At 45.5% G+C, this 128,395-nt stretch overlaps 3 protein-coding genes and 1 pseudogene across 5 annotated transcripts; 3 read left to right on the forward strand and 1 right to left on the reverse strand.

Moving 5' to 3' along the window:
* The first annotated feature begins 1,917 nt into the window (after positions 1–1,917).
* SF3B2 (splicing factor 3b subunit 2) lies at positions 1,918–17,151 on the forward strand. 3 transcript variants are annotated; one of them, XM_070427558.1, is made up of 22 exons: positions 1,918–2,065; positions 2,233–2,282; positions 2,775–2,852; positions 4,075–4,323; positions 4,534–4,584; positions 5,515–5,632; positions 5,926–6,026; positions 6,374–6,470; positions 6,636–6,727; positions 7,101–7,316; positions 7,495–7,632; positions 7,796–7,876; positions 8,013–8,240; positions 9,314–9,463; positions 10,356–10,445; positions 10,534–10,641; positions 11,680–11,787; positions 12,060–12,202; positions 12,291–12,392; positions 16,190–16,289; positions 16,410–16,595; positions 16,922–17,151. In XM_070427558.1, exons 1-22 carry the CDS (start codon positions 1,933–1,935, stop codon positions 16,991–16,993), a joined length of 2,691 nt encoding a protein of 896 aa, XP_070283659.1. In that variant the 5' UTR covers positions 1,918–1,932; the 3' UTR covers positions 16,994–17,151. The 3 variants fall into 3 exon arrangements, with proteins under 3 accessions (XP_070283659.1, XP_070283660.1, XP_070283661.1); XM_070427559.1 differs by having other exon boundaries at positions 4,537–4,584; XM_070427560.1 differs by lacking the exon at positions 4,534–4,584.
* Positions 17,152–18,664: 1,513 nt separating this feature from the next.
* On the forward strand, positions 18,665–119,461 carry PACS1 (phosphofurin acidic cluster sorting protein 1). Its single transcript, XM_070427561.1, has 24 exons — positions 18,665–19,148; positions 79,559–79,646; positions 90,978–91,067; positions 92,167–92,292; positions 95,186–95,330; positions 95,598–95,689; positions 95,783–95,863; positions 98,498–98,557; positions 99,316–99,476; positions 99,805–99,898; positions 104,780–104,860; positions 106,473–106,588; positions 106,772–106,907; positions 108,056–108,160; positions 108,728–108,834; positions 109,468–109,622; positions 109,748–109,858; positions 111,010–111,112; positions 111,541–111,583; positions 113,715–113,754; positions 114,001–114,136; positions 116,233–116,459; positions 117,842–117,961; positions 118,083–119,461. Exons 1-24 carry the CDS (start codon positions 18,799–18,801, stop codon positions 118,196–118,198), a joined length of 2,883 nt encoding a protein of 960 aa, XP_070283662.1. The 5' UTR covers positions 18,665–18,798; the 3' UTR covers positions 118,199–119,461.
* LOC139017824 (ubiquitin-ribosomal protein eS31 fusion protein-like) lies at positions 40,056–40,567 on the reverse strand. Its single transcript, XM_070426443.1, has one exon. The coding sequence runs from the start codon at positions 40,549–40,551 to the stop codon at positions 40,075–40,077; it is 477 nt and encodes a 158-aa protein (XP_070282544.1). The 5' UTR covers positions 40,552–40,567; the 3' UTR covers positions 40,056–40,074.
* LOC139017825 (histone deacetylase complex subunit SAP18 pseudogene) lies at positions 67,539–68,144 on the forward strand (annotated as a pseudogene).
* Positions 119,462–128,395: the final 8,934 nt, after the last annotated feature.

The raw sequence follows: 128,395 nt of genomic DNA on the forward strand, positions 1-128,395 counted from the left end.
AGCTAGGCAGCAGCACCTCCCAAAGTCTCCCCAGACACCAAGGGCCACACACGTAGTTCTCTGGCTCTCAGAGTCCTGGAGCCCTGCTTTCTCCTGCCCCCTTGGCCTGGTATGGCAAGGTCCCAGAGCTGAGGCAGCCACCCATAGCTGGGACTGGAAGGGACTAGATTCCATTCTACACTCACACAGGTAGGTGTGTGAGGGTCCTTATTAAGGAGGAGGAGGGAATGGGGACACTCAGGATCAGGAGAACTGCTCGTCCCAGATTGGCTCCTCAGTCTTCCCCTCTGAACAATGGAGGACCTACCCTGCCTGGGTCCCAGGGCTGTTGGGATAAAATGGGGCCCCACTAGGGTTGTTGCTTTCTGGCCTAAGCAGCACCACCTCCTCACCCATCAGCCCTTAGTTTATCCTGCCTGAGACCGCCAACCTCTTCCCCAGCACATACACATGCTTTGGGGCCTCTAGCCTCAGATGACCTGCCATTGGCTCTCCAGTTACAGGGAGCAGAAAGGCACTTCCTTTGTGTCAGGAATGGTTCTGCTTGAGTGGGCTGACAAGCTGGAGGGGAGGGCGAACTGTTCTTTCTTCTGTCCTTTTTGGGTTTGGCTTCTCCTCTGGGAGTGTCAGGAGACTGGGATGGTGGTAGTGATAGAAGTGGGAAGGGTCAAGGTTTGGACAGGAGCAAAGAGAATTTCCTAGCCAGTCATTTTTCCTGGCCCAGTCCTCTTCTCTATCTGTTATAAACCTCACACCTTCCCTGGACCTGACACCCTATTTTTTTTCACTGTTCCCAGCTATATCTTTGTTGGAGGCAGCCAGTGAAATGGAGCATGCTAGAGATATGAAGGGTGTGGGTGTGTGGGGGAAATGAGACCGTTTCACTTGAGTTTCCTGGCTCTACACACACCCACCCACACACACACGTTGAACTGACTGGTCAGGACAGGGAGAGGTGGAAGCTGGGCAGGTAAGGGGTACCTGCCCATTTCTCCCTCAGGTGCACAGGCCAGTGGTGGGGGTTGGGGGGTGCAGGAGGCAGGAGGCAGGGGCGGTCCTCCAGGAGGCTGGTGGGGGTGAGGGAAGAAACGATCCTGAGTTTATTTTGGAGACTAAAAAAGACGAAAATAATGTCCCTGGAAAGACTGCTCCACTTGCCCTCCCCCTTCCCAGTTATCATTTATCGAACGCCAGGCCCCTGCTCACGTTCTTGGGGATAGAGGTGGGTAGAAGGGGCAAGAAAGACTTCAAAACAAATGGTGGGAGGTTTGCATGTATTATGAGGGCTCCAAGGAAGCAACGGAAAACGGGAGAGGGCTTAGCGGAGACGACATTTGAGCCGGCCTGGAAGATGGAAAAAGGGACTTAAAGTGTGGCCCTTCCCCCGGGCCCGCAGCTGGAGCTCAGCCCGGGCGGGTCCGCTCCTCTCCCGGCTCCGATCCCCTTTCAGCGCATTCATTCCCACCTGGGCCGGGGTGGGCGGCCAGACAATCAGACGCGGTTTTATCGCAGGCATCGGCTGCAACCTTCTGCTTTTGGCGCCCGCAACGCGCGGCGGCTGGGGAATTAGTCTTTCGGAACTCCCGGGAACGTAAGCGTCCGGGCCTCTCACACTGGCTCCGGGAGTCGGAAGGCTACGGTCTGCGCTCGGAACTGCCAGGCGCTGAAAGCAAGCCCTCCGGGAGGGACCCGCTGTCCCCGCAGCCCCGCCCCTGCGCCCGTCCCCAGTGTTCCCGGTGCAGTGGCCGGGTACCGTACTACAACTCCCAGAAGGCTTCGCGACCATGGGAGAACGACAGGGGGTGGGCCTCTATCCGAGCAGCCTGCCAACCCGGGAGGGACGTGGCGAACCGCGCTGCCGGAAGTTCCGGGAAGTGGGCCCCGAGTCTGGCGCGAGCTTCCGTATTGGTCGCGCGCCTTGCTGCTGCTAAGATGGCGGCCGAACATCCCGAGCCTCCCAAAGGAGAGTTGCAGCTGCCGCCGCCGCCACCTCCTGGTCACTATGGCGCCTGGGCTGTCCAGGAGCTTCAAGCCAAATTGGCCGAGATCGGCGCTCCGATCCAAGGTAAGGAGAACTGGAGATCAAGAGCCAGCCGCGTAGGCCTGCGGGGAAGCGGAGCCTGGTTACCCCGGAGATCGGGGGGCGGAGGCGGGCCGCTGTGGCCCGACTTGGGCGGACGGGCCTGACTCGGGCTCGGCGTGACTTACCGGATGATCCTCTTCTTTGCACAGCTGGGAGTCGCGAGGAGCTAGTGGAACGGCTGCAGAGCTACACCCGCCAGGTAAGTGTTGGCGGCGGGAGGAGGCCTATCATGACCTCCTAACTCGGTCTTGGTTCTTTGTGTTCCTTGGCACAGCTAGCGGGGCTTTCCCTTTTTCTGTGTTGTTGTCTTTACCTGCTCTCGTGTAACCGTCTCTATACACCTGCTGGTCTTCCCAGTGCCCAGCCGAGCTCCAGCAGACAGGCCTGGGTAAATGTTGTTGCATGGATAGGAGTGAACATCCCTTAGTCACGCAGCGGTTCTCAACCTGTGGGTCGCGACCCCTTTGGCGGTTGAACGACCCTTTCACAGGGGTCGCCTAAGACCATCCTGCATATCAGATATTTACATTACGATTCATAACAGTAGCAACATTACAGTTATGAAGTAGCAATGAAAATTTATGGTTGGGTCACAACATGAAAAACTGTAATTAAAGTGCCAGAGGGTTGAGAACCACTGCTAGTGGAACAGCTGCTCTTGGACTGACCTAGAGCCCATTCTCTTTTGCAGACTGGTATTGTACTGAATCGGCCGGTTCTGAGAGGTGAAGATGGGGACAAAGCAGCTCCGCCTCCCATGTCAGCACAGGTAAGATGGTGGTTCCACTTTTTAAGGTCCCTTTTGCTTAGAAAGGTCCTTCTCACATGTAGTGTAGGCGGGATGCAACTAGGAGACTGGGCAGGGAGGTGCTGCAGTGACAGAATTAGCTCTTCAGTTCGTCCTTGGTCCTGATCCTTGCATCCTTCCCCAGTGTCTGGTCCTCCAAATTCTACTTAAGATTTAGCGCAAATATTTGGAAGCCTGACTTGATTTACCCCCACCCCCTCCAAACCAGCTGGAAGTAATCGCTATCTTCTTTGTCCTCCTGGGCATAGTTCCTGTATTCATTGAGACATTAGGGGTCACTCCTTGATTTGATTTCATACCCTCTATGTTTACTGAGCAATTGGGAGACACTGGCTCCCATATATCTAAGTTCTTTCAACTTCCATGTTCTTTCTGATCCAGGATTTTACTTTTTCTCTAGAGCAGTGGCTCTGACCTGGGATCCATTGATTTCTGTGTGTGGGGTGAGGAGTCCTTAGAAGGCCTTTAGTGGTGTCCCTGAATCTCCTGAAACTGCATGCAAAATCTGTGTTCATGCTAGGCTGGGGTGGCTCAGTGGTTGAGAGTCAACCTATAACCAGGAGGTCAGGGTTCATTTCCAGGTCAGAGCACACGAGTGGCTTGACCCCCAGTAGGGAGAGCGCAGGAGGCAGTCAGTCAATGATTCTCATCATTGATGTTTGTATCTCTCTCCCTCTCCCTTCCTTTCTGAAACCAATAAAAACCTATTTTTTAAAATGTGTGTTCATGATATTTTTCTGAGGAGAAAATCAATAGCTTTCATTAGTTGGTGTCCCAAAGTTAACATCTTTTCTTGGTATTGCTATAGAGCAGTGATGGTGAACCTATGACACGCGTGTCAGAGGTGACACGCGAACTCATTTTTCTGGTTGATTTTTCTTTGTTAAATGGCATTTAAATATATAAAATAAATATCAAACATATAAGTCTTTGTTTTACTATGGTCGCAAATATCAAAAAATTTCTATATGTGACACGGCACCAGAGTTAAGTTAGGGTTTTTCAAAATGCTGACATGCCGAGCTCAAAAGGTTCTCCATCACTGCTATGGAGTATTGTCTTGAATTTAAGAATTGTGTGTCATTTGACTTTGAATCCCAGCACTTGCCAGGTAGTAGATCCCCAGCAAATGTCTGCAGTAGATAAATGCTTCCTAGATTATGATCATATATTTTTTCCACAGCTCACTGGGATTCCGATGCCACCGCCACCCATGGGCCTCCCGCCTCTGCAGCCTCCTCCACCACCTCCACCACCTCCACCAGGCCTTGGCCTTGGTTTTCCTATGGCAGTTGGACCCCGCCCACCAAACTTGGGGCCCCCACCTCCTCTCCGTGTGGGTGAGCCTGTGGCGTTGTCAGAGGAGGAGCGGCTGAAGCTGGCGCAGCAGCAGGCAGCGTTGTTGATGCAGCAAGAGGAGCGTGCCAAGCAGGTGAGGAGGGCATCTGGCAGACTGGGCCTGGGTCTTGAAGGGGGAGTGGAGCCTCAGAGAGAGATGGATTCTGGGGCCAAGCCTTCTGGGAAGGTCTGGACCAAAGACTGGCACTTAGGTTCTAGGCTGGAAGTGGGCCTCAGGAAGCAGAGTTGTGGCAGACTGGCCTGTGGGGTCTCGGTGCAGCATGAGCTTGTTTTCTTTTTTTAGCAGGGAGATCATTCACTGAAGGAACATGAGCTCTTGGAGCAACAGAAGCGGGTAATGCCCCTCATTTTAATTTTTGACCCCATGTTCCAACTCCTTGGCTATCACTTCTAGTGCTTTGTGTCCAAAACAAGATGCACCATTCAACATTACCTCATCCTCAACTAAATTTCAGTATTTCCCAAATAATTTCATCTTTCTTATTCTTGAGGGGTTGCTAAACTGTGGACTGCAGTCTGTTTTTTGTATGGTCTGCAAGCTAAGAATTGTTTTTATATTTTTAGAGGATTGTTAAAAAATAACACCCAAGAGTAGACAAAGAAGTCCATACAATGGCCCAATATTTACTCTCAGGCCCATTACAGAAACATTCGCTGATCCCTTCTAGTCTTATATGATGTTGTTTTAGGTGCCATGGAGGGGACTCCGGGCTAATGTAGTCATTTGTATCAGACTGAATGTGGTGGATAGAAGTTAGGGAACGGCACAGAAGACATTGGCCCCACAGGTGCATTGTGTCAGTTACTAATGGCTTACTCGGAGAATTAGAAAATAGGCATTAACTGTACCAGGCGTGGAAGTATTTATGAAGAACTCTCTTTGCCCAGATTGTGCTAGATCTTGAGGGGTAGATATAAGAAAAGAATTCACTGTTTCTTAGAGATAACTAATCTTTTGGGAAGAAAACTCTTGTTAAAAATAGAAGTCAGTGTTTAAGCTAAATAGTAAATTCTCTGCTAGGAATTTGGGCTTTTTCTCGGCATTATTTCCAGGGGTTTTGTTTTGTGGTGAGAGGGGCTCCTCCGTGTGGATCGGTATCCTGGAAGTTGGGGGGGCGGAGGGGGGGATGTGGGGATGTCAGAACTCCAGTGGTACCTGTTTGTTCTCCTTGGTCCTGTTACCTGGCTGAAAGAATGCATTTGCCAGGAGCTGCCTGCCAGTGGAATTCCAAGTTGTGTCTCCACTTCCACTTCCCTCTCATAGGCAGCTGTGTTACTGGAGCAAGAACGGGTGCAGGAGATTGCCAAGATGGGCAGCCCAGTCCCTCGGCCCCCACAAGACATGGGCCAAATTGGTGTTCGCACTCCTCTGGGTCCTCGAGGTAAGACCTCAGAAATGGAAGGAAAGGGAAAGGAAGGTGATGAAAATTTTATTTATTTAAGTATATATCACATTTAAAAACTATGTGTCAAAAGTGAATTTTCATAAACTGACACCCATACAACCAGCATCCCAAAAGCCCTCCTGGCTCTCTTCCAGCCACCCTCTCCCCCTAAGGGTAACCATCACTCTAACTTTTAGCACGCAAGGCAGGTAGTTTTTAAAATGAGTGTTTCTCTCTTTTTTTGTTGTTGTTATCTCTTCTCACATTGGATTTTTGGATTTCTTTCTTAGTTGCTGCTCCAGTGGGCCCCACTCCTACTGTTTTGCCCATGGGGGCCCCAGTTCCCCGGCCTCGTGGTCCCCCACCACCCCCTGGAGATGAGAACAGAGAGGTGAGATTGCTGATTTCTTCCTGGATAGAGGAGAGTGTGGTTTAGAAGGGGACTATTTCTGGATTTTTAGAAAAGGATTCTAAGAGAAGATGGGAGGACTTCTGGGGGTGGGGGTGAGGGTGAGGGGCATAGGTAACTCAGACTTATTTAGGCAGGGCAGGAAGACATTTCTGGGGCAGGTTCTGTGCTTCACTCTGTGGGATGCTGAGGGATGGTTGAGTCCAGTTGGTGTTGTCCACTCCCTGCTGTTTATGTCCTGTGGCAGTAGCTTTTCTAGTAGGAGAGGTGGAAATCGTTGGGAAAGGGGCACTGAGATTACCTCCCTCTGCCTGGCTTGTCTCTGGCAGATGGACGACCCCTCTGTGGGCCCCAAGATCCCCCAGGCTTTGGAAAAGATCCTGCAGCTGAAAGAGAGCCGCCAGGAAGAGATGAACTCTCAACAGGGTGAGTGCATTGTCGTCCTGAGGGCTGCAAGAACAGAACCTGCAGTGGCTGATGCCGAGGAGGGTTTGAGAGAGAAACTGGCTCTCGGTAAAGAGGGGTTACAGTGAGCAAGTAGCAGGGCAGTGGCCCTGAGAGGACACTGATGGCCACCTTCCTCCCTTACAGAGGAAGAGGAAATGGAAACAGACACACGCTCATCCCTGGGCCAGTCAGCATCAGAGACTGAGGAGGACTCAGTGTCCGTATCCAAAAAAGAGGTACGGGATGGAGCTGGGTCTGGAAGGAATGGCAGGAGATGGGGTTTGGGCACTAAAGCAGCTCCCATTCTAAGTGTTCAGAAAGCAGTGGTTGCTGCTATAGTTTCTATCCCCAGCATGTAGGTAGTTTCTGTTTGATTGCCGTAAGTCCTTTGAGTTCTGAGGACAGTGCATGCCTACATTTTAAAGATAAACTGAGTTTCTGAGAAGTACAGTAGTTCACCCAGAGGCACAAAGCTGGGGAGGGACAGAATTTTGGAGTCTGACTTCAAGGCCTTTGTTCTCAGCCTCTTGGGGAAATAAGGGGAGATTAGAGGTGGGGGCAGGCATGGTGTTGGATTCCCTGACCCATTGGTTTTACTTGTTTTGGCAGAAAAACCGGAAGCGTCGGAACCGAAAGAAGAAGAAAAAGCCCCAGCGGGTACGAGGGGTGTCATCTGAGAGTTCTGGGGACCGAGAGAAAGAGCCAACCCGGTCCCGTGGCTCTGAGTCCTCAGCTGCTGATGTTGAAATTGAATATGTGACTGAAGAACCTGAAATTTATGAGCCCAACTTCATCTTCTTCAAGAGGATTTTTGAGGCTTTCAAGGTACAAGGAGCAGTCCTCTTAGGGGGCAGATTGAGCAGGGAAGGGGCGCGGGGGGGGGGGCGGGGGGGGAGGTGGGGGGAGGTGGGAGGAGACGGGATAAGGAGGACGTCTTCAGGGCCGGGTTCAGAAACTAGGGAGGGGCCCAGGGCTGGGGTTTCTACATTGCCTGCCTCCTCAGCTCACCGATGATGTGAAGAAGGAGAAAGAGAAGGAGCCAGAGAAACTCGACAAACTGGAGAACTCTGCAGCCCCCAAGAAGAAGGGCTTTGAGGAGGAGCACAAGGACAGCGATGACGATAGCAGCGATGATGAACTGGTGAGGCCCACACCCTCCTGTCAGGACACAAGGACTCCAGTGAGGGACCATGGTGAACCCTGGCAGAGGAGAATCCCTTTGGCGGCTGAAGGTTTGGGGTAGGCTGGGCAGTCTGATTGACATCGAAGAGTCCTGCTCAAAAGAGAGAATTGTTCTGTTCTAGGAAAAGAAGCCAGAAGCCCCTAAGCTGTCCAAGAAGAAGTTGCGCCGAATGAATCGCTTCACTGTGGCTGAACTCAAGCAGGTGAGACCGAGCTGATGGAGTTTTGCTTGGGGGAGGAGTTTTGAAGGAGGCCTGGATGGGACTTTGGAGAAAGAGAATTAAAGAGCTGCAGACCGAAGAGGCTGGGGCTTTCTTGAGGTGTGCTGTTGTTTTTCAGCTCGTGGCTCGGCCCGATGTTGTGGAAATGCATGATGTGACAGCACAGGACCCTAAGCTCTTGGTCCACCTCAAGGCCACTCGGAATTCCGTGCCTGTGCCACGCCACTGGTGTTTTAAGCGCAAGTACCTGCAGGGCAAACGAGGCATTGAGAAACCCCCCTTTGAGCTGCCGGACTTCATCAAACGCACAGGCATCCAGGAGATGCGGGAGGCCCTGCAGGAGAAGGTGAGGGTCTGGCTGGGGCTCAGGTCTGCCCTCGGGGAGCCACGTCCTTAATAGCAGCCGGCTTCAAACCTGGGATCTGGTTCCCAAAACCCACCTTCTTGTTAATTGTCTAATTATTCGCTCTCCACTTCCAGAAGTCAGCACTGTATGTGACACAGAGCAGGAAGGGCAGTCCCCACCTCTGTGGTCAGAACTAGCTCTCCTGCCCCACCCAGAGACTTCTGGTTCTGAGTGGCTCCATTTTCTTCCTTGTCTCCTCGTCCCCTCTGCCTGCACTTGGCCAGCTAGCTTTGATCTGCACATGGTGCCTCCTTTCTCCACAGGTTGCTCTGACTTTGTAGTTCTCTGCCTCCAGTATGAGCCTGATACATTCTGTGGCTAGAAATTCATGGTAGTTGTGTGACTTCTTAAATTTGAAAATTTTAAATACTTTGAGTAGGCAGCAGTTGCATGTCCTACAAAAATTCGGAAGGTATAAAAGTACCAGGTGAAAACTCTGCCTTCCAGTTAGACTCTAGTCTGCCAGTTTTTTCCAGAGGCAACTCATGAAATCAGTCTCTGGATGAATAGCTTTAAAAAGTATTTATTGATATGAGCATAACTTCATATACAGTGAGGCCTTGACTTACGAGTGTCCCAACTAACGAGTTTTTCGAGATACGAGCCGTCTCTCAGCCGATTTTTTGCTTTGAGTTGCGAGCTAAAATTCGGGTTACGAGCCAGCTTCAGATACCCCACCGCTAGTTGGCTCAGCGAACGTCACAGTGAACGCCACAACATCAGCCCAGCATCACGTGTCATTGTAATGGTGAAAATTGATTTGACATACGAGTAATTTGAGTTACGAGCTCAGTCACGGAACGAATTAAACTCGTAAGTCAAGGCCCCACTGTAGTAAGTATATTTTGTTTAATGAATCTTGTAATTTTAAGGGTTTGAGCAGGAAGGATTTTGGTGACTTTTTGAATGAGATAGATGAGGTTTCACTTTGGCTCTTTTGGGAGTGGGGAGCCAGATCTGTTGAGTTGGACTTGCTAAATCCCTTTTAAGGTGTGTCTTGCCATTCTCCACAGGAAGAACAGAAGACTATGAAGTCAAAAATGCGAGAGAAGGTTCGGCCTAAGATGGGGAAGATCGACATTGACTACCAGAAACTGCATGATGCCTTCTTCAAGTGGCAGACCAAGCCGAAGCTGACCATCCATGGGGACCTGTACTATGAGGTTTGGGAGTGGGGACCAGGGAGGCAAGGCTGGGCCTTAGGTCACAGCTCTGTAACTCTTGGTTGGAAGGGCTTTTTAAAAAATATATCCTTTTACTGATTTTAGAGAGAGAGGAAGAGAGAGGGAGAGTTAGAAGCATCGCTGAGAGAGAAACATCAACATTGATTGTCTGCCTCCTGCACGCCCCCTGCTGGGGATCGAGCCTGAAACCCAGGCATGTGCCCTGACTGGGAATCAAACCAGTGACCTCTTGGTGTATTGGTCTATGCTCAACCACTGAGCCACATCGGCTGGGCTGATGGGACTTCTGAAGCCGGTACAGTGGCCTCTCCCCTCAGCCTCGGAGTTGTTCATTGTTCATTAACTCTCCTTGAATGAGATGGAATTTGAAATCTTCAAATGAGGCGTTTTTTTTTGGAGAGGCACAGACCATATCTTTGAAATGATATTTACGTTGGGTGGTTTAGGGACAGGGGCAGATGCTTATAGGAAACATTTAATACTGGGGGTCGGAGAGAACTTTGTCTCTGATCCTTAAAATATTAATGACTATGATATCCTGGAATTTTTGAGGTGGAAGGATCTTGGCAATCATCCGGTCAAATGCCTTCATTTTATAGGTGAGAAAGCAGGTCCGGAATTTGCCCATGATTTCATCGTGGGTTGATAATAGGACTGGGCGTCTTGCTTTTCCTCCTCCTTCCTGGCCTTTATTCCTGAACCTACTCTAGCTGGGAAAGAAGCAATAGAATCAGAGTGGGAATGAGGCAGCCCTCAGTTGTGTATCTGATGTGAATTGAAACTTCTCATCTTTGTTCTCATGTCCTCTTGCCATTGAGCCCCCAGTGTGTGTCTGGTGTTCACAATACAGCATGCTCTCCTTTTTCCTCAGGGGAAGGAGTTTGAGACACGACTGAAGGAGAAGAAGCCAGGAGATCTGTCCGATGAGCTAAGGATTTCCTTGGGGATGCCAGTAGGACCAGTGAGTGACGGGCAGCAGAGAAGAGGGTGGGAATTGGAGCGGAAGAGATAGGGCTGGTAGATGGTATTTTGTTCTCTTTTTCTTGCAGAATGCTCACAAAGTTCCTCCCCCGTGGCTGATTGCCATGCAGCGATATGGACCACCCCCGTCGTACCCAAACTTGAAGATCCCTGGGCTGAACTCACCCATCCCTGAGGTGAGCACTGTCCTTTCTTTCATTCTTAGCTGCCTCTGCTGTTAACTAGAGGATGTATTTTTCTCTCTCATTCCACCATTTGTATTTTTTGTTTAAAGAAAAAAATGTTTCAAGAAAAAAAGTAATGGGTTTTGTATTTTTAAAAACCTGACATCACCCTAACTTGTTTGGCTCAGTGGGTAGAGCATTGGCCCGTGAACTGAAGGGTTCCAGTTCGATTCCATCAAGGGCACGTACCTAAGTTATAGGCTCGGCCCAGCCCTGGTCAGGGCACATGCAGGAGGCAACCAATGGATGTGTCCCTCTCAGATAGATGTTTCTCTCTCTCACTGTCTCTCCCCCTCCATTCCACTCTCTCTCTCTCTCTCTCTCAAAAAAAAAGGAAAAATATCCTTAGGTGAGGATTAACAAAAATAACAACAAAAAAACTACCAAACAAACCAAACAATCTGATATGCTCATATAAAATCATCAGAATTAAGAGTACAAAGATGAAAACAAATCACCCACAATTCCACCACTCAGAAATACGTGGATTAACACTCGGTGAATGTGTTTCCAGGTGTCTCTCTGGTTTATATGTGGATGGAGACATACAAATAATTTTATGTCAGGAATGGCATTAAATTCATTCTTATTTTTAAATAAAAAGCATTAAATTAAAAAATTAACAGACAACAAAGTAATTGAAGTAAAAAAGAAGTAATTGTTAAGCTTCAGAAATTCTTAAGAGAAATATATTCTAAAAGCTTTCCAAAAGTTAGGAAAATCACTAAGAAGCGGGAGTCATGTGTTTTAAAGAACACGTTTCAGTTTCAGACAATATGGATTCTACCACAAATGCTGAGGTTATTCCCATATTTTCTGACTCCCATCTCCCCATTCTATTGCTTCTACTGATATATAATGCTTTGATAACAGTAATTCTTCTCTGAAATCATAATTTCCAGAGTTCCCAAAGTGTAGACTTTTTTCTAGGGCTTCAGTGTTTCTTTAGGATCTGAGGAGTAGAATTGACTTGCACTTACTCTCTTGCAGAGCTGTTCCTTTGGGTACCATGCTGGTGGCTGGGGCAAACCCCCAGTAGACGAAACCGGGAAACCACTCTATGGGGATGTATTTGGAACCAATGCCGCTGAATTTCAGGTACGGGCCATGGCTGGCAAGCTTGGTCTTAAGGTCATGAAGTCTAGAGATAGTTTATAGTTTCATTATCATTGAGCTAGGTGTTGTGAATTTTCAAAATCTGAAGAATGGCATGCATTTTTCTCAGCTGTGAGGCAAATACAAGCCCAGAATATGAGCTCTCTGGGCTGAGATTATCTGTTTATTCTTCTATCAGTATTAGTTTCCTTTTACAACAGCTTTAAAGATAATAGGTAGTAAACATCTGTTGAGTGATTAGTGATCTCTTTCAGACCAAGACTGAGGAAGAAGAGATTGATCGGACTCCTTGGGGGGAGCTGGAGCCATCTGATGAAGAGTCTTCAGAAGAAGAGGAAGAGGAGGAAAGTGATGAAGACAAGCCAGATGAAACAGGCTTTATTACCCCTGCAGACAGGTGGGGACGCAGAGTCTGCCTCTCTGAACTAGTCTGTCTATCTTTGGGGACCTGCTCTTTACTCCAAGCCTTGTTCCTCTCTTTACAGTGGCCTCATCACTCCTGGAGGATTCTCGTCAGTGCCAGCTGGAATGGAGACTCCTGAACTCATTGAGCTGAGGAAGAAGAAGATTGAGGAAGCGATGGATGGGTAAGGGAATCAGGCAGGACCGAGAAGGGAGGACTTTCTCTTTCCTTCAGTTTCTAGGCTGACTGGTTGACATTTGTCATCACCGCTCCCCCCCACCCCCCCCTGCCCCCGCCCCACATACACACTCGCATACAAAATTATTGAATACCAATTCTGTGCCAGGCACTGCTCTAGATGTGGGGACCGAGCAGTGAAAAAGACAGGCAAGATAGACTCATCAGAGAACAAGATAATTTCTGATGTGGAGAGGGCAGTGAAGGAGAGGAAACTGGGTAATGGGATAGAGGATTGGGTGGTGGGAGGCCTTTGGGAAGGCCTCACTGAGGAGGAGGAGGAGGTATTTGAGCTGAGAGTTGAATGTTAGGAAACAGCCAGTCACAGGATGACGGGGGGCAGAAGGAACTATAAGTACAAACTGTGAAGGCCCTAAGCCAGGCGCAGGTTTTGCATGGTCATGCATTTTGAAGCTTTGTTATTAGGTACACAGTAAACGTGTAGGAGTAAGTCTTCTTGATGAATTGACCCCTTTTTTCATGAAATGATCTCTTGGCTCTGTTGTTTCCTTTTTCCCACTTTTTGGATTAAGTGAACATTTTTTATGATTCCATTTATCTCCTTTTTTGACTTAGCAACTGTAAGTGTTTTATTATTTTAGTGGTTGCTTTAGGGTTTAGGATATCTGTCTTTATCACAATCTGTCTTCAAGGGATATTATACCACTTCATTTAATATTAAGAACCTGACAAAAGTGTACTTGCATTTTTCCCTCCTAACTTTTGCACTCTTGTCATACATTTTACTTTTACATATGTTATGAATCCTACACTACATAGTTATTAGTTAAATTTATTTTAATGGTTAATTATCTTTTAGAGAGATTTAAATAACAAGAATCATATATTACTAACCTACGTAATTACCATTTCCAGTGTTCTTTCTTTTCTTTGTATATATCTAGGTTGATGTCTGGTATCATTTTCCTTCTGCTTGAAAATCTTCCTTCAGCATTTCTTGTTGTGAGTCTGCTGGTCATGAATTGTTTTTGCTCTCGCGGTCTAAAAATGTCTTCATTTGGGCTTCCTTTTTGAAAGATTTTTGCCAGGTATAGGATTCTAGATTGACAGTGTCTTTTTCTTTCAAGTACTTTAAAGATGTTGCTCTAGTGTCTTCTTTTATTGTTTCTGTTGTGAAATCTATCTTCATCCTTTTCTTCCTCTGTCCATGTTACTTTTCTCTGGCTGCTTTTAATATTTTCTCGCTGTTTTGAACAATTCGATTATACTGTGCAGTGTAGGACAGAATATTATGTGGTTTTCTTCATGTTTTTTTTTCTTGGAGTTTTGTTAAGCATCTTGGATATGGATTTTTTTTTTTTTTAAATATGTTTTATTGATTTTTTACAGAGAGGAAGGGAGAGAGATAGAGAGTTAGAAACATCGATGAGAGAGAAACATCGACCAGCTGCCTCCTGCACATCTCCCACTGGGGATGTGCCCGCAACCCAGGTACATGCCCTTGACCGGAATCGAACCTGAGACCTTTCAGTCCGCAGGCCGACGCTCTATCCACTGAGCCAAACCGGTTTCGGCGGATATGGATTTATAGTTTTTATTAATTTTGGGAAAATTGTGGCTATTATTTTTCCAAATATTTTTGTCTTTTCTCTCCTTTGGGAACTCCAATTATTCATCTCTTTTAGATCTCTTAAAGTTGTCCCACTGCTTACTAATATTTTAACAAGTATCTCTTTTCTCTTTGTATTTCCTTTTAGAAAATTTCTGTTCATATGTTTTTTAATATTTTTTTCTGCAGTTTCTAACCTGACTTGAATCACATCCAATGTAGTCTTTATCTGTAGCCATAGGATTTGGGTCTTTTTATATCTTCTGTACCTCTTATTTAACATTTGAACATATGGAATGCAGTAATAATAACACTTTAATGTACTTACCTGCTAATGCCAAATGTGCCTGCTGTGCCAGTTCTGGGTTGATGTAAATTGATTATTTTTCTCATTAAGGATTCTATTTTTCTGCTTCTTTGCATGCCTGTTAGGTTTTGATTGGATGCTAGAATCTGTGAAATGTACCTTGTTAGGTACAGGATACTTTTGTATTCCTGTAAATCTTTAGCTTTGTTCAGGGATATAGTTAAAGTACTTGGAAACAGTCTGATTCTTTCAGGTTTTGCTTGTCAGGTTTCTTAGGCTAGATGGAAGCATTGTTCAGTCCTCTGCACTACTGAGCACAAGACACTGCATGCTTTGCTCAGTGCCCTGTTAATCAGGTTTAGTCTGCCTAGTGGGACGAGGCACTATTTCCAGTCCTGAGTACATGGCAGGTATTGTTACCACTAATCCTTCCAGGTGGTTCTCTCCCTGGCCTGGGTAGTTTCCTCACATGCAGTACTCACCTGAGTACTTGAGGGGGGACCCTCTGTAGGTCTATTGAGTTCTCCAGGCTCTGGGCTGCTTTCTCTTCTCCAGTACACTGACCTATGATCTCTAGCTGCCGCGGTCTCCCTGCATTTTCAGCTTCATCCCTTCAGCTCATGGAGACCTATGGTTTTTACATGGGTTACTCCTCCTTGTTTTGTGCTCTGCAGACTCTCCATGTAGTAGGCTGGGCAATTGAAGGATTCACCTAATTCGTTACTTGTCTCTCAGGAATCCCTGTCCCTCATTGTCCCATGTCCACTATTGTACCGCTTCCAGATAGTATTAAGAACCTTACATCTATTTTCCCCATTTTTGGGGGTTGTTTCAGGGGGGTGGATACATCTAGTCCTTATTGCTCCTTGTCAGAAAGCAGAAGTCTCAAGTTTTGCATATTTAAGAAAGAAAAAGAAAGAAGTGTACTGTAGTTGAGTATAGTGAGCAGGACTTAGTTAAGGGGCTGGATTATGAACTGTTTAGGCCAGTGGTCGGCAAACTCATTAGTCAACAGAGCCAAATATCAACAGTACGATTGAAATTTCTTTTGAGAGCCACATTCTTTAAACTTAAACTATATAGGTAGGTACATTGTTATTAACTTAATTAGGGTACTCCTGAGGCTTAGGAAGAGCCACACTCAAGGGGCCAAAGAGCCGCATGTGGCTCGTGAGCCACAGTTTGCCGACCACGGGTTTAGGCCATGGTAAAGAGTTTGGACTTTATTCAAATCACAATCAAAAGCCTCAGTGGGTTTTGATCAAAGGGAAGGACAGCATCTGAATTCCATTTTAAGGCATTAGCTCTGGCTGCTGTGTGAGAATAGATTGTCACCTCTTCCGGGGGAGAAGTAGGGATGAAGCCAGGTCTGGGTTGATATTTGTAGATTTGCTCTTGTGTTTCAAATGTAATCCTTTAAATAGGCGGTGAGACTGGCTATAGATCATTTTTGCACCAGTGGAAGGGCTGGGAGTTTGAGTTCTGTATGTAAAAGCTCCAGGCACAACGTTGGGCAGGAGCTGCTGTAACCTCTTTCCTCCTGCTAGCTTCTCTATACCAGTGATCTTTTGGAAAGTTTCAGCCTCTGACCCTTAGCCCTTCGCATGTGGGAGTCTTGGTCTCTAATACCCTAAACTTGGGGGTCCCTTAACTCAGTCACTGTATTCCTTCCAGGCTGTATTCCCCGGAATTGGCACCAACCCAGTTCTATCCTCTCATGGGCAGCTTGTGCATAATTTTCTCCCCTGGGTGTCTCGGAGTATCTCCAGGGTGCCGGGTGGAGGTGCTGTCGGTGTTCCTTTTGCTTCCGCTTCAGGAGGCCCTTTCATCCCTTCCATTTTGGGCTTGACCCCTTTGTACTTTGCAGAAGCGAGACACCTCAGCTGTTCACTGTGTTACCGGAGAAGAGAACAGCCACCGTTGGGGGAGCCATAATGGGATCGACCCACATCTATGACATGTCCACGGTGAGTACTTGGAGGACACTGTTTTTGGGGACTGGACAGGGGGCAGAAGGGAGGGCTTCTGAGCCTCTCTTTGGAGATGACAAAGCTCTGATCCCTTTTTTTTCCTGATACCTTTTCTAGGTTATGAGCCGTAAGGGCCCGGCCCCTGAGCTACAAGGTGTGGAAGTGGCCCTGGCACCTGAAGAGTTAGAGCTGGACCCCATGGCCATGACCCAGAAGTATGAGGAGCATGTAAGGGAGCAGCAGGCACAAGTGGAGAAGGAAGACTTCAGTGACATGGTGGCTGAGCATGCTGCCAAACAGAAGGTAGGAGCTCACACCAGAAGCCTGGGCTGGGGTCTGGGACTCCTTTTTCAGTGGAGCGGTGTCCTCTAGTGGTGAGAGTGAGGGAGGACTCAGTGCCTGCTGCCCTAAGCTTCCTTGGTGCTGGAAACCTTGGAAATGCTCCGGTGGGCTGTCCTCCTTGAGGATGATGAAACAGGCACAGGGAGGGGAAGGAACTTACACAAGTCTGAGAATCCCGTTTCAGCACTTTTTCCACAGATGTATGTGGCCGTGTCAGGTTGTCCACCCTTGTTTTGGGGATCAGTGGGTGGTTGAACCTGTTGTAACCTGTTTCTCTTTCTCTCTAGCAAAAGAAACGGAAAGCTCAGCCTCAGGACAGCCGTGGGGGCAGCAAGAAATACAAGGAGTTCAAATTTTAGGCCCCCCTCACACATCCACCCTCCTTTAGGCCCTCTGCTTGGTTGCCTGGGCTTCACACATGGGTCCCCAAGAGCCAGCGCTCCCACATTCCCAAGGGCTTGTCATTCATGTTCTTATTTTAGACCTGTTTTGTAAATAAAGCTGTTTCCCAAGGAAAGAGATGAATATGTAACACTCCTGATCTTCCTTCATCTTTTAGTCCCCCTGCAAGTGGACTAAAACAGCGCTTTCTACACCCTCAGGGCGGTCCCAGTGACCAGGGGGGACCGGGGTCCTGTGTTGCAGCTGAGATGGTGATGCAGCCAGCACGGGCAGAAATGGTTTTTCCACGGCTGCCTTTGTAGGAGGCCCGGTTTGACCTTACTGCTCTGTCCTTGGCTGAAATAGCCAGCTTAGCCCTGGCCGGGCTGAGGAGGTTCAGTGGGCTGGGGAAGTGGCCAGGTCAGGCTTCCTAACAGGCCTGTGGTCAGAGGAGGCCACGTCCTTACCCGACAGAACACAGCTCTCCACCCAGATGGTCCCCGAGTCTGTATGGTCCCGGGGTGGTGGCGGCCGCCCGCCTCCAGGTGTTGGTGTGTCTGCAGGGTGGGGCGGGGGCCTTGCTTTCTCGGGTTAAGGCATTTGCCAGCGCCGGGGAGGTGTCTGCTGCGGCTGTGCCCCTGGCGTTGGTGTAAGTGCACCCACAGGTGCGGGCGCTTCAAGATGGTTCCGGGGCGGGAAGTGTGGGAGACTCCTCGGAGGACGTGCCAGCTGAGCCTGGCTTTGGGAGGAACAGAAGTTTAGATGTTTCCTAAGTGGCGCCGCAGAAAAAGCATTCCAAGAGGGAAATGGAGCCCTGACTGGTTTGGCTCAGTGGATAGAGCGTCGGCCTGTGGACTGAAAGGTCCCAGGTTCGAGTCCGGTCAAGGGCATGTGCCTGGGTTGCGGGCACATCCCCAGTGTGGGGTGTGCAAGAGGCAGCTGATTGATGTTTCTCTCTCATGGATGTTTCTAACTCTCTATCCCTCTCCCTTCCTCTCTGTAAAAAATAAATAAAATATATTTAAATTAAAAAAAAAAGAGGGAAATGGAGGGCAGGCTGGGGTCTTGGCTTCTGTGATGGCTCTTTGGGCGAGTGGGGCTGTGGGGGCAGAAGAAAGGTTGGCCGCAGCTGGGCCGGAGCCTCGCTAGAATCCTCCGGGCCTTTTGGACTCGGGTCCCTTGTTCTCCCCACACGAGGAGCGGGCGGCGGCCGGCGCTGGGTCCCACCTCTCCCTGCGCGGGTCTTGGCTGAGAAGCCCGGCCAGGTCCGCGGGCGGCGGTTCTTGCGGCTCCGCAGACCTGAGGGGCCGAGGCGCGCTCCCGCCACAACCCCCTCCGGGCCGGGCCGCGCCCCGGAAAAGCGGGGTTTCCGCGGGCCGAAAGGACAGGGGGAGGGGGCCCGGGCCGCCGGCCGACGCGCCGCGGAGCTGAGGGGAGGGGCCGGCCTGCGCGCGGGCCGCCGACCCCCGTCCTGGGCAGCGAGGCGCCCGCGCGCGCCCGGGCCCCGCCCCGGCGCTGGGTGGGGCCGCGCCGGCCGCTCGGACACGCCCACTCAGTGTCTCGGCGGCGCGAGCCGCAACAGGCAGCGGCGGGCGAGCGCGAGGGCTGCGCGCCGGGAGGCCCCGCGCCTGCGTGCAGCTTCTCGCTCGCTCGCTCGCGCGCTCGGCGGGCGGGCTGAGGAGACCGGTGGAGCCCTCGCCGCCGCCGCCGGGGAGAAGCCTGGGCGTCCTCTCGGCGTCGCTTGGTTCCTGTGACCCCCGCGCCCCTCACCCCCGGCCGGGCCATGGCGGAACGTGGAGGGGCGGGCGGTGGTCCCGGAGGCGCGGGGGGTGGTAGCGGCCAGCGAGGCTCTGGGGTCGCCCAGTCTCCGCAGCAGCAGCCGACGCCGCAGCAGCCGACGCCGCCGCAGCCAACGCCCCCCAAGCTAGCCCAGGCCACCTCGTCGTCCACGTCCACCTCGGCGGTGGCCGCCTCGTCCTCGTCCTCGTCCACGTCCACCTCCATGGCCGTCGCGGTGGCCTCGGGCTCCGCGACCCCCGGCGGCCCGGGGCCAGGCCGTCCCCCCGCCCCGGTGCAGATGAACCTGTACGCCACCTGGGAGGTGGACCGGAGCTCGGCCAGCTGCGTGCCCAGGTGAGAGGGGGCGGGTGGACGGGCCCTGGGGCCGCCGGGCCGGACTGTGCTAGCCCCCGCCCTGCCCTTCTCCCGTCCCATCGCCCAAGGGGGCGCCCCCTCCCTCCACTCCCCCGGCTGCCCGCCGCCCAGCCCGGCCCAGGCCTGGCCTCCCAGGCTCTTCCTGCCGGGACCCCGCCCTCTCCTGGCAGCCCCACCTTCCGCCTCTGGCCGGGACCACCCTCTTCCCTCCCTCGGCGGGGCCTGGATTCGCAGCCGGGCCTCCCTCCCGCCGACCTGACCGAATCCGGCCTCCCTGACGGGCAGTTTCCCCGCGTCAGTCAGACTCTTTCCCGGCCTTGCCGGTGCCCGCGGGCTGTACATACATTACATACATGTGGTGTCGATCTCTTGATATTTCCCGATATGCCCAGCATCTGCCAAACCCGGCGGCCTCCTCTGCCGGTAAAGCCCATACGTGCTAGCCCGAGGGGCCTTTGGTCAGTCTTCAGCACACATTCTGCGCCTGCCTCTGGTCTTGTGAAAGTCCTCTCCATTTAGTGCGCCTGGAAGTGTATTTTCACCCCCTCCTCCCCCCTCCAGTAACTGGTCACAGATTCTCCTAGCCCTGCAGGGCTACATCAAAGGACTGCCTTGTTCCTAAATTCGGTCCATTCCTATCTGTTGAAACCATCTGGGACTTTCCTTCCCTTGGTAAAACTTGCCCGACTTCGGGATATTTTATTTCTGTATCGGCAAGGCAATCTTTCTACAACTCTGTGGGGCCGGCATGCAGTGTCTTGGAGTTTACCCCTTGAATAGAACTGGAGCTGGGTTTGCTCAGTAAGCCCCGACCAGGGCCTGGAGGCGATCCGTTTGTCACCTCTGAGCTGATTCTGTGCCTTGGAGTCTTGGGTTCACTTTTTACTGTTAGCCCATTACCCCCCTCTCTATTTTGAATTATTTCATGCATACAAAATTACACACACACACTCTCACACCCTAGATAGACTGTTAAAAAATGATGAGGAGCCCAGCCGGCGGCTCAGTGGTTGAGCGTTGACCTATGAACCAGGAGGCCACAGCGGTCAGGGCATATATCCGAGTTTTGGGCTCAATCCCCAGTGTAGGGTGTGAAGAAGGCAGCTGATAATAATTCTCTCTCATCAGTGGTGTTTCTATCTCTCTCCCTCTCCCTTCCTCTCTGAAATCAATAAAAATATATTTTAAAAAATGATGAGGATTACATCTCTATAGTTGACTGAGCTTAAGAAATAGAGCATTATTACCACGTATATTGAAGCCTCAGGTTGCCCCTTCCTGACCACATCCCCTTCTTCCCCCACAAAGCTAAACATTATTCTGAATTGTGTGTTTATCATTTCCCTTGTCTCTTAAAACTAGTTTTATTATATTTATGCACCTCTAAATGTTTCAAATTTGGAATGTTTTTGAAGTTTATGTAAATGCCATCATACTGTATGTGTTCTGTGACCTATTTTAGTGAGGTTTTTTTTTTTTTTTTAACTTAACAGATTTATGAGAATCACTTTTTAAAAAAATATATTTTACTGATTTATTACAGAGAGGAAGGGAGAGGGATAGAGATTTAGAAGCATCGATCAGCTGCCTCCTGCACACTCCCCACTGGGGACGCGCCCGCAACCAAGGTACATGCCCTTGACCGGAATCGAACCTGGGACCCTTGAGTCCACAGGCCGACGCTCTATCCACTGAGCCAAACTGGTCAGGGCTATGAGAATCACTTTTAAGGTAGCTGTAGTTTAAATACTTTCATTAATGGGTAGAATTTCATTATATGAATATGTCATAACTCTTCTTTTGATGAACATTTGGGTTGTTTCCTGTTTGTTTACATAAACAGTCACACTTAAATATTTTTGTGCAGGACTCCTGCTGCTCCTTGCAAAAGTTTCTTTCAGTTGTCCTTATATGTAGAGATGGAATGTCTTTGCAGGGCATATACAGCTGGAACTTTTAATGACTATGCTAGTTTGTTTTCCATTTGCCCCACTCTACTCTTCAGGTCCTTTGTGTTTCAGCTTTACAGATTCACTTTACTGATTTACACTTTTTTTTCTCAGTAGGGTAATCAAGGAGCCACGTTAGTTTAGTTTGCTTTGGCCAGCACCCTAGCACAACACCAAACTCAAGTGTTCGTCTCTTGGTCCTAAGCAGGCCTCTCTCTTTTTTTTTTTTTATAGGCCCATCTCTAGCTGAAGTGTTCTAATCTGCATCTTTCAAACACAAAAGCACTGTCTGTGCCCTTCCCACATGGAACCAGTGTGTTAGTACTTGCTTGCCCGTGCTTCCTTCACATCTATCACTATGCTTAGTGATATTTCGACAGCTGCCTTTTCTAGCTGGTTAGATGGAAAAGGAATAAGCTGATTGGAAAGAAGTTGCTGTGCAACGGGGGTGGGAGGTGAGGGTGAGGGAGGATGGGGGCTGTAAATAAAATCGCTAATTGCTTTTGATTTTTGACCTGCTCCATTTAGTCATGGAAAAGATCATGTTTTAAGTTATTAGCCCAAGAAACAGCCAGACGTTCTGATCAAATCTGTAATTATTATGCTGACTTGGTGTGAGAGGCTCAGGCTGCCTTGTTTTCACCTGCAGGGAGTTTGCAGTATGTCATGTCTACTGACCAATCCTTGAGATTGTCAGCTGTCCTGCTCTGACTTTGTTTTTCAGCCGACATCCTTGTGCCTCTCAGCTCCTTGTGGAATACTTGTGCTCTTTGAAGCATGCTGTTTTATCTGCAGGGTGGAAAATAACACCCAGTGGGGAGAAAATAGCCCTTCAAATTATTAGAGTCATATGGTTAATTTGAAGTCTCCTCGGTATGCTTCATGTTGTTTAGAATATACTGGCAGTGTGCATTCTGTATATAGTCTAGAATTACATTATTGTCTCGTGCAACTCACTGAGACAAACGTGAGATATCTGCACTTAAGACATGTAAACATAATTGTGGATCTAAGGTTAACTATATATAAGAATTTTGTGGGATTCAGTCTTGTGAAATGTGATTCTCTATTTAGTGCAGAGAAGAGTTGGAAAGTTGTTAGGGTGGTCATGCTCCTTTTCTTGATTCCTACAGAAGTATAACTTGCTTTTGAAAAAAAATCCCTTTTTCTTTACTAGAGATTTATTTATTTTTATTTTTATTTTTTAAATATATTTTATTGATATTTTTACAGAGAGGAAGGGAGAGGAATAGAGAGTTAGAAACATCGATGGGAGAGAAACATCGATCAGCTGCCTCCTGCACACCTCCTACTGGGGATGTGCCTACAACCAAGGTACATGCCCTTGATTGGAATCGAACCTGGAACCTTTCAGTCTCCAGGCTGACACTCTATCCACTGAGCCAAACCAGTTAGGGCGCTAGAGATTTAAATCAAAATGAGCAATGTAGTTGTTTCTCAGTTACATACTCTGCCTTTATTTAACATTTACTAAATTCCCTTAGATCCTATAGTAATTTTTTAAATCATAAAAGCCAACTGTATTTCCCAGTGATCACCTCTAGAGAGTGAGAACCGAGATAAGATTAGGGCTTTTTTAATGGCAGGTAGGTCTATTATAGTTCTTTTATGAAATTTACAGCTTTTGAAGTTGGCATTGTTTTCCCTCCATAGTAAGTAGTACTTCTCTACCTGTCATCTATGGTATGTATAGTGGTGTGACACCATGTAACACATTAATCCCTTCTCTTTGGTCTTTGTGTGAAGTTTTCCTGATGTTTTCTGTTTTTGAATTGCTTAAGTAGGAGAGGCAAAAAAATGATTAAATTTCGCAAGTATACAACATTTTCTCGGTAGTGTAAACTATTAGGAGTCAAAAAGTGCTCTGCTGCATCACTTATAGACTATATCACATTTATCTTTGAGCAAAGCACATTTGCATATCCTTATTTGTACGTGTACTTAGGGAAAGAGTTCAGTAGTTATTAGTCACAATTTCTCCTTAGACTTTTATTTTTTTTTAGTGGGTACTAAAGTTAAACCTTATTGTACAAAAATGTTAGAGCTGAAGGAGGTGGCCATGACTAAGTTGGCATGACTGGCCTGCAGTAGAAATGTTTTATGAAAGCACTTGGGGGTAGTTGCCCCTCTAACCAAAAAAGCACTAGGCCAGTGGTCGGCAAACTCATTAGTCAACAGAGCCAAATATCAACAGTACAACGATTGAAATTTCTTTTGAGAGCCAAATTTTTTAAACTTAAACTATATAGGTAGGTACATTGTTATTCATTAGGGTACTCCTAAGGCAGTGATGGCAAATCTATGACACGTGAACTCATTTTTTTGGTTGATTTTTCTTTGTTAAATGGCATTTAAATATATAAAACAAATATCAAAAATATAAGTCTTTGTTTTACTATGGTTGCAAATATCAAAAAATTTCTATATGTGACACGGCACCAGAGTTAAATTAGGGTTTTTCAAAATGCTGACACACCGAGCTCAAAAGGTTCGCCATCACTGTCCTAAGGCTTAGGAAGAGCCACACTCAAGGGGCCAAAGAGCCGCATGTGGCTCGCAAGCCGCAGTTTGCCAACCATGGCACTAGGCAAGCCAGGATATGTTCCTCTGTATTCTTATTGTATACTAGGGCAAATTCTTCCATACTTTAGATTTTTCATCCATTGATTAGGAATACTTCTATTCACCATCTATTCTAAGATGTGGGGGAAATAAATATAAAATAGGACCTGTAGATCCACAGGAGAAAGTACTTAAATGATAGATATAAAATAAATATAATTGATCAAATAAGGGAGACCTGGTGAAATTTCTGTTATTTCCCTAGCTTTAAAAGTCTTTGTACCTTAGGAGATTTGAATGTCACATTTTGAGTGTTGAAATAGGATATCCTCTCTGGTGGGGTAATATTATCCATCGTCCCTGTGGAAGCTCAGATTCCTTAAGGCAGAAAGAGAATGACTTTCACAGAGTCCGTTTTACATGGATTGATTTACAGATCTTTTGGACACATTAGTGGTTATGTGATTTCTTTTTAAACCAGTTTTTCATTTTCTTAGCTGAGCCAGTAAGCCACCTGTTATTATTAGTACTTGCCTGGGTGTGCATGAGGGAGGTGCAAGTCAGAAAATGTGTGGGCTCTTCACTCCTTCACCCCAGGAAGCCTCATCCTGCTTTGGCCTGGACTTGTCGGCTCAGTGGGTCCTCTGAAATTTGGAGTCAGCTTGGCTTGCATCTGCCGCATCACATTCTGGGAGTGATATGGGAATGATTGCAAGAGCTGGTTTTCCCCCAGACTGCTTTCGGAGTGGTATCAAGGGCTCTTGAGAAAAGACAGGGGTTGAAGTTATATCATCCTTCAGAGGCCCATTGGGCTGGAATTGAGCAAGGTTGTTGGGTTCTAGATTGGCAAGTACTGACAGAATCATCCCTTCTCTAGGCCTCGTTAGAAGAATAACCAGCAAAGCTTCTGAGGGTTTTAGAAAACCAAGATGTGCCTGGGTACCAACTCTAGAGTGTTTCCCTCTTACTGCCATTCATACACCAGTTTTCTGGTTTGAAAGCCTGCTGGACTTACATTCCAATCTTTTATCTTATTATAAACGAAAGAATAGCTGTAGTCACAGCTCACCAGTACCTGACCTCTAACTTGAGTAACACAAGTAGAAAAGGCCAGTAAATGATGATACATTGTTACTTAGCTTATATATTTTTACATATATCTTCTAGAAAACACTTCCTTAAAACATTCCATTTCACATTCAGTTATGTCTTATGTCATAAGCTGTTTTATCTTTAAAGCTGCCCTAATACATTAGCCACTAGTTGCATATGGCAATTAAAATTCAAATTAATTAAAACTTAAAAAATATAAAGTTCTCTTCCTTATTTACACTAGCCATATTTTGTTACACTATTTGTACTAGTGTCTTCTATATTGGACAGGGCAGATCTAGACATTTCCAGAAAGTTCTATTCGTTTTAGGGAGAAAATTGTATAAATATGGCATTTCTAGTATTAATATTTATTGTTTCTCCTTAGTCATTTAAACTGAATACTTTTGTCCTTTTCCAGATTATTTTAAAATGCCTCTCCCCTATTTTAAGGACTCATTAGTTTTCCTTTGTTAGTTTTTGTCCTCTAAACCGTATTACCTTCTAAGTCTGCTCATGTCTTCCTGGTGCCTCCCTGCCATTTGTTCACCATAATTTTGATCTTAATATCTTTGAGAAAACTACCTGGAAACATTAACTCCAAAATGGTGTTTAGATGGTAGGAGTATGTGTGACATTAATTTTTGTCCTTTTATATTATTTGGTGATTTCTAAACTTGCTGTAAAACTTCCCTAAATGACAGTCTGTGTTTCAAAACCTTATTGTGAACAAGCTTTGCCCCAGGTTATTTATTTATATATATATATTTGAGAGGCCTGTTGCACGAAGAGATTCGTGCAATAGCCCTTCCTTTCCCCAGGCTGCTGGCACCGGTTTTCCTCCGGCACCCAGGCCTTCGCTCTGGTCGGGCTCCGGCCGGAGCCGGCCCCGGGGCTGAGGCTTCGCTCCACCGCTTGGAGCCTACATATGCAAATTAACCGCCAGCTTTGTTAGGTTAATTTGCATACTCTCCTGATTGGCTGGTTAACGTAGCGAAGGTACGGTCAATTTACATGTTTGTCTATTATTAAGACATATATAAAAGCATAATATGCAAATCAACCTGACAGCAGAATGACCATCACTATGACACACACCGATCACCAGGAGCTGCTCAATGCAGGAGCTGCCCCCAGGCAGCAGGCCCCAATCACCTGATCAAGGCCTGTCGGCCAACCTCTCAGTGCCTCCCCCTGGCCTCTCAGTCCCTCTCCCTGGCCGGCAGCTCTGATCGCCCAATGGGGAACGGGGAACGGGGAACGGGGAACCAGGGTTGGGTGGCGGTGGATGCAGGCAGCGCCAGGCCAAAGCGGGTGCAAGTGAGGGGCCCTGATCGCTCCACCGGTCACCCCACACACAGAGGGGGGGGAAGATTGGCCCTGATCACAGGCCAGGCCTAGGGACCCTACCCGTGCACAAATTTCATGCTCCGGGCCTCTAGTTTTGGATATAATTGGCATATGAAATTTAGACTGGTTATTGTGCTTAGATATAGGCAGGTGTTTTTTCTTTCCAAAGCATTTTGTGTGTTTGTCTGTCTTTGAATTCCTTTGGTTCTTCTTTCCATAGGTGAGATATTCTTTGTAGCAAGTGTTTTGTTTTATTTTTTTAATAGTTTAGAAAACACAAAGGCTTAGGAGCCACTTGTCATTTATTTGATCCCTCCTTACCTTTTCCTGTCTCCTCTTGAAAAACACCAAATGGCTTCAAGATTTAGAGTGTAGCTTTTTCCTCTTGTTTCCTCAAACATATTGCACTGTACTGTTTGTAATTCTACCCATCCTCTGCCACTCTAGTCTCCTCCCAGAAGGTGACCCCTGGTAGCAGTTCAGAGTGATAGTTAAAAATGAAGATCAGATCATGTCACTCTCCTCTTCATAATCTTCCCAGTTCACTCATTTAGCAAATGTTTATAGACCTACTAGTCTGTGCCACAAACCAAATCCTTGATTTCATAAAGTATACATTCTAGTGGGTGAAGATAAGAGATACTATAACTTTTCATCATACTTTGAATAAAACTCCTTTTTATGGCTTAGGAGATGCTTCCTGTTGTGGCCCCTTCTTCCTGGCCTCATCTTTTACCACTCTCCCCCGTGCTCAGTTGGCTCCAGGCAAGCTGGGCGTAGGCACTGTCACCCTTGCCTTTGGGCTTTTGCACTTGCTGTTCTCTCTACCTGGATGCTCTGTCCCCAGATCATCATGTGGCTGGCTCCTGGGTATCATTAAGGTCATCACTCAGTTGACCTGCCACCTTGAAAGCTGCCCTCATCTGCCTAGTCTGTTCTGGGGGTTTATAAATCTTCACAACTAGTTATCATCATTTGAAATAATCCTGTTCATTTATGTAGTTACTTTGTAGGTGCTTAATAAATACATTTGTTGAATGAACAGTGCCTATTTATTTATAATGTTTATTGAGTGAAATTCTATTTTACACAATTCATTCATTTAACACATATTTATTGAATGTTTTATGTCCAAGCACTGCTCTAGGTGCTGGGGAAATGGCAGCAAACAGGCTGACAAAGTTCGTTATCTCCTAGTGTACATGTTAGTGAAGGGAGACAGATAATAAACAAATAACTAGATCTTTAACAAATAGGTAGTGAGTAGTGCCAAGATGAAAAATAAGGCAGAGTTGGGCATTGAGAGTGTTGGAAGAAAGGCTGTTTTATTTTATATTTATTTATTTTTTTTAGAAAATATATTTTTATTGATTTCGGAGAGAAAGAGAGAGGGAGAGAGAGAAACATCAATGATGAGAGAATCATCGATTAGCTGCCTCCTTCACGCCCCGCATCGGGGATCAAACCCACAACCCAGGCATGTGCCCCTGACCAGAATCGAACCTGGAACCCTTTAGTTCACAGGTGGACGCTCTATCCACTGAGCCAAACCGGCTAGGGCGATTTACTTATTTTTAAAATATATATTTGTATTGATTTCAGAGAGGAAGGGAGAAGGAGATAGAAACATCGATGAAAGAGACTGGGGATTGAGCCTGAAACTCAGGCATGTGCCCTGATGGGGAATCGAACCCGGGACCTCCTGGTCTATGGGACGACGCTTAATCCACTAAGCTATATCAGCCGGGTGAAAGGTTGTTTTAGATAGGCTGGTCAGAGACCTCTGGTGAGGCAACATTTGGTCTGATGCCTGAATGACGTGAACCTGACTAATTAGCACTTACCAGGTACCACAGTAACTTTCAGAGGCAGGTATTGAGATCCCTTTTCCAGAAAGGGAAATTGAAGTCCAGTGAGGTGAGGGCATTTTTGCAAGGCTACATAGTTTAGAGGTAGGTGGAACAGGGATTTGTCTTCATGACTCATGATTGTCTGACACCAGAGCTATTTCTCTTTTTAAACTTGGTGTCCCCCAAGTCCTGTCTGGTTCTCATAATTGACCCATAATATCTAATGCTTTATATGTTATCATGTTGGAATTACAGAATGCTGCTCTAGTACCAGATTTTAGATAGTGAGATGATTCATAGCATAGTGACTATGGGTATCAGTTCTGGAGCCAGTAGCCAGGATTTTAATCCTGACTCTGTTGTTTACCATTTGAGTGACTTGGGCAAATTATTTAATCTCTCTAATGCTTCAATTTTCTGATCTGTAAAATGGGCATAATAATCATCCTTACCCCTCATTTATTTTGAGGGTTAAATGAGATTAGTAAAGTTCAGTGCTTATGTGGCATATAGAAAATAGTTAAAAATATTAGCTGCTATTATTGCTATCTTACCTCCAGTTCAGCTTCTCTATCTCCTCCACACCCTCCAAAAACTGCTTTCTTTCTAGAATTAGGGCAGTTCTATTGATATTCTGATTACAAGGTCTTGAGTTCACTTTAGACACAGATCCTGCCAAACCCTAAGCTTAATAGACTAGAAAGTCAAAGCAAAATATTTTGGTTCTCTGACGCAGTGGCTGAGTTGGGATCCTGTTTCTACATCCTGCCAGCTTATATGAACGGAAGAGATGGTGCAGGCCCCGCCTGCAAACCACAACTTTGTTTTGAGCTGACTTGACTTGACAGCTTCCCTATTCTACCTGCTGACTTCTTTAGCTCTGTTTTGGCAGCCAGAAGAGCAACTAAACCGGTTTACAGCTAGCCATTTGTCACCAATAAAAGCTGACCGACTCTATAAGGAAAATTGAGGGTTTGGGTTTAAATAGAGTTGATATTTTTCTCTTATCTCCTTAAGCTTTCCTTTTTATGTCTCAGATTATAGAGAAACTGTATTGTCCTTTCACAGGAGAAACCTGATAATACATTTAAAGGCCTATCGTGAAACATTGGGATCTTTGTATATATGTTAGTTTTCTCCATTAATAAGACTCAAGACTTTATTTTCCCATTTCGGTTGGAAATCTACAAATATATTTATATGTTTTGGTTCTTCCTTAATACATTAAACAGATTAACCTCAAGTGTGGATCATTATGATGAATGCGATCCTCATAATGAACATCAGAGCTTGAAATAAAGAGTACAGACTAGTACCTGGTGCGTAGCTATTTTTAAACTCATGTTTGCTGTTATAGGTTTTTAAAAAATATATATTTTTATTGATTTCAGAGAGAGGAAGGGAGAGGGAGAGAGAGGTAGAAACATCAATGATGAGAGAGAATCATTGATTGGTTGCCTCCTGTACAGCCCACAGTGGGGCTTGAGCCCACAACCCAAGCGTGTACCCAGACAGGGAATTGAACTGTGACCTCCTGGTTTATAGGTCGGCATTCAACCACTGAGTCACAGCGGTTTTAGTTTTGTTTTTGTCTTTGTTTCTCTCCATGGCTATCTATGCCTCCTTTCTGCTTTGTTGCTTTTACTAATATACCATGGGCTGAAGAACAGGATAATAAAAAATGTTAAGAATGAATGGACTTGCCCTAGCTGTTTTGGCTCAGTGGATAGAGTGTCAGCCTGCAGACTAAAGGGCCCCGGGTTTGATTCCGGTCAAGGGCACATGCCCAGGTTGCAAGCTAGATCCCCAGTGGGGGACGTGCAGGAGGCAGCTGATCAATGATTATTTCTCATCATTGATGTTTCTATCTCCCTCCCCCTCCCTCTCCCCCTCCCCTTCCCCTCCCCCCCCTCCCTCTCTCCCTCTCTCCCTCCCTCCCTCTCTCCCTCTCTCCCTCTCTCCCTCTCTCCCTCTCTCCCTCTCTCCCTCCCTCTTTCCCTCTCTCCCTCTCTCCCTCTCCCTTCCTCTCTGAAAATCAATAAAATCAATAAAAAATATTTTTTAAAAAAGGAATGAATGGGCTCTGAATCCAGGGGCAGTAAGATACAGCATAAGGAATATAGTCAGTGATATTGTAGTAACTATGTGTGGTGCCCGGTGGGTACTTGAAATATCGGGGAATCACTTTGTAAACTATATTGTCTAACCACTAAGCAAGAATGAATAGGCTCTGAATCTAAGACTAAGAGTAATGGGCAGTATAATCTGAGAACATGAGAGTGACAGCTGGGTGTTTTAGGAGTGAAGAAGAATCATTTTCCTTACTTGGTTTAGGTTGTGCTCCAGAGAGGGAGGATTGCTGGTGAGTTTAGGGTCGGGGTTTAATCTTCTAAAGTCTTAGGGAATCAGAAACCCTGTTGAATATACAATTAGAGATACAAGTAAAATTTTACGTTTGGATTGGAGTATTATGTATTAGTAAATAAAGCACCATTGCCCTATAGCTAATTTTTATTGATTATCTCTGGACAAGTCACTTTTCTTCCTGGAAGAAACAGCAAGGATACCGTTTTGTTTTGTTTTGTTTTTTTGGTTTTGTTTTGTTTTTGCTTTGTTGATTTGCTATGAAGAGAAATAAAAGGTTTGTAAAATATTTGAGCATCTATATTCTTTTTTTAAAATATATTTTTTTTATTGATTTCAAAGAGGAAGGGAGAAGGAGAGAGAGATAGACATATCCATGATGAGAATCATGGATCGGCTGCCTCCTGAATGTCCCCCACTGGGGATCAAGCCCACAACCCAGGCATGTACCCTTGACCGGAAGCGAATCCAGGACCATTCAGTTTGCAGGCCAATGTTCTATCCACTGAGCCAAACTGGCTAGGGCAAGCATCTATATTCATAGACATCATTACCTTAACATCTTTACAGTGAAGCTATGAATATGATAGTATATTTGTAGATCTGATTCACATTAGTTATCATTTACAATGTCTTCACAGGTAGGTTTTTGTTTGGCATTTTTAGTTCATATCCAGTGGAATGTGGCAGTGTTATCTACCTTAAGTCTTTTTTTTTTTTTTAAAGGAATCAGTGGTGACTGAGGGGGAAGGCAGACTTTTTTATTTTATTTTATTTTTTTTTAAATTTTATTTTTATTTTTATTGATTTCAGAGAGGAAGGGAGAGGGAAAGAGAGATAGAAACATGAATGATGAGAGCGAATCATTGATCGGCTGCCTCTTGCACATCCCCTACTGGGGATCAAGCCCACAACCCAGGCATGTGCCCTTGGCCGGAATCGAACCCGGGACCCCTCAGTCTGCAGGCCGACGCTCTATCCACTGAGCCAAACCAGCTAGGGCTACCTTAAGTCTTTTGTTTAATAAAATTGTCTCATCAAAATTAAAAGATGTGGAAAGTAGTCTGCAGCATTCTGTCATTTCTGCCATGCACCATGTTTGCTGTGGATGAAAATGAATAAGCAACTGTAGAAACCAAGGTCCTCTGGGAACATAAAAACTCTTGTGGCTATTAATGGATTTAATTGTATTTCCTCCCTGCCACCAAAATGTGCAATAAATTGTTTATGCCTTTGCTTTTAATGGGGAGAATTATTCATTAACTGTATGTAATATCATTATCGCTTTGTTTTTATTATAGATAACTTTATCTTTCCTTAAAAAACACACAGTATACACAAAAAACAAAAACACAACACTTATAAATAGAAATAACTATTTTATTTTTAATTTTTAAAAAAATCCTCATTTGAGGTAATGCATGGGCGGGGGGGGGGGGGGGGGGGACCACATCGATATGAGAGAAACATTGATCAGTTGCCTTCTCTCCGCACCCCGACCAGAGATCAAACCTGCAACCCAGGTATGTGCCCTGACCAGGAATTGAACCAGCAACCTTTCGGTGCACAGGAGGATGTTCAACCAACTGAGCCAATCCAGCCAGGCAGGAATAGCTGTAATATTATTAAACATTGCCCATTAATATTTATTTTCATTTTTTATTTTGAGAGTACATTTATCAAAGCTGGGACAGTGAAACAAGAAAGAGCTTAGGGTGCAAGAAGCAATAGGCAAGCATAGGTGGAGATGCTTTGACTCACTGACAAGTCAGAGAAAAGGGAGCCTTGGAGACAGGTTCAGGGGGTTTGTCTGGGAAGAGCTGCTGTTGCCCATTGCTCCTTGGTTGCATGTCTTGTGGGGTTCCTCAGAGTTTAGGAAATGCATGCCTATGCGGGAAGGGGATGGAGAAGGGAAAAGTTCGGGCGTGCTCTCGGGAGAGAGAACACTCCACCCATTAATCTTCTGGGTTGATTTTTCTCTCCATGGAGAAAGAAGAATCTCATTGGATAAATAAAAACTTTGGTTGGAAATGGGAAATGCTCTTTTAAACTAAGATTTGGCATAAGATTAGTTTGGTATGCTTTGGACTTAGGCCAAGTGATATGTTTACTTAGTTCTCAGGCAGCCTCGCTGATAAATGAATGCCATGTCTCAGTGTGGTGACGCATCATCTTATTTGAGTTCATTTAAGAGATGATTTTATAGAAAAATGACTGGAATGATGCTCTGTTTTGTTTTGCTTTGTTTTGTTTGATGCTCATTCAAGAATTTCCCGCTATTCTTATATCTGGAGGAAAAATATCAGCAAGTTGCTATAATCTCTTTAAAATCATGTCCAAAATGCTTTGGCTTTAGAATTTGGTCTCTTATTTGGCTTTACCTCACCATGTGGGTTTGGATAAGTCTCTGTAACTCTTCCTCTATCTAATAGTAATTTTATTTAGTCGGCAGATACATTGCACATCATATACCAGTGACCGAGGAGAGAGCAGTCAATAAAACAGACACAAATCAGAGGCTTGGGAGAGGTGTATGGTGGGGTGGAGGGGGTCAATGGGAAAAAACAACAACAAAGGGGACATCTGTAATACTTTCAGCAATAAAGATAAATTTAAAAAACAAACAACTTTCACCTAGAAAACAAACAAAACAAACTCTCCTGCTTTCCTGAGAGTTACCTTCCAGGGCCAGGATGGGCAGCAAATGAGTGAGCCAGTGATAAGGGTATGTAAGATGGGAAAACTAAAGTGGGAAAGGGGATTAGCAGGGCAGGGAGTTTTAGGGTTTTGAATAAGGACATCTGGAAGACCTCAGGTGGTGAGCAGTTCTTGTGGAGCACACATTTAAGCAAGTCAGTAGAGGGAAACAGCAAGTACTGGTAGATTCCAGGAACATCCAGGAAGTCAGTGGACTGGAGCCAAGTGAGCAAGGCGGAGAGTAGTGGAAGAGGAAATTAGGTAAATGGGACCAAATCTTGTAGGCCATTAGAGGACTCTGGTTTTGACCTTGAGTGAGATGGGAAGCCATAGGGGGTTTCAGCCAGAAAAGAGGCATGGTAATGACTTCTATTTTAATTATTTCCTTTTTTTTTTTTTAAGATGTTTTCAAGTAACTTTAAAAAAATAATTTTATTGATTTCAGAGAGGAAGGGAGAGGGAGAGAGAGAGAGAGAGAGAGAAATAGAAACATCAGTGATGAGAGAGAATCATTAATCAGCTGTCTCCTGCATGCCCCACACTAGGGATCAAGCTTGCAACTCAGCATATGCCCTGACTGGGAATTCAGCCATGACCTCCTGGTTCTTAGGTCGACGCTCAACCACTGAACCCTGGTGGCCGGGCATGACTTCTATTTTAAAATGTCCACTGGCTGCTATGTGTAGAATAGCCTATAAAGAGGGGCAGGAGAGGGAGCAGGGAATCCAGTTAGGAGTATTATGATGATGTAGTGGGAGCTGATGTTGGCATGGCCCAGGATAGCAGAGGTGTAGAGATGAGAAGTCTTCAGATTCTGGGTATATTTTCAAGATTAAAGAATTTGCTTAATGGATTGGATTTGAGGTATGATAGAAGAAAATGATTCAAGGATGACTTCAAAGTTTTTTACCAAAAAAAATTATAATTGTCATTTCTTTAAGTGACATTATTTGAGAAAGAGATCTGTGTTATAGAACTCTTCAAAGTTGTTGAGGATGTTTTGTTTCTACTTTTGCTACCGGGAATTCCCTTGGGAATTTACTGAATGATGCTAATCCATAGCTTGGCAACTGATTGTGTTAAATATCTAGATGAATTCCTTTTTGTTGTTGTTTGTTTTGTTAATCCTCACATGAGGATATTTTCCCCATTGCTTTTCAGAGAGAGTGGAAGCGGGGGGGGGGGGGGGGCATCAATTAAGAGAGTCTATCAATTGTTTGCTTCCTACTTGAGCCCTGACTGGGGTGGGCAGCGAACCCTCAACTCAGGTACGTGCCCTTGACCAGAACTGAACTCGAGACCCTTTGGTGCGAAGTTCGGTGCTCTAACCATTGAGAACACTGGCCAAGGCTAGATGAATTTTTTTTTATGCTGTGGGCCATGTTGAAGCTATTGAAGCAGCTGAGTCTTAACATCCCTCATTATTCTGCTTTCATAATTGCTTGGTCTGGTATCTCCTCTGTGATCCTTACTTGTTTGGTGGTTCTTGATGAGGGAGAGATATTGCAGAAGCTATTACCAACAATAGAACATATCTTTTATCACTAACCCAGTGAAACTGAGAAGTAAAAAACATGTTTTTTTGTTTTTCATTTTTTTTTAATGACTGGTTTCCCACAGTAGACAGCCTGTCTGTGCTTCCTAGGAGCTGCTCTGTAAGGACTCCTGCTGCAGAATGAGCTAATTTGTGTAATCTTGAAGGTGGAGCTATTTTTGAAAGAGAACAGAAAAATAATGGAGCCCTTTGCTTGTGAATGCCAAATTGGGTCTAACTGGAAAAGGCCTCAGTTAGATCTTGTAGTTTGAACTCTTGTTTTCCCCTTGTTCTGCTTACCACATCTAGTTTATGATAGATATATTCAGGTAATTGCTCTTGAAAATGGCAGCTGGGTTTTTCTTTTCTTTCTTTTTCTTTTTTTTAAATTTTATTACATTTTAGATAAGTTTATTACATTTGGCTAACACACGTAGCATAAAAGAATAGCTACCGAGTTCAGGAATTAGAATTCTTTTGCAGTTCTTTTGATAGGCTGATGGTTTGTAACTGGTTCTCAACATTCCCAGACTTTATGGCCCGTTTTCCATCCTGAAATGAAATTCCCAGACAATAGAATTTACCAACATGTCTACAACATCTTAATTGTAATATAAAGGAGAAATGAAAGGAGGGCTAATATGTATTTCCAAATGTAAATTCCCAGAAGACATTTGTAAATGTTCAAAGCACATTAGAAACTGTAGCCGTCAGGTGCTTGCAGGTACACCTAGCTTATCTCTGTGAACATGACCCATAGATAGAGACTGATACAGGTGTATTGCGTGGGTGACTCATGATATGTGGCAATGCCACCCATGTATGGTTTTCTAGAACGGTGAATAAATCTTTAAGTTCTACATAAAACTAAAACAGTCTTTCCTTTATTTACACAGTAGTTACATTCCTGGAAAATTCAATGTATATTGCATGGTGGAAAATTTAGTTTCAATGTAAAAATCTATTTAGTTCTAGGCTTAATTATAAACTGCTTTTTATTTACATATGTATGTGTTCAGCAGGATCAAAGGCAGATTTATTATAAAGTGTAAGCTTTATGGCCCTTCATGTACACATGTACTCAGGCTACTTTAATGACCCTACATCTTTTCTTTTTTTTTTTTTTGAATAATTTTATTGATTTTCAGAGAGAGAGGAAGGGAGAGGGAGAGAGAGAGAAACATCAATGTGAGAGTGAAACATTGATCAGCTGCCTTCTGCATGACCCCTACCAGGGATCAAACTCACCACATAGCTATGTGCCCTGACCTGGAATCGAACCAGCAATTTGGTGCGCAGATGATAACCAACCAACTGAGCCACACTGATCAGGGCCCTTTACCTCATTTTTATATATTAAAAAAAATATGTTTTTATTGATTTCAGAGAGGAAGGGAGAGGGAGAGAGAAATAGAAACATCAGTGATGAGAGACTGATCAGCTGCCTCCTGCATGCCCTACACTGGGGATCGAACCCACAACCTGGACATATACCCTGACCGGGAATTGAGCCATGATCTCCTGGTTCATAGGTTGATGCTCAACCACTGAGCTATGCCGGTGAGGTCTATACCTCATTTTTAAAGAAAACTTTTTATTGAAATTTAATACATAGAAAAGTACACATAGAATAAGTACAGTTGATGAATTTTTACAAACTGAATATACCTATATTAGGAAACAGATCATTACCAATATCCCAAAACATTGCCATGCCCCCTTCTAATCACTGCCTCTCCCCTCCACCAAAGATGACTAGTATCCTAACTTCTAACAGCGTTCCTTAGTTTTGCCTCCTTTTGTACTTCATACAATGTACACTCTTGCATCTAACTTTATTTTTAAAAATTTTAAATTGATTTTTAGAGAGAGGGAGGGAAGGAAGAAAGAAGGGAGGGAGAAAGAGAGAAACATCGATTTATTGTTCCACCTATTTATGCATTTATTGTTTGATTTTTCTATGTGGCCTGACCAGGGATTGAACCCAAAACCTTGGCATATCGGGATGATGCTCTAACCAGCTGAGTTACCCAGTCAGGGACCATCTAACATCTTTTGCTCAACCAGATGTTTGTATGATTCATTCAGTTGTTGCATGTAGTTGCAGTTCACATGTTCTTATTGTTGTATAGCATTCCATGTGTGACTATATCACAATTTAACCATTCTGCTGGTGATGGCCGTATGGAAGAGTTCCAGTGTGGGGCTATTATGAATAGTGCTATTTTTGAAAGAGAACAGAAAAATAATGGAGCCCTTTGCTTGTGAATGCCAAATTGGGTCTAACTGGACCCAATGTATAGTCCATTCTTTTACATGTCTATTGGTGGATATAAGCACTCTCATGTATTTAATTTCATTTCTCTTGAGTTCATAACCAGGAGTGGAATTGTAGGATGAGAGGGTATAAGTATGTTCAGCTTAGCAATGGTGAGAGTTCCCGTTGTGCCACATCTTCACCCACTGTTGGTATTCTTTGTTTTTTTTCATTTTAGTCATTCTGTTTGGAGGTAAAATGGTTTCTGAAAAATCAGACAGAGGCCGAAAACCAGGACTACAGGCTTTATTAGAGGAGAAGGACCTCCCTGGCAAGGGGAGGACAGCAGCACGTGCAGGGGTGGGCACGCCTTTTGAGGGGCGGAATGGGAAGGGGTGGGGGCTTAGTGTACTCAGCACACACTGATTGGTGGCTTACTGCATTGTCCATATAGGACAAGGGCTTAGGGTATTTGGCAGGTGTGGATTGGTGGTCCAATGTATAGTCCATATAAGGTACATGGTTAGTCACTTAGGTATTTCCAGGCTGCAGGTTACGTCATACTCCGCCCACCAGCTGGGGGGAAGGGAGGATCTATCAGTTTCTCCAGTAGGTTTAATTTGCATTTCCCTCATGATGTTGAGTACTTTTTCATAAATTTATCAGCCTCTTGGAATATCCTCTTTTATGAATTGTCTGTTCAGGTCATTGCCCATTTTTCTGTTGGGTTTTCTGTGTTTCTTACTGACTTGGAGGTTTTTTTCTTACAAATATCTTCTCATACTCTGTGGGTTCCTTTTTTACTCTTTTAATGGTGTCTTAGTATGAACAGAAATTCTTAATTTTAGTTTAGTCCAATTTTCTCCTTTATATTTAGTGCCTTTTATGTGCTATTTAAAAAAACCTTATTTTACAGTGTGTGTGTGTGTGTGGAGGATTATGGGGGGGAATGTGAGGGGAGTGGGGAAAGGGGGCAATTACTGGGGAACTTACATGCATATATGCATAGCCCCCATATGGACACAGACAATAGTTTGATGAAGGCCTGGGAGGAGCGGGTGTAGGGTGGAGGTCAATTGGAAAAAAACCCCACAAAAACAAAGGGGACAGCTGTAATACTTTCAACAATAAAGATACATTAAATAAATCTTAGTCTATTTTAAGATCATGAAGATGTTCTCTTATATTTTCTAAAAGCTGAATGGTTTTACCTTTCACATTTAGATCTACATCTAGTCCATCTGGAATTGATGTTTGCATGTGCCTGAGGGGTTAAGATAGATTTCCCCCATGTGGATATTCAATTAACCCTGCACTATTTATTTAAAAGATCTTTTTTCCCCTTGCTCTGCATTGTCACCTTGATCATAAGTCATGTGACAGTTTACCTTTTAGACTATTGGTTCTGTACCATTGGTCAGTTTGTCAGCATTTGTACTGTTGTCCCCCGTCTCTATTATCTGTTTGTAACAGGCCTGTTCCCTGGTGGTCTAAGTCTTCAACTTTGTGCTTCTTCATGATTGCCTTGACCTAGCTTTTGCTCTTTGCATTTAAAAAAAGAATTTTAGAATCAACTTTTCAACTTTCATAAATTTTTTGGAGAATTTTATTAAGATTCATTGACTCTGGATTAATTTAGAGAGAATGAAAATTTTAAAAATAGTGAGTTTTTAATTTCATGGACACAGTGTGTCCCTTCACTTATTTAGATCTTCTTTAAATGATTTTGCACTTTTTGGCAAAGAACTATTGTACATCTTTCTTTAGATGTATTCCTAAATATTTGATATTTTAAAATCCTAGACCTAATTTTGAAATTGTAATTTTGTCTGCTTTTTCATATAGAGATAGATGACCCTCCAGCTTATATAAGCTTTAGGCTCTACAAAACCTGGTTCTGCCCTGAGTGGAATGTTTTCACTTACAAGAATGTTGGAAATTGTGAAGGAAGCTAGTCATTTCTTAATTGTGCAGGACTTAAAGGAATTGTATGTTGTAGAATGCCTGGCATCCTTGTTTTTCCACCCACTAAATGTCAGTGAAGTCCCTGATCATTGTGACAATCCAGAAAGCACCCTAGAGGCGTTACCACCACCATTACTCTGTTGAGACTCACTGTTAAGACACTTTGCCTTTATTACAGTTATTATCCATAAAGGTAAAACTGCTCGAATGTCCTCAAGTGTGTTTGACTTTTTGTTTGTTTTAGGAAGAAACCTAAAAAAGTAAGCCAATAGTTTCACATGTTGCCCTCTACTGATAGAATCTAGACTTTAAAAATTAGCAAATGATTAATCTTCACAGCTGGAGGGTCTTCTGTATAAAAAAAACATACAAAATGTTTGCTTATTCAACAAACATATATTAAAAACATACTGTATGCCAGGAATGTTTGGGCACCAAGGATAAAGTAATGAATAAGAAAGTATACGTCCTCTTCTATAAAACTTAGTCTTTTAGAGGGGAAGGGGACAAAAATAAACAAGTCAATTTTAGATAGAGTATGTGACAGAAAAAAGTTAAAAGTAATATATTAATTGAGAAAATAACTGAAGGTACATGTTTGAGTCAGATGTGGCAGCCAGGGAAGGCCTATCTGAACTAAGGTCTGAATGACACAGGGAACATTCAAGTAATCAACTGAGATCAAAGCACTGCAGTCAGGGAACTGCAAGTGCAAAGGCCCTAAAGAGAAAAGAAACTATTCATGGAGTAGAAAAAAGGTTAGTGTGATAGAAATGTAGTGAACTAGGGGGAAGGGAGATAAGAAATGAGACTGGAGAGGCAGGTAGAAATCAAGCCCAACAAAATCTTGTAGGTCACAATAAGTCTGGGTTTTAGCTCTTCTTTGGGAAGCGGGTGTGAGAAGGTGCTAAGCTGGAAAGTCTTTGAAGAGATGATAGAACCATATCGTCTCCATGAAAGCTACAAAGATTTAGCAACTGCTAAGAAAATCACAGATGCAGAACTGGAAGCAGTCAAGAAAAAAAGTTACTACCAAGTTCGACTGAATGAACTCTTACAGGAGCATTGCTAATCTCATAGTCCTGAGCCTTCCAGTGGCAAGAAAAGGATCTACCGTATATCAGATTGGTTGTACATGGCTTGGTTGGAAATCCTCACAAAGAACCTCCCTCCTGTCTTACTAGTCAGAGGAAACCACAAAAATGTCCTGACATTTTACTCTTTTTTTTTTTTTTAGTTCATGTCTTTTATTAACCCAATACAATTACTTGTCTTCTGGTTTGTTGAAGCAATAGGTCAGACAACATTTGCCACAATAATGTCTGTCAAAGTGGCTGGCCATAAAAACTCCAGCACCACATTCATCTGAAGGGCACTCCCGACGAAGGCGACTGATTTTGCTATTTTCATCCACTTTGTAGTGCTTCAGGACAGCCAGCTTGACCTTCTTTCTCTTATGCTTGTTCTTCTTGGGAGTGGTGTACGACTTCTTCTTCCTTTTTTTGGCACCACCACGAAGTCTCAACACAAGATGAAGCATGGACTCCTTTTGAATGTTGTAGTCAGACAAAGTGCGCCCGTCTTCCAGTTGCTTGCCAGCAAAGATCAGTCTTTGCTGATGCTGATCAGGAGGAATTCCTTCCTTATCCTGGATCTTGGCCTTGACATTTTCTATCGTATCCGAGGGTTCAACCTCAAGAGTGGTGGTCTTCCCCGTGAGGGTTTTCATGAAAATCTGCATCTTGGCGGCGACTCCACTGCAGATGGCGGATCGGAAAGCGACATTTTACTCTTAAAACATGAAAAATTAGAACCCATTTTTAAAAATATATATATTTTATTGATTTTTTTTTTACAGAGAGGAAGGGAGAGGGATAGAGAGTTAGAAACATCGATGAGAGAGAAACATCAATCAGCTGCCTCCTGCACACTCCCTACTGGTGATTTGCCCGCAACCAAGGTACATGCCATTGACCGGAATTGAACCTGGGACGACCCTTGAGTCCGCAGGCTGACGCTCTATCCACTGAGCCAAACTGGGCGAACCCATTTTTACTAATGTATGGATAATTAATAACTGATCTAATACTTTATTTCTTTATTTTTTAAATATATTTGTATTGATTTCAGAGAGAAAGGGGGAGAGAGAGATAGAAACATCAATGATGAGAGAGAATCATTGATGGGCTGCCTCCTGCATGCCCCCTAATGGGGATGGAGCCTGCAACCCAAGCATGTGCCCTTGACCAGAATCAAACCCAGGACCCTTCAGTCCGCAGGCCAGCGCTCTATCCACTGAGTACTTTACAGTGTAAATCTGATTTGTGGTTATGAAAACCTCTGGAGACTATACCCCAGGATTCTACATAAACTTTGTCACAAATTTTTTATTCGTTAATGGGAACTGTTTTCTTTTCTGTCAACTTAAGGGCAGTGTCAGAGCTAATGGTACACCTTTAAAAAAAACATCTTTTGTCATTGCTGATGAAAAACAAAATTAAGCAAACCCATGCTGGCTTATGCTCATGAAAACCAGCGACCTGATTGTCAGCTTCTCCAGGCAAACCTAATCTTTTGTTTGCTTCTAGGCCCCTGTAGAGGCTCCAGCCCCACAGCGCCTTCTCATTAAATGCTTATTGACAGGCTTGTAGGGTAACACGGGTGGTTATCAAAGGAAAAGACCAACTGGGCAGGAAACGTGGTTATGCTTGCCCTTCTGAGAGGCTTATACCTACAACGAAGATTTGAAAATCAATAACTGAAAACTTTAAGAAGTACTGGAGTCTACAAAATGTTTAAAGCAGTTACCTAAATAAGGTTATATAATACAACACAGATTATATAGAGTGATCTGAACGATCATTAATACTATACAGCTTCAGTTTGCTGCTGACTGAAATGTATATTAGCTAGAATAGAAAGCAACACATATTCTAATTAAATGAGATATACTCCATTCTTAATATTTTAACTTTTCTTCTTATTAAATATTAGTGGCCTGGTGTACAGATTTGTGCACATTAAAAGGAAATTAATTAGAAGATGGCCGGCAGGGCGAGACTGTGCGAAATAGGCTGGACACGCCCTGGAGCCAACCTCCCGTGGTCCCTCCCTGGCTGGCCGCACCTGGGGTGGCACTGCGGCTTGAAGGGCGTCTGTGGAGTGAGCGGGGTCCCTCTGGCAGGTGGGGTCCTTCGGCCTGGCCTGCGGGGATCAGGCTGAAACCAGCTCTTTAATATCCCCCAAGAGTCCCAGAGTGGGAGAGGGCACTCTGCAAAGTTGCTGTCTGCCCCCTGGTGGTCAGTGCGTGTCATACATACTGGCTGGTTGCTTAGCCTTTCATATATATACTAGAGGCCCGGTGCACAAAAATTTGTGCACTGGGGTGGGGGGCCTCAGCCTGGCCTGTGCCCTCTCGCAGTCTGAGACCCCTCAGGGGGTGTCTGCCTGCTGGTTTAGGCCCACTCTCCAGGGGATCGGGCCTAAGCTGGCAGTCAGACATCCCTCTGGCAGCCCGGGAGCCCTTGGGGGATGTCCGCTTGCCAGCGAGGAGCAGGCCTAAGCTGCAGTCAGACATCCTTAGCACTGCTGAGGAAGCAGGAGAGACTCCTGCCACCACTGCTGTGCTAGCAGCCATCAGCCTGGCTTGTGGCTGAGCAGAGCTCCCCCTGTGGGAGCGCACTGACCAGCAGGGGGCAGTTCCTGCATTGAGCTTCTGCCCCCTGGTGGTCAGTGTGTGTGTCATAATGATCAGTCATTCCCAGTCATTCTGCTGTTAGGGTCAATTTGCATATTACCCTTTTATTATATAGGATAGAGGCCTAGTGCACGGGCGGGGGCTGGCTGGTTTGTCCTGAAGGGTGTCCCCGATCAAGGTGGGGGTCCTGCTGTGGTGCTTGGCCAGACTGGGTGAGGGGCTGAGGGCCATTTTCAGGCTGGCCACACCCCCTTCAGGGTGGGGGTCCCCACTGGGGTGCCTGGCCAGCCTGGGTGAGGGGCTGAGGGTTGTTTTCAGGCTGGCCACACGCCCTTCAGGGTGGAGATCTTTACTGGGATGCCTGGCCAGCCTGGGTGAGGGGCTGATGGCTGTTTGCAGACTGGTCAAGCCCCCCCAGCAGGGACCCTTACATCATGGGTGTGTGGCCAGCCTGGGTGAGGGGCTGAGGGCTGTTTTCAGGCTGTCAACAGCCCCTTCAGGGTTGGGGGTCCTGCTGGGGTGCCTGGCCAACCTGGGTGAGGGGCTGATGGCCGTTTTCAGGCTGGCCATTCCCCCTGGCGACCCAAGATCCCAGCCCCTCTTTTTTTTCTTTTTCTTTTTTCTTTTTCGGGCTAGAAGCAGGTATCTGGGATTTATTTATCTTCTATAATTGACACTTTGTAGCCTTGAGCGGAGCCCAGGGCCGGCCAGGGTATGCGGGAAGCTTGGCTCCCTCCATCGCCAGGGACAACCCAAACCTCCTGCTCGCTCCAGCTCCATGACCACCGCCATCTTAGTTGGGTTATTTTGCATACTCGCTCCTGATTGGCTGGTGGGCATGGCTTGGGGGTGTAGCCGAGTGATGGAGAGATGGTTAATTTGCATATTTCTCTTTTATTATATAGGATATACTAGAGGCTCGGTGCACAAAAATTTGTGCACTCAGGGTCCTTCAGCCCGGCCTATGCCCTCTTGCAGTTTGGGACCTCTCGGAGGATGTCCACCTGCTAGCTTAGGCCCGCTCCCTGGAGGATCGGGCCCAAGCTGGCAGTCAGACATCCCTCTGGCAGCCCGGGAGCCCTTGGGGGATGTCCACTTGCCAGCGGGGAGCAGGCCTAAGCTGCAGTCTGACATCCTTAGCGCTGCTGAGGAGGTGGGAGAGGCTCCCACCACCACCGCTGTACTGGCAGCCATCAGCCTGGCTTGTGGCTGAGCAGAGCTCCCCCTGTGGGAGCGCACTGACCACCAAGGGGCAGCTCCTGCATTGAGCACTGCCCCCTGGTGGTCAGTGTGTGTCATAGTGACCAGTCATTCCCAGTCATTCTGCTGTTAGGGTCAGTTTGCATATTACCCTTTTATTATATAGGACTAGGAGCCCAGTGTGTGAAATCGAGCGCCGTGCCTTGACACCCGAACCTCTCTATGCAGAGCTCCAGCACACCTGGTCCAGCCCCCTGATCCCTCTGGCCTTCTCTGGCTGCTTCAAGCCCTGCCCTCAATCCCTTGAGTCACCTTGGGCTCCTCCCTGCTTCCGCCCAGTCTCTGGAGCCATGTGGCAGCTCTGCCCTGTCATGGTGCCCAAGGAGGAGAGCGTGGAAACCTCCCTTCTGCTGTGCTGTGCTCCTTCCCCATGTAGGTGAGCAGTGGGGCTCTCTGAGTGTGAGTGGTGGGTAGTGAAGGACTTCTGAGGGGGGCATTAAGGCCTCTCACTCCTGCCCTCCCGGGCACGGGCCTCCTCTGGGCACCTCCCTGCTTCCACCCCATCTCTGGGAGCAATGCCCCGCCACGCACACGCAGGCAGCCTCCTCCTTAGCGGTTGTGACTGTGACACCGTTAGGACCAATTAGCATATTACCTCTTTATATATAGATAGATAGATAGATAGATAGATAGAATAGATTTTCAAATTTCCATCATAATGTTACTTTGCATATTTTTCTAATTAAGTGGTTAGCACAGATGAAATCTTCATAGATGTTTAGTAATTGAAAACCAACCACCACAAATTTTCAGACATTATAAAGAAATATATCCTGAATCATTTACTTGTTAACTTTATATAGTGATTGTATGGATTTAAAAGAGCAATTAAATGTGAAGTGGAGCCCTAGCTGGTTTGGCTCAGTGGATAGAGTGTTGGCCTGTGGACCAAAGGGTCCCAGGTTCGATTCCAGTCGAGGGCACATACCTCGGTTGTAGGCTCCTCCCCAGCCCGGGCCCTGGTTGAGGCGAGGAGGCAACCAATCCATGTGTTTCCCTCACATTGGTGTTTCTCTCTGTCTTTCCCTCTTTCTTCCACTCTCTCTAAAATCAATGGTAAAATATCCTCGAGTGAGAATTTAATAAAAAAAAAGTGAAGTGGAGAAACTTGCAAAAATTGAAATATATAAGTACTGATTTTTTCCCCACTTTTGTTAGTATTCCTATAATACTTTCACATTGAAAAATCAATGAAATTTTATTTTCTGATGCATGGTTTGATTTTTTCCCGACATGTTTATCAGTTCTAACTTAGAAAATGTAAGGGAAACAGTGAACTTGAAATAAAAACACTGAAATCCGTTTGCCTCCCCACCCGCCCCCCCAAAAAAAAAGAAGAAGAAGAAGTTTGGGTTTTAGCCCTGGCTTTTGTGGCTAAGTGGTTAGAGCATTGGCCTGCACACCAAAGGGTCTTGTGGGTTTGATTTCCAGTCAAGGGATGTACCTATACTGTAGGTTGGATCCTGGCCCCCATAGGGAACAGGAGGGAGAGTGGAAGCAGACCAGTTGGGTGGCTACTACATGATGCAGATGCTGACAGCTTGGACTACAGAGAAAGTAAAGAAAACAGGAGAAATGGGAATGGTTTCAAGATAGCTTCAAAGTAGAATCAACAGCTCTTGCTAATGGATTAGATATGACAATACCATTTGTTGAGAGAACATCCAAATGCAGATGTTGGTGGGGTACTGGGTGTAATGTCAACAATAAAAATAAAGTTTAAAAATGCAGATGTCAAATAGGCACTCGGATATATGGGTTTGGAGCTAAGAGGAAAAGTAGGTGCTGGATATGTAGTGTATGGAATAGCATCTAAAGTTGAGAAGTAGATTACAGAATTTTGCTTCTAGAAGTAGTACCCATATAACTCAGTGTAATAGGATCGCACCAGATAAATAGCACTCCAAGAACAGTTTTACTTGGAATTGGGGTCAGGGGAGTAGGGACGAATAAATTTTATATTTGAACACACACATAATGAGTAAAATGCTGAATGTAAAATTTTTTTCAAGATTAAACATAGAATTTCAAAGAAATTTTGTGCTTTTAGCAGGCAGTCTTTGGGTTATACAAGACCCCTAATGATACGTTAGGTATGCAAACCACATCTCAATGAAACTGTTTTTCACATTGTATTTCTATTTGACAGTGACAGTTTCTCCATTTCTGAAGTTACCGTGAGTCAATTGCAGTAATAATGAGAAAGGTAGCAAAAAAGAGAAAATCGCCCTGGCTGGTTTGGCTCAGTGGTTGGAGAGTTGGCCTGCGGACTGAGGGATCCTGGGTTCGATTCCGGTCAGGGCCATGTACCTTGGTTGCAGGCACATCCCTAGCAGGGGGTGTGCAGGCGGCAGGCAGTTGATCGATGTTTCTCTCTCATCGATGTTTCTAACTCTCTATCCCTCTCCCTTCCTCTCTGTAAAAAATCAATAAAATATATTTTTTTTAAAAAGGAGAAAATCGCATTTATGTCCTGTTTGCAATAGACCTATTTATAAAACAGGGCAAGTATAATTCTATCATTAAAAAAGAGAATCATCTACTGAAGACATTAACTTTATTAATTAGAACTGACAGTTGTCAGAGTATTCGAAAATATTCCATGTGAAGATGGAAAAGAAAAATGGAACAAGAAAACAAGAAATTGTTAAAGTCAGGGCTACAGTGAAGAGGGCCAAGAAAGTTTCACAACTAATACCTAATAAATGTCCAATAAATGTTAGATAGAAAAACAGAAAAATAGATGGATGAATAAATAAGCAAATGTGTAATAGAAAAAAGGAAGGCTCATAGGGGAAAAAAACATTTAAAAGCCTCTACTACATAATTATAAAAGCTATTGAAACTGAGTTCAGGTTACCTATCAGCATATCACCTGTTTGAGGAAGTTTACAACCAAAAACAAGAAACATGATAAACAGGCTTGAGAATAGAATCAAAAGAACATGGTTGGTCAGGAAAATATTGAAATTTGGACTAAAAAGAATATGCATCAGACTTTAAGTATTTTGTGGAATGTGCTATGTAGTAAACACATGCCATTAAAATCTGAAGGCATTTGGTAAGAGTTTTGGTAGTTTATCAAAGGATCATGAAGCAATAAGGCATGTGATAAGTGCTCTTTAATTATTTCAAGACCATGAGTCATCAACAAGACTAAGGCAGGAAAAGGCTACTCCTTCTATCTCCATACTGTTAGAGAAATCAATTATATTCCCATAAATATGTCTCAGCACAGGCAGGAAAACCAGCTCAGTTTAAAGTGTATGGCAACCAAGACAAACTTAATTTAATGTTATATATATTCCTCTGAGAAGGAAAAAGAAATGTTGGCTTACTATGTAAAGAATTCTCTGGAGCCATAACTTACCAAGTTACTTGTGCCATTTATATGGCAAGAACTTCACAAAATATAGCACCAGTAATTGCAATTTCATAAGCAGAGTATTAATACTAGCTGACAACATCCTTTATCATTTATTGGCAAAACAGTAGGCTCTGACAGGAAGTTTTTACTTAACACCAGGAATTGCCTTTGGAGAAAGCTAGGTTCAACTCAAGGAAAAGAGATTGTACACACACACAAAATCAATAACTTTCATTGGGTATGAAGAGGAAAGTCATTGGCTGTTAAAAGAACAGTAAAAAAAAAAAAAAAAAAAAAAGAACACAGTAAAATGTGACATAAAGAGCAAGAGGTCCATATGACTAGAATGGGGTGACCTACAAGGAAGTAGGTGGTCAGATTAGTAAGCGGGACAGGGAGTCATATCACGTAGACTCTTGTGACTACTGGAAGGACTTTCGGTTTTACTTTAAATTAAATGAGGGAAGGTACTTCATCATCTTCCCATTTGCTGCACCTGGGAGATAATGCCCTTGAGGAAGCTTCTGAAACTGGAATCTTTCTGTATTTTGTTTTGTGCTGCCCCGACAAGATACTCAGATGAAGCCTAGAGGCAATGGCTGGAAATCCAACTATGTATAACTTAGAAATGTAGTTTGGTAGAATAAACACAAGTCTATTTAGATCAAAGGGCTGCAAACTCACCACATCCTTGGGAGATGAGAGAACAACAATTTTGTACATGGAGAAACAGAGGTACAAAGAATACACTTATCTGTTTTTAAAGGCAGCCTGAAAGTGAAATGGGAAGAAAGCCAAATGACTACTCCAAATGACTGAATCCAGGAGAAAATGTTGCCTTTCTGTGACACCATGGAAAAAGCTAACCAGAACATGCATCTCCAAATAAGAAGGGAAGAACAATGCTTTGAGAAAACACAAATATAAGATGTTCTCACCCAAACTACTCCTTTCCACCAAGCCTGTTCATACTCCACTTCAATTAAAAGGGCTTTTGTCTAAATGAAAACTTATAAATCCAAATTAGGCTGTAGCCAAGGATGCTTACAGGCATACTTGTTGCTAGAAGGCATATTGTAGCAGCTTATCATAAGATAAAGTGAAACATCGATCCATAATGCCCATCAATCTTTCCAATGCCGAGATTCCATATAAACTCTAATTTTAGATTATTGCATTATTTGTGATCCACACTAAAGATTAGATTTCTGGACATGGTGGGAGGTGGGAAGAAGAGAAGGCATGGAAAAATTATATATTTTAAAAATATGAGAAAACAATGCAGTCATACATCGTTTTATTGCACTTTTTATTTATTTTTTTAAATCTTCACCTGAGCATATTTTTTCCATTGATTCTTGAGAGAAAATGGAAGGGAGGGGTGGTGTTCTAACCATTGAGCACACAGGCCAGGCAAGATATACTTTTTACAAATTGAAGACCCTCCACTGGCAAAAAGATTACAACTTGCTGAAGGCTCAGATGATGGTCAGCAATGTAGTATTTTTTAGCAATGTAGCATTTTTTAAAAAATATATTTTATTGATTTTTTACAGAGAGGAAGGGAAAGAGATAGATAGTTAGAAACATCGATGGGAGAGAAACATCGATCAGCTGCCTCCTGCACACCCCCCACTGGGGATGTGCCCGCAACCCAGGTACATGCCCTTGACCGGAATCGAACCTGGGACCTTTCAGTCCGCAGGCCGACGCTCTATCCACTGAGCCAAACCGGTTTCGGCAGCAATGTAGCATTTTTAATTAAGGTATGTACGTGGTTTATTTTAGACATAATGCTATTGCACACTTAATAGACTATAGTATAGTGTAAGCATAACTTTTATATGCACTGAGAAACCAAAACATTCCTGTGACGGGCTTTATTGCTATATTCACTTTACTGTGGTGGTCTGGAACTAAATCCACAGTAACCCCAAAGTATGCCTGTAGTACTAAAAAAAATTTTGGGGAGAAAAAACACCCAAAAAATCCACTATCTTAAAACAATGACTTCATTTTTGCATTATCTTCTAGTCTTTGTCCATATTCAGATAGATTTTAGAGAGGCAGTGTGCATAAGATTTTGACCTATCATAAACATGTTCCCACATTTCTACGGTCTTCATAATTAGTTTTTGTTTATTCATCATAACTAGAAGTTTTAATTGCTGCTTAAAACTCCATTGTATTGAAAAAACAAATTTTCCAAATTTCACTGCGGGGAAAATAGCATCATTGCCACCTATCCTTGTCCCCCAAGAAGCTCCAGTGTCTAATGCAGAAGAGAAACAAAAAGACTGATGGATTCACTCATTCAACAGTTACTTACTGAGTGCCTAATAAGTGTCTGGCACTGATCCAGGCACTAAGGATAGAGCAGTGAACAACAGACACAAAAATCCCTGACCTTACCTTGAGATGAGAAAGACAATAAACAAAATAACAACCAAATATCAATGAAACAGAAAAAGAAATTCTTAGAGAAACTTACTTTTTCTATAAAGGGCCAGATAGTAAATATTTGCAGCTTTGCAGCTATAGGGTCTCTGTTGCAAGTACTCAACTCTGCCACGGTAGGGTGAAAGCAGCCATGGACAATGTGTGAAACCATGGCTGTGTGCCAATAAAGCTTTATTTACAAACTAGAGGCCCAGTGCACTGGTCCCTAGTGGCTGCTGGCTGCCGGCCAGGGGCCTCCCTCCCTTTCCCTGGCTGGCCCACTTCCTGGTCAAACTCCTGGAAGAACTCTGGTCCGTCAAGGGGACAATTTGCATACTATGCTTTTATTATATAGGATGCTGGATGAGAGTAGGACTTGGTTTTCTGACGCTGTTCTATATGGTTCAAAATGACCGAACACTGTTAACCAGAAATGCAGAGAAGATAGACATGCTATCCTCAAGTGGAAAAATCCTGTTGAGTTTTCCTCCACAATGACTCATACTTGCCATTTCCTTTCCACTTCCACTGCCACAGCCCTGAACCAGACGTTTATTACCTTTCACTTTTGCACATTTCTTTGCTTTGCACATGTTGTTCCTCAGCCTGAATCCCCTTCCTCTCATTCACCATCTATTAAAATCATCTCTGTGAAGTCCAACTCAACTGACTGTAAATTAGAAATTAAGCATTTACTGTTCATTATTTTAGGAGGGATAATATTGTTGTCATGTTGTTTTTTTGTCATGTATTTTTAAAAGTGTCCCTATCTCTTAGAGAAACATATTGAATTGTCATCGAAGAAATGCTATGATGTCTGAGATTTGCATCGAAATAATCTGGGCGTGAAAGTGGGAAGAGAGAGTGGGGAAACAGATGACACACCTTGAGCTGATAATGAAGTTGGGTGATAAGTTCATAGGGATTCATTTTACCCATTTCCCCTATTTTTGTATATTTAAAAAACTTTCCACAACAAAAAGTTGAAGACAAAAATTCCAGTTCCAATGCCAGATTCTACAGAGGAATTAATGTCCTTTTCTCTTGTACTACACCTCAGTATGTACCTCTATTTCTTACTGGTTTTAATCAACTTTGTATTGTTGTTAGCTGTTTACAACAAGACAGTGAGTTCTTCAAGGACAGGCCTGTAATATATTCATCTCTGTAGCTTTCCCAGCATACTTTACATATAATTGACATTTGATATTCTCTATTGAAGGAGTTTGTTGTGCTCATTGCTATAGGATATCAGTACTTCCAGGTGCTCTCAGCAGACTAAGCCAGGAAAGGTAAGTATGTATACGTAGCACATACATACACACTTTCATCTCTTTCTGTATCTGTTTCTGACATTAATAGACTTTAGTATCTGTCAAGCAAATGTTCATCTTTTTCCCCCTTTATATAATTATCTAATTCTTTCTTCCTTTATTAAGACTTTTAAATTCATAAGCAATATATTAATACAATCTTATAAAACATTTAAGCCATTTATACTGTATGATGTGAATATCGTCCCAAAGCTCCCTCACTTCTCTCGCCCTCCTAGACTAGATCACTATTAGGAATTTGGCATATATTCTTCTAGATCTTGTTCTAAACATTTAAAAGCAAATATATGTACAGATTCAAAGAAATGTTTTGCATAAGCAGAATCACTAAGAGTTGTTCAGCTTGCTCATTTCCCATAACAAACAAGGTATCTTGGAAATTTTTCCATTTGTGTACTTAGAGATCTCTCTCATTCTTTTTAATGACTGTATAGTATTCCATAGAATGGAGAAAACACAGTTTATTTAACTAGTCCCACTAAATGAATATTTAGTTTACTTCTAATTTTCACTGTCAGTCAGAAAGTGAATTTAGAATAATGTAAATAATTTGTGAAGTTTTAAATTTCCTTTTTATTCAGTTATGTAATTAATGCATTTTTAAAAAGCTTATTAAAGTGAGAAGTACCTCTCTGATATTGTAATGTTGAAACAACACTGTAAAACTTTGCAAGAGAAAGTTGAATATAAGTTCTCTGTGATTGTGGCCTTTATCCTAATATCTTCAGAGCTTTCTCTTTGGTGTGATTACAAAGCTAGAGCACTGTAAGTAATTAGAAAATTATTTTAGTTTTTACCTGATTAGTTCAAAAGCATACATCTCTAAGGATTAGAACTAGAACCATATAAGAAGCCAGCAGTTGGTTATAATGTTTGCTCTAGGCCAGTGGTTGGCAAACTCATTAGTCAACAGAGCCAAATATCAACAGTACAACAATTGAAATGTCTTTTTTTTTTTTTTTTTAATATATTTTATTGATTTTTTACAGAGAGGAAGGGAGAGGGATAGAGAGTTAGAAACATCGATGAGAGAGAAACATCGATCAGCTGCCTCCTGCACACTCCCCACTGGGGATGTGCCCGCAACCAAGGCACATGCCCTTGACCGGAATCGAACCTGGGACCCTTGAGTCCGCAGGCTGACGCTCCATCCACTGAGCCAAACCGATCAGGGCTGAAATTTCTTTTGAGAGCCAAATTTTTTAAACTTAAACTATATAGGGTAGGTACATTGTTATTAACTTAATTAGGGTACTCCTAAGGCTTAGGAAGAGCCACACTCAAGGGGCCAAAGAGCCGCATGTGGCTCGTGAGCCGCAGTTTGCAGACCACGGCTCTAGGTTAATATTTTCCCATTGAGCTGGAGTCAAGCATATGTGAAAAATGTTTTCTCTCCCCCCTTATTTCTCAATTTGAAATCCTATTAATACGCATCATTGCTGTGGAACTTTCTGTCATCCTCTATTGATGACCAGCTATTGCTGGTTTATTAGCACTTATATTAAAAACAAATACATAAAAAAACCTGTTTCTTCACATTTTCTTGTCCTGTGTATAGGAAGATCCACAAATATGGAAAATTCTGATGTTTAAGCAGAATTACAAAGTTACATTTTAAGCAGAGGGGCTTGAGTATCTCAAAACCTCTCATGATATAAGCGCATTTCCTCAGCTCTGCATTTTGGCAAATAATGGGGTGGAGAGCAGGCTGACATTTGTTTTAGCCACAAGAAGGGGACAGACTGCCTTCCTGTTAGGTTTTGACTGCTTGCTTAGTTATGAAACAGTCTGAGGACACTGTTTTCTTTCACATTAAGTGACCTCATCATTAACCTCATCTTTCCTCCCCCCTTTCTTTTTTTTGGTTTCTGGTTTGCCTTTCCAATTTATCACACACTATAGAGTGGTGTTACAGAGTTGGTAGAAATGATTACATTTCTCTAGTGGTTTGAGTTGTCTTGACTTTAAACTTCCTTCCTTTGGGGACTATATGAGACATTCTTTTATGTCTAAGGGTTTAAATTTTTATTAACCTTTTAATTTATTGTGATTAGGATGAATTTTAAAAGAAAACCATTTCCTCTATTCAAGAATTGCCTTGGCAAGATGTTGGAAATTCTAGAACCTTGTTGCAAAGAAGTGTGTAGCTATTTGCAGTGAATGAGTGTGCTCAGATCCTGAAAGCATTTCTTACTGTTAGTGTGCAACTAGATATCTTCAGTGGGAAGGAGACTGTACTTTAAGGAAATGCAACAAGAGCTTCAGAGGGCAGAGGGTAAAGTGAAGGGACAGAGTTAATAAGCAGGAGACCTGGCTCATGGATTTTGTTTATTGACTAACCTTAAGGCATTTGACTTCTCCACCTCACATTGTTTCTTTGTCCTGTCATTAGATAATTAAGTTTATTGTGGATGAATGAGATTATGTTTATAAAAGGATTCCAGTGTCTACCAAGAAGTTGTTTGTATATATGAAGTATTGTATATTATCTTTCTTAAGGATGACAGGTCCAACTGTCTTTGATTCATCTTAGAGTTTAGTTTGTAGGACATAGGAAGTTTCTTTAATAATTCAACAAATATTTATTAAGCATCTATTATATACCAGGCATTTTGTAGGTTTGGGGAATAGAGTGGTGAACTAAATAGATAAAGTTTCCTGCCCTCATGAAAATTAGGTTTCCATTGGGGAGACATCTAAAAGAGAGAACACAAGTAAAATACCATGTATAGTATAGTAGATAGTAACAAATGCTAAACAGAAAAAATAAAGCAGGGAAAGAAGACAGAAAGTGATAGGGGCGGTAATGTGGCTTAATTATTATTATAATGGATTTGTTTATTTATTTGCTACTCAGCCCCAGGCCAGGGGCAGCAGCAGCGGTCCTGCCCCTCACCACTGCCTGCTGCCCAGCCACAGGGGGTGCCCATCCCACCTGCATGTCATGCAGTGTCACGGTGCCCCCACGGGTTTCCTTTTTAAAACTGCATAATAGTTTATGCATTCAAAAACATTGTTCTGAGAAGAGATCCACTAGCTTCTCCAGACTGCCAAAGAGAACCATGGCATGGAAAAGATTAAGGGCCCTGCAGTAGAGGATCATCCATCCAAGCATGAGGGATTGAGATAAGTTTATTTCTCTTTTGTGTTTCATGTAGTGATAAGGTAGACTTCTCCATGTTGATTTTCATATTCTTTATGATAATTGTGGCTTTTCAGGTTTCCTTTAAACAATTTGAGGCCATCATTCATTTTTGAGGGTAGTGTAGGACGGTAGTTTTTCCATTTGTGTTCAGAGAACCCCAGGGTACTCTGAAGCTTTTCCAGAGACCCATGGTCATTTTAAATTAATACCTAAATCTTTCTTATCCAGATTAGTCAGATGCCTGGCCTTGAGGGAGGCAAAAGTGCATATTATGGGACATAAGCAACATAGATTATTGACAGGTGGCAAAAGTGGGTGAACCACTGATTTAACTCCTTAGGTATATGTCACTGAATCACTATCAAGCCCTTGTTCTGGTATCTATTGTCTGTATAAAGGTAAGGCTTCTGAGCTTCTTCCTCTTTTATTTTCCTTCTCACTCTTCCCAACTTTTGTTTTTGTTTTCTTGAGCACCATGTCAGCTAGGACTATAGACTAAAAATAAACAAACATCCTTGCTCTTGATTTGGGGAGATAAAGACAATTGAATAATCCACAGAATATATTATGGTAAGTGATAGGATAGAGATAGGCCCAAGTTTTAGTGAGAACACCAAAGTGGGACACCTTCCCCAAGCAGGAGTGGGCGGATGGTCCAAGCAGGTCTCCAGAATCAGTAGCACCAGAACTGAGTCAAGAAAAAGGCCATGGCCTTGCTTTTTTGTTCACTGCTGTTCCTTTGATCTCTTCTGACTGACAGTACTTCTTTGGTTTAATGCAGTGTTAGCAGATGCTCTCTGGCCTACAACCTGCTTTTCTGTAGTCTACAGCTGTACCTTTTAAGTAGTTGAAAAAAAAAAGAATATAATATTTTGTGACTTGTGGAAATTCAAATTTCTGTGTCTGTAAATTAAACTTTATTGGGACACAGCCACATTCATTCATGTATTGTCTATAGCTGCTTTTTTTTCCTCCCTAAAATGGTACAGTTGAGTATTTGCAACAGAGAGCGTAGGGCTCACACAGCCTAAGATATTTAGACCCTTTACAGAACAAGTTTGCCGACTCCTGCTTTAATGCTTTTTATGCCCTAGTGAAATGCAAGAGGCTGAAAAAATGTTGGTAGTCCAAAGCAATGCATGAAATCCTGTTATCTCTGTTGGCTGGTTGCAAGTTGTGCACAGGAAATGCTTGAGACTTCTCTTTTCCTATCTCCCACTAAAACATAATGTGTACACACCTCAGTGCACAGTAACAGGCACTGACATTCTTCTTTTGTCTATTTTGAATTTAGTTATGGGGATTTTTTTTTTTAAATCCTCACCAAAGAATATACTTTTTCACTGATTTTTTTTAAAGAGAGAGAGAAACAGATTGGTTGTCCCCTGCGTACACCTTGACCAGGGAATGAACCGGCAACCTTTTGGTGTACCAGACCATGCTCCAACCAACTAAGCCACCCACTTTGGCATCAGACAGACCTGTGTGTGAATCCTGGCTCTGTCACGTCTTCCTGTGACCTTGAGCAACTTTATCTAAACTCTGTGTCTTAGCTCATCTGAAAGTGTGGCTATGAGAAGGACCTTAAAAGAACAAAATGAGATCTTGTTCTTAAAACTCCTGACATTATAGGGGGGATAAATGGTAAAGCAAGGAGACTTAACTCAGGGTGATGAATACACAATACAATATATAGATGATGTATTATAGAATTGCACACCTGAAACTTATATAATTTTATTAACCAATATCACCCCAATAAATTCAATAAAAAAGTGAAGAGAAAAAAAACACATCCTGATACTAATATGTATTTAATCAAGTGTAACTATGATAATTATTATCAGTCTGTGAACTCTTGCTGTATATTATGAGACATTTTAGGAAGCAAAGAAGATCTCCCCGTAGTTTGTTTTAATGATTTATTAATAATCCATTAGCTGTGTCTTAGTACATTTGTGTTTTTGCTGATAACTGTCTTCTTAAAACACTAAGTTCTTTGAACCAAGACTTTCTCTAACTGGTAAATTTTCTAGCTCATGTTTTAATTTGACACATACAGTGTATATCTAGCCTTGTAAACACATTCAGTCATATTATCCTTTTACCATGCATAAAGCAAATGATATCATCTTTCCTCTGTATTAACTACTTCCTTTCCTTTTCACCCATTTTTAATAATTGAGTTGTTTAAGGAAACATTTTACTTCTCCTTAGGAAGGTTAGTTTTGATGAGAAGACTTAAACCAACGAGCTCTGTTTGTTTAGCATAATTTTGATGGTTTAGAGCAGGGGTCCTCAAACTACGGCCCGCAGGCCACATGCAAATACAAATATTGTATTTGTTCCCGTTTTGTTTTTTTTACTTCAAAATAAGATATGTGCAGTGTGCATAGGAATTTGTTCATAGTTTTTTTTTAAACTATAGTCCAGCCCTCTAACGGTCTGAAGGACAGTGAACTGGCCCCCTGTTTAAAAAGTTCGAGGACCCCTGGTTTAAAGGTAACATAGTTCTAGTACATTCAATACTAATTATATACTTTATTTCAAGCAAACTCAGTGTATAAAATATTTGTGTTTATGATTTGCCTAATGAAGAAGATATGGGCTTCCTTTAAATAGCCAGTTTTCCCAGTAAAATCAAGATAATTACTGTTTGAATTACATACAACTATATACGATTATATCAATGCACAGTAAGCTAGACAAGTATTAGACTCTGTGGTTAAGAGCACAGGCTTTGGAATCAGATACTGTACCTGCGGTTCAAAGCCTGGCTTTGCCATGTACTTACTGGTACTAGCTGTGTGTGATCTTACTTCCTCATGGGCATAATAATACTCAGGGTAATTGTGAAGATGAAATGAAATTATACAGGTGAAGTGCTTAGCCTGGTGTCTGATGTACAGGAAGTGCTTTCATCTTATCCATTGTTATTAGCTTACTAGAGGCCCAATGCACAAAATTCGTGCAAGGGACTTGGCCCTCGCAACCCCGGCTTCGTCCTGAAGGTTGTTCGGAAGGACGTCTGGAAGGACGTTCGGCTGTCCGGTCTAATTAGCATATTATGCTTTTATTATTATAGATTTTAGAGGTATATACAACATACCCCTATCTTTGAATGTGGACTGAATCTTCCTATTTTTCATGTTTCGTTTTTTGCTTCCTAATATCAAACTCCAGCCTTAGTGAGCTAGTGGTAGTTCCCCTAAAGTTTTATGACCTCTTTCTTCTCTATACATGTACCTATGCTCTGTCTACCTAGAACACCTTTCTTCTCACTACTTTTTTTCCTGACTTACTTATCCTTCAGAGCTCAGTTCCAGGGACACCTCCACAAAACCTTCCCTCATCCTCTGCATCCCTCTCTCTGCCTCCCACTTAGCATTGTAGGGAACTTGCTATCTATCAGACTCGGGAGCCTCTTATGGGCAAGGCATTGGTACTCAGTTTTGGAAATGCTGTATGGTGGAGGGCAAGACAGAATCTTCTCAGGGCCTGTACGTCCACTGGGAAAGACAAATGTAAATAGTCACAAGTGTACACAGTGCTGCTGCAATAGAGCACAGAATGCAGTGGATATAATAGGAGCTTTGGACCTTATTTGGACACATCAAGGAAGCCTTTTTCTAAGGAAGCGATATGTATTTAAGTTGAAATCCAAATTATGTGTAGCAGTTTTTAGTGAAAACTAGAGAGTTCCAGGTGGAGGAAAGTCCCTGGATGGGGTGACTTCAGGCAGGTTACTTAGCTCCTCTGTGCTTTGGTTCTCTTGCTTGTAAAATGAGAATAGTAGTGTAACTACCTCATAGCATTGTTGTGAACATAAAGACGTCTTTTTGCCCTGGTCTGTGTGGTACAGTAGTTAGAGCATCAATCCTCGCATCGCAGGGTCAAAGATTCGATTCCTGGTCAAGGGCACGTGCCTGGGGTGTGTGTGTGTGTGTGTGTGTGTGTGTGTGTGTGTGTGTGTTCTCTCCCCTCTCCCTCCCTTCCGTTCTCTCTAAAAATCAATGGAAAAAATATCCTCTGGTGAAGATTAACAAACAAACAGACAAACAAACAAAAAGGCTGTCTTTATAGTCATCTTCTAATTACTATTTCTGAAATGAAGCACCATTAGTTTATCCAGGCTAGTTTCTGAGTCCAAGTTTATTTATTGAATTGCTAAATGTGTGGATCCACTGGCTGCACTTCTTGTAACCTATCCTTTACCTGTCCTAAAGCCTTTCTCATGTTTCAATAACAAGAACAGGGTATTTTGTTTTGTTTATTTGTTTAAATTATAGAGATCCAACTCTGCCTTTCATGCTGCATAAATCTCATGATATGCCAACCTTTTTAGGTCAGTGTTACCAGTTAGAATGTTTCCACCTTCAAGAATCAGGAAAGCCAACTCAATGACTTAAAACACACACAGTATTTCTAATAACAAGAAATCTGGGGATAGGGTGACTCCAATGCTGGTTAATTCAGCAGCTCAGAACCTGAGTTCATTTTCTCTTCCTGCCCTTCCATCCTAACTACATTGGCTTGTCCCCGTAGACTCAGGTAGTTTGTTGTAATTTCAGGTATCACAGAGAGACACCAGAATATCCAACTGAGGAAGAGGGACTGTTTTTCCCTCATGTCTCTCTGTCATGGACATTTGGGCTAGAGGGAAGGAAATCAAAACCTAGGTAGATTGATTTGCCAACTTCCCACAGCTGGTTCGAGACAGTAGCAGTGGCCTGCGGGGAAGCACCAGGCCAGGAGTGAGAGTGGCTTGTTTGGGGCTTTACTTCCCCCTTGACGCCTAGTAATCGGGGTGTTTCCTTGTTCTGAAACACATTTGTTAGTCACGACAGGATTTCCAGCAGAGAACTGACTGGAAACAGATTCACAACTGGCAGACCAGGTAATCCCTGAACAAGTAAATCCCAGTGGAACCAGAAAACTGGGTCTTGCTTTCCTTAATTGGAGCCTGACTTAGAATCAGATATTGAACTGAAAATATAGTATTAGCCATTAGAAAAAGGATTTAAATTACTGTCTGTCCATATTTAGAATTTCTTGCAATCATTTCCACTGTATATAATACTGAAATCCTTTGTGGTTGTCTGCTGCAAAAATGAATCTTTGACCTGGCAACTTTAAATGCTTTTGACACCATTGGGAATTTTAAGAATTCTTAATTTAATCTGTGCTTGTCCAGGGGTGGGGGCAGGGATGAGGGTGAGTTCTCTCCTTTTGTATTGAAGATTGTGCTATTTGTAAGAAGAGGCCTGTGCTTCTGGAACTTACGTTACCAGGTGGTGATTATTGGCATAATAAGTATCATATCTAACTTTTATTTCTGGAGGCAGTAAAGAACCAGCCAAGCACAGAGATGAGTGGGAGGTGGCTGGCAGTGGAGGGCCCTGTAGCTATTAGAGCAGCACTGTGCTGCAGGTGGCAGAGGGTTTTATCAAAGTAGGAAGAAAGAGAGGCCCCAGTGTTCTGCTAATGACTCTAACTTCCTCTGCATAGCTCGATGATAACATGCCTCTCCTGGGCTTCCTCGTGAGGTTAGAACTAAACTGCTTTTTTCTCCTTCCCCATCCCAAACTTCCTGGGTTATCTCTTTAACTGAACTGATCCTTATTTTCCTTTGTGATAACTTAGCTCTTATCAAGCAGGGACTTGACCTGCCAAAGAGCAGGAAGGTCACTTTACCAGGCCCTCTGTCTAGGCAATGTCCACAGCCCTTCCTCCCAGGCACTCATTGCTTAGACTCACAGGTCTCCCTGAAGGGAAGGAGGAGCATCCAAGTAGAACCACACTTAACTCAGCAGGTTTTCCTGAACGACCAGTGAATTTTGAGTTCTCATTGTAACCTTCCACTGAGTCACTGTTCATGTTTCCTCTGTGTACCTCCTCTTTCTGGTTGGTAAACTGTGGGTATACTGACTCTGGAGGAAGGGTGTGAAGAACTATTAAAAGAGGCTGGACTGCATCAGGCGAGAGGAGGACCTTCCTCAGCAGAGAGGGGCACGGTCCTCATCACTCATGAGTGCTGGCTGTGCAGAGCTGTCTATGGTAGGAATTGAGTAGAGGTGTGAGACTGCCTGTCTTCTCTCATGAGCTAAAAATATACTTGAGGAGATATGACAGCACAAAAAGATGAGTACTGCAGTGTATAACTTAAAACAAATGATATGCAGGTGTGATGGATAGAGCCATCTAAGTATTTCAGACAGTCACTCAAGAAGTACTTTTTTTTTTTTGGTAGGGACACCATAGTCCAGACTCACTCTGGTAAATGGGGATTGATGGCCTATACTCTTACACTTTTCTAGGTTAAATGAGTCTGGTACATTATAATAAATGTTTTTCTTAATTGAAGAAGAGACTGTATATTTCAAAATGTGAGACAAAGAGAGGATGTATACTAGAGGCCCAGTGCATGAAATTCGTGCAAGCCCCTGCTTAACAAATTCGTGCATTCCCCCTCAGTCCAGCCTGCACCCTCTCCAATCTGGGACCCCTTGGGGGCTGTCCGACTGCCAGTTTAGGCCCAATCCTGGGGATCCGGCCTAAACCGGCAGTTGGACATCCCTCTCACAATCTTGGACCACTGGCTCCTAATCGCTCACCTGTCCCCCTGCCAGCCTAATCACCCCCAACTGCCCCCCCTGCCAGCCTGGTTGCCCCCAACTGCCTCCCCTGCCAGCCTGGTCGCCCCCAACTGCCCCCTCTGCCAGCCTGGTCACCCCCAACTGCCCTCCCCTGCCGTCCTGGTTGCCCCATGCAGCCTGCTTGTTCAGTCATTTGGTCGTCCCTAACTAACCCCCCTGCCGGCCTGATCATAGGCAGTCATCTTGTGAGGGCGTGAGGGTCAATTTGCATATTACCTCTTTATTATATAGGATATCTCCTGATAGATATGCACGATACCACCCGCAACATATCCATAAAACATACTTATTCCTGAAGTGTATATAAATTGACCCAGGTCTGAAATCCTTACTTAATTCCTCTATACCAGTGGTCGGCAAACTGTGGCCCCTTGAGTGTGGCTCTTCCAAAAAATACCATGTGCGGGTGCGCACATACAGTGCGATTGAAACTTCGTGGCCACACTCAAGGGGCCAAAGAGCCGCATGTGGCTCGCGAGCCGCAGTTTGCCAACCACTTCCCTATACCACAGCCTGGGCTGAGAGCCCTCCGCACACCTGGAGCTAACCATCCTGACTTTCTGCTGAGTTTAGAGCAGCAAGGACTCCATGAAGGAGTTTCTTCAGCTTTCCCTGGCCTGCTTTACTTGTGGATACCAAATTACACTATTTATCATTGCCCTTTCTGATTTGGATAAGCAAATATAGAAATAGATGGCAGATAACGGGTTTTGTTTATTTGTTTTTAATGCTCTTTTTCCCCCACTCCCCCCGCCCCCTTGTTAACCTGGCTGAGAAAGCCTTTCTAATTGTTTATAGTTATGTATAGTGTTCCCAACTTGGGAATAGCCTATAAGTAGGGCAGTCCAATTAGTTACTTCTCCCTATACCAGTGGTTCTCAACCTTGGCTGCACATTAGAATCACTTGGGAACATTTTTAAAATCCTGATTTCTGGGCCTCATCCTCCGGAAATTCTGTTTCTTTGTTATGGGGTGGGGCCACAACATTAGTAACAAAGAAACAGAATTTCCGGAGGATGAGGCTCAGAAATCAGGATTTTAAAAAGATTCCCAGGTGATTCTAATGTGCAGCCAAGGTTGAGAACCACTGCCCTATACCCTGGCAACAGCCAAGTAGTCCTTGACTGATGGTGCCCCCTGATGGCCTGTATAAAAACTCATTCTCATGTCATCCCAGCATACACAGCCATTCTATGGAGGGTAGGGGTTAGAGTGGGCTGGAGTGGCAGCAGCCAGGTCTAGGGGTTGGCTAAAGGCTCCTTTCCCTGGAGGAAGCTCAGGTAGTGACTGGGGCTTGTTAAAGAGACAGCCCCTTCCCCCTGCACAAATGGGGCAGATATAGTAGTGGTGGAATTGGTAACATGAGGTGGTGGCTGGTGGGGCAGTGATTTCGAGGGCTGTCCTGGATCTGGAGGTCAGGATTCTGGCAAGAAGATTGTATGAGGCCCTTTTGCTTCGTGGAGTGGGTGGTCCAGACAGGAGGCATTCCTGGGGTCAGTGGATTCCCCCCAGAAACCCCTGGTGGCCTAGGCATCATGCTCTGGTCTTGGAGACCCCTGAGCACTGAGTGGGAGGGCAGAGAAGCATTTTGCACAATGGAGGAGCCGGAGGAAGGGGTGGCCCAGATGGCTGGGAGGGCTGAGAAGCACAGAGGAGAAGACCTTTCACAGGTAAAGGCAGAGCCCCTAGCTTCATGGTTGGGATCTAGCACTGAGTCTGTCACCACCTGGTAACTAAGAGGTGAAATGAAAAGTGGGCAAGGTGATAGCACTGAGGACCACTCCTATTGGTCCTAGCTTTGTGAAGCCCTTCCCCAGTGCCTTGTGTTGCATACAGTTTTATGTGCAAATAAACAACATTTGGCCAGAGGAGACCCCCTCAAGCCCAGCCTAACCCAGTCTGTCTTCCTACATCAGAGCATGTATCTTGGTAGGGGAAGGTGTGTGGGGACATATTTCAGGTCCCTCACCTCTGGGGGCTCCCAGCCCCAATCTCTGCTTTTAGGAGTCTCTGGGGAGCCGGTTTTCCCCCCAGGGTTCCTGGGAGTACTTAAGGTATGCCATTCTTGGGCCATTTCTCTCCTCAGGGAAGGGGGCGATCCCTGAAGCCTGTGCAGGAAAGGATGTTCCTGGCCCTCCCTGCATCTCTGCTCTGGGGGTCTCTGACCAGCAGCACTTTGGGAAGAGACCGGACAGCTCTGAGTTGTTTTTTCTTCTAGGGCAGTGGTTCTCAACCTTCCTAATGCCGTGACCCTTTAATACAGTTCCTCATGTTGTGGTGACCCCCAATCACAAAATTATTTTCGTTGCTACTTCATAACTGTAATTTTGCTACTGTTATGAATCGTAATGTAAATATCTGATATGCTATATGTGTTTTCCAATGGTCGCGACCCACAGGTTGAGAACCGCTGTTCTAGGGGCTCTGGAGTGCCTCTCCTGAGGGACCCGGCCTCTGGAGCCATTTCTTCCCAAGGTGGGGGCTATCTCCTGGTGGTGGGAGGGCTTGTGTTGGCCCTGAGAAAGTCTCTTCCAGGGCATCTCCACAGAGATTTCTCGGGGAGGGGCAGAGTGTTTTCATTCTTTTTGTGTTGTGAGAGCCTATCATTCATTATTTGATTTCATGCTCTTAACTTTTCCAGAGTTGATCCACTCTTTAGAATAGAATTGCATAATTTTAGAGTTTGACAGAATCTTTGTGATTTATGTAGCTTATTTCCCATCTAATGTGATCCTCTCTTCCCAAAACTTCTTTGGAAGTTGGCTGTTTAGCCTTGGCCTGAATCCATTTATGAACTTCTAATTCTTAGGAAGTTCTTCTTTATGTTCAGTGGACATTTAACTCATGAGAGTTTCCACCATCAAGCCTGATTCAACCATTTATAGCAACAAATGGCTCAATTTTTTTCACTCCAACACAAGAATGCCCTTCAGCTTGGACAGCTCTCAGCCTCCTTAGTCTCTCCAGGCAAGCTTTCTCTTAGCTTGTTGGTCTATTTTTCTTAATAATTTTGGGGAGTTTTGTACAATAAAGAAAATAACCCTATGTCTTTTATATAAGTTGTAAAATTTCCCTCCCTTTTGTCATTTGTCTTCAGGCTTTGTTTACAGTGGTGTTTTACCATACAGATTTTTTTCTTAATGTAGTGAAATTTATCAGTTTTTAAAAATAGCCTCTGAATTTTATATTCTTAGATATTAAAAAAATAAGGATTTTTGTATCCTTAGAAAGGCTTTACCCACTTTGAGGTTATTTAAAAAATATTTTCTTCATATTTACTTCAGTACTTTAATGGATTTATGTTTAAATCTTTGATCCTTTTGGAATTTATTTTGGTATAAGATGTGAGGTAAGAGTTCAGATTTATTTTCTTTCCAGCTAGCATCCAGTTACTCCAACACCACTTATTAAATTATTCATTTTCTCCCGTTGATTTGAAATGCCATTATATTAAGTTCATGACATCGTTTTGGATTTATTCCCAGGATTTTTCATATATTTTGATGCCAAGCAAACCCTCACATATCTTATACTCTTTTATTGAAATTTTTAGCCTAAATATAAAACTGTACATATGCTTATAGTAAAATCTTCAGCCTGTCAAAACGGTTTGACTCTGTTACTTCTTGCATTACTAGCCTCTTGCTGTGTGCCACCTGCAGGTTAGTAAGCATCTCTTTTATGTCATTATCCAGGCCCCTGATTAAAAGTGACATAATTGTTGGCCAGTGCCCTACCTGATTTGGCTCAGTGGATATAGCATCGGCCTGTGGACTGAAGGGTCCTGTGTTCAATTCCAGTCAGGGGCACATGCCCAGGTTGCAGGCTTGATCCTCAGTAGGGGCTGTGCAGGAGGCAGCCAATCAATGATTCTCTCTCATCATTGATGTTTCTATCTTTCTCTCCCTCTTCCTTCCTCTCTGAAATCAATTTAAAAATATCTTTAAAAAATATTGGACAGCCCTAACTGGTTTGGCTCCGTGGATAGAGCGTCGGCCTGCGACTGAAGGATCCCGGGTTCGATTCCGGTCAAGGGCATGTATCTTGGTTGCGGGCACATCCCCATTAGTGGGTGTGCAGGAGGCAGCTGATCGATGTTTCTTTCTCATCGATGTTTCTAACTCTCTATCCCTCTCCTTTCCTCTCTGTAAAAAATCAATAAAATATATATATATATTTTTTAAATATATTTTATTGATTTTTTTACAGAGAGGAAGGGAGAGAGATAGAGAGTCAGAAACATCGATGAGAGAGAAACATCGATCAGCTGCCTCCTGCACATCTCCCACTGGGGATGTGCCCGAAACCCAGGTACATGCCCTTGACCGGAATCGAACCTGGGACCTTTCAGTCCGCAGGCCGACGCTCTATCCACTGAGCCAAACCGGTTTCGGCAATAAAATATATTTTTAAAAAAATGTTGGCCAGTGTAGAGCTGTCCTTTGGACATCAGTAGAGAGCCACTACTCACTTTTTTCTATGTCAGAGATGCAATATGGTAGGAAGAGCTTAGAATTATATCAGTTGCAAGGCTTTATCCCTTCTGTTCCTTCTTTGTCGAACTTTAATATGCATAGGGATAATCTGAGAATCCTGTTAAAATGCAGGTTCTAATTAAGTAGGTCTGGGGTTGGGCTAAGAGTCTGTATTTCTGATAAGGCCCCAGAACATGCTGATGCTGCTGGTCCATAGACCACATATATTAGGCAGGACCAAGGATAGGGTGAGTTAAGCAAGAGACTCTGGATGCAGTATTTAAGGAGGCACTTATTCTCAGATTTGCACAAATGTCAACCTTGCACTTGCACAAACCTGAGAGTGAGTGCTTCCCTCAAGTGCCTCCCAACCCCAGCCTTGATATCATGTGTCTTTTTTATTTTATTTTATTGATTTCAGAGAGGAAGGGAGGGGGAGATAGAAATATCAATGATGAGAGAGAATCATTGATCGGCTGCCTCCTGCATGCCTCCTACTGGGGATCAAGACCACAACCTGGGCATGTGCCCTTGGCCAAAATTGAACCTGGGACCTTTCAGTCTGCAGGCGGACACTCTATCCACTGAGCCAAACCAGCTAGGGCTCATGTATCTTTTTTTCAATTGATAGAATCACCATTGATAAACCTATTAAGTAGAACTTCTGAGAGGTACGACCTTTCTATCTTCATTTTAAAAAATCGTTACCCAAGGACATGCTTATTGATTTGAGAGAGAGAAACATTGATGTAAGAAAGAAGCATCGAACAGTTGCCTTTCCATACATTCCCAATCATTTGGAGACGTTCTTCATGAATTTTACTTTAAGTAAACAAGGAAAGAGGCTTGTTTCCAATGTCTTGCTATTACAGACAATGCTGCAAAGAATAAATTGGTCATATTCATGTACTTTATGTATAATATATGTCTTGTTATACAGCAGTATGATTCCATTTTATAGTCTTACAATTCATTTATCTTAAACTTTTAATATATTTAATGCAATGTTATTATTTTTATATCTTTAGGTTCTTAGTGGATTTGGAAGGTGTTTTCTCATTAAAGGAAATAATTTCTGTCAGATATAAACCTGATCTTTCTATAATTCAGAGCTGTTAGTTTAACCAAATCAAATGGAACTCCTGAGCCCGGCTGGCATGGCTCAGTGGTTGAGCGTCGACCTATGAACCAGGAGGTCATGGTTTGATTCCTGGTCAGGGCACATGCCCAGATTGTGGGCTCGATCCCTAGTGTGGGGTGTGCAGGAGGTAGCCAATCAATGATTCTCATTATTGATGTCTCTATCTCTCTCCCTCTTTCTTTCTACCTTAAATCAATAAAAATGTATTTTTTAAAAATGGAACTCCTGAAAAAAAGGAGAAGGTTCACGCCAACTGCCATCCAACATTGCTTTCCCCAGTAGAGCAACCCTGAGATGTGTGTTGATGCCAGTGGTGTCTGGGGTTTTCACATTCTGCCCCCTTACATGTTAGCCACCTTCACTGGAAAATCCCAAAGCCATGAGCGGTATTTGTATCTGACATGCCATCACTGAGAAAACAAAATGAATTACAAACTGAAATTTAGTCTGCATTGACCCTGGCTGTGTGGCTTGACTAGAAATTCTATTATTTACAGGTAGATCAGGTCCATCTGTCTAGTAAAGAGGCTATTTTTTCTGATGCAGCTTTTTACACTGCATTCAGGTTGTTCTGTTAATGAAAATGTCAAAGAAAAAGTGATTTCCCTCCCAAGCAGTATTAGATTACAGTGTTGTCTAGAGCCTTGCAATTGAATTACCTTCCTGTAATCAATCCCGCCTTATCAGTTAATGCTACTTGTAATGGACTGCTGGCTTCCAGAGACTTGGTGTGGATTATTTAAAACTCCTTGCTGTCTAGAAGAGACATTATCTGTGGCATGTCCACCTTCCCCAGGTGGCACCTTCCTTAGTAGAACACTCGTGAGGCTGGCTGGTGCTGGAAGAGCGTCCTGGAGCAGCTGCTGGGCACAAAGAGCAGTGCTCTGTAAGGGGTCATCTTACAGCTGACCCTTCCCTGTGTGCACTCAGCTGGACTGGATCTGGTGGCCTCAGAGTCCTTGCTAGTGCAGTTTTGCTCTTCTCCTTCGTGTGTGCCTCTCAGGTGGTACCACTAACCCAAGGGAAGAAATGAAGAAGAAATTTAATTTGCTATGAGGTTTGCCCTGATTTAATGTGTAATACTCAGGTTGGGAAGCCATTAGCTGTTGAAGACTTTTTTTAGGGTGAAAAACATTTTAAGAAGGTTGAAAGCTGTGTGCAATTTATTTAGAATAAGTTGTGTAAGAGAAATACTTTGTCAAAAACTTCAGTATCAAGTTCATTCTTGTGCTTGCTGCGGGGGTCAGAGGTCAGAGCAAGCATCTCCTGGGCCACAGGAGGAAGATGGAAGTGAAGTCACATGTCACCCAGGAGGAAATTAGGAAGGAACTGGCGAAGCCAATCTACTGGGAGATGTCCCTACTGCTGCTGTGTCTTCACCAACAATGGGCGCCACCACTGCATGGATGAGTTCTCCCCTGGGAACTTGCCATCCAGGGAGCTGCAGATCTATACATACCTGGATGGATGCAGCCTTGAAATAACTGATTAGTTCAGTAAAAGAAGTCTACCAGGAAGCTGGAAAGAAGAATACACACTTGAATTTTGCAATTGTTTTACAGATATTAAAAGACCTGGCTACTGAGTAAAGGAGATTGGCAGTACCCTGTCCAGGAGAAAGGGGACTGACTGACCATGATTCCATGACCCTGCATCACAGAAGTTTCAGTTCAGAGATTAACTGGATATAGTCACATCACCCCTCTGAATTGGGCACCACCTCTTCCAGGAGCAGGAGGCCATTTTAAACTTTATTGACTAGTTTTTGAGTTTATTTTTCATACAGTTATGTAAAACAGATTTACTCTTTTCCTCCCATTATTGCCATTAAAACTTTAAACAAATTGTAATGCATTCATTTAGGAGTTAATTTTAGATGTACTATGGTATGAAATTAATATTTCAAGTCCTATATAATATAAAGTGCTATTAGCATTCTATGTAAAACTATTGTTAAATATACGTGTGCAATAAAAAAAACTTACAGTATCAACATAGCAACAATATTCAAAAATGTTTTTAATTTGGGGAGGTTTATAATCATAGAACTAGGAGTCAGAAATTCTTGAACTTTGATTCCTGTTTTCCTCTTTCTGATAACTGACTATATTTAGTTTTTTCTTGAGTTCTTATCAAAGAATGGGAAGACCAGCAATATAATACCAGTTTGCTGAATGACCAGAGCAGCTATGTGATATTTTGCAGTTTGAATAGGGTAAGTTACAGCAGTGGGAGCCATTTCTATTACAAAGAGAAACTGTATCGCGTGAGGAAGAGAACAGATATATTAGGGCAAGGGAAATAATTCTTGTGTTTGATTTTGTGCAGATAAATATAGAAATCAGGTAACCAGCTTTCAGTGGCTTATGGTTGACTTCAGATATGAACCAGTAGAGAAAACGCATGACTTATAGGAAAGGAAAACAAAAATAGCCCAAGCAGCTTGCTTTCCTAAATGAATCATGGTGAAACCTGCTCCTGATACCTAGATAAGACTTGAAAGAAACTGTCATTTGGTCTACTTTTAAACCAGATAGAGTTCTTTAAAACCATCTTTTAGCAAGTTATGTTTTGCTTTCTCAAGGCCTAGAAGTATGTGATGTAATAGTGTAGGAAGACAACTGGATATGAGGAATGGTCATTTTTCTTTATGATCTCACAGGACTTATAATGTATTTTATGTCATGTGACTGAGTGTCACACTTGAAGAAAGATTTAAAAGTAGCTGAGGACAGAGGTAGGACTTTGGTGGGTGGAGTGAGGGAGTCAGCAAATCACTTCTCCAAAAACAATAATTTCAGCCCTCTGGATATAGAACAAATGCAAACAACAAATCAAGAAGCATTTATCCATAAGAAACTGCTGAACTTCAAGGAAGAACAGTGGGAATTTTTTATGTTCTAGCCTGGGATTACTCACCGCCCCATTAGTGTAGTAGTTCTCTCAGGGTGGGGCAGACCATGAAAATTAGCAATTTGGCTTCTAGAGGAAGCCCACTTGATTTGGAGTAGAAAGTGAAAAGCCCATGCCCATTGGTATTGTCAGTAAGAGTAATGATCTCAGTGGCAACTGAACAAGGCAGTTCTGGTAGCCTAAATAGCTGTCCCAATTAGGTTAAGTAACAGACTGGTGCATAAGCTAAAACTTCACAGAGATCCTGGAAATGACATAGACATAGAAAGGCTTGAAAAGCTCTCTACACATTCCCAACCGACTAGAAGCCTATGCATACATGCAGGTAAGACTGGAGAGGTCTCAAGTTATCCACATATCCCTGGTTGGCTGGGAAGTTGAATAAATGTACAGAGATGCAGGAGGGCCCAGCAGAAAGTAAGAGTTGCGCCGAAACCGGTTTGGCTCAGTGGATGGAGCATCGGCCTGCGGACTGAAAGGTCCCGGGTTCGATTCTGGTCAAGGGCATGTGCCTGGGTTGCGGGCACATCTCCCGTGGGAGATGTGCAGGGGGCAGCTGGTCGATGTTTCTCTCTCATCGATGTTTCTAACTCTCTGTCTCTCTCCCTTCCTCTCTGTAAAAAATCAATAAAATATAAAAAAAAAAAAAAAAAAAAAAAGAAAGTAAGAGTTGGGTCAGACCTGAACTTTGTATTCCATAACCCCTACATAGTTCCACAGGCAGAGGTTGGAAGTCTAACTGCCTCACGATGTGTGAGTTGAATCTTTAACCAATTATTGGCTGGTCACTAAACTGTGTAGATGCAGGGGCAGTCCTTAGAAGTCAGTTTTAAAAATAACAAGAATTTTTTTTTTTTTAAAGGGCAACTGAGTAGAGACATCATGGCTGTATATCATGGAGGAGACAGATTCTTCAGATTTAGTCTAGGAACATTACTAACATGGAAAGATGTCCACTTAATCAATGTAAATTGTAAAATATCCATTTGGTTAAAAAGAAGCACAAAAGAACTAGTATATGCTCAAAGGTTGGTGGACCCACATACACACATTTTCCCCCCAGACTTTTTAGCAATAATTCTCTCCAGAGGTTTCTTTTCACTTTATATTTTCAAAATAAATTAGGTATTTTTTCTGCAGTGTACCAGTAATACTTTGTAAACACACACATACAGAGACACTTTTTAAAAAGTTACTCATAGCACATTTCATAGCAGCTCTGGCTGGGTAGCTCAGTTGTAGTGTTGTCCCATACACCAGAAGGTTGGGAGTTTAATTCCTGGTCAGGGCACATACCTAGGTTGGAGGTTCAATCTCTGGTCAGGGCAAGTACAGGAGGCAACCAATCGATGTTTCTCTCTCACATCAATGTTTCTCTCTTACAAAATCAGTAAAAAACACATCCTCAGGTGAGGGTTAAAAAAAAAAAGTTACTCATAGCATAACACTGTGATTTGGAATTGTGAAGTTTACTGAGTCAGGTACTCAGTCTATAAGCAGCACTTTTACCTCCATTCCACCTCCTGTGTTCCTCTTCTATTGCTTTTTTTAAAACATGTCTATTTAGTTCCTTATAAAAATACTAGAGGCCCGGTGCACGAAATTTGTGCACGGGTGCAGTCCCTAGGCCTGGCGACGATCTAAGTGCGAGCCTCTGGTGTGGAAGGGCAGGTCTCAGCTGACCTCGGGGCCCTGGGCGACACCTGGGCCCTCGGGCTCCCATGTGTCCCCCTCTGCCTGAGTCATTGGGCCCTTGCCCTGCTCCCTCAGCACCTGGGAACCAGGTTGCGGCCCCACCCCCCATTGCCACCATAGGTCGCTGTCTGCTGGACAATCAGGCCCCCGCCCAGCTCCCTCAGTACCTAGGAGCTGGTGGCAGCCCTGCCCCCCGCCACTGCTGCTGGTCGCCATCTGCGGGGTGATCAGTGGTGCAATTAGGCCCCGTTCGCACCTGCCTTGGCCTGGCACCACCCGCTCACCTGCTCCACCATCCTGCTGCGGTCCCACTCTCATCAGGGCCCATGCCTCCACTGCCGCTCACTGCCAACACCATGTCACTGAAGCCCACCATGTTTTGCATCACCCCCAGGTGGTCAGTGCATGTCATAGCAAGCAGTCGAACTCCAGGTTGAACTCCCAGTTGAGAGGACAATTTGCATATTAGGTTTTTATTATATAGGATTTGGGAGCAAAACTTATCTTATTCATATTTATTCACTTCTCCCCATCCTATTTCTCTGTTCCTATTATGCATTGCACATTTGTAAATATTTACACTTTATTAGAGTCATATAAATAGTAATTATTTCATACGAAGGTTGGAATTTAATACTGTAATCTATGGTACAGTTTACTCAATCCACATTCTTTTCTTTCTCCTCCCCCAAAAATAACCATTGTGGCTATCAAAACAAAACCCAAAACAAATAAGAGCTCTATTTCTCATGTCCTCCAGTTACTAAATATAGAACAGACTGAGTTGTGGTGACTCCTAGGCGAGAAAAAGATTCATTTTTCTAGGATCAGAATTCCAGTTTCTAGCTTCTTTAATTTGGGACCTGGGCTATTTTGTTTTATGTTGTTTCCTTTTCATTAAAATAGAAAAACAGATTAAAGCCTTTTCTGCCTTTGACTTTATTCTATGTGGCACATGGACTGCTTGACTTAATAAATTTCTAAGGACAATGAAGACTTTACCATTGAAATGTTAATATCCATTACTTTAAAACATTCACTTATAAATCTTTTGTTTATAGCACTATGCTTTAAAGATAAGATATTATTTTTTTAAAACCATAAAAGTACATTTAATTGTAAATTATTCCCAGTTGAGTTAGAGGAAGTTTCCAGTAAAGTAGGTAGATTAAAGTGGTTGCTCAAATCCTCCCACAGATAAAAATTAGAAAATCTGGAAAAATAAAACAAACTACTAAAAGCATTCAAAAACAGATAGATGCTAGAGGAGAGTTGACTCCTAAAAATTGTAATTGGAAGGAGCGAAACTTGAAAGATTATGGCTTTTTTTGTCAAAGAGTTTCCTCCAGACTCCATGGTGGCTTTAGTGGAATGAAATGACAATGAAAAACTGCAGCCTTACGGGTAAGAAGTGATAAAGAAGAGAGGTCAGGGATAGAAGAACAGCTGGAAATTTAAGATGGAAATCCTGGAAGCAAGAAAATACTGCAGAAATGGTGAGGCCAGCATCTGAGTAAAAACTCTGCCGAAGTCCAGCCAGTGTGGCTCAGTGATTGAGCATCGACCTATGAACCAGGAGGTCACAGTTCAATTCCTGGTCAGGGCACATGCCCAGGTTGTAGGCTCGATCCTCAGTAAGGGGTGTGCAGGAGGCAGCCAATCAGTGATTCTCTCTCATCATTGATGTTTCTATCCCTCTTTTCCTCTCCCTTCCAAAGGTGGCAGGTTTTAAACTCAAGTAGAAATAGGAATGGTAGCCGAAACCGGTTTGGCTCAGTGGATAGAGCGTCGGCCTGCGAACTGAAAGGTCCCAGGTTCGATTCCGGTCAAGGGCATGTACCTGGGTTGCGGGCACATCCCCAGTGGGAGATGTGCAGGAGGCAGCTGATCGATGTTTCTCTCTCATCAATGTTTCTAACTCTCTATCTCTCTCCCTTCCTCTCTGTAAAAAATCAATAAAATATATTTTAAAAAAAAGAAAGAAATAGGAATGGTATAGTGTGGGTAATAGTAATAAAATGATCCTTTAATTCCATTGGACAATGGATGAATTCCCACTTGAAATCTCAGCTAGATAAGAAAGAAGAGATCCAATTTGCTTTGTTTTCTTCCCAAAGAAAAAAATCCTTATTTGGACATAAAAAATAAGTTAGAAAGTGAGGATTCAGAGCATCAATTCACTGTTGACTTCCTATAAATGATAGCTTTCCCCAAGTCAAGTTGGATTCTAGGAAGAATATGGTGAGTGTCTATGAGAGGCAAACACTTTATTTTAGGACCCCCATCAGATGAACATTAATCCATATAGTGGGTTGAATAGTGGCCCCCTGAAAAGATGTGTCTAGTTCTAACCCTCATACCTGTGAATGTGACCTTATTTGGAAATAGGGTCTTTGCAGATATATAATTAAGGATCTTAAGGATCTCAAGATGAGGTCATCCTGAATTTAGGGTAGACTCTAAATCCAATGACTGATGTCCTTATAAGAGAAAGGAGAGGGAGTTTTGAGACACACAGAGACACAAGAGGAAAGTTTATGGGAAGACAGGCAGAGATTGGAGTGAGTGATATGTCTATAAGCCAAGGAATGCCAGAGACTACCAGCCACCGAGTGTAAGAGGCAAGGAAGGATTCTCCTCGAGAGGCTTCAGGTAGAATGCAGCCCTGCTGACACCTTCATTTTGGACTTCCAGTCAATAGAACTATGAGAGAATAAAACTCCTGTTGTTGTAAGTCACCAAGTTGGTGGTAATTAACAAATGACAGCCCTCGGAAATTAATACAGTCAAAGATGAAAATAAGGCATATTCGAAGTTGTTGGAGGGAAAGTTGTTATGTAGACTCACAAAAATATATTTTGTAAGACTTGTGCATCTATTGTGTGAAGCCATGTAAGGAATCTTAAAATTTTATAGGTAATCAATTGGGGGGAGGGCAATTGATTTATATAGATACTAGAGGCCCAATGCATGAAATTTGTGCAAGGGACTTGGCCCTCGAAGCCCCGGCTGCCTCACGGCCCTGCCCACTGGTCGTTCCGGAAGGTCATTCCAGAAGGTTGTTCTGCCATCCAGTCTAATTAGCATATTAGCTCTTTTATTATATAGAATAATCCCAAAAAGCAAAATAAAATGACCCTTTTTATTTGGAGCCCTTAGAAAATTTGAAGAGGGAGACACAGAAATACAGAGTGTGTGTGTCTGTATTAGGCAAATGTATAAGCATATCCATTAAATTTTCCATTAGAGAATAACTTAAAAACCATACTAAAAATGATACAAGTTAGTTTTCTTTCAAATTAATACAAAAAATGATGGTGGTTCTTCCTTTGAAAATAGTTATTGGTAAAGTCTGACGTGATGTTCTTCTTACCCCAGTATTTCAAGCCCTATAACATTTATAATTACTTTGAGATAAGGCTCATTTTATTTTTTAGTCTATTGTCTCTAACATTTCTAATCTAAAGCTAAATTACTTTTCAGATCATAGTTCTGAATTTTGTACTTCATATGTTGCAGTCCCAGGAAATGAACTTGAAAAATGTTCGTTCTTATTCTGGTCTCCTTTTTAAGGTGGAAGGTCTTTGAATAGCTAGCTGTATGGAGCATATTCTTATTTGAAGCCTTGTGGTTTCAAACAATAAGATGACGTTTGTTCCTCTCTCTCAAGTTCCTTATCAAGAATGCCCAGGGATTATCCTGTACTATTACCTGACCCTAATAGCAGCTGTGTGTTTTTTTTTCTGGAAGCAAAAGTCTGGAGGAGTGGAATGGATAGGGAGATCAGAGAAAGATGGAATTATCTCTGGAAAAAAAGAAGCCAGTGGTTATACCATACTTAAAAATGTATAATTTAAAGGTAAAATGGCAAGCTGTTTCAGCCCCCAACATGTCCCACTTTTTAAAATGTTGTCTAAAGAAAGACATCTTGAATCCAAATTACCCAATTTTCTTGTTTGTCTAAACATTCTAAAATCTGCCAGAGGCTGGATGTTGCGAGGTGGGAATAAAGGAAAGTGAAGGCAAATAAGAAAAGGAAGGGAGCCAGACGGCAGTTCGGTGTTTCCATCCTGAACCTCCAGTTTTTGTGAAGCGCCAAGATCTGGACGGCTGTGATGCCTTCACAATTGGACATGAAATCAGAGATCTTTGGTTCTAGCCTCTTGCTGTGACTGTGCGTTTTTTGAACTTTGCAGAGTAAAGATTTCTTCCTTGTGTTATTCAGTTTATCATTCTAGTCTCATTATGGAGGAGATAATGGATCAACTCCTCATCTATGTGATTATAAAAATCGTACAAGGAGCCCTAGCTGGGTTTGCCAGTTGGTTGGAGCATCATCCCCTACACTAAAAAGGTTTTGGGTTCAATGCCCAGTCGGGACGCATTGGGGAGGCAGCTGATAGATGTTTCTCTCCCCCTCCTCCTCTCTCTAAAATCAATAAAAACATATCCTCGGGTAAGGATTAAGAAAAACAGTACTACAATGACCCGGGGATAATGATATGGTAGGGCATAATTGAAACTCTGGGTAATTGTACGCTATGTCTCATTTTCCTTGTATATCATTCTAGTGACACCAGAGGTACTTAAATTAAAATATATACATATTTGTTGACTTAACCCATCCAGGTCCCCAGTCACCTCTCTTCCCTACATTCTCAGATAAAAATTTCTCTCTTCCCTGGGGAATGCTGATAACCACAGTGGTCTTTGATAAGACCATTTGGTCCTGACATCTTAATAAGCAGCCAGATGCTAGAAAACATGAGTTGTTAGACACACTGGTCAGCATGGCCACAGAGCTCCCTTTCTGTACCACATTGCTCTTTTTTGCCAGCTTGAAATCTTGTTCTCTGTCTTCACCTTCATCTGCAACTGCTCACATTTCCGAGGGGAAGGGATACTTCAAAGCTTTTGTTTATTACTACTCCACTGAAGCATCTCCTATTGTGGTCCCCAGTATTCTCCGTTTTGCCAAATCAATGATCAGTTTTCTGACCGTGGCTACTTCTCAGAAGCATTTGACACATCTTAGCATTTTCTTCTCTAGGTTCTTGGGGGCACATTCTTTCCCTACTTCACTGGAAGCTTCTCAGTCTGTCTTGCTGGACCTTTCTCTGCTGCCAGACTTGTAAGCATTGACATGCCTGGGGTTCCGGTCTTAGCTTTTTTTTAAAATTGGAACTTTCCTCTGAAGACCTCAGCGATCTCCATTGCTTTAAACATCTTTATGGTGTGTTTCTGGCCTAATCTTTCCCTAGATCTCAGGACTCATAGCTAGCTGCCTACTTTAATTTTCCCAGTTGGATATTTAAGCTGTCTCAAACTTAATAATGACCTGACTTTCTGCCCTAATCACCAAAAAACTTCCCCGTTTCCCTCTTTTCAGTAAACAGTAAATACCACCATCCATCCACTCAGTTGCTCAAGCCAAAAACTCAGAAACCTCTGAGCTTTTTCCCTATACCCTCTTTCAGTTTATCAGCAAGTTCTATCAGTTCTACCAGAATGTTCCTGAATTCCACCCTTCTGTTCATCTCCACTGCTACTGCCCCAGATCAAACCTCCTTTCTTCTCACCTGACCCCAGCAACAACCTCTGACAGGTCCTCCTGTTTCCACCCTCTCCTTTCCATGGTCCATTATTCACACAGCAGTAGAGTGAGCTTGTGCAAATCATTTTATATCATTCACTTGTTTATAATTCTCCATTGGCCTCCCATCAAAACCAGCCTCCATTTGCCTTTCAAACCTCACATCTTACTGCTCTCCCCATTCCCTGGGCCGCAGACACACTCGCCTTCTTTGTTTCCTTCACACGTGCCAACCTCGTCTTATGTTACATCCTCATGCTCTTTACAGGTTCCCCTCTATGTACTTCCCAAGACAATTTGTAGTTTATTTTTGCTTGGTTTTGAATTTGATACAGTATCGTACTCTACGTAGTCTTCTGCAACTTTGTTTTCGCTAAGCATTGTGTTTTGAGATTAATGCATGTTGAAGTCATTTTCACTGCAGGATGATAGCACTTGAGTGTATGAATATACCCCAGTTTATCACCCACTCTTCTAACAGTGCACATTTGGGTTCTGATGAGCATAACATAAGTAATACCTAGTTTACTGAGAGCTTACTGTGGGACAGGTACTATTCTCAGTGCTTTTATACATATGAATCCTCACAACAACCCTCTGGGTTGATATGACAATCCTCATTTTACAGATGAGGAAATAGTGGCATGGGAAGATGATGTAACTTACCCGCAGTCATATAGCTCATGAAGACTATGGGCACTTTTGTATATGTCTCCTGGTTCACAGGGCAAGCATTCTCCAAGAGCGAAATCGCTGAATCCTGGATTTCACACATGGCCTCACAAGATGATGCCTGACAGTTTCCTAAGTGCCTAAATGTCCAGCTGATACTCCCACTAGCAGCATATGAGTTCCCATTACGCCACATCTTCACCCACACTTAGTTTTGCCAATTTTGTGGGTGTAAAATGATATTTTGATTTCAATTTGCATTTCCCTGATTCCTAATGAGGTTGAGCATATTTTTGTATACTAGTATTTATTAGCCATTAGTGGCTAGACGTTTCTGGAAACATGAAACATCTGTTTATATCTTTTTACCCACTTTTCTATTGGTTTGCCAGTCTTTTTCTTATTGAATTATAGGAATTCTTTATATACTAGATCCTTTATCAGTATTATGAGTTTCAAATATCTTTTCCAAGTTCATGATTTGTGTTTTAATCCTGTGGTGTCTCCTGATGAACAGAAATTCCCAGTCTATATATATAAAAGGCTAATATGCTAAGTGTCCGACCATCTGACCAGTTGCTGTGATTCACACTGACCACCAGGGGGCAGACGCTCAATGCAGGAGCTGCTGTTACACGCACAGAGAAATGGCACCGCGGACCTGTCGCCCACAAAGCAACACTCAGCTTCCCCCAAGTGGGACATAGGCCCCACCACCACCCCAGAGCAACAGCCCACCAAATTGCAGCTGACACTGCCGAGACCCCAAGGCGCAAAATGCAGCCCACAGCCCAGCCTAGCCTGGAAACAGTCGCTGTGGGCGCTGGGTAATGATGTCACGTAGCAATGCCGACTTCCTCACCCCAGCCATGACTAGCCTCCTTGCAGTTTCTTCAGCCCAGGAACACAGCCTGTTTTATAGCCAGGTGCAAACATTTCACACTTTAACCGAATGTCTGTGAAGCGTTTTCCTGTGCCTCATCTCATTTGATCCTCACAGAAGTCCTGGAGTAGGTAGATAGGAGACTCGGTAGAATCCTATTTTCTTTTCATTAGCCGGAAAATGGAGATTTACAAAGTTTAGAAACGTGACCCGACTGAAAAGAAGTAAGAAATGGTGGACCTTGAAAATGATTTCAGGTTTTCTCACTGTGCAGAACATAGTCAAAAACTGCTGCAGTTAAATATTTTACCCTTTGTTCTCCCTGCGTGATCTATAATAATAATCTGCTTTGTGTTGATATTTACTGCTGTGTTGCTGACAATTACCTGAAAGAGAAGTTGGGGTGCTTCACTGAGCTGGAAAAAGTATAGCTACATCAGAAAGCAGGTCTAATTAAGCAAGTTATTCTATATATACATAAAGCTAAGTTGACTCGCACATGCACAATGCATATAAAGCTCTTGCTGGTGCCAATCACACGCGTGTGTTTCAGTCTGTCATTATCGATCGTGAATTTGGTTGACCTATTATAGAGAAAGGGCAAATAGCGATATTAAAATATTTCTTCTAGCCGAAACCGGTTTGGCTCAGAGGATAGAGCGTTGGCCTGCGGACTGAGGGGTCCCGGGTTTGATTCTGGTCAAGGGCATGTACCTGGGTTGCGGGCACATCCCCACTGGGGGGCGTGCGGGAGGCAGCTGATCGATGTTTCTCTCTCATCGATGTTTCTAACTCTCTATCTCTCTCCCTTCCTCTCTGTAAAAAATCAATAAAATATATTTAAAAAAAATATTTCTTCTAGTTAATTTCCTTTCAGTATGCATGAATTCGTATACTGGGCCACTAGCTTTAATATAATTGAATTTCTCAGTGTTTTCAGTGTCTTATTTAAGAAATCCATTCTTACCTCAGAGTCAGAAAGATATTGCCCATATTTTTCCTAAAATCTTGCCTTTTACAATTAAGTATTTAATATCCACCTAGAGATTATTTTTATATATTGTGTGAGATAGGATCCAAATTTTCTTATTTCAGAGTTTATTCTTTTCCCAGTTATTTTAATACTGCCCTTATATCAAGTTTTTGTATAATTGTGGGATTGTTTCTGGATGCTCTGGTCTGTTCCATTGATCTTGTTTTCTGTTCTTTCAATACCATACATGTTGGTTTTGGCTTGATGTGTATGGGCACCCCGGAGGTTGATGGGATAATGTACCTGTTTGACATTTCTCAAGTACAACAGTTAGATAAAAGGGGCGGGTGCTCATTTACTAAAGGAAGACACAGTTTGGACTGAGAATGGCATTCTGACATTTTTACTTGAGATAAAGCAGTGTTTCCCTGACAGAATGCCAATAACTCTTTTCTCATAAGTTCCTTACGTCTGACTGGATCTTCTTTCTCTAAACTTGTCTAGGCTATTCAGCTTGACCCTGAAGAAGCTCGTCATGCTCAAAGAAATGGACAAAGATCTTAACTCAGTGGTCATTGCTGTGAAACTACAGGTGAGTTTGTTCAGGGTTTGAAGAAGCTGGATAACTTTTGCCCACTGTTAGGGCTTCAGAAATGCTGATGGGGACCACCTCTCTCCCTTCGCTCAGAAAAGTAAGTGCAACGTGGAAAGACAATTGAGCTTGTGAGACCTCCCCGAATCCCAGTGCTGACTCGTAGTTAAAGCACTAAATTTTTCTAAACCTTAATTTCTTCATCTGGAGAATAAAAACGGCTCTTTCTGCCCTGCCTATCTAACAAAGTTACTGTGAAGGCCAAGTGATGCAGATGCTAAAGTACATACTTGGTAAACCATTCAGAAACTGCTAGGGTGGCTTGTATCAGTTTCGGCCTTTATCCCAGGATTTATAGGCCAAGCAGATACAAGGGTTGGGGTTTTCTTTGGAGGTTTTCTATAGGGTAGGAGAAATTTATAGGTTATTATTTCAGAATTAGAGATTAAAATTTTACTGGGATATTTTATATTCTGGATAATCTTCATATTTAACTCCCTATTCTTGACTCAGTATCTTCAAAGGACCCAAAATATTTCACATACCTTCATATTCTAAGCATTTCTGAATTTCCTGGAAAAAGGGAAAAGTGAACTACAAAGAAGTTAAGGAATTTATCTGTTGCCAGCTAATTACTGAGTGGCAGAAGTGGGACTAGAAACTAAAGAGCTGGTAATTTACGTGGTCACTAAACACCATTACCAGACCTTCTTAACTGATAAGTCTTCTCTAATGACGACTCCCTAGAGTTTACCGAGATTCTCAAATGCCTCTGGAGTCATTAAATAGTTACTGAATTCTTCAGCTTAAGAGTGGTGTATTTATTTAATTAATTTATTTAATTCTTAGTCATTAAAAAATGGTGAACTATATGGTAACTCCCTACTAACCGGAATATTTTATTAGCCAGACCAACTATCATGCAGCAATTTTTGTACTACCATTGGCTTCATTAACATCCACATCTATAGCATTCACAGTATGTGAACCATGCACTGAGGTCCTTTGCTTTGTTTCTGAGATAAAAGTCTCTTCATTTAGATCCCAAAAGTTAAAACATTTAAATTACTTGTTATGAATTCCTTTGTGTCCCACCTTATACTCTTACTCCCTGTTCATTTTTGTGCATAATTCTTCCAAATTCTGTGAAACATACGCAGACACGAGGGGCGGAAAAGAAAGTGTGGGGCAAGTCCATGCAGGTGGGAGCTTTCAGTATCTTTCCCTCCTTTCCTGGTTTTGCACCCGTTTCTAGGTCACAGGCAGTGTCCCACTTTGGGGGGAATGGGCAGGGCTTGTTTCCTTTGCTAAAAGCTGTTGCTTTCTAGCGCAGACACTGTTGGTATGGTTTTGAAAGTTCCCTGCTGCTCTTACCGTCCTGCAGTTAAATGCCTTTGCCAAAAGAAATAATTTATTTCCTGGTTAAATATTTAACATTCTATAAAATTTTAAATTATACCAAAAAACTGCAAATATTCTGAATTTTATTGCTTTATTTCTAAGCAGTTGAAAGTAATTACAGATGTTATCATTTAATACATATTTATTAAGCATCTATTATATGCCAAGCATTGTTCGAGGCACAGGGGCTAGATACAGCAGTGAACAAAACAGACCAAAATCCCTGCCTGAAGGACCTTTGCATCTGGTAGAATAGCAGTTTTCAAAATGAGGTCTGCAGACTCTGGGCTCCCTAAACCCCTTTCAGGAGAGACACAAGATTGAAGTGATCTTCATGATAATACTGTGGCCTTATTTGCTCTTTCCACTTGTGGTGACATTTGCATTGAACTGGGCAATGGTGGGTAAAGCAGCAGGTCCTCAGTGCACAGCAAGGCAGTTGCCCCAGGTTGTACCAGTAGTTATTGCATTGTTTACCATCACACTCAAAGGAAACGAGAAAGGACCAGTTTTGCTTAAGAATGTCCTTGAAGAAATAGTAAAAATGGCTAATTTACTATATCTCAACCCTGCACTCTGTGCCTTTCTAATATTCTGTGTGATAAAATGGGTAATATGCATGAAGCACTTCTGCTTCATAGCGAAGAATGCTGTCATCTTGGGGACAAGTGCTTGTGCAATGAGTTAAAGTTACTGCTTTTTCATGGAACCATTTTCACTTTGAGAGAAGGGCTTACAGACAAACTGGTTATTCAGACTTGGGTATTCAGAAGATATTTTCTTGAACTGTCACTTCAAAGGAAATAACAGAATATTTTTTACTAATCCTCCTATATAATAAAGTGGTAATATGCAAATTAACCCTCACACCCTCACAAGATGGCTGCCTACGACCAGGCCGGAAGGGAGCTTAGTGAGAGACGACCAAACGACTGAACAAGCAGACTATATGGGGCGACCAGGCCAGCATGGGGGTTAGTGAGAGACGACTGAACAGCAGGCTGTGTTGATAAACCTTGAAAACATTCTGCTAAATGGAAGAAGCCAGTCACAAAAGACCACATATTATATGGTTCCATTTATGTGAAATGTCCAGAACAGGCAAATCCAGTGTCAGAAAGTAAATGACTGGTTGCCTCGGGGTAGGGACCTGGGGTGATTAAGTTGGTAGAGAAACAGCTAAAGAATATGGGGTTTCTTTTGGGGGTGATAAATGTTCTAAAATTGATTGTGTTATGCACAACTCTAAATACACTAAAAGCCATTGAATTGTATACTTTAAATGGGTGAATTGGGTGTCATTTGGATTATATCCCAGTATAGTTGTATGCCATCTTATAAATTATTTTTGTTTTGGAAAAGATATTTTTCATAAAAATATTTTTATGTAAACATATAGTAGGCTTTCAAACTGATTGTCAAACTGCAGTGGGAAGGCCAGAGAGAGTTGGGGGGCAGGAGGGAGGGGAGTAAGAGATCAACCGAAGGACTTGTATGCATGCATATAAGCATAACTAATGGACATAAGACACTGGGGGGTAAGGGAGGGTAGGGGTTTGTCAAGGGCAGGGGGGAAAAAAGGACACTTATGTAATACCCTTTGTAATACTTTTAGCGAAAAATAAAAAAAATAAAATAAAATAAAATAAAAAAATAAAAAAAAAACATATAGTAGGCTTATTATAATTATTTTAAATGAATTGATATGTATTTTTAAATATCTCAGTTTTAATTCCTAATGTGGTAAATATGGATAGAAATACCTGCATAAACAAAAGTTTTTTGGATCCTCAATAATTTTGTTTTATTGCTTAAAGTATTACAAAGAGTATTACATATGTCTCCTTTTTTGCACCCCTTGACATTCCCCTGGCCTCCCATACCCCCCAGTGTCTTGTGTCCATTGGTTATTCTTATATGCATGCATACAAGTCCTTTGATTGATCTCTTATTCCCCCCCGCCAACCCTCCCCAGGCTTCCCACTGTAGTTTGACAGTCTGTTCAATGCTGCTCTGCCTCTGTATCTATTTTTGTTCATCAGTTTATAATGGTCTTTATTATCCATAAATGAGTGAGATCATGTGGTATTTATCTTTCTCTGACTCGCTTATTTCACTTAGCATAATGCTCTCCAGTTCCATCCATGCTGTTGCAAATGGTAAGAATTCCTTATTTTTTACAGCAGCATAGTATTCCATTGTGTAGATGTACCACAGTTTTCTAATCCATTCATCTGCTGATGGGTCCTCTAATTTTTAAGAGTTTAAAAAGATGGCCGAACCGGTTTGGCTCAGTGGATAGAGCATCGGCCTGCAGACTCAAGGGTCCCGGGTTCGATTCCGGTCAAGGGCATGTACCTTGGTTGCGGGCACATCCCCACTGGGGGGCGTGCGGGAGGCAGCTGATCGATGTTTCTCTCTCATCGATGTTTCTAACTCTCTATCCCTCTCCCTTCCTCTCTGTAAAAAAATCAATAAAATATATTTTTAACAACAAAAAAAAAAGATACCGAGACTGAAGAGTTTAAAATTATTGTAGTAGAAAGAAAGAGACAATAAACATAATAAATAAAAAACTTATATCCAGGCTTTCCTTGAACTTTAATCCATTCTTAAAAACATTTGGATGGTAGAAGTCTATCTTCCATTATTTATTTATTTTTTAAATATATTTTATTGATTTTTTACAGAGAGGAAGGGAGAGAGATAGAGAGTTAGAAACATCGATGAGAGAAAAACATCAATCAGCTGCCTCCTGCACACCTCCCACTGGGGATGTGCCTGCAACCCAGGTACATGCCCTTGACCGGAATCGAACCTGGGACCTTTCAGTCCGCAGGCTGACGCTCCATCCACTGAGCCAAACCGGTTTTGGCTCTTCCATTATTTAAATGGGAAAAATAGCAATGCATTTTCAGACATCTAAAACCTCAGCCTAGCCCTGACCGGTTTAGCTCAGTGGATAGAGCGTCAGCCTGCGGACTCAAGGGTCCCAAGTTCTATTCCAGTCAAGGACATGTACCTTGGTTGCAGGCACATCCCCACTAGGGAGTGTGCAGAAGGCAGCCAATCGATGTTTCTCTCTCGTCGATGTTTCTAACTCTCTATCCCTCTCCCTTCCTCTCTGTGGAAAATCAATAAAATATTTTAAAACAAAATAAAACCTCAGCTTATTTCCTGAAATACCACTAGAGCACTTTTTTTTCCCACTACAGCACTCTTAAATATCTGTATGACAATCCACTGAGAATAGTTTTATTTAAAAAAGAAGAATTTAAAACACCAGTGATGCCCTGGTCAGGTAACTCAGTTGGTTAGAGTGTCATCCCCTTATGCCAAGATTGTGGGTTCAATCCCTAGGCAGGACACATACAAGAATCAACCAATGAATGCATAAATACGTGGAACAACAAATTAATGTTTCTCTGTCTGTCTCTCCAAAATCAATAAAATTTTTAAAAAATTAAACAAAAATAAAACACCAGTGACTTAATTTTTAATATATTAATACTCATTAATGGGTATTTTTATGTGCTGTAAGTAATGGTCCTATAGTATCAGATATAAATTGTTTTGCTTCTATACTGCAAATGAAGGTATACTATTATATAGATTTTAAATGAGACATAAAGATACTAAAGATAATTTTTAAATTGGACCCAAGTTGGTATCCCAGGCACTTGGAAGAAGCGAGTATTGGGACCCATGAAGGGCTTAGTCTTTGGAGAGGGTGGGAAAGATGGAAGCAAAATGCATCACGCTTTAAAAGTGCCAGAGCCGACCTGACCAGTTTGGCTCAGTGGATAGAGCGTCAGCCTGCGGACTGAAGGGTCCCGGGTTCGATTCCAGTCAAGGGCATGTACCTTGGTTGCGGGCATATCTCCAGTGTGGGATGTGCAGGAGGCAGCTGATAGATGTTTCTAACTCTCTATCCCTCTCTCTTCCTCGCTGTAAAAAAATCAATAAAATATTTTTTTTAAAAAAATTTTAAAAAATAAAAGTACCAGAGCCATGACTGCACTGTACCCTACGTCCTGTTACCTGCATATGCAATTCACTTTAATAGGTTTGCAATCCAGATAATGCATTTAGGATAGAAATGTTTATAGCACATATTTGGATAGTGATGATAATGCGGACTGCTGCTATTGGAAGGTGATATGTTCTGTTGGGGAAGTAAGTAAATCATATAAGAGAAAGAGGATGGAGCATGCAGAGTGAGAGTGGGGGGTTACAAATTATAGTTTATACTAGAGGCCCGGTGCACAAAAATTTGTGCACTCAGGGGGCGGGGGGAGGGGGGTCCCCCAGCCCGGCCTGTGCCCTCTCACAGTATGGGACCCCTCGGGAGATAATGACCTGCTGGCTTAGGCCTGCTCCCGGGTGGCAGAGGGCAGGCCCAATTCCTAAGTGCAGCCCCTGGTAAGGCTCAGAGCAGGGCCGATTGGGGAGTTGGGGCGCCACCCCGTCATGCACAGAGCAGGGCGGATCAGGAGGTTGCGATGCCACCCTCAGTCACGCTCAGGGTAGGGCCGATTGGGGGGTTGGGGCACCGACCCCTGTCACACTCAAGGTAGGGTCGATGGGGAGGTTGCGGCACCACCCCCTGTCACGCACAGAGCAGGGCCAATCAGGGGGTTGGGGCGCTGCCCCCTGTCACTCACAGAGCGGGGCCCATCAGGGGGTTGGGGTGCTGCCCCCTGTCACTCACAGAGCAGGGCCCATCAGGGTGTTGGTGTGCTGCACCCTGTCAAACACAGAGCCACAGGGCAATCAGGGGATTGGGGCGCTCCCCCCTATCAGGCACAGAGCAGTGCTGATCAGGGGGTTGGGGCACCTTCCCCTGTCACACACAGAGCCGCAGGGCGATCAGGGGGTTTGGGCACTGCCCCCTGTCATGCTGATCCCGGTGCCGGGTGCCTTGCTGCTCCGCTGATCCCGGTGCTGGGAGGCATATTACCCTTTTACTATATAGGATAGAGGCCTGGTGCACGGCTGGGGGCCGGCTGGTTTGCCCTGAAGGGTGTCCTGGATCAGGGTGGGGGTCCCCACTGGGGTGCCTGGCCAGTCTGGGTGAGGGGCTGAGGGCTGTTTTCCTGAAGCGAGTGACTGAAGCTCCCAACCATTCCTTGTTTTCTTTTCTTTTTTTTTTATTCTGGGCCAGCTTTAGCTCTGAGGCCTCGCTGCTGAAAACATGGATACAATGTTTCAGTCTGGCTGGGTTTCAGTCCGGCTGGTTTCTGGGGTTTTGTTTACCTTCTTATTTGCAACATAGTACATAGTTGCTTAGAGTTGCAGCTGAGAGGCCGGCAAGTGAGGCGGGGAACGCTGGAGTCCGCAGTCACTGGAGCAAGCAAGCCTCCCTGCTCGCTTCAGTGCATGGCTGCCAGCCGCCATCTTGGCTGACAGTTAATTTGCATATACTCACTGATTAGCCAATGAAAAGGGTAGCGGTCGTATGCTAATTACCATGTTTCTCTTTTATTAGTGTAGATGTGTTGGTCAAGGTAGGCCTCATTGAGAAGACTTTGAAGGAAGTGAGGAAGGGAGCCATGCAGATATCTGGAGGAAGAGCATTCCAAGCAGAGGCAAACGCCATGACAGGACTCTGAGGCAGGAGTGTGTCTGGGCTGCTTGTGTTTGGCATGTCTGGCAGAATCAAGAAGAAGGAGGGGGAGGCCAGTGGGGGTGGGAAGTGAGAGCTGTAGGAGATGAGGTTGAACAGGGAGAGGGAGAGGATGTGTGCAGATTATTGCAAGGTCTCTGGCTTTCATTCTGTGTGAATTGGAGGGTTTTGCTTGAACTGATTCGCTTGAACAGAAAAGTGATAAGACCACTCTGGCTGCTGTGTGGAGAGTAGACTGAAAGAGGAGCCAGGAGGCCCAGTTAATAGGCTACAACAGTGATTCTGAAGAGGTGGCGGAATTTTTGAGTAAGCAACTGGTAGGGTGAAAATGCCACTAGGCAAGATGGGGAAGACTGTGGTGCAACCAGTTTGGAGGGAAAGTCCAAATTTCAGGTTATCATATTATGTTTGAGATGCCTATTAAACATCCAGGAGGAGATATCGAAAAGAGAGTCGAATGTATGAGTTTAGAGTTCAGGAGAGAGATGTGGGGGAGAGAAGTCATTTGGAGAGTCATTGACGTATTTGAGACCATAAGTTAGATGAGATCATCGGGAGTGGAGTGCATATAAAGGAGAGGACAGGTCTAAGGATTGAGGTGCCAGGCACCCCAATATTAAAAAGTCATGGGGAAGAAGGACCTGAAACCAAGAAAGAGCAGCAAGAGGGTAAGAGGAAATCCAGGCGAGTGGCGTTCTGGAAGCCAAGTAAAGGAAGTGTTGCTGACGCAGAGGGTGATGGGCTCTGTCAAAGCTGCAGATAGGTTCAGGAAGGTGAGAACAGAGCGTCAGTTCCTCCAGTGGAGGTTAACCGAGACCTTGTCAGTGGCAGTTTTGGTGGAATGGTGGTATAGGAAGGCTGACTGGGATGCATTCAAGAGGAAATGGGAGAAGCCTTCAAGACAGCAAAAATAGACAACTCTTGAGTTTGCTATAAAAGGAAAGTGAGGTAGGGGTGGTAGTCAGCAGGGCATGTGGGGACAAGAGAGGACTTAAAAAAAAAAAGAAATAATGGCATGTTATTGTTAAGGGAAATGATTCAGAATAGAGAAGAAAGTTGATTATGTAGGCGAGGAAAGAATGGCTAGAACAGTCTGAGTAGGTGAGAAGGGATGAGATCCAAGGAGGACGATTGACAGGACAGGAGCAGGGGTTCATCTGTGTCCCAGGAGGGAGGAGGGTGTGAGTACAAAGGTGGTCAGGAAGTGGGTGGGTGTGGCGGGAGCTGTGGGAGCTCTTTTCCTGGTTTTCAGTTTTCTCAGGAATCAAGGTTATTGGCTTAGAAAATGGAAGGACTTGGGAGAATGCAGTGTGATTGCAGGGCAGCATGAAAATTCGGGGTCATAAATTTAAAGTCAGAACAGTTAGCCTGATTATAGGATTCTCTCCAGGCATGTTCAGCTGGTGCAGTTGGAATTAAACAGGGTTGTAATTTACCAAATGAGTACTCAGAACAATAGCAGGCAAAGGAGTTAAGGGCATGGGCAAGGACATGCTTATAAAGATTGATGATGGCATGGAAGCTGGGTAACGAGGAAAGCAGGAACAACAGAGACATGACGGGGAATGAATGGATGGGAGGATCAATGGATTGTAGGCTTTGGTGAGTTTGAAGGATTATCATTGTTGACAAACTAGAGAGAATGAGCTGAAAAGATAGGAAGTGCCAATAGAGAGTGAGTGGGATGCATAAAACTGAGATTAAGTATTGCTTATAATATGATCATGTGAGTGAGTGAGGGAGTGAGTGAGATAGTGAGTGACTAGGACACGTTTGAGGACAAGATCATTGGAAGAGAAGAACTTGGGATTTAGCGGTCAGGCTGTTGGAAAGATCATATGTGTATATTGAAATCATAGAGTTATGACTGGAGTAGTGTTGGGGAGAGAAACAGTGAGTGAGGAGCCACAATCACGACATGAGCAGGAATGACTGGCAGTTCTAGGTGACAGCAACAGCAAGGAATAGAGGATAATATAGTCTTATGACATCAGTTCAAAGGGGGAGTTTTTAGGGAGGTGGAAGGGAGAACGTTCTGTAGCTGGTGATGAGCAAGAGGATACCTGCGCCACCTCCATGCCCAGTGGTAGGTGGGTTGTGGGAGAAGAGCAGCCACCATCTGAGAGGGCTACCAGGAAGCAGGGTCTTCAGGCGCACACACACCAGTTCTAACAACTAGAAATACCTCCAGATCATGCCAGATGTCTTCTACCCCTGGCAGAAATATATGTAAACCACATTTTGGCTTATCTCAGCATTTCTGAGATTCATTTTACAGAGATTTCTTAAAAGCCTAAATAAACTCAGGTGAAAACTTTGTCAAGATTCTTGTTTGTAATAGAGGTTTCTACAAAAAGCATTGTCTAACAGATAAAGCAGTTTCCTTTATTATTTTTTTATTGATTTTTTACAGAGAGGAAGGGAGAGGGATAGAGAGTTAGAAACATCGACGAGAGAGAAACATTGATCGGCTGCCTCCTGCACACCCCACAACGGGGATGTGCCCGCAACCAAGGTACATGCCCTTGACCAGAATCGAACCTGGGACCCTTGAGTCCGCAGGCTGACGCTCTATCCACTGAGCCAAACTGGTTAGGGCGTCCTTTATTATTTTAATTGGTATAATGCTATTCTAATTACAAAATATTGTAAAATGCATTTTATTTTTAAAAGTTAGCAATGGATAAGAAACCTAAAAGTAAAAAATAAAAATTTTAATTTCTAAAGGAAAAAATAGCAGAATATCTGCTCCGATACAGCAGAATAACTTCACAACCTTGGAGTAGGCAAAGATTTCTCAGCTGGGACCCAGAATGCATTGAGCATAAGGAAAAAAATAAATAAAGTTGACTAGATCAGAATTAAATAATTCATCAAATTATTATTAAGAAAATGAATAGGCAAAATATTTACAGTACGTATATCTGACAATGTCATGTATAAGTTTAAAAACTTACAACTTAATGACAAGATAAGCAACCTGGGCAAAGACATTTGATGAAATACGTACTTCATAAGTGGAAATTCACAAATGAGCAATAAACTAATGAAAACGTTCTCAATGTTGTTACTTGCCAGGGAGATGCAAATTCCAACCTGTGATATTCCACTGAGCGCATCCATTAGAATCCACGAATCAACTTTACCGAGTGCTAATGAAGCTGTGGAGCTGCCGGAGTGGAACTCAGTCTGGCGGTTTCTCATAAAGTTAAACATGCATCTCCCTGAGACCCAGCAATTCCTCTCTTAAACGTTGCCAAGAAAAAGCAAAACACACGTCCCCACAGACTTGTACAAGAACAGTAGCTTAAGCCGTAATACCCCAAACTAGAAACAACCCAAATGTGAATATTCGGCAGCAGGAGAATGCGGAAACAAAGTGTGGTACCAATGTTCCTAGAACAGAATTCTACTTAGTTATAAAAAGGAATGAATGGTACACGCAACAACCTGTATTGACCTTAAATGCATTATGTTGGGCAGAAGAAGCCCTTGCAGAATAGTGTATACTGATGGTTGCATTTCTGTGAAATTTTAGAACAGACCAAGCTAATCTTTTGTGAAGGAAATCAGAGCAGTACCTGCCTCTGGGAGGGGTGCAAGATTGGGAAGGTTCAGAGGGATTTTCCAGAGCAATAGAAGTGTTCTACATCTTGATACGGATGTGGGTTACACAGTGTGTGCATCTGTCCACTCATCAGTCTGGGCACTTCACTGTGTTCAGATCAGACCTCAACTTAAAAAAAATCGTTTATAGAAATTTACTGGCATTCCTCAGATCCTCCTGCGTAACTATATTATTTTTTTAGAGCTAAAAACACTGCAGTGTCTAATACAGTTGAAGTTGGAGGGGGAGGGAGGGCTAAAAGGAAAGTTTCCTGGAAAAAAAAATATAGGTGGACTGAGACCTGAAAGACAAGTTGGTTTGCTGTGTACAGAAGCCTGAAAGAGCATCTGAGAAGAGAAAAAAACACACCGAAAGGACAGTGCTGCTGAAGTGTCAATTAGAGAGGAAGAGGCAGGCTAAGGCGAGCGTGGAGAAGTCACTCCACACCCTGGGGGACTGGTACCTGCTTGCCTCTTCCTCCAGAGTATTGGGAAACCTCAAATGCAATAACAAACCATTTTAATGTGAAAACCCTTTGTAAACATACAGTACAGTAACAACATACAGTATACCTTAATTCTAATACAACAAAGACTGATAAGAGTGTAGAGTTTTTTAAAGTTGTTTGCAAACATAGTATTTCTTTTAGTCCGATTTTTAGTGACACGGCTTTGACTTAGTTTTTTCTTGGTTTCAGGGTTCAAAAAGGATTCTTCGCTCCAATGAGATCATCCTTCCATCCAGTGGACTGGTGGAAACAGAACTCCAATTAACCTTCTCCCTTCAGGTGAGAATCTGCTCACTAATATGCCATGTCCAGTCCTAGTCCCTAGACAGCCCTCTAATCAGGAAACCGTTTTATCCAAGAGCAGACATAGCCTCATGAATGAAAGTCACCCAGTGAACTAGCCGTAGCAGGAATGGATTAAAGTCACCCAGAGCTCCCATGGCTAGCCTGGAGGGCCAAAGCAGTCACTTAGCCAGCCACGCACAATAAAGATGCCAAAACCCAGATGGGCTGCTGAAAAATATACCGTGTCTCATTCTTCTCTTTCCTTTCCTTAGATAAGGCTGTGAGCTCACCTGTCCTACCACGCTCTGCCCCATCACCTCGTAGTGACCTCAGCACACGACCATTTTGCCCTCATCTTGTAATCTCCATCCATTCCCTTCTCCTCCTTATGTCTGTCTTTCATCATAATCCCAGTAGGCCAAATTGAATGCATGGAGAAAACACCTGAGCATATGGCAAGGAAAGAGGCAGTTTACTGAATATGTGCTCTCTGCCAGACACTGCTGTAGACAGTGCAGACTAGGCAGTGAAAAAGACAGGCAAGATAGTCATCAGAGAACAAGATAATTTCCAATGAGGAGAGGACAGTGAAGGAGAGGAAACTGGGTAATGGGCTAGAGAAGGATTGGGTGGTGGGAGGAGGAGGAGGAGGAAGTATTTGAGCTGAGAGCTGGATATTAGGAAACCGCCAGTCACAGGATGACGGGGGGCAGAAGGAACTGTAAGTACAAACTGTGAAGGCCCTAAGTGAGGCACAGGTTTTGCATGGTCATGCATTTTGAAGCTCTGTTATTAGGTATATACACATGTGGGAGTAAGTCTTCTTAATGAATTGACCCCTTTTTCATCAAGTGGTCTTCTCTTTGGTCTATTTTTGTTCTTTTGCACTGCAGAGCTGCAGAGTGGAAGCCAGACACCAAGCAGAATCAGACCCCCAGCAACAATTCAGTGACACTTCCTTCACCCCATCACTCCCCTGTGAACAGACAGGAGATGGGGAAGCACAGAAAGATGTGTGCCCTCTAGCAGGACCGATCCCACCAAGGACCCAGTTGCTCATTAATCATGCTTGACTCTATTTTGTACTTGGCAGTACCCTCACTTCCTGAAGCGAGATGCCAACAAACTGCAGATCATGCTGCAAAGGAGAAAGCGTTACAAGAACCGGACTATCTTGGGCTATAAGACCCTGGCTGTGGGACTCATCAACATGGCAGAGGTGAGAGGAGCACAGTCTCCTGACGGTCGGCCTTTAAACCATTGTCTGAGAGACACACCAGGCCCAGCCATGAAAGCCCAGCAAATGATTTTCCCAGCCTGCTGGCAGGTGTTTCATTTGATAAGTTAATTCTTATATTGGAAATGCAGGCTATACCTCTTTTTTCTTTTTTTTCTGTTTTTTTAAAAATATATTTTATTGATTTTTTACAGAGAGGCAGGGAGAGAGATAGAGAGCCAGAAACATCGAAGAGAGAGAAACATCGATCATCTGCCTCCTGCACATCTCCTACTGGGGATGTGCCCGCAACCCAGGTACATGCTCCTGACCGGAATCGAACCTGGGACCTTTCAGTCCGCAGGCCGACGCTCTATCCACTGAGCCAAACCGGTTTCGGCTTTTTTCAAGTACTTTCTCCTACACATCAAGTTCTTTCTTTAACTTAAAAAAATTTCAAACTTACAGAAAAGTTGTAAGAATATAAAAGGAATTCTCATATACCCTTTACCCAGATTCTCCAGTGTTAACATATTACCACATTTGCCTTATTTTCCTCTATGTATATATTTATGCATATTTTCTTTTCTGAACCTTTGAGAGTAAGTTGCAGACATGATGCCCCATTGCACATTAATATTGCTCTATGTTAATGTCCTAAGTTATGTGAACACCACACCTTCATGAAGATCAGGACAATGTCACTGATACAAGGTTATCATCTAACTCACAGTCCCCATTCCGATGCTTCAGTAACATCCTTTCTAGGCCCAGGATTAAACCTAGGATTATGTGTTGCATTTGGTTGTCATGTCTCTTTAGTCTCCTTCAACTACAACAGGCCATGTCTTTCATGCCCTTAACATTTTTTAAGGGCATTCCATGCTCCTCATTTGGATTTGTCTGATGTTTTCTGAAGATTAGGTTCAGATTATGTATTTTTTGGCAGTATTACCATAGAATTAATGCTATGTTCCTCTAGTGATTTGTCCCATTACTGGTGATGTTAACTTTTATTGCTTGATTAAAATGGTGTCTGCCAAGATTTCCAATATAAAGCTAGTAAGTATTCCGTACTTACAAATTTAGAAAATATTTTATAGGGAAATATTTTGAGACTATGGATCAATCTTTTTCACCAACTAGTTTGAGCATCTGTGATTCTTGCCTGAATCAGTACTGCATTGAAAGTTGCAGAGAGTGAATTTCTAACCCCACCATTCCTTCTGTATTATTAGTTGGCTTTCTGTTATAAGATGGAGCTTTCCTTCCTTCCCCATTTATTTATTTGAATCAGTAATGGACATGGGTTCCTGCTTTATGGTGAAGTCTAATCTGCTACTATCGTTATTTACTTTGATGCTCAAATTATTTCAAATTTGGCCAGTGGAAGCCCCTTCTAGCTAGCTCCTATATCCTTTTTTTTTTTTTTTTTTAATATGTTTTATTGATTTTTTACAGAGAGGAAGGGAGAGAGAGAGTTAGAAACATCGATGAGAGAGAAACATCGATCAGCCGCCTCCTGCACATCTCCTACTGGGGATGTGCTCGCAACCCAAGTACATGCCCTTGACCGGAATCGAACCTGGGACCCTTCAGTCCGCAGGCCGACGCTCTATCCACTGAGCCAAACCGGTTTCGGCCCTATATCCTTTTTTTAAAAAATATATATTTGTATTGATTTCAGAGAGGAAGGGAGAGGGAGAGAGAGATAGAAGCATCAATGATGAGAATCATCGATCAGCTACTTCCTACACACTCCACACTGGGGATCAAGCCGGCAACCCGGGCATGTGCCCCAACTGGGAATCAAACTGTGACCTCCTGGTTCATAGGTCAATGCTCAACCACTGAGCCACACCGGCCAGGCTATCCTTTTTTATTCTTCACATACTTCTTTACTTTCTAATATAAAGTATTAAGCTCATCTTGTACTTTTCCTGAAGCAGCCTTGGAATGAACTGATCCTCTGAAGAGCCTGGTTCCTTTTAGTGGAATATGGCATTTAGAAACCAAGATATGGGTACTAGGAGTGCTCATTTTCCCAGCTGGGGTATCACCGCTTCTAAACAGAGGCAGGAAATGTATGTACATATATGCATATGCACATATGTATCCCATCTACATCTACCTATCTGATCATAAGCCTACATTCCAATCAATTCCAATCCAGCACCATAGGCCTTATTCTAGCCTTTTCATATTTCTGATTACCTCTCCAGCAGTGAGAAACAGGCTCCTATGATCCTTGGTGTGCTTGCTCACTTGTGCAGTTCCCCTCCATGCCAGGCAGATCCTCTCAGCTCTGGCGGAGGGGAAGCAGAAGGGGGCCACAAATCAGTTCTCAAACTTATTTCTGTAATTTAGTGCATTAAATAGGGGAAAATGTGGCCATAATAAATAGAACATGTGGGATAGTCCCGGCCATCTTTCTGTCCTCTTCAAGTTTGGTATCAATACGAGGGACGGGGGGCAGTGCAGGGATCTGGATGCCGCATTCCCAGCTTTCGTTTTCTCCTGTACTGTAGGTCCTTTTCCTCATTGTGAGGTGACCACCACCTGCAGGCCGGCCCCACCCAGCCTGGAGAACTAGTTTCTCTGTGAAGAACCTAAGCTAGAATGTTGTCCTAGACTTTGGCAGCCATTTTCAATCTCAGGCCCTGATTTTTAGCTTTAAGCACATGGTCTGACTGGTAGTTGGCACTTCCAGAGACCGTTTTAAAATAAGCCCTTGACAGGAATAGGAGAGCAGCCGTGCATTGGAAGATAGTGAGAAAGGAAATGTATTATCAGAATGCCATTCCCGTTGGCTTGCATATCCACTTGGGTTTATGGAAATGGACACCTCTGCGGACCCCTCCGCAGTCAGGCGTTTCCATTGCCGCTGTGACCTCAGGTGATGCAGCACCCTAACGAAGGCGCACTGGTGCTGGGCCTGCACAGCAACGTGAAGGACGTCTCGGTGCCTGTGGCAGAAATAAAGATCTACTCCCTGTCCAGCCAGCCCATTGACCATGAAGGAATCAAATCCAAGCTGTCTGGTAAGATGTTTGCAGTGTCTGGAGACCCTGTGGCTCAAGAAGGAGCCCATCACCGATCTCCATGTGGGGAAGTTGAATGAGATAGCGCCTAAAATGTTCCTAGGAAGGAGAAGTTTAGAGATCCCTGAAAATATAACATGGCCTACCATGGCTGTGGCCCTCCTCCACACCTGCCATATTTCCATCCTCGGAGAGCCATGATTCCGCCAGTCTCGTGGGCCAGACCTTCCCATTGTGAGGTTTTCTTACTGAGGTGTCTGTTTCCAGATCGTTCTCCTGATATTGACAATTATTCTGAGGAAGAGGAAGAGAGTTTCTCTTCAGAACAGGAAGGCAGTGATGACCCACTGCACGGGCAGGTAACTTTCCACAGCCCCTCACAGGCAGTGTCTGAGAAGCAAGGCCAGACTTCCTGGGGTTTCCCAACCTCATTTTATCCTCTCCCAACCTAGGACCTGTTCTATGAAGATGAGGATCTACGGAAAGTAAAGAAGACCCGGAGGAAACTCACCTCAACCTCTGCCATCACAAGGGTGAGCCTCCAAGGTCTGGGGAATGTTTGAGCTGAGATTTTCAATTGATGGCGGGGGGCTGAGAGGGTCTACTCAAGGTTTTAAAGCCTGAACATGACCACCCCCTCAAGGTTCTGATATACCCCTGTGCACTGCCTCCTCCACCACCTAAGTAAGAATCATGGTTGTAACAGTTGTCTTAGGATAGAAAAAAGGTTGAGAACTGTTGTTTGAAATTTTGGAACAGGTAATGCTTCCTCCAGGAGCAGAACATCGCAGACACCCCACCTCCCCTCCCAGGGGATGGCTGGTTCACATTATGTACTGTCCACTTCATGGAGAAAGCCAGTCCTCTCTAGGAGTATCACCGTTTTTAGTCATTTGTTGGATTTACCCAGAACTAATTGGCTAGTACTTAGAACTGTGGACTTGAAAAGGTTTAATTGCATTGGGTACAGTTCCTACCTTAATGGGTCCATAACCTTAGAGACAAATTATATATCTCCTGCATAAGATTTCCTCAGGAGTCACTATTTTTGGTGAAATTAGAGTCCTGAAACACTTAATATCTGAATTTCTAGATTAACTTTGATGATGGAGTTCCTGTGCGAAAAGGTGGGAGCAGCAAAAGTGTTAGGAGTTTGTTAGAAGAGAATTTCAGTTTCATTTTCCCCCAGAGGCTTCCTGATTCTCTTCAGTGCAGACCTAGTCTAGGGATCCCAGGAGCAGAGATTCCCATCACCTTCAGGGGTGACATAAATGTGGGCCAGACCTTCCAGATGGGTTGAGGTATCTGAGCCTGGCATTCCACCCAGAACGACACTGTCATCTCCAATCCTCCTGAGGTACCACTTCCATGTGAGGCCTCAAGACTGTGGCCTTGGCTCCCCTGCAGAATAATGACTAGAGAGAGTGAACCGGTTTCATAGTCCTCCTGGCTGGTCCTTGATTGGCTCTCCAAAGTAGCGGGGGGCACGTCACCAGAGCCACTGTCCTCTGAGAGTGGGCGAGGCTAGAGGGTGGCTCTCTGATGTAGTTCCTTCTGCTAGGCTTCCCCTTTTCCTGCTCTGTAACCACAGAGGCCCTATTTTCTTCCCACAGGGTGCCCCCTGGAGCTTTAGAAACCACCTCTTCTGTGGTCGCCATAGCTTCCCTGCTACAGGGCCAGGGTTCAGTGCTCCTCTTAACACCATCCACTCCCCCACAGGCCTTTGTTATTAGCTTCAGGCACTTCAGTCAGATTTCCAGAGGCGTGGTAATTGTTCTTTAGTTTCTGTCTCCTTTTGTGCACATGCTTGATTCTCCCCCTTCCAAGAACATTTTGTTCTAGACACAAATCGACCTGCTGTTCTCTTGAGGTGTCTTATACTCTGTCACTGTGAACTCAGGTTTTCTCTCTGCTGTGAATGACCTTTCCTCCTTTGGAAGTCCTGCCCTTTCTTGAAGGCATAGCTCAGTCTTATTTGCAAGTTGGTCTTTTCCATCCCCTAATAGTGAGACTGTCATTCAGGCAGGAAGTACTTATGGCCACAAGGTAGGCATTGTGCCCAGAGTTGAGGACAGAGAGATAAGGAGGGCCAGTCCATGCCATCAAGGAGCTCACAGTGTCTAGTGACACAAACACACCTAAACTGCTCAGTGGGATGGTGCCAGAGGATAGAGCTTTGTGTAAGGGATAGAGGTGGCCAGAGGCAAATGTGACCAACTCTGAGCAGGAGGGCTCCAGGGAGGAGAAGCTGAGATGTGGGTTTCTCAGGATAAATAGAACTTTGCCAAGTGGATTTGGGTGTTCGGTCAAAGCAGAAGATACCAGTAGAGAGGCCCAGCTCTTCGCAGAACTGTAAGCAGTTAGTTTCCACTTGAATATGGGGTTGAGGGGTTGAAGGGTTGAAGGGTGACATGAGGCTAGAGACAGACAGAACTAGCCCTCAGGGCAGACATTGGTTTGACACTTAATCTCTGTCCCCTAGGCAGTACGGGCCCACTAAGACCTCCAGGTCGGAGAGTAACATGATTAGATCTGCATTTGGAATGGTCACTGGATTTTGGAGGGGACAGACTGGAAAGTGGCTGGACATGGGCAGGTGCCTGCTGAAGGCTGATGCAGTGATCCCAGGGAGGCGAGGAGAAAGGCCTGGAGGAAAGCTGTGTGTTGCAGATGGAGAGAGGGTAGCAGTTAAGGAACACAGGGCTGGGGGCAGAAAGGAGAGGGGAGAGACTCCAGGTTTAGAGTTGGGCAATTGGATGAATGGTGACATCAGTAACCAGGGTAGGGAATATAAGGAGAAGACAGTGAGTTCCTGTTTTGGAAATGCTGAATTTGAGATGCCTGTGTACGTGCAGGTGGTCGGCACCATGGATCTGAAGGACAAGAGAGAGTAATGAGCGCAGGTGCACATGTGATGTTACCAGTGCGAGTGTGGTGCAGGGCCCTGGGGACCCTGAGACCTCCTCCTTGCACCTGTGCCCACAGCACCAGGGACCAGTGCTGTGCCCTGGAATTAGTCATAGGTTTGAGGTGCCAGAGGGTAGAAGCTGTCTCTTCCCACCTTTGTGTCCTCCCACAGTTTCTCACAAAATGGGCTCTTGATCCCTCTGTTGACTTGATTGCAAGTGGGTGTTGTTTAAGAACTGTTGTGCCATTTGTCCCTACAGCAACCTAACATCAAACAGAAGTTTGTGGCCCTCTTGAAGCGGTTTAAAGTTTCAGATGAGGTACGACCCCTTACTCTCAAGGTTGATGGTGAGTAAATCTCCCTGAGTTGCACTGTCATTCCTGGGGTGCACTCTTCATTGCCACTGGGAGTCAAGATTCCAGGACCCCCAAGCCAGAAGGTAGCTAAAGAAGGGCTTTAAGCTACTTGAAAAGAGAAAGACTTCACATGTAGCGCCGAAGGCTTCTTGGTATTTGGAGATGGGGCAGCAGGGTTACACCCAGCCATTACTTAATACCCAGCCTCTGGTACAGGGGATCAGCCAGTAAATCCAGTTGTTGTTGTAGGTTCCCTTTCCCGCCCATTCCAAGGGGGACATCGTGAACAATAGCTGTGAGGCAGGGGTGTCCTCAATGCTCAAACCTTGAGTAACCAAGAATTGGCCATTGAAAGGGGAACAGTCTCTCCCTGGGCTCTGGCCGGCCTGATACCAGGTGTCACTGGGTGATGGCTTCTGGGTTTTCTTGTGCCCGTTCCTTGGGAGAGAGATGCCAGCACTGCCACTTTTCCTGACACCAGGTTCACAGTGCGGAGTGTGGGAGGCATTGAAGGGGGGAGGTGGCCTCCCCACACCCTGCTGTCAGGGTTGGAGCACAGCAAGGACATCAAGACTACCCCGATGAGGGTGGAGCTATGGCCTGTCCCTTAATAGGGACCAGCTAGGGAGGCCAGCGGTACCTGTCCAGGAGGAAGGAGTTGCACGTCCACCATAATTGTAAATAGGGGTTACCCTAAACTAAAGACCTTTTTTCCCTGCAGGTGGGCTTTGGGCTGGAACACGTATCCCGGGAGCAGATTCGTGAGGTGGAGGAGGACTTGGATGAACTGTATGATAGTCTGGAGATGTACAACCCCAGCGACAGTGGCCCTGAAATGGAGGAGACGGAGAGCATCCTTAGCACTCCAAAGCCCAAGCTTAAGTGAGGCCCCACCTCCTCTAGCAAATTGTCTCCCCATGCCTCTCCTTCCTAGACCCTCCCTCACTTCCCCCCATTACCAGGCAATCTCGGTTCTTCATTCTTGTTGAACCTCCAGCTATCTGGATAAAGATCATTGTGTTTGCTTCTAACGGACAAAAGTCCTTCAGTCCAGGTCCCTACTTGTCCAGCCTCTGCTGTGTCCTTCCTCACCAGGTGTCCTTGAAGCCAGGTCATTGATCTTTCTTGAGCACCAACTCTCCCCAGCTCCCCAGGAGCAGCTGTTCTGGGCCCTGCTGGCCACTGACCTGGCTGTGCTTCCTCACCACAGGCCCTTCTTTGAGGGGATGTCGCAGTCCAGCTCACAGACGGAGATTGGCAGCCTCAACAGCAAGGGCAGCCTCGGCAAAGACACTACCAGCCCTGTGAGCAAGACCAATGGCTATGGGGAAGGGGAGATGGACCTGGGGAGTGTTGGGCTTAACACTCTGGGCCCTCTGCTCTTGGCTCATTTTGTGACCTCAGAAGAGCATCTCCTCTTTGTTTCAACCTCGGTTGTCATCTCAGTCCTCGCTGGGAGCTTAGCTGTCTGAGGGCATTGCTGGAGCCGGTTGGGTGTTCTTTTTGGTCTGATCCCACCCTCAGTTGGAGCCTTCCCTCCCAGAGCACACAGTGCCTCAAAACCCCTCCCTCATTGTCTGTTGCATGGTAGCTGGGAGCATGGCGTCCAGCAAATGGAATTGATTCGGCATTCCAGGCTGGAGAAAGAACAGGTGCAAAGTGGGCCGGAAGCCCACAGTTCTATTCAGGAGACATGGAACATATGTAGGTTTATTTGTAAAGGGGGCAGTGCTTTCAAATAATTTAAAATTTAGTGGGCAGCTTCCCTTTTTGCCTGATGACAAGAGGAGAAAGGTGCTGGCTGCTGTAGCACCCACCCCAGGAGCCCAGCATCACCCTGGACTGTGCTCTGTTCCTGCTTGGGAAGGTTCTCCCAGTAGAGGATCAGAGGCAGGGACCCAGGTTGGTGCTGTATCTATCTCAGGTCCTGGGAAGTTGTTCTCCCCTTCGTTTACAACTAAAGGCAAGAAGACGTGCATGATTTTAGAAAGCCCAATGTCTTGTCTTAGGTCAAAGAAACTGAATCTTCTGAGTCTTCCTATTCTTGCTGCTTTAAGAGAAGGAACACAAAATTCATCCTGCAAATAGATATTAATTGTGGGGAAATAATATGAAGCATGTGCGGTGCCCCACCCCCTGAAAAGCTAGCTAGTGGGGCAGCTGGTGTGCTGCCTTACTGCCTGCTGCCTCCAGGTGGGGCTGTCTTCCACCTAATCCCTCTTCCTGGTACAGGCACAGCAAGCAGTCTGGCCCTAGAATGGTGACACCAGGTGGCGTTAGTGAGGAAATGGGAAGGAAAAGCAGCCAGCCCCGGGAATCACTGAGAATCCTGCCACAAAGAAACTTCGGGCCTGCCACTTGCAGACGCTATGCCCTCAGCAACTCTCCAGCCCAGGCTCATGTGATCTGGAGCTGAGGCGGTCTCACTTTACTGTTTATGTTCAGGAGGTGGCTGCTTTTTCTCCCGGGGCTGCTGGATGGCCCTCCTGAACCGTCACTGTCCACGTGGACAGATCTTGGCCACTAGAGCCAGATTCCATCTTAAATATAAATATAAGGGATGACTCTTCGAGAGAGAAACCTGGGACCTGCCGAGGGAAGACCTTTCAGTGTCCTAGGAATGCAGAATAGGGCTCTGCTGTAACGAAATGCAATTAAATGATTAACTGAGGCAGTGCCTGGAGCACTACATAGCACCTAAAGGGTGACCGCTCAGTAAATGCTAAGGACCGTTGGTATTTAGTCAGTAAGAGAACTCTTTTCTACTAATGACAGTGTTTCTGGGTTGTTGGGATATGTGTATAAGCTTTCCTTTAGTCTTGTTATATGGCTTACAACATTTAGAAAAATCTCCTTAGTGCTCTGAGCCACGGGGGCCTTATTCTTAAGGAAAAGGTGCTGACATAGGAGTCTAGGTTGCTCAAAAGTCAACTGAGTAGCAGTGTTTACAATATAATGGCCTAAGGGTCCCTGTTTAGGCAAAACGTTTATTTGGGGCAGGATAGGGCTGGGTTGAGAACATGTGCTCTGGAGTCAGACTGAGTTTGAATCTTGACTTCACCAGTCCCCTGACTACTCGGGCAGTTGCCACACCTTCGTTCCTCAGTGGTGTAGCTCTATAAAGCGCCTGCCTTACAAGGCAGTGTGAAGATACAGTGAGAGGATGCAGGTAGAACCTCTAGCGTGGTGTCTGGTTGATGGACGGATTGATATACTGCAACTAATAGAAGCTAGATGTCTTCTTAGTGAGTCCTTCAAATTCTGGTTTTCTTGGCTAGATTTCAAACTCCCTTTGATGATTCTCTGTGATGTTTCTATTCTGAAGAGCCCCATATGTTTTGATGTGGGTGTGGAACTTTGGAATTCTTTTGTATGAAAGGCGCTTTGGGAAGGAAGGACAGAGCGAGGCTGTGCTCTTACACGGAGAACTTGTAAGTGTATTAGGAAAAAATACTGAGCTTGTGGTCCGTAGGCAGGACTGCATATGCTGCCCCTTTTGTCCTTGCTCCCTGATATCCTATCATTGCCATTTATTTATTTTTCTTAATCTTTCTTTTTGTTCCCCAAATTTTAGAGGATTTCATTTATCACTAGAACCAGAAGGAATTTCTGCTAATACAAATTATTACAGTTGTTGATTTTTCCCAAGACTTGCACACACAGCAGCGACATTTGCTGTGCAAGCTGATGACAATAGGCCCTGCCAGTGCTGCTGCCGGGGCAGCCAGGAGATGTAGCCCTCCAGCCAGGACTGCCTGCTGCTAAAGACTGCTGCTTCCATGCACTGTACATGGTGGTGGTGGAGATTAGTACTTCCTCACAGTGATAGCCAAAACCTCCCCCGTACACCTCCCACCCACACACAGGAGCCTGTGCACCTCTGCAGCAGCCAGCATCGCCCCACGGGCACAGTGCTTCAGACTACTAGCATCTGCCTCCAGTGCCACACAATCAGATAGACACGGCTCTTGCACTGCCAGGGTCCCAGGGTCCCAGGGTCCTGCGGAGAGAAAAGCCCTTAGTATTTATGGGAGCAGGAATAGAAACTCAGAGAGTTGGAGTTTGCTCCTAGTGGGTTGCCAGGGACATCCAGGAGAGTCAGTAAATAGCTGACAGGTGCCCTTCAACCCAAAACCAACTTAAAGATGTCGGGTATGCCAGCTTTGCTGTGGAAACATGCTGTGGCTGCAGGGCATGCTACTTTAAAACCTTCCAGCAGCCCTGTCTGGTTTGGCTCAATGGATAGAGCATCAGCCTGCGGACTGAAGGGTCCTGGGTTTGATTCTTGTCAGGGGCACATGCCCGGGTTGTGTGCTCGATCCCTGGTGGGGGCATACAGGAGACAACTGATCAATGATTCTCTCTCATCATTGTTGTTTCCATCTCTCTCTCCCTCTCCCTTCCTTTCTGAAATCAATTTTTAAAAAATATATTAAACAAAAAGAACCTTCCAGCAGAATGGTGTTATCACCCATCATTTGTCACACTGAGACCCAAAATTGAGTGAAATCCTCTTCATTCTTAAGTCTGACCAGAACTTTGCCATGATTCTACTCTGTTAACATTGGTTATTACACAGTGTGTAAATGACCTAGCTGTGCAATCTGGAGGCAGCTGATTGTGTATGGCTCTGAACCAAACCATCTCAAAATCTGGGGTCGCAGGGTCTGTTTAAAGTATGTTGGGTTAGTCTTGCAGATGGCTTAGTGCAGTGGTTCTCAACCAGGGATGACTTTGATCTCCCAAGGGACATTTGGCAATGACTGCAGACATTTTTGGTTGTCACAGCAGGAGGCAGGGTGGGGATAAGGGGCTGCTACTGGGGTCTAGTGGGCAGGGGCCAAAGGTGCTGCTAAACAGCCTGCAGTACCCAGGACAGCCCAACCTCAGGGAAGACCTGCCCCAATGTCAGCAGTACCCAGATGGAGAAACCCTGGTTCAGAGTATGACTCAGGCGCCTTCTTCTTATTTTTTAATTCTCACCTGAGGATGTTTTTATTGATTTTTTTTTCTTTTAGATAGAAAGGGAAAGAGAGAAACATTGATGTGAGAGAGAAACATCAATAGGTTTCCTCCCAACCCACCCCGACGGGATCAAACCCACAATGTAGGTATGTGCCCTGACTAGAAATCGAACCCACAAACTTTTTGGTGTACAGGATGATGCTCCAACCAAGCGAGCCTTCCAGCCAGGGCACAGGGGCCTACTTCTGTGATCCTTGTTCATTAGTTTGACAAATGACCCCTTGAGCCTATTAATCTGGTATTTATCAATATTCTAATTTACTCAGAGGAAGGACTTGAGGTGATTAGGAGGAAGTAGGATATCCTTGATCTTTTCTGACTTCCTGCTTACCCACAAGAATTGGAGATTCACTGAGGCCAATACCTTTTTTCTGGAGCATTTGAGATCTTGCTGCCAGCATTGTCGTCAGTTTGCCTCAAATAACTCTTATAACAGTTGTTTTTGTTTTTTGTTTTTTAAATACCTTTTCTGTGTCCCATAACTCTTAACTGCTCATGACGTTGACATTGGTACATGCATAACCAGAAGCAATACTAGCAAATATGAAAATCCTGCTGCATATCTGTATTGGCAAAATAAATTTTTAGTATTTATGAGAAATGCTAAGAGTTGGGAACAAAGGGATAATTAGTTCACACCTAAAAGGCTTACCATTGGTTGTCTTTGTTTGGTATGTTCTGTTTGAGGGTTTTCTAGATGTTTAACACCAAGCAAAAGCATTTGGCTACTATGGATGTCTTCACTCTCAAAATCAAGGACCTGAACTATAAGATCCTCCTTTCTTCTCGCAATTTCGGACAAGCAGAAGGGGCCCCATATGTTCCTCCTGGGCGAGGGGCTTTACTGAGTCCAGGGAAAGACTTTATGGGCCCCACAGCAAAGCCCCCTAACTTCGAGCTTCTCTTCCTTGGTGACATCTTGTGAGAGTCAGAAACTCTGGGTTCCATGTCTCACTGTGTTGATTTAGTGATACAAAAATGACCTCTGGCTTAGTTCTCACCAAAATAACCTCTTCATAAAATGGTTATAAGATGAAGATCCCAAAGGTTGCATTAGATCTTTAGATTAAGTGAAATGTTTACGTTTCTAAGGTACCTAGGAAACAAGTTGGTGGTGATCATTTGGATTGGTGATGACTAATCATCATATTTTTTTACAGATGGAATTGGCTGCTCTAGAAAAAGTCAAATCTGCTTGGATTAAAAATCAAGATGACAGCTTGACTGAAACAGACACCCTGGTATGTATGGTTCAGCCTCCCATTTCAGCTGTTTAAAATAGTTTTTGTATCTTTAGAAACAAAGGCAAAAAGACCCTTAGGAACACCATGGGAATTTTACCTAAATCTGTGGACTTGTGAATGTCCTGTGTTTTCTTCCTCCTGAAATCCTTACCCATGGATTGTAACCAGGAGACCAGGTTATTTCACCAATTAGTGGACCAGAAATATCCCCATTTTGCCCTTTAATTATAGCTGAGCAAATGCTAATTTGGATAATTTCTCACTGTCGCCCTCATTTATTTCTGAGAGATGATGACCAGTATCTTCCCCTAAAAAAAAAATACCTTCCTCCCCTGTTGCTCTTACTATGTATGGCTAGGCAGCCATGCCATTAAATCTCCAAAGAATTCTGGTCAACTCCTTGCTCTGAGAGATGCTAAAGCTGCCCAGGAGAGCAGACCAAGCCCTAATGAAATGGAATGATCTGACTGGGGTACACAATTCAATTAAACATTGAATTCCACACACATATACTGGGTATCTGGGCTTAGCATCTACTGAAGATGCAAATATGAGAACACGTCTCTGCCTTCGAGATGCAGCCCTGCAGGAGAAAAGCCAACCCGTGCATACCCCATGTAGAGGCTGAGGGACAGAGTGACTCCGGCTAGGGGAGGACATCTGAGCTAGGCCTCGCAGGATAAGCTGCAGTTCATCCAGGGAGGGATGGAGGCTGGACCTGGTGGGAGGGAGCAGAGCACTTTACCAAGTACCATCTGGGGGTGCTTTGCATCAGCCTCACAGTGAGACCTGGTAGTTTAGTGGAGGCTAAGAAGGAATTGTTTTAGGCTACACTTCCTTTTGTAACTAAAACTGCATTCAAGATCCTGGTGTGTGAAACATTAGGCTTGATTCAGGATTAATTTAAAACTTACTATACAACATGCACTTTGTATTGACCAGTAATCTGAATAACCCAGCTTTCACTGTTGTCCACTTTGGCCCATACTGCACAGTGGTCATTTAAAAATGAAATTTAATAATGTTACTTCCTGATTAAAACTCTCTCCTTCCCACCTAGAGAAGCTAGAACCTCAGTTCAGGTTTGTGTGTTGACAAATAGTTCATAACTATAGGGGACAGACTGCATAGCAGGGCTGTCCAGCACAGTGGGTGCACTCAGTCATACAGCCACAGTGTTCTCACCAGCTGAGGTGGGGGTTTTAGAAAAAGAGGGAATGGAGAGAACCTAGAAACAGAACCTAGCAACAGAACCTAGTGAAAGAACCTGGCTGAAGAACCTAGACAGAACAATTCAAGAGAACCTAGCGAGAGAATATGGCTACAGAATCTGGCGGGAGAACCTTGCTATGCTGATCAACTGAACGCAGCCTCCATGTCATTCCTTCTTCGCTGACTCCGTCCACACCTTTGGGGAGCCCTGGACCTGCTGGGGATGGACCCCAGCACCCGCGCGTAATAATAAATGTAACTCCATCTCAAAAAAAAAAAAAAGAAAAAGAAAAAGAGGGAATGACTGACTGTCCTCATGGTGGTGATGGGCCCTGGCAGGACCCCGAGAGGCTCCTAGTGAGCAGTAACCCTCGCTGCTTCCTTTCCTCCATGGCAGGAGATCACTGACCAGGACATGTTTGGAGATGGGAGTACAAGTCTGATTGTGCCAGAGAAAGTCAAAACTCCCATGAAGTCCAGCAAAACGGATCTCCAAGGCTCTGCCTCGCCCAGGTACTCATGAGGGGAAGAAACTCTGAAAACGGGGGGTCGGAGGGTGCAGAATAAAGGAGGCCAAACAGATGGTACAAGGCTGCGACCACACTTAGCAGAGGCTCGGGGCCCGGGAAGAGTGGGCTGGCATTGGCTTGGGGTCAGAGGGGCTGTCTCACCTCCTCCTTGTCACATGTCTGGCAGCAAAGTGGAAGGGGGGCACACTCCCCGGCAGAAGAGGAGCACACCCCTGAAGGAGCGGCAGCTCTCCAAGCCCCTGAGTGAGAGGACCAACAGCTCCGACAGCGAGCGGTCCCCTGACCTGGGCCACAGCACGCAGGTACCCCCGAGCACCGCTGGGCCATGGTTTCTGTTTTGTCGTCTTCCTGGGCAGTTAGCTGAGAGGAAAGGAGGACTACTTAGAAATGTTCTAAATAAAAGTCTTGAAAACAGACCTAACTAGAGAAGTCCAGCACACTTGTATTACTGCTAGTGTGGAATTGGCTTCCAGGCTGTTTTCAGGGAGCAGGGGAGGGGGCAAGAAGAGTCAGCATTGACCCAGCCTGCCTTCGGCCCAGGTGGCAGTCCCACCCCTCTGGTTTGTTTGGCCTCCTCTGCCTCCGTCAGACGTTAGCTTGTGCGGTGACTCATTCTAGAAGATGGCAGCCATCAGAATCTCACTGGACATCACCAGCCTGAGCTCTGATACCTTCAGTCCTGTTGTGGGCCCTTTATTCTAATTTCAAGCTGCCAAATCAACGGGAGTAAAGCATTTTGATTGAAAGGCCTAAGCGAAACTGGGAAGCACACAGGAACTGGGCCTTGGGGACCATGCTTTCCTTTGGAAGGCCAGTGGTTCCAGGGGTTGGGAAGGACTTGCTCTAAACTGACCCCTCACGCAGCTCCTGTTCTGGAGTTAGCAGCAAGCCTGCTTATTTACCTGATAAATATTGGAAGTTATGTCAGTGAGGCTTCCTGCGTTTGGCGTTTTACCTAGCTGGAAATGAACCAGAGACCAGAATAGCCCAGCGCCTGGGGCGCCGTGTTGTCTTTCTGGTTAATCACTGGTCCTGAGATGCCTCATTCCTGTGGCAGCAGGGCTCCCCGCACAGCACTCACTGCCACTCATTAATCCTCTCCCCGGTGCCCTCATTCGCTTCTGTTGAGCACCTGCTCCCCATCCCCCCTCCTCTCCTGGTCCTTCCACTGCCTGTCCTGCTCCCGTGGTGGGATGCCTGCTGCATCTCGCGGTCTGCCCTCCCTGACAGGAGGCTGCTGTGGTCTGTGCCTGTGGATGCGAGTGTTCTCTGAGGACTCTGCTTATTCTTTGTCCTCCTCTCCTTTTTGGTCTGGCCAGTGTGATACTGTGTCTCCTCCATAAAGTCCTAGTGTCTCCAAATACCCCTGCTCCACGAATTCTCACTAGCCCACCCAGCGCCACTCTCAAGCTCCCTGGGGACTGCCTCACAGACACTTTTGTCTCTGCAGATTCCAAGAAAGGTGGTATATGACCAACTGAACCAGATCCTGGTGTCAGACCCAGCCCTCCCAGAAAATGTCATCCTTGTGAACACCACTGATTGGCAGGGCCAGGTACAGCACTGAAGACCACAGGGCTGGGGAGGGAAGGTTCTGGAGAGCAAGAGACACCCAGGGGTGTGTATGAGAGGCAGGGCTTGGAAGAATAGGAAAATAACCCCATACCTCAGGCTCCTCCTACCCTGAACCAAGCCCAGGCTCTGGGTTCTAGTCCTATTTCTGTCCGTTTCCAGCCTATGGGACCTTAAGTACTAACTTTCGGTACCTCAGCTTCCTCATCTGTAAAAAAGGCAACAATATCACCTGTCCTACCTTCTTCCAGGGGGGTTGTGTGTGTCAGAGAGCATCGCGAAGGAAGGTACCTTGAGGAGTGCAAAGTGTTGTAAAATCCAGTGGTTGGCCATAGTCCGTGAAGGTGGTTCAGAAGGGGCAAAGTGACACCCCCCAACCCTGCCTGTTCCCACTCACCACTGCCCACCCAGTTAGGCCCCAATGCCCAAATCCCTCTTCCTCAGTGGTCTGAAGGACAGAGGACAGGACCCTGCAGCTTGGCGCCTGTGGGGGAGCAGAGTCTCTGCCCTGTGGCCTTACCAGTGTCTCTGCGCCTTTCCTCCACCCCAGTATGTGGCGGAGCTGCTCCAGGACCAGCGGAAGCCTGTCGTGTGCACCTGCTCCACCGTGGAGGTCCAGGCTGTACTGTCTGCCCTGCTCACCCGTATCCAGCGCTAGTAAGGGCATGGCTCCTCTCCTGCCTTTGGGGTTCCTCTGACCTCATCCTCCCACCCCGACTCCCAAGTGGTGACAGTACCTCCTGGCCTTGTCAGACCGAGAGTTCACGTTGGTGCATGGTCAGGCAGTGGCAGGCGTGGTGCTCTGATGTCCCTACTGGCCCCAGAGGGAAATGTCATTCTCCTGCCTTCCCTGTCTCCCATCCTGGATGCCTGCCACACTTGACCTGCCTCATCCTCTTAAGCCCAGGGTGAAGAAGCCAGGAAGAGAGAACCCAGGGTTTTACAGAGACCCTTTACTCCAACCCCTAACTGTGCCGAGCTGCTTGGCATTCAGAGTCAGAGCTTTCCCTCCTAGGACCTCCCAGGGGCTCAGGGTCCCTGCTGGGGGAAGGAGACTTCGGGCATCCGACATCTGGGGTCATGTCCACTGTGGCCCGTCCTCTCTGATCCGGGACGTCTCCCTAATTTCAAAAGCACTGGTTTATTGCCTCTCTCTGTACTATTTTGTTTGTTGGTTTGTTTCTCCCCTGTGGGTTGTTGAGATCAGTCAAGTCTGAGCTTGGAGCCTTCCTCTGAGCAGGCTGCTGCAAACCTCCGGAAAGTGGTGGTGACTGTCCCCTTGCTCCCCAGCTGCAACTGCAACTCCTCCATGCCGCGGCCGGTGAAGGTGGCAGCACTGGGCAGCCAGACCTACCTGAGCTCCATCCTCCGGTTCTTCGTCAAGTCATTGGCCAACAAGACCTCCGATTGGCTTGGCTACATGCGCTTTCTCATCATTCCCCTCGGTAAAGAGGCCAGATCCCACTCATGAAGCAGGGTGGTGGGTTGGGTCAAGGGAGGGACAATCGGGGACCAAAGGCCATGCCGACATCCTGTCCGCTAATCAGCTCACCTTCTCTCCACCCACCAGGTTCTCACCCTGTGGCCAAATACTTGGGCTCAGTCGACAGTAGATATAGCAGCACCTTCCTTGATTCTGGCTGGAGAGACCTGTTCAGTCGCTCGGAGCCCCCAGTGTCAGGTAACAACCCCCTGTAAGGAATTGAGACGGAATGCCGCCTGGTTCAGAGAGGGCCGGTCTTGGCTGACGGAGGCTGGAGAGTATGCTTTACTACCCCTGTGGCTCTAACTCTCACTCGCTTCAGGTTTGTCTTTTTAGTTATATTAAGAGGAGGCCTGTTAAGTGCAGCCCTTCCACCCTGGATGATTTTAGTCTCTTGCCATTTGTTCTGCTCCTGTACATCTAAAAATAAGGAGGGCCATGGGGTACTGGGGGGAGGGGGAGCATGCTAATTGTACAGATGAGATATAAGCAGAAAATAGCTCCTGAGCTATCTGTTGATACATGAATAACACACCAGTCATATTATCCTGAAATGCAGAGTAAGGTGGCAGGGATTGGAGCGAGGTGGAGGTCTGCGAGGCTGAGATGGCAAATGCTTCCTCAGACCTTGAAGGAAGTGATGGGCACAGATTACTAGAGAAGAGGGGATTCTTTGGGTTACGAGGTTGGTATGAGCAAAGATGGAGGCTGGAGCATGGTTAGCCTGGGAAAGAGCAAGAGCAAGACGGGTTGGAAGAGAAAGGACAGTGCTTTGGTCTATTGTGCATTTAGTCAGAACCATCAGCCCTGGCCGGTTTGGCTCAGCAGATAGAATGTCAGCCTATGGACTGAAGTGTCCTGGGTTTGATTCTGGTCAAGGGCACATGCCTGGGTTGCAGGCTCGATCCCCAGTAGAGGGCGTACAGGAGGCAGCTCATCAATGATTCTCTTTCATCATTGATGTTTTACCTCTCCCTCTCTCTTCCTCTCTGAAATCAATTAAAATATATTTAAGTAGAGGCCCAGTGCACGAAATCTTGCACCTGTAGGGTCCCTAGGCCTGGTGGGTGATCAGGGCCGATTGGGGCCTTCCTTCATTCTGCACCACCCCCTGGTGGTCAGCACATGTCATAGAGAGCTATCTAATTCACAGTCTCCCGGTTGAATTCCCAAAGGGACACTTTACATAGTAGCCTTTTATATATATAGATTTACAAACAAAACAAAACATCAGGTCTTTGGAACCCTTTTTCTTCCTCTACTCCCAGGTCTTCCCGTGGGTCTCTCTAAGCGGGTTGTCGGGGCTGCCTACTAAACTCCATCGGTGTTATCTCCTGGCTTTTCTGCAGAGCAACTGGACGTAGTGGGGCGAGTGATGCAGTACATCAACAGCGCGGGTGTGACACACCAGCTTCCTGTGGCTGAAGCCATGCTGACCTGCAGGCATAAGTTGTAAGTTTCTCTTTGGGGCATTTCTTACAGCTGGGGTGGCTTAGGTCAATCTTGAATCTTCTTTGCTTTTTCACATTTTCCTTCCTACCATTTCCCGGTGTAGGAACCCAGGAAAATGTGAAAGATAGAGAGAGTCAGTGTTTTTGCTGCCTCCCATTCAGGCCCGTGCTCCCTTGCCCTGGGCCTCCACACCCATCTGGGCGTCCTCAGTACAGAGAAGCCCATCCCAGGGACTGACACTCAGAAGTGGGAGCAGGCGGTCTAGTGTGCAGAATCGGGTCTTTTGCCTCCATTTTGTGGCTCCTCGTGCCATCCTGGAACCTGATGGGAAGATGTCATGTAGTCATGTTTGGATCCCTGAACGCTGCCATAAGACGTGAAAAGCTCTCCACACAGTAACTGTGGAGCTCTCTTGTCTCTCCCAACAGCCCTGATGAAGACTCGTATCAGAAGTTTATCCCCTTCATTGGCGTGAGTACTGACTGTCTCTCCTCTCTACCCCACCCATTCCCCCCACCTGCCTGTCCTCGCCACACGCATGCACGCGTGCGCACACGCACACAGCAGACTCATCTAGACAGTGGTTCTCATCCGGGGGCGTTCTCCCCCAGACATCTGGCAGTGTCTGAGGCATTTTAGGTTCTCACAGCTGGGAGTGGGGGTGCTCCTGGCATTTAGTGGGTAGAGACCAGGATGCTGCTGACATCCCACAGTGCACAGGACAGCCCCATACAAGGAATGAGAAATGATATTCTGAAGAGAAGTCTAAGAAGTAGCTTGTTTCCATCTTTAGGGTCAGACAGACCACTGAGAATAAGGGTCTCTTCTGTCCCCTCCTGTGTAGTCAAGGGAGAATCTCTATACCAGTGGATTTTGAAAACACACGGAACACGTCATGGACTTCTTTGGTGTCAGTGGTACTGATCTTTGGTTCATTTGGTGTGACTGGGCCACAAGACAGACTTGCCAAGAGAGGGAGCCCCGAGGGGACAGAGCTGATCTGCCGGGGCCAGGCCATACCACAGAAGCATGGCTGAAACTCAGGTTTCCATGTACGGGATGTTCACATTTCCCTTCCAGATCAGCTCGTATCTTTTTGCATAGTCTCCTTGAGGACTCTCCTAGCTTCTGGGCGAAGGGGCAGGTGAGGGCCAGCTCCCACTGTCCCTCTTCTCTGCTCGGCCCAGATTCTAGATGTCTTGAGGGATCTTGGGGGATGGCTGACCCTAGGCATATTCACTGGCCCTTTCTCATACCTTACACAGCCTCCCTTCTGGCTGGTCCAGTCAGTCCCCATTTGCCACTGGAGCTGCTCCAATAATCGTGTTGGAGGCCCCAGACCGTGGCCTGTAGCCTGGGTGACGGTATGACTCACATCATCATGGAGCTGCCGATCGCTGCCCACTCTGGCCTCACAGCCAAGAGAGGGATATAAAAAAAATCTAAATTTCAAACAAACAAAGTTGGTGACAGCATCTTTCAATGCCAGGGAAGCAAAAGGAGTCATATCCAGGAAGCTCTGAGTATCGATGTGTTACTTACTGGGTCTAAATGCATAGAAAATTCTAAGAATGGCAGCATTATGTTCTAAGCAGCCAGCCTCAAGGGGACCATCTGGGCATGATCTCCACTTCACGCCAGTCCTCAGGGTCCACCTTCTGTGGCCTCCCAGTTCTGCTGAGCCTCTGCCAGGTGGTAGGCCCCCCCGCCTGCCAGTACACAGGACTTGAGTCCCTTGATATCATAGCTGTGACAAATGGTCTGTCTCTAGCTATGCTCTTTTCTGGCCACTGGAGGGCGCCCTCTATCCTTCCCAGAATTCACTATGCGCCATCTAAAATTATTTGGGAAGCTGGAGTGGACCCCACTGCCTCCCGGGGGTTGAAGCTGGGACACCCCCCCCCCCCCCCCCCCCCCCCCCGCCTCACTAGTATTCCTCCAGATTCCAGGAAGTCTGGAAAGGAGGGAGCAGGTGTCACATGGCTGCGTCTTCCCTTGGCTTGCTGCAACAGGCAGGTGCAGAGAGCTCCTCCCCTGCCACACTGTCTCCCCGCTTTCTCAGCGTGGCTCTTCATTTCTCTCTCTGATTTGAGAAGATGTCCTCCCACCCTTGTGATCTTTCTTAGACAAAAGGAGATCAGGACATGGAAATGGTTCCTGCTGGCCCTTATCCCTAGTGAAGAGCGTGAGGTCTCCTGGGGCCCCACCTCGTTTTTTGGAACTGGTATTTTCACATCTCACAGTTCTGGGCTGCTCTGGATTTGCAAAGATTTTAAAAGCCCACAATCAAATAGTGCAGTGGTCGGCAAACTGCGGCTCGGCAAACCATGGCTCGCAAGCCACATGCGGCTCTTTGGCCCCTTGAGTCTGGCTCTTCTACAAAATACTGACTTCTGCACATGGGCCACAAAGTTTCAATCGCACTGTACGTGCGCACCCGCACGTGGTATTTTGTAGAAGAGCCACACTCAAGGGGCCAAAGAGCCGCATGTGGCTCGAGAGCCACTGTTTGCCAACCATGGAAATAGTGTATAGTAATGGCTGTTGTTCTCAACCATCTGCTTCTAGTTGGGTGCAGCTTTGGTGTCTCCTTTTCTCCCAGGTGGTGAAGGTGGGGCTGGTGGAAGACTCTCCTGCTACAGGTGAGCTGGGACCCCTCTGCTTCTACGGAGTGAGGCCAGCAGGCCAGAGGTGAAGACTTTGGGTGTAGAGTTTGAGCAGGAGCGCTGGTACCCTCACTCCCCAGTGAAGCGGTGGCAGGGGATGGAGGGCAGGTATCTAAGGCCCAAAGGAGAGCAGGCTGCCACTGAGATGGGGGCTACCTCAACCATTGCCACCAACTGGTCAGGAGTGGCTTCCTCTGGCCAACTGTGTTTGTCACCCAACAGGCGAAGGGGACGACGCACCTGTGGTCAGCCTTACTGTGCCCTCCACATCCCCGCCCTCCAGCTCAGGCCTGAGTCGAGATGCCACGGCCACCCCTCCTTCCTCCCCGTCCATGAGCAGTGCCCTCGCCGTTGTGGGGTAAGGCTCTCACCTGCACCTGTCTTTCCTGCATGTCCCTCCCTCAGGGTCCAGGACTTCCCTATCCTGCGGCATCGTGGCACAGTGGCAGCACACTGAGTTTAGAGGGTAGTATGGTGGTGAGAACACTAATTAGAATTCAGAGACTTAGGTCACTGGCTGGGCAACTCATCACACAGCTCTGTCTGCCTCGCAGTTGCAGGGTTGACTGAGGGGCCCTTTGTAGCCTGTAAAGTGCTGCCCGCACGTCTTGTCTTGATTCTGCCCAGCGTGGTGGAAAGAGTGAGCATGAGAGTCGGACCCACCTGGGTTTGAGCTGCGGTTCCGTGTTATAGTCAGTGACACTTACAGCACCGTAAGGGAGCCTTTATGACTTTATTCAAAGGGGGGCTGTCTTGATAGGGATAGGAATCACTATGATGGGGAGAGGGATGGGGCTCATCTCAAATACAGCATAAACAAGTGCGGATTTGTAGCCAAGAAACGGTGGGGGTCAGTGAGTGGAAAGTTACTAGAGGAAGCATCAGGGGTGGGAGATTCTGGCTAAATTGACCTCATAGGACTCTTGATGAAGACAAGTCAAGGCATCTGACATCTCCTAGGGTAGGGGGCGGGGGCGTGGAACCTGATCAGATATGGATGGTGGAGGTTCTTGCTAGGTGACTTAGCAAGGTTTTTGCTAAAACTGGATTTTATAAGGAAGTGCACAGGTGGATCTAGAGAAGATTCGGGAGCCTGACTGAAGTTGGGTCAAGCAAAGAATCTTTGTGCCTTGGACAAGTTGCTAAGCTTCATTTCCGACCTGTGAGAGAAGTGAAGTAGTCGGGTCACAGTGTGTGCCTGGCACAGGGGAAGTGCTGCTGTCTTTCATGTTTACAGTCTGTCCATCAGCGCAATGGAGCTGTCGCTGTGACTGAGACAGGCAGTCCCCTGTCCTGGAGCTCAGGCTCCTGGGCCCCGGCAAGGTCAAAGCAACACAGAAATTCAAACTGCATGGATTGCAGGGGGTGCCGTGGGAAGTGTGTTGGGTGAGGGGGATTGGTTAGGAAGGAGAAGAAATTTCTTTAGGATCCAAAATTTAGAGCCCATGGTCAGGGAGGCTTCTGCAGGCAGCTGTCCCGCTGAGCCTCGGGGCAGAGGAGCGGGCGCTCTGTCGGGGGAGCAAGGGGACAGGCTCTGAGGTGGGAGAGGAGCTGGCCTGGGTCAGGAACAGAAAGGTGCTCCTGCTGTTCCTCCCTCCGTTTCCCTTCCTGCAGCCTCCGCCTCTTTCTCTTCCCTCTGATGATGGTCCTTGTAGCAACAGAGAGGGTAGGCCTGGCCAGCGGCTTTTCCAGAACCACTAGTGACAGTGGCCCCTGAGGAGTCTGAAGTGCTCTTAGATGGCGAGAAGCCTGCCTGACCCCGTTCTCCACCCTCTCCCCCTTTTCATTTCCCCCCGTGAAGGGCCAGAGCAGGAAAAGGAGGAAATCCCACATGTGGTCCCAGTGATCTGGGTTCCAGGCTTCCTGGGGGGCCTGGGATCAGCCCCTGCCAGTTTAAGCTTATACTTCCGAGCACCGCTGAAACCAGGCAGAAAGAGAAATGTCAGATGACTTTGTAGCCTATGTTCCTATTGTGTCTGACGCCTCCTTTCAAGAAAACATCAGCTCTTTTTCTCCTTGGAGCTAAAATTATCCCTGTGCTAGAAGTGCCAGGAGCAAGAGAGCTGCAGGTCAGCCTCCATCTGCTTCCCAGGGCTGCTACAGCCGTGCTGCCGCCTCTGCCCCACCTAACCTCTGACCTCTGGCCAGTTTTGCTTGGTGTGTGTGTATGCACACACCGTTTTCCTCCATAAAGCATCTTCTGTTTCCTCCTCCCTCATTGCTTCCCTCACAGTGATCCCAGTCTTCGCCTTCTCCTGGCTTTCTCCTCAGATCAGCCTCTCACTCCCTCATGAGCCACTTCTGTGAGACTAGAGGGACCCTGGAGCCACTTGGTCAGCCACCTCTCACCCCTCCCACAGCCTGGCGGTCCCCACTCAGCCCCCCACCCCCACCTGGCCATGTAGTTGGGAATTGAGGGCAGAACCTACTCTCCATTATTGCTCCCTTCTCCAGGAGCCCCAGCAGCCCGTATGGGGACGTGATTGGCCTCCAGGTGGACTACTGGCTCGGCCACCCCGGCGAGCGGAGGAGGGAAGGTGACAAGAGAGATGCCAGCTCCAAGAACACCCTCAAGAGTGTCTTCCGCTCAGTGCAGGTCTCCCGCCTTCCCCATGGTGGGGAGGCCCAGCTCTCCAGCACCATGGCCATGACCGTGGTCACCAAAGAGAAGAACAAGAAAGGCAAGTGACATCTGAGGCCAGGGACGATCAGGGCCACCAGACCTACTCGTCTCCTCGCTCAGGGTCTGGACCGGAATCTGCTTCTGGGAGACCTGGGATGAGGGTGAAGCAGTGCGAGTATCATGTGGTCCCCAGGGGTCCTGCCTCACCTTGTGGGACAAGACCATTCCTGTGTAACGAAGGAATGGTCCCCAGTGAGTCATTGGTCCCTGTCTACTGAGCATCAACACCTCTGGGACCAAGGCAGCTAGTGCTGCCATAGGAAGGGAGCCTTTCGGCCACTGCCCTCAGGGATAGACGGGGTGACAGAGGAGGATACCTCCATGCCACAGCCCCAAGATCACGTGACCCCTTGGAGCAGCACATTCCCACCACACCCTGGAGGCTGCTCAAGCCTTAAAGTAAAGGGGAGCCCTGGCCAGGTGGCCCAGTTGGTTGGAACATCATCCCATACACCAAAGGGTTGTGGGTTCGATCCCTGGGTTCTCTCTCACATTGATGTTTCTTTCTCTCTCTCCCTTCCCCTCCCTCTCTAAAATAAATAAAAACATGTCCGTCGCGGGGCGGGCGTGGAGAGACTTATGGAGAATACAGCCCATTCCAAGTAAGAGGGGTGGCTTAAGGCACCAGAGGAAGAGTTGGAGTGGCCTGGGTCCTGCACTCTGGGAGACTCAGGCAGGAATCCACACAACCAGGCCAGTGCTGGGCAGCACTCACTGCTGTCAGTTTTGGTTGTAAACCTGCAGGTCTGGCTGTGTACCTGCAGTGGCCCAGGTGACTCTAGGGCCCTCCTAGCACCCCACCTCCCCAGCTGCCAGGACAGAGGCTTCCTTCATCTGCTGGACCCTCCCTCCAGCACCCCAAAGCAGCTGGGCCTGTTCATACCTCTGTTCCACAGAGATCCCTGAGGGGGCGGTAGGTAGGGGCTGTGCCAAAACCTGCATCTGCGCCCCTGAGACTGGCCTGAGGCGGGAGGCCTGTTGGCCCAGCAGTGCCCTCCGGTTCTTGCCACTCCTCAAGCAGGAATGGAACAAGGCCCACAGCCCAGGCAGAGCTGGTACAAACACAGGCAGAACTGGTAGAAAGCCCAGCCCTGCACGGCCTGCGAGCTCCCCCCAGGCTGCCTAGGATGTGGAGCTGGAAGGGACTTCAGAGGCCATCTGGGCCCAGTTCCTCATTACACATGACGATGTAGCCTGGGGTGTGGGAGAGGCCCGTGCTGGGACAGGGCAGGAACTCCAAGATCCTGGGAACCTGGGACGAAGGATTGGCTTTTTGCAAATCACTTCCCCTTCCCACAGAAGAAAGGGAAGTAGTGGGGGAGGAGAGGATTGGCTTCTTTACCAGGGGCTGTGACAGATGGGTTCCTGCTTGCTTTCCAGTTCCCACCATCTTCCTGAGCAAGAAACCTCGAGAAAAGGAGGTAGATTCTAAGAGCCAGGTCATCGAAGGCATCAGTCGCCTCATTTGCTCTGCCAAGCAGCAGCAGACCATGCTGAGAGGTGGGTGCAGCCGGGACAGGGGGACAAGGGACTGTGGGGCAGGGAGGTGCTGCCCTCCCCCCCAGGGACCCTAGGAAGATGGCTTAGTGGTCCTGGTCACTCCTCCCTTCTGTCACCCCAGTGTCCATCGACGGAGTCGAGTGGAGTGACATCAAGTTCTTCCAGCTGGCGGCCCAGTGGCCCACCCATGTCAAGCACTTTCCAGTGGGACTGTTCAGTGGCAGCAAGACCACCTAAGGGCACTGTTTCCTGGCACTGCCTCACTGCCTGCGGGCAAGAGGGGCAGCAGGCCCAGGTCCAGCACCCCCTTTCCTGGCCCTGGGGCCTGCATCTCCCTTGCCTAGTCCTGAAGGACACTACCACTGGGGATGCTGCCCCCATCCCACTGCTCAGGCTCATCCTGGGCAGAGCCCTCCCTCCTTTTTTCCACCTCTTCCTTCCTCCCGCTGGCCCGAGGCATGTTGATTTTGCTTTCTGGTGCCAGTCCCTGGAATTGAGTCCTCCTGGCCTGCCTTCGCCTGACTTCCAACCTCTTTTCCCCAGTGGCACTGGTCCCCTTCCTGGAAATAGGCTACCTGGAATCCTGAGCAGGGAGTCCAGTCCCCCTGTTTTCTACAGCCGAGCTGTCAGTTGCTGCTCAGTCTGAGCCGCCGGGATCCCTCCCCTCCAGTCACGGGCAGCTCCCACCCCTCCCTCACCCCGGACAGCATTTCTGTGGCGATGCTGTGTATTTCTACGACGGAGTGGCCTTCCTGGTCTGCCCACACACATTGCCTCACCACCCCCAAGTCCCCTGTAGCTGTGGCCTGTGTCCTGAGCATTTCTTTGGTCCTCTGCACGGCCGGTCTCGGTAGTGCATGTGACGCACCTGGGCTCTGGTCCCTGCCCCGTGGCTTCCCTTGTTGATGACTCTCCCTTTGCTCCCGCCCCTTCACCCAGCACAGCTCTGCCTCTTCCTGAAACGCTGGACTCTGCAGAGCTGGGAGACAGACCCCCACAGTGTACTGTCTGTGGCCCCCAGCCCCTTCACCCCCTGTTCCCACTCATGTCCATTTTTCTCCCTTTCTCTGGTCCTGTACTTCCCGCCTCGCTCCTGGGCCTCTGGTTTGGGCTGAGACCCCAGCCTCCCAGCCCGGGGTCCCTCCAGCAGGCTCCATTCCTTCCCTCACCGGGGACTCAGGGTCTGAGCCCCTCAGCCTCGACCATCAGCCTTCTCCAAAGAGGCTGAGGCACACTGAGTCCCTCCATCCCCCACCAGCACCTCCAGAACTTTACTGTTGCCCTCACCCCTTCCAGAAGTTTGCACATAACTTCCTTTTGAAAACTGTCTTTCTCATTCTCCATACCACCCTCAGACTCCTCCAGCCCTGACCCACGGCTCAGCCCCGCTACCCAGAGCATCTCCTGGGCTGTGCCACTGTCCTGCCCCGAGAGGGTGGAGTGGGAGGGACTGAGTGGATGCTGCCTTTTTCATTCAATAAATTGATTTCTTACCAACTAGCAAGCCTTGGACTTATTTGCTTCTCGCTGTGAGACAGAGTCTGTCCAACCCCCACCCCTCTGCACAGTTCAGCCAACTTGGCTCAAAATCAACCAGGAACTGGCTTTGGAAAGAAGCAAATCTCATGTTCTTCATTGTAAAACAGGCAGGAAGGTGTCTTGTCAGTAGGGGGCGAACAGAAATCAGAAACAGAAATAACACCATTCCCACTGAAGTCCCCTTTTCCCCTGGGATTCAGCATTCCCAAACCCACCTCCCAAGATAGCAACATGTTGCGGGTTCTCTTCTGATTGAAGATTGGCACTTGGCTTCTTCCTCTACCAGGCTGACTCCTAGTTTCTGGCTGTTGGTGAAGTCTGAGGTCAAAGGGCTCTGCCTCTGCAGGGGAGGGGTGGGGCTGGGGTCCATCACTGAGGCCCTCTTGCCATCCTTAACCTTAGCATGGCAGACAGCCCTACCCCCTGCTCCCAGGACAGGCCTGCATGCCAAGCTTCCTCTTGTGAACAAGTGTCCAGATTGGGGGCTTGGCATCCACACCCTGCAGCACAACCACAGAGGGGTGGGCGGCCAAATGGGGCAGGCTGTCACTGGCTCCCCAAGCTCCTGTGGCCAGATGACGTAATAGGGGTTTGGCCCTATGCAAACTCAGCCTAGAAAATGGAACTAGGCCCGACTGGCATGGCTCAGCAGTTCAGCATCGACCTATGAACCAGGAGGTCACGGTTCGATTCCCGGTCAGGGCACATGCCCGGGTTGTAGGCTCCATCCCCAGTGGCAGGTGTGCAGGAGGCAGCCAATAAGTGTTTCTCTCTTTCCCTCTCCCTTCCTCTCTGAAATCAATAAAAATATATTTTAAGAAAAGAAAAAAAATGGAACTAGTCCTGCCTCCCCAGGGGGACAATCAAGTGAGGTCTATGAAGTGTCCCAGAATGCAGCCTGCACATTAGTTGTCAAACAAGGTGTACAACCTGGTCGGTGAGAGGAACACCCCAGATGTGTCTGAGGTGACGAGAGAACATGAGTGTTCCTCAGGCAGCGTGAACAGGCCTACCGGAGGCCTTCCTGGGAGCAGGCAGCGGAGGGCGCAGGCAGGGCGGAGGTGGTGGGCACCTGGGAGCCCTGTGGGAGTCCCATGCTGGAGGAGTGTGGGGCAGGTGGACTGGGGTCCCAGCTCCTCACCCTCTCAGGTTCCAGCACAGAACTGAGAAGAGGGTGATGGGGAGATGAGAGGAAGGAGGAAGCAGGAACTTCTGCAGCCTACCTGCATCTACTCCAGGGCCTCCGCCTCTGCCTGTGACCATCAACCTCTGCTGCTCCCACTCATGGCCCCTCCCACCTCCAGGGCTTCACTCATGCACCAGCCCTTCCCATTCTCTGTGGCTCTTTCACAAACACAAAGTAATAGCTCCCGTGTTACAAACAACTTCTCTGATTTTTTTTCTTTTTTCTTATAAAAACAAGTATTTATTTCTTACAGTTCAGAAGGCTGGAAGTCTGAGATCAGGGTGCCAGCAGGTTGGGTTCTGGTGACAGCTCTCTCCGGTCACAGATGACCGTGTTCTGTGTCTTTACACGGCAGCAACCACTTCCCTGATTCTTCTTCTTCTTCTTTTTTTTTAATCTTTACCTGAGGATATGTTTTTACTGATTTTATTTTATTTTTTATTTTTATTTGTTCATTCTAGGGAAACTCTGCCTGGAGAGAAACATGGTTTTGTTGTTCCACTTATTTATGCATCTATTAGGTTGCTTCTTCTATGTGCCCTGGCCAGGGATTGAACCCACAACCTGGGCATATTGGGACGATGTTCTAACCAACTGAGCTACCTGGCTAGGGCTTGATTTCATTGATTTTAGAGAGAGGAAGGGAGAGGGAGAGGGAGAGAGAGAGAGAAACATCAATGTGAGAGAGAAGCATTGATTGGTTGCCTCCCATATGCACCCCGACTAGGGATCGAACCCACAACTTGGGTATGTACCCTGACCGGGAACCAAACCCGAAACCTTTTTGGTGCACGCTCCAACTGAGCCACACTAGCCAGAGCTACATCCCTGATTCTTGATACCCTTCAGTTTGTCACACCATGGCTGCTCCCCTAGAGTTTGTTCGCTCTCCCTTTCTCCACATTCCCCTCCCCACCCCCCCACCCCCCACTCCTTCTGGCTGTTTTCTAAAAGTCCTCTTACCAAGGTCACCGATGGCCTGGGCTGCCAAATCCAAGGGTCTGTTTTCTTGTGTGGCCCATCAGTAGCATTCCACGTGCACACTCCCTGCTAGAATAGAATCACTTTCTCCTTGACCTCTGGCCAGCACTGCTCTCCTCCCACTTGCCAGCTGCTCTCTCGGCCTCCCTTAGCAGGGTGCTCTGTCCAGTGGCCTCGAAACCCTGGACAACTCGGGGCTCCCACCTCTGGCCTCCCAGCCCTGCGGTGTGAAAGGCTCCCTCTGCACAGGCTTCTCCCTCCGTTCTTCAGTTGCTGAGGCCAGAAACTTTGAAATTGTCCTTGACTCCTCTTGTTCTCATACCCAACAGCCAGTCCCCAAGCAGATCCTATCGGCCTTCCCTTAAGGCAGATCCAGAAACCAGCGGGTCCTCACTGCTTTCACTGTGGCTGTTTCCTCTTGTCCAGAAACTGCAAAGGCTCCGCATTATCTTGGCTTCCAGCTGCTCTTCCAGGAGTCTGTTCTACACACAAGAGCCTTTTAAAATATTAATCAGCCCTGGCTGGTATGGCTCAGTGGTAGAGTGTCAGCAGCGTGCACGGGCTCAATTCCTGGTCAGGGGCATGTCCCTGGGTTGCACGTTTCATCCTTCAGCCAACGCTGACATTTCAATAATCAGATCTCCCCTCCCTGCACACGGGCCTTAACGTGCTCTCACTGCCCCACACTTACCCCCTTCACCTACTCATCACCTCAGAAAGGCTTTCCCGACCACCCAGCCCAAAGCTGTCACCTGCCATAATGTCTTTGTAGCACATTAGAACGAGGGTTCCAGGCGGGGAGGGACTGGGCTGACTCTTGCTGCGTCTCCAGCACCCATCACTCTGGATCTGGCAAACACTCGGCTAGCTAAAAGAATGAGTCGGGGTTCTGTCACTTGTCCAAGGCACACAGACTGGGGGAGAGGGAGCCAGGTTTCTAACACGGCTCATCAGACTCCAGACCACCTCTCAAGACTCAACTCAGATCCCAACTTCCCACCCATCCCTGTGTCCTATGTGTATGAAGTCCTACTGTGGGCCACTCCTGTCCTAGGTGTGATGGTACCAGGATGGACACAGGGTTGAGTCCTTACCTTTAGGAGAACTCCGAGGCTAGCAGGGGAGACAGACAAATAGACAATTGCCACACAGCCAGCAGGTTGCACGGCAGCCCACGGCGGGGGGGGGGGGGGGGGGGGGGGCATCTAATGCAGCCTGGGAGGGGGTGTCCGGGAAGATGTCTCAAAGGAAATGACATCTGAGCAAAAGATGCCCAACATGATGGATGTTCTGGGTATAAAATTTGCAGCAACCAGAGATAAGAGAGTCTGGCCCATTCTGAGACCCACGGGTGGTTAGTGTGGCTGAAAAGCAGTGGGGATAGTGAGAGGGCAGAGGGACAGGAAGCAGCCAGGGCACTGAGGAGCCTTGTAGCTGTGATCATTACTGCTCTGTGCGTGGCATAGACTGTGCACTTTACCCTGAGACCAGTGCAGGGCCAAGAAGGGTTTTAGGCAGAAAGGTAAGGCGATGGACTTTAGAAAGATCACCTGCTACAACAGTGGAAGGAAATGAGACTGGAGACCAGAAGAGTTGGAAGGGAGTGACAGCAATTCAGAAAAGATGTGGCCAAGACATAGGCTAAGGCAGGGTAGAAGAGGTGGGAAAATGGAGACTTGAGCCTTATTTAAGAGGTGGAATCAACAGGCTGGTTAAGAAATAGAATCACAGGAGAAAGAGCTGAGGATGGGGACTGACCATCTGCCGCGGGCAAATGGGCAGATGGTGGGACATCCTGGGAGGTGAGAGGTTTGGGGTGAGGTGATGTGCTATTCACAGGTGGGCATCCAACTGGAGTTGAATATCCAGGTCTGGATGGAGCTCAAGGGAGTGATCGGGGCTGGATGGAGAGCTGGGCTTCCTTGGCATGTGGGAGAGCCGACCTTGGGCAGAGGTGAGATCGCCCCCCGCCAGGCTGAGCTCCCGCCATCTTGACCATGTAGGGCACCTACATCCAGCACCAAACTTGTTATATTCAGACTTGTTTTCTCTCTGCTGCTCACTTTCGTTCTGAATGTGTTTTCTCTCCAACACCACCGTACACAGAGATTGCCTTCCATTTCATATTTTTCTCCCCACTGTCCACTCACTAGCACCGGATCTGTTCAGTAGTGAGCTTGAACAGATGGTGATAATAACTATGAGGAATAGTGTCTGATAGGTACAAAGCATAAAATTAGTATCTGGACTCTGCTACTTATTCCATTCTTTTTTTAATTTTATTTTTTAAAATATATTTCTATGACTTCAGAGAGGAAGGGAGAGGGAGAGACACAGAAACATCAGTGATGGCAGAATCATCGATCAGCTGCCTCCTGCATGCCCCACACTGGGGATCGGACCTGCAACTTGGGCATGTGCCCCGACTGGGAATTGAACTGTGACTTCCTGGTCCATTGGTTGATGCTCAACCACTGAGCCACTGTTCTCTTGAGGACCCAACAAGGTAGACAGGGTATTAAGAACCTCATTCTACAGATGAGGAAACAGATAAAGTAATAATATGGGTAAATCTGCACAGCCAGCAAGTGGAGAAACATGGCTTTGAACTTAGCTCATCTGACCCCACTGAGCAGGCGGGACCCTTCTAGTCCAGCTGGGAGGAGAGGTGCAGCTTTGCCATGTGGCTGCCAGGACAGGAGCCAGGAGCCTCTCAGGGGAGCTCTGAGCAGACTCAATAGCAGAAAAAACACAACCAGAGGTGTTCACAGTGGCACAGGCCCCTCAGGAAGCAGTGAGATGTGCAATCCGTGGGGACACATGAACTTTAAGGAGAATCCAGTCTTGATCATTTATGAGTGACCTCCCGGATGTTTCAGGGTGGGGATGACCCCAGCCACTTCAAAAAAAGGAGTGGCCTGGCCAGTTTTGCTCAGCGGTTAGAGCGTCAGTTCATGGACAGAAGGGGCTAGGGTTTCGATTCCTGCCAAGGGGACATACCTCAGTTTCAGGTTCGTCCCCAGCCCCTGTCAGGGCATGTGCAGGAGGCAACCAATTGATGTGTCAATGTTTCTCTCTCTCCTCCTCCTCCTCCTCCTCTCTCTAAAAAATATCCTTGGGTGAGGATTTTAAAAAAATAAATACATAAAGGCATGAAGCTAGCCAAGGGGAAAAGAATCATTTAAGAAAGCAGACTTCGCCGAACCGGTTTGGCTCAGTGGATAGAGCATCGGCCTGCGGACTCAGGGGTCCCAGGTTCGATTCCGGTCAAGGGCATGTGCCTTGGTTGCGGGCACATCCCCAGTGGGGGGCATGCAGGAGGCAGCTGATCGATCTCTCTCATCGATGTTTCTGGCTTTCTATCCCTCTCCCTTCTTCTCTGTAAAAAATCAATAAAATATATTTAAAAAAAAAAAGAAAAGAAAGCAGACTTCAGTGAAGTGTGTGCTTCTGAGAATCCAAGGCTTCCCCTGGGGAAGCAGAGGGAGGGATTTTCAGGAAGGAAACAATATTAAAAGTAGCAAGAACGACTTCCCCAGGCTTGGGACTGGTGGGGTGAGCCGATGAGCTCTGTGGAAAATGGCATAAGGAGCTGAATCACCGCTGACTATAGGCTCCTTCCTTTCCTCTCCCTAACGGAGCACCTACCAGCAGCCTGGCAGGGGACCAGCCTGGGGGGGGGCGGGGGGGCGTGGGGAGGCAGGAAAGGGTGTGCAGAACAGAGCAGATGAAGTTACAGTCCCTTCCTGTGCGAGATTCACAGTATAATCCTCAGGGACAAGATAAAAAGCCGAGAGTTGAAAAGGCGTGGACACATGCAAGGTCAAGCACTGAAAGCAAGATAAGAGGCTGAGAAGCAGCAGGGCTGGCCCAGCCTTCCTCCACCCGGCAGGCAGGGAGGAGCAAGGCCAGGTGCCCAGAGAGAATCTCAGAGAAACCACAAAGCCTGCAGGGAATTAGCGGAGAGGCCAGAACAAGAGCCCAGCAAACGTCATTTCCAGCCCTAGCTGGTTTGGCTCAGTGGATAGAGTGTTGGCCTGCGGACTGAAGAGTCTCAGGTTCGATCCTCGTCAAGGGCACATGCCCAGGTTGCGGGTTCCAATCAATGGTTCTCTCTCATCATTGATGTTTCTATCTCTCTGTCCCTCTCCTTCCCTCTCTGAAATCAATAAAAATATATTTAAAAAAAGAAAATGCTCTTTCCATCCACCTGGAAAAAGATGATTAAAGAAAAAGTGCTTCTTTATTAGAGAGAACCCACAAGGGAAGAAAGCAGGGTTTGTGGGTATGTGTTTGTACTCGGCCATGTGTAGTTGACACCTTGAGTGCCTAGAAACCCACAAACGTGGAGGTGTGCGTGTGGCACGCAGGCGCAGTGCCTCTGGGTGAAACTGCCTGAGGCTGTGTGCAGGTGTGAACAAGCACCTTGACCTCGGTTCTCTGGACCTCTACTCGTGCGGTCAGTGTTGTCTCTCACACGCTGGTACAAAATGACCTGGACTCTAGATTAGGGAAGGACAGTGATCACGGAGCTTCCCGGGAACATCACACTCTCTCACCTCATGCAGCTGCTTTCCCCTCTCTGGGCCTGTTTCCTTATAACATGAAGCAGAGGCTTTTGACCTAGGGTACACATCACAGGCACCGCTGAAGTTTTAAAATAGGGCCTGGCACCACCAAATCCCCATCTCAAGAAGGAGAGCCTTCTATCAGTTTCTTCACGAGATTCTGAACCAAAGATGGCCTGGGTTTCGGATTCCGTTTCCTCCCTGTGAACATGTAGGCAAACTGGGAGTGCAGCCATGGCTTGTGGGGCCTCCGTAACAGAGGCAGGCTTATCACACTGCAGCCAGAGCGCCTCTGGGAGAGGGGCCAGTGTGAGGGCTGAAAGACCGCAGACCCCAAATGCGAAAGACTCCTGTCTTCAGAGCGCTGAAGGAACTGACCAAAGGAAACTGACAAGGATAAACACAATTCTGCACACACAACTGATGGATGCACAAACTGGTAACAGCAGGTGCTTCTGGGCAGACAAGCTGCATGGCTGAGGACAGTGGTCAAAATAAAGAACTTTAGCTCTAGCCAGTTTGGCTCGGTGGATAGAGTGTCGGCCTGCAGACTGAAGGGTCCTGGGTTTGATTCCGGTCAAGGTCAAGGGCACGTACCTAGGTTGCAGGCTCCTCCCTGGCCCGGCGCCCTGGTCAGGGCGAGTGCAAGAGGCAACTAATTGATGCGTTTCTCTCTGTCTTTCCCTCTCTCTTCCACTCTCTCTGAAAATCAATGGAAAAAATACCCTCAGGTGAGGATTAAAAAAAAGAGAACTTAATTTCATCGTAACTTGTGTCTGCCTTTTGAGTTTTTCATTATATGACTATATTAATTACTAGCTTTAAAAATAACTGAGGCCCTGACCTGTGTTGTTTAGTGGTTAGAGTGTTTGCCTCAGACAAAAGGATCTCGGGTTCAATTCTGGTCAAGGGCACCTACATTAGTTGCAGGCTCAATCCCTGGTCCCCGGTCGGGACACATGTGGAAGACAACCTATTGATGTGTGTCTCTCACACTGATGTTTCTCTCTGTCTTCCTGTCCCTTCCACTCTATTAAAAAAAAAAAAATCAATGAAAAGAGCATCCTCGGGTGAGAATTAACAACAACAAAATCACTGGGGGAAAAATCATTGGCAGAAGCACAGGACTGGGGAGAAGAAACTGGATAGAGCTGGGACACACACAATCTAGGGTTTTAGCTGACAAGCTTACCCTCGGCAGACATGGTGTGGTGGTTGTCAAGGTCAGCCTGACTCGTAGCTTCACAGTGGACAGGTTCATTAAGAGGGGACCAGCCCTAGCTGGTCTGGCTCAGTGGATAGAGTGTCGGCCTGCGGACTGAAGAGTCCCGGGTCCAATTCCAGTCAAGGCACATGCCCGGGTTTGCGGGCTTGATCCTTAGTAGGGGGCCTGCAGGAGGCAGCTGGTCAAAGACTCTCTCTCATCATTGATGTTTCTCTCTCTCTCTCCCTCTCTGGAACCAATATATACATATATATAAAAGAAAAGAAAAAGAGGGGACCATCCTTCTGTGATCTGTGCAGTTCACTCCCTGCTGGATCCCTGGGCCCTGGACTGAGCACCACATTGTAAGCAGTGTCTGGACAGAAACGCTAAACTACACTCAGAAAAGAGAATTCAGGATGAGAAGGGGCAGGAATGGGTGAGGAGAACATCGCTGTCTCCCAACATCTTCATTGGCAAAAGAGAGCAGGTGGCTCCCCCAGAAGAAAGCTGCGGTGTGGTGGGGGAGCGCTGCAGGAAGGCACTGTGACGGCTGTCTAAGGGAAACCTTTTTAACCGTTAGGGAAGCCTCACAGCAGAAGGCGGTGAGCTCCCTGCCACAGGACGTAGCATACTTAAGCTGGGGGCACCGGGCCAGGTCTCTGTCAGAGATGATGCCAAGGAAATTCTCATACGAAGCTCATGGAATCTGAGTCTGAGCCCCCCTGACCGGAGGAACACCCAGATCCCTGGTACTGACACCAGGCCTTGCCTCGCATCTTCTGTCCGGTGGTTATGCTGCTGGCACCCACGAATGACATCGACCGAGGGCAGGGCCAGGGTGGCCACCAATCCAGGGCTGCAGAGCACCAGACCAAAACCTGGGTCTGGCCAACAGGTGCGCCCTTCTGCCCTTTTTAAACACGGACACTTAACGAGCTGCTGTGTGGCTGGCC

Source organism: Myotis yumanensis, unplaced genomic scaffold (genome assembly GCF_028538775.1).
Source record: "Myotis yumanensis isolate MYYU_CA2020_CCGP unplaced genomic scaffold, mMyoYum1.0.hap1 SCAF_10, whole genome shotgun sequence".
Classification (NCBI taxonomy): domain Eukaryota; kingdom Metazoa; phylum Chordata; class Mammalia; order Chiroptera; family Vespertilionidae; genus Myotis; species Myotis yumanensis.

Coding starts and splice junctions, on each gene's coding strand:
- SF3B2 (XM_070427558.1), top strand. CDS start 1,933: ATGGCGGCCGAACATCCCGAGCCTCCCAAAGGAGAGTTGCAGCTGCCG. Junction 2,066..2,232: donor GATCGGCGCTCCGATCCAAG/GTAAGGAGAACT, acceptor TTCTTTGCACAG/CTGGGAGTCGCGAGGAGCTA. Junction 7,633..7,795: donor ATAGCAGCGATGATGAACTG/GTGAGGCCCACA, acceptor GTTCTGTTCTAG/GAAAAGAAGCCAGAAGCCCC.
- PACS1 (XM_070427561.1), top strand. CDS start 18,799: ATGGCGGAACGTGGAGGGGCGGGCGGTGGTCCCGGAGGCGCGGGGGGT. Junction 108,835..109,467: donor CTCACCCGTATCCAGCGCTA/GTAAGGGCATGG, acceptor CTTGCTCCCCAG/CTGCAACTGCAACTCCTCCA. Junction 111,113..111,540: donor CTGACCTGCAGGCATAAGTT/GTAAGTTTCTCT, acceptor CTCTCCCAACAG/CCCTGATGAAGACTCGTATC.
- LOC139017824 (XM_070426443.1), bottom strand. CDS start 40,551: ATGCAGATTTTCATGAAAACCCTCACGGGGAAGACCACCACTCTTGAG.